Raw genomic sequence first — 144,179 nt, forward strand, 5'->3', positions numbered from 1 at the left:
GCACCATGCTGCTGACACATTGTTTATGTGCACAACAATGTCTCAATGAGCCACTATGTAACCATTGCCACAGTCAGCTGCTGCAGTGCATTGCATTGCTGCGCTGCCATCATTGGTTGACTGCTGCCAATGCTGTCAGAAACATGGCTGCACTTGTAGTCTTGGAAACAGCATGCAGAGATCTTCTGATTCATTTACATAATATTTCATGATTCATGGGTCAACAGTTCTTTTGACGTGTAACTGTTTCTTGTTGTTGACCTTGTTACTGTGGTCCACTGGTCTTATTTATCTCTTTTAAGGTGATAAGTTACACTTACTGGGGTTTTACCAAATTACAGAAATACTTCTTTAAATTTGTAATCACCATGGGGGACTACACAGCATGTACAATCCTATATCTTCGCTGTTGCTGATTTGTGTTCCTGAGGGTAACATAGCATCTTTTTGTCTTATTTTCTTCAAAATTTCTTGTAAAATCCCAACTGCTTTTCACACCTCCAATTTACATTCTCTACCAGCGAGCCAAATAAGGTGTGACGACTAGTCTTGTTGCAGGACTATGCCAGGTGAGGTGTTTTGTGGTATTATCTCATGCTTTGCACTTTAGGCACAATTTGTCCGCCACTGTTCTCAAAGTTAATTACCTGCTTTTTTCTGCAATGCAGTGCCACATGACAGTTCTCTTGTTCTTCTATACTCTGTTGCAATCAGTAGGTGCAGGAAGAGAGTTGTAATCTGGCCAAGCTACTAAATGACATAAACAACTTAGCAGTAATTCTTCCATATTTTATGCCCACTGGTTTTCATATACAGCTTCAATTATAGTGATCGATGAATATATCTCATAGCCCATGATTGACTATTTAAAACAACATGTATCTTACTATGACATTAGTGATTGAAAGTAAGTGACTGTGCTTGAAAAAATATTTCATTTGTTTCTGCTCATTTACATTCTTGAGTGTGGGTGACTGTTCCTCGACAACCAAGGCACAGCCAAGCTGCAACATCCAAAGAATAAAAGCTCCACCATAGCAGGTGAAGAAGTTTAGTCGCAGTTGCATCTTACCGATGTTGTTCAGAACTGATGTGACATACACTTTATCTGCACAGACATAAAATGAGAGAGCACAGAGTGGGACATTTTATCCTTACCAACTACCTAACCTACAGTTTTGGCTCTCACAAACATCTTTTGTCAGCCTAAGAGGATAAGAATGGAATGTTATTCTGAAGAATCCGATGTTACATTACAGCTTCCAAAAGATCCACCTTCAAAAAATGTTGGTGAATTCAGAGAAAAGCCCATCTGGTTTCAGACTGGGATATATGTTGATCATAAGAGTGGGAATTGATTACAACTTTAAATACTACACACAGGTGCTACTTTCTCAATGTTTTTTTTTTTTTTTTTTTTTTTTTTTTTTTTTTTTTTTTTTTTTTTTTTTACCATAACCAAGAGTGCTGTCCATTCACCAGCAGACATCTTTTCAGTAACATCTAATGTTCACTATCTAATTAAGCCTTGACAGCATCCCACAGTGCAAGGGCATTGGCCATCCATGGAAAAAGTGAGGGCATGCCAATGCCTATAAGGTGATCTACGTTGTAAAGTGTTTTGACTTGTGCAGCCCTCCCCCCCCCCCCTCCCTCCACTCCAGAGTAAATGTCAGCGTACTCCTCACTAAAGATTTCCAATTCCCAAAATGGTATTTGCTCCAAGATTATGTGGGCTGAATCATCGATGACAAACAAACCTGAAAGCTGGAAAGGCATCAAGGGCGAAGAGATTCTCTGTATCCATATTGTGAACTGCAAGAAAGGTGAGTTGTCATATGAGTTTTGTACTTCACCATAATCATGCTTTGTCCTTTGATGACAATGCTTTTTTTTTGTGCCGCTATGCAGCAAGCTGTGGAGGGAAGGGGTGGTGCCCCCAACTGGAAATATGTGTGAAAATTGAAAAGGGAAACAGAGGCACCAGTGTTAACCTGTTCAGCATGATGAACAGTTTCTGAGGGTACTCCACCGGGGCTTGAGATTCAGGTGAGAGTACATTAATGTCCATTATGTCCTGTCGAGGTGAGTGTTTCTTATCCAGAGCACAGCAGACAGACGCAAGATGCCTGTCCTTCCAGAATGCCTTGCACTGTGTCCACCTGTCAGCCAGTCTTCTCTGACGTGTTCAAAAACAATCTGTGCATGACAGAAATGAATGCAATCAGGGGCCAAGGCTTCTTTCCTTGTTTACGCAACAAGAATCGGAGGGCGACAGTGTTTGCACACTACTGTTGTTGCCTTGGACACATTGACAGAGTTGATCCCTCTTCGGGGTCTGACATGATGACCACCACCATCCCTCTGCATTCTAACAGACAGCAAGGTAAGGTAGCCTGTGGTGCAGGATCCATGGTTACAAAACGAACATGAAAAAAATTCGATCCTTGTCTCCAGTTATGATGTAACTCACAACATAAGAACACAAAATGCCACTTCAAGAACAATGTATGTAACATTCATACAGCACAATGTGAAACCAGTTATTGTTAGAAGTGCCACATAGCAGACAAATGCTAGACAGTTCAGTAACACAGTGAATAGCATGCAGAGTCAGAACAGAATGAGAGCAATCACCAGGAGATGATTGCATATGTAAATGGAGAATTGCAGGTGGTGCTGAGTTATAGCTGTGCTGTCACTCTCTGGTGGGCATGCTCTGGAGTAATGCATGCGGAGTGGCTATCATGTCTTATGCGCCTGCCTCGTAGCAATGACTGACGTTAGAGCAATTTGGTTATTTACCACGGAAGCATGAAAAAAGGCACTAATAACTTCAGGGATCATTTCAGTATTTTATTACATATTTTAATGCACAGATGCATTTCGTACCTACAACTCGTTGAAGAGGGTAGACTCTACAGTCTTCAAGGACAGTGTTCTCATTATCCAAAACTTCTGTGTCACTGTCACTAACCTCTTCCACTCTATTTCAGTGCACCTTCTCATGACTTGCCTCTCTCAAGATGTGCCATGTTTGTTTAACAATATTGGTACTTTTTTGGAGTAATATTGCTCAAGGCTTAACACACAAAGAATTTGACCTTTTTTTTTTTAAAATTCAAGGCTTTCATTTCGATCTGCAGCTTATGATTTCACCTTCGCTCACGAGTTATTTTTGCATAGAAATGGTAGTTATATGGCAGAAGGTACAACAATCTGTGACCATTAACCTCATAAACAATATTACATGATTTGTGCTCTTTCATGATTTCCAGAGTGCTCTTTTTTTCGTTTCCCTTTAAAATGAATTCTATAGTCAGTCCGCTATGTCACTCTGCCCACTGCTGCACGTAGATACTTTATTTACTTGAACAGATTTATGTGGTGCACTATTGAATATTATGGCGGAGTTCTTTTCTACATCTGGAAGCAGAGCGTATTCAAACCACTCTTTAAAATTCACTGCCATCATTTCTCGTGGTATTCCCGAAATTTCTTTCATGTAATCAACAAAACATTTGGAACAAATATACCAATTGCTCCAGCATGTAAAAGGATGAACTAACTGCCTTTTCCAAATGAAGCTTCTGTTGTTCTTCATGCAGTGTCATCAGTTCATGCAGTTGGTCTGGAATGATCAGCATTTATCTAAGTTTCATCCAACAAAATGATTTCGTGATGTTCGTTCCATTCATTCAAGCAGAACTCTTTTTCGAGAAAACCTTTTCCGTCAAAACCCTATCTTCTTTGTTATCACTGAAAGGCTTGTTTCTCCTCCAAAAAACAACTTACTATCGCACAGTGTGAGAAGCAGCTTCTTCCGGATGGAATATTCTTTCTGCAGTTAATAATCATATTTATATGTTACTGAATTGTGTCCTCTTGAAAATTATCCAGTTCCATCATTTTATCGGCATGTCCACTGGTTTTCTGTGGAGTCAAAAGAGCAGCAGTTGATTCATGTAACTCTCCAGTGCCGTTCTCCCTAATTATTTTCTTCACAAAAGTCATTCCAATATTTAGAGTTGCAGATGTTCATTCAGCTTTTGAGAATGACATAAGAGGCCCATCGTTCTTTCTTTCTTTCTCAAAACAGTGTCTCTGCCTACTTTCCTTTGGCTTAGGAAGAGGCCATACATAGATTTGAAATTAACAACACATTATACTGCTGTGTTAATACGAGCTGAATTGATCTGTGAGGAATAATCAGCACATGACAAACACTTTGCAGTCACTGAGAAAATATACCACCACTTAAGGGGGAGAGGGGGGTACAGTACCAGTGGTTAAAGTGACAGAACAGCAGTTTTTTTAGGGTATGAATGGCAGAAACAAAAGATGTTCAGAGACAGGTTGAAAATGACATTCACATTAATAAAACAGGCAGCCAGAAAACAAATTTTAATATATACAATTCATGCAAATAGCGCCTAATTGAAACTGAATACATTCAGAAAGTGACAGAAAAATTAGGTTCATCCTGTTGTAATTCAGTCAGTGCACAAAATCAGTTATCCTTATTGCATCAGAATATCCGAGGACTGAGGGGTAAGCTTAATGAGTTGCTTGTTTGTGTTGAGCAAACCAGTTGATGTAATCTGCCTCTCTGAACATCATGTGACCACTGGTATAATATGTTAAATGTTACAGGATTTAATTTAGCCTATTACTTCTACAGGGAAAATATGGAGAAAGGAAGAGTTGTCACATTTGTCAGAAACTGTTTAATTTCAAGAATATTGACATTAATAAATTTTTCTCAGAGCAGCTCTTAGAAGATTGTAGAACAGAAGTAGTATTTCGTAATAATTCCTTTATAGTAGTAAGTATACACATAGCACCTTCAGGAAACTTTAACCTCTTCATACAAAATTTGGAAGCTCTGTTGTCCCATCTGACAGTAAACCAACAAGGAAATAATGGTTGCTGGTGATTTTAATGTGGATTTATTGAAAAGCTCTTGTCGGCGAACAATTATTGCAATCAGTAACACTGTCATTTAGTTAATTCCGACTGTGAACTTAGCAACTAGAGTATGTAAATGCTCTGAGACTGCTATTGTTAACAACTTTGTAGGTAAACCCAGGGGGAAACTTCTTATCACAAGACCAATAGTAAATGGGCTATCTGATCATGACATATACCATCTTATGTTAAATGTTGAAACTTGTCAGGATATAAAATATATTACATCTTAATACAGGAGGGTAATAAATCAGTCAAAAATTGAGAATTTTATTCATCAATAAAGTTATTTCTTCATTTTAAAATTGTTTTCTGCTAAAGGCAACTCAAATCAAACAGTAGTCTAAAAATAAACTGTGGATTACACAAGCAATAAAGGTATCATGTGGGGCAAAAGGGAAACTTTATCTACTATCTAGGAACAGGTCTGATGTTAGCATTGTAATGCGGCACAAAGAATACAGCAAAATATTGAGACAAGTAATACCGAAATCAAAGCAGGTTTATTATGAGAAAAAGATAATTACATCAGGCAACAAAATAAAAACTGTATGGAATATAGTGAAGACAGAGCTAGGTGGGGCCAAAAAGTAAAAGGAACAGATAGCTCTAAAAATAATGAAACATTGGTAACAATTGCACGAAGTCACAATTAATAAAATGTTCTGGGCTATTATGCCATGGTCAAAGGGATTTCACTTCAAAACCCAACATTTTGTCCCAGTAGCAAGCCAGGGTGTGAATCGGACATTCCACAAAGCTACAATCCCCCTTGAAAATGTCCTCTGCAGATGGGGATGAAACATCTGGTTTTAAAGGGAAATCCCTTTGACCACGGCACAATAGCCTGGAATATTTTATTAATTGTGACAATTCTGTCCATGAAAGTTTACATTTTACAAATGCATGTAGTGTTGCAAACCTCTAAAATAAGTACTTTGTTCCTGTTATTGACAGCTTGGGATTATCAGGTTCAGTACACAGTGCTATGGAATATCTGAGACAAGTCTCTATAAATAACTTGAGTAAAATGGAAATGACACTCAGTTCTCTCAAAGAAGTAGCAACTATCACAAAATCGTTAAAATCAAAGTATTCTACCGGTTATGGTAACATATCAATGAAGTTAATCAAAGAGTGTTCATGTGACTTGAGTTCTGTCTTAAGTTACATGCATAATCAATCTTGTATCAGCATAACATTTCCAAACTGGCTAAAATATCCTGAAGTTAATCCTCTTCACAAGGAGGAGGATAAAGACATACTGTCAAGCTGTTGAACAATTTCAGTTTTGCCCACTTGTTCAAAAATATTTTAAAAGGTTGTGTTTAAGTGTCTTCTCAAGCATCTGACTGCAAACAATATATTGTTCAAGTTACAGTTTGGGTTGCTTAAGGGTTCCGATATAGAGAAAACTATTTACGTGTACAGTGAGAATGTACTTAATTGATTAGATAACAACTTAGAGACTAGTGACATTATCTGTGACCTGCCAAAAGCCTTTGATTGTGTAAATCACAGCATTCTCTTAAGTAAATTACAGTTTTATGGTGTCACTGGCAGTGCTGCAAAATGTTTCGAATCATATCTAACTAATATGAAAAAACGGGTGTAGTCCTGAAATACCTGTGGAATAAGCACTCATTCTTCATCTGACTGGGAGCGAATTACTGTGGTGTTGCTCAAGGTATTATCTTGGGTCCGCTGCTTTTTCTTGTGTATACTAACGACCTCTAGTCTGTTACATTGTCAGATTCCAAATTTGTTTTGTTTGCAAATGATACAAACATTGCAATAAATAGCAAATCAAGTACAGATTTAGAAATAGCTGCTAATCAAATTTTCACTGACATTAATAAATGGTTTAAAGCTAATTCATTGTCATTAAACTTTGAAAAGATCCACTATATTCAGTTAGGAATTTGTGAGAGATTTCCTTCCAGCATGTGTATAACGTATGAAGACATGCAGATAGAAGACACTGACAGTGTTAAATTTCTGGGATTACAACTCGATAAAAAATTAATTAGGAAGGGTATACCACAGAACTGCTGAAGCGCCTAAAAAGTCTGTAGCTGCAATGCAAATGATGTCAGATGCAGGAAACATAAATATAAAAAAGTTGTAGATTTTGCTTACTTTCATTCTATTATATCATATGGGATTATATTTTGGGGTAACTTGTCAAACTGAACAAAAGTATTTTGAGTGCAAAAGTATGTAATAAGGCTCATTTATGCTGTAAATTCAAGAACATCATGTAGAAGCCTGTTGAAGAAACTGGGTATTCTAACCATTGCTTCTCAGTATACTGTATTTATTCCTTAATGAAATTTGTTGCAATTAATATGTTTCTTTTTCCAGACAAGGATAAAAAATGTACATAAAGACCTAAAATCACTTACCTTGGCCCAAAAAGGGGTCCAATATTCAGGAGCACACATTTTCAATAAATTGCTAGGAACCATTAAAAACTTGGTTTCAGATCATTCACAGCTTAAACAGACTCTGAAAGACATTTTGGCAGGCAACTCCTTCTACACTACAGATGAATATCTTAACAGGGATTGACAGACCAGCACAAGTAAATGTGTCTGTTACATTTCAGTTTTGACACTACTTGGTCACAACAGTCAAGATTAGGTACTTTGTGTATGATAAATTTATTAAAAGTGCATAACTATGTTTCATTCTGGCAGTGTATTAATTCTGAAAATATCATTAGTTCCAGTTTACTGTCACATATTCACATACTTTGACAATCTGACAAATGATCAGAGAAATGAGAATTATATTTAAATGTTGTGTGTTTTTTATGTTATACCCACGAGAATCATCTCATTATTGGGTTTATGGAATGAGAACTGAATCTAATCTAATCTAACATGCAACCTTGAGTTGTAGGGATGGCAGTGTTTACAAATTCCAGAACTCGTGTTGGCAGCAGTGTGTCACATGCACACAATCCGCTCCATGTGCACGAAGTGTCAGGGACTTTCTTCCAGCAGTGTGACTATAGACTTATCTAATCATTATTCGGCCTTCAGCTACAGATGTTATTTTACTCTGTGCATTTTCTAATGTTATCCACCCACCTTGCATTAGGGTGTCTCATTCTTTTCTTATCTCGCATAATCCAGCAAAATACTTCCTAGATCCAGCTATCATCCATTCACTGACTACATGTCCCTTACACCTCCATTAATTTCCATTAGTCATAATTATGCCTTTCACTCCCATAAGTTCCCTTACCCATGACTGCATTTTCCTATCCAAGTGAATCCCCAAAGTGCAATATTCATTGATTGCAGATTTTAACCCTCATTTTGAGAACTTTATTTATTCTGGTATCTATTAAGATTCTAATGCCTTGAAAGTGGTTGGAAGTGTACTACATGCTTGAATAAGCAAACAATTAATATTTTAATGCAACCACACAAAGTAGGTACGAACAGTGCCATGTACATAGCGTATATGAGAGATAATGGTCTTCTCATTCAGAAATCAAATTGGAACGTTGTTTGTAGGATGATGTATCTCTTGTGTGAAGAAGAAACATTTACCAGCACGTGTAGGAAGTCAACAGTGGCAGGATCCTGGCCTATCAAGACAGACTTATCTTTTTTGCAATATTGCTGCTTGCATTGTTCAGGGTGCCACGACTGTTGTATGCCGCGCGGGTTTAGCGGAGTGGTCTAAGGTGCTGCAGTCGTGGTCCCGGCGGATGTTCGAATCCTCCCTCAGGCATGGGTGTGTGTGTGTGTTCATCCTTAGGATAATTTAGATTAAGTAGTGTGTAAGCTTAGGGACTGATGACTTTAGCAGTTAAGTACCATAATAATTCACACACATTTTTTTTTACTGTTGTATGAATATGGAATTGATGGGTTCAGGAGGGCCATGCTCAGTCATGCAACATCTCAATGGCTCCGTGCGATCATCACCCAAGAGCACGCACACATCGTTTGATCAGCCATCCAGGAGTGTACAACCACATCACTTGCATCACTTGAAGAAATGTACTTCTTTGCAGCCAGATAAGTATCCACGAGGACATTGTGATGATTTCTGGAGCACCATATACTATCAGCACGGCAATTATTGTTGTGGTTTCCTTAATATGGAAATAGACAGGGGCACCCAACAAGTACACTGGTTGCACGAGTCACACCTTGTTTTTTCAGTTGCGTTTCAGTTTTTGGTACAGAATGTGTCCATGTGTGGAGGCTCTGAGGATAACAATCACTGCCAAATTGCATTCATCTTTGTCATATGGGCCCAGCACACTGGGTGATAGTGTGCGATACCATTCGGTACAAAACAAGATAACCTCTGTTTTGCATAACCAAAACTCTGGGCAGCAGACTGTAATGCAAGATTTTGTATTGCTTGTGCTGTCCTGACTTACCTCGAGACAGACAGTGTTCTATTGCCCTACAGATTTCTCACCCACTGAAAACGTATGTGGTCAAGGGTTTTCAAGAGGTGGGTCATCACCACATGTCAGCCAACACAGTAGATATCTTGCTTAGAATTGAAGTAGCATAGAATGGCATGTCCATATCTGTCATTCAAGCTCAGTTCAGCTCAATACCCAGCTGGATTAGAGGCACAGTTGCTGCCAGAGGTGGCAAGTCTGTCTACATTTCGCTCTCTATATATCCCCACATCACCTACAATATTAATTATGTATTCTTCCTTACAGGACATATTGAACTGGATGAATAGAGTAATGAGGATGGAATGCAGACTGAGAATAAACCAACGAGAGATGAAAGTGAGGAAGAGTAGCAGAAATGAGAATCTCCATAAACTTAACTCATTTCTTCCCAGTGTTATGTACATGCAACATGAAGTTTAACTTCACAAAATGAACTTATTACACAAAACTCCTCATGCATGTGTTAAAAGGCCTTAATAAGCTCTTTATCACTGACTTTTATGTTTCAGAATTAGTCAAAAACTTTGCGAAAAACATAAATTTCTGAAAACTTGTAGTGATCCAAGCCATTCTTGGAAGGGCATGTATCACATACATCAAATATAGAGCTCAGAGAAAATATGTGAATGATCGCAATTAGTTTTTAAACATCGGGCCACGTACTTTGGGAATCTACCTGTGGAATCTACCTACTGGAGAGCATTTGTAATTTCCATGGAGCAAGGAGGAATGAAGGAGCTCTGGTACCATGGGGGACCTCCGGCACCCAGGAAGATGAATATGATGTATATAAGTTGGGTTGTTTTGGAGGAGAAGACCAGACAGCGAGGTCATCAGTCTCATCAGATTAGCAAAGGATGGGGAAAGAAATCGGCCGTGCCCTTTCGAAGGCACCATCCCGGCATTTACCTGGAGTGATTTAGGGAAATCACGGAAAACCTAAATCAGGATGGTCGGACACGGGATTGAACTGTCGTCCTCCCGAATGCGAGTCCAGTGTGCTAGCCACTGCACCATCCCACTTGGTTGATGTATACAAGTGATGGTTGTTATACACTATGGACAGACATGTTAATGAGAGTTCTTTTGAGACAATAGTATTAGTTCATTCTGGAAGTAGTAACTCCCCAAGTAATGTGTAACTGTTTATGAAAGCTTGTGACAATATACAGAATAAATTGGAATCAATCTACACTTCATTTAAGTGGAGAAGCAGTGTTTTGTTTTGTAGCCATTTTACTTATAGAAACCTGTGTGGAAGTAAGAAGTTCTATGCCGAGGAAGAACAGGGCACAGCATAGCTAGACCCTGAGATAAATCACAAGAGTTGCAAGGTTGATTCTCTACACCAATCTAATAAGGGAGTGTTAAGGCGGTGGTGTTAGGTGTAGCTGCATGAAGTAATAGGTCTAGAACAGATGTTGCTCAAGCAGTCAAAACATCACCACACCAACTAAATACAGCAGTCATCATTCATTAATAAACACTCCAAACTCTGTGTTGCTTGTAAATAACACTGGGAAGAAATGAGTTAATATCAAAATGGGTGACCATGAAGTAGATGAAGAGAAAGAATTCTGCTACCCTTGAAGCAAAATAAATGATGAATGAAGCAAGGAGGGCATATAAAACAGACAGACAAAGTCAGCATTCCTGTTTGAAAGAAGTCCACTAGTTTCTAATGTTGCTCTTAATTGGAGGAAGAAATTTGTGATAATGTATGTTTGGGAGCATAGTATTGTATGGCAACAGCCTTGCCGCAGTGAATACACTGGTTCCCGTCAGATCACCGAAGTTAAGCACTGTCGGGTGTGGCTGGCCCTTGGATGTTGTGACCATCCGGGCCGCCATGCACTGTTGCCATTTTTTGGGGTGCACTCAGCCTCGTGATGCCAATTGAGGAGCTACTCAACCGCATAGTAGCGGCTCCGGACAAAGAAAACCATCATAACGACCGGGAGAGCGGTGTGCTGACCACATGCCCCTCCTATCCGCATCCTCAGCTGAGGATGACACGGCGGTCGGATGGTCCCGATGGGCCACTTGTGGCCTGAAGGATGAGTGCTGAATAGTACTGTATGAAAGCTAATCTTGGATAGTGGGAAAGCTGGGAAAGAAGGAGATTGAATCATTTGAGATGTTGTGCTCCAGAAGCATACTGAAAATTAATTGGATTGATACGATAAGGAATGAGGAGGTTCTCCACATAATTAACAAGGAATGGAATATGTGGAGAAAATTGACAAGACAGGATGATAGGACATTTTTTTTAAGACTGTAGGGAATAACTTTCATGGTACTAGAGGGACTTGCAGAGTGTAAAATCTGTAGGGGAAGACGGAGATTGGAATATATTCAACAAATAATTAAGAAAGTTTGGTGCAGGTGTTGCTCTAAAATGAAGAGTTTGACACAGGAGAGCAAATTGTGGCAGGCTGCATCAAACCAGTCAGAAGGCCAATGACTCAAAAAATTCTTCTTAGTGTATTGAATATTCACAATAAATAAAATTTTATAACTTATTATCCTTGTTGGAGATGCAATTTTAATAGCCATGAATGTGGTTTACCAAAACAATGTGAGGTCACTTATGCTCTTGTGGTTATTTTTGCTATTCATTCAGCTGTCATAAACTGCCCTAAATACCGTAAACTCAAAAAACTGGCACTATGATTTCATTGTTAATTTGTAGTACTTTCTTTTCTGTGTGTTAATTATACATTGGTTTAGTTTTATTATAATTGAGTTTCAGTTTACTTTCAGAGTTACTGCATTAAGTTCAGCCATTCATCGTTGAAGTTTATTGGCAATACAGGTAAAAAGTACAATGTGATCTGCAAAACAAAGAAAATTAGAGGCCCCACAGAACCAATTGCTTACAGTGAATACAAGAAAGCACGAAAACAACCAATGAAATGACGTCGCTACAGCAATATCCGTAACACCACACTTTTTTAAATTGATAACAATAACAGGATTTTTATATTTTTATTCTGAAAATGAGTTACCAATGCATATGTTGCAGCTGAAAGAAAGTAAAACAGAAAACTGACACCAAAAATTAGTTTATAGTGAGATATTCATTTCATGAGCAGGCAGACATGATTGTTATGAGCAGGCAGATGTGACTTTTATATACAGGCTTGCAAATGGTAATGGGCACAAGACTGCATTTCCAGGTCGAAGACAGTAGTGTTATCTAGCCTTTGGTGCTGTGTATCACCACATTGTTGAGACAAAATTGATAGCACCACTGACTACTGACTGAGGAAAACCACCCATTGCTTGCACACCTGACCAGGAAGAGCACATTGTATGTGTTGTCAAAGAAGAGCCAGGTATCAGCACACGACAATTGGCCCTGGCTTGTAGTTCCTCTTCAATTTCAGTGTGAGGGATACTTGATAAGCAACTCCTGTATGCATATCTTCTTCAGTATGTGCAGGGCCTAACAGCTGCCAGTCACTCACCATGGGAGAACGTTTGCTGATGTTTTGTTGCACAAACTACTAATCTGTTGTTTGTCTCTTCAGTTTTGTTTACAGATGAGGCAACGTTTGGAAGAGATGGAATGGTAAATTTCCTGCCAATCAAAACATATGGGCCATGGGTATAAGAATGGACCCACAAAATGACACTGACACTGAAAATCAAGATACTGCAAGGGATTCCAGTTAGGCACAAATATCAGAATTTGTGGAGCCAATGGACTTCTTAAGTATGACCAAATTTCTAGAGTAATACTCTCTATTCTCACCATACCCCATAGCAATGCAGATTGTGAACGTATTTTCAGCATTGTGAAGAAAAATAGAACAGAGTTCAGATCAGATCATCCATGCCCAATGAATCTCTGGAGTGTGTTTCTATTTTGAAGACCAGGAGTTCTGATCCCTGTTACAGCAAAACATTTTCTAAGACTTTTTGCAGGAGGCTAAAAAGGCCATAACTACAACTTTAAAGTCAAACTAGCATGCGTTTTGCAGTGTGTATTACATTAATTCTTGCCTGTGTTATGTTAAACAAGTTTTATTGTGTAAAGCCTTTTTCAATTATCGCATTTCTGCTTAAGTTATCAAGGAAGTCCTGTTATGTATGCTCCAAACCAATATTCACCACGCCTGCTGCTGTTAAACATGGATTTATTCTTGATTGTTAAGTTAATCTACAAATCATTGGCCCTTGATGTAAGTAGATGTGATTTCATTGAAACAATCTTCTTAAAGCATGAATTTTTGTATTTTGTAGCCCAGAAGTATTATTATTTTTGTCAAGCCAGGGTATGTTGAAAAACATTATATTTTTTGTCGTGCATGAGTTTTACTGATAACTCTTTTCAAAAGTTGGCAGGTACGTACACGGGTCGAGTACAGTGCATGTTCCCCATTAATGCATTCAGAAATCTGAACATGTGCCAATCATTCACCCCATCCCGTTATGTCCACAAATTAAATGGCACCACATAAGACAAGAGGTACTTTGCACATTTGGCTGGACACAAGTCCTTTGTCTCTCCATGGCCGCGAGTCCATACTACGCACTTGTTTACTGTGGAGTGTGCACCCTTCGTATCAGTGACCAAGCTATTTACCACAGTCATGCGTCTGTAATCACATGTTTGATCAATTACCGTCATCTGAGCCTACACCTTGAAAATTGTGTGTGTCTCTGGCAGTACTAGGGTGGTTTGAAAAGTTCTCGGAATGGAATAGAAAAAAGTACTCACATCACTGAAACTTTTTTATTTTTCAATGTAGTCTCCTTGTAGATTAATGCATTTGGTCCAATGATGTTCCAGTGCCTTGATCCCATATCGAAAATGAATTTCCTCTAGGCCTGCAAAATAGTTGTCAAGTTACATCCTGTTGTTACATTCCATGATAGTCTGTGGGAAAAGGTAGTGAGTACTGTGCTATCCATACCAGCATTAGACAGGAACTCAATGGGTCGAAACGTAGGAAACCTGAAGGTATTGCCATCATAGGCTGCATTTGCCACCTGATTAATCTAGTAGCTGAAAAAGGTGCTGGAAGATTATCACTTAAAGTGGATGAGATCCTTGTTGATATATTTTATTTCTGAGAGAAGAGTGTCAAAAGCAAAGAATGCCTCCTGAAATTTCACAACTTGCACAATAGAGAGGCAAATAAAATTCTGAAGCATGTATGTACTAGGTGGTTATCTTTATGCAGATATTTGGATAGACTACTGGACCAGTGTGGTCCACTTCTTTCTTCTTTTCAAGGAGGAAGTAGTATTATGTACAAAAACATTTCCACAAGTTTGACATCTTTCAGAATACCTGTAGCTGAACAAAGTGGATCCAAAGAAATTCTGATCCTGCTACTACACATGCCCCTAAAAGAACAGCATATTCTTCCACACATGGCAAACCCATCCAAAAAAGTAACACTTCTGATACACCACTGGAGGAAAAATTGTTTATGTCGCTGTCCTCAAACTTGAACAAGGCCTTTTGCACTTTCCTTCATGTGACCATTTCTGTATTTGACAAATTGATTGTTGCCCAATCAGAATTCTTCCCCACAAATTCGCTTTTTCTTAGAACTTCTAATGGATTTGCTCAAACAACTGTTCACCAAGTTTGTTAAGCCTAAATTGTCAAAGGTTTCTCATTGCTTGAAGTTGAGCACAACTCGATTCAAAATTAAAGAAGTGATGATGAGTTGGTTATTGGCATTCAGACTTCGAACATGGTGAATGATCTGTAGGATACAGATATATCCCTTTTCTTTTCACCAGTGAGAAACTACTTTTATACTGCCTGTGACTACATCAGCAACAAGTTACCACTCAAGGATGCTGTATTAAAGCATGCTCAAGTTGCTAGGTCAAACAAAATTGAAGATGCAGAGTTTTCTTCCATTCATTTTTTCTTGTTACACAAATAAGAGAATGAAACTACAGATGAGTTGGTGAATGAGGTATAGAGGCAGCTCACAGCTCATCAGGTAGATGAAACTTTGGCTGAAAATCCAGCATCAAGAGTTGCAGCACCCACCTTGCAGATAATTTATTCATTTCTAATTCTTCAGTTAAAATGTGGTATACCCTTTCAGATGACATATGGCAAGCATGAGGAATTTCACGCACTTTCAATCAGCGATCCTCCATGACCATTTTGTGCAATGATTTCTGGAGTAGTGACACATCTCAGCCAACCACTACGTGGATCATCATCTAAGCTCTCCTGACCAAATTTAAATTCATTCATCCACTTGGCAACAGTTGAATATGAAGGAGCAGAGTCTCCCAGTGTATTCTGGAAATTGGCATGAATGTCCTTTGCTTTCATATCTTTCGTTATGAAGTACTTAATCACTGCTCAAATCTCGATTTTTTACATCTTCGCAAATCACTATGCGGGAACAACAACAAAGCCATGTCACCACCACAGCTCTCTTCCAAGAGCACTATTGTGGCATGTGTTTACAGGCAACAGTCCAATGAATATCATGTGAACCACTTGTGTTAGCGCTGACCTCTACATCTACATCTACATTTATACTCCGCAAGCCATCCAACGGTGTGTGGCGGAGGGCACTTTACATGCCACTGTCATTACCTCCCTTTCCTGTTCCAGTCGCGTATGGTTCACAGGAAGAACGACTGTCTGAAAGCCTCCGTGCGCGCTCTAATCTCTCTAATTTTACATTTGTGATCTCCTCGGGAGGTATAAGTAGGGGGAAGCAATATATTCGATACCTCATCCAGAAACGCACCCTCTCGAAACCTGGCGAGCAAGCTACACCGTGATGCAGAGCACCTCTCTTGCAGAGTCTGCCACTTGAGTTTATTAAACATCTCCGTAACGCTATCACGGTTACCAAATAACCCTGTGACGAAACGCGCCGCTCTTCTTTGGATCTTCTCTATCTCCTCCGTCAACCCGATCTGGTACGGATCCCACACTGATGAGCAATACTCAAGTATAGGTCGAACGAGTGTTTTGTAAGCCACCTCCTTTGTTGATGGACTACATTTTCTAAGCACTCTCCCAATGAATCTCAACCTGGTACCCGCCTTACCAACAATTAATTTTATATGATCATTCCACTTCAAATCGTTCCGCACGCATACTCCCAGATATTTTACAGAAGTAACTGCTACCAGTGTTTGCTCCGCTATCATATAATCATACAATAAAGGATCCTTCTTTCTATGTATTCGCAATACATTACATTTGTCTATGTTAAGGGACAGTTGCCACTCCCTGCACCAAGTGCCTATCCGCTGCAGATCTTCCTGCATTTCACTACAATTTTCTAATGCTGCAACTTCTCTGTATACTACAGCATCATCCGCGAAAAGCCGCATGGAACTTCCGACACTATCTACTAGGTCATTTATATATATTGTGAAAAGCAATGGTCCCATAACACTCCCCTGTGGCATGCCAGAGGTTACTTTAACGTCTGTAGATGTCTCTCCATTGATAACAACATGCTGTGTTCTGTTTGCTAAAAACTCTTCAATCCAGCCACACAGCTGGTCTGATATTCCGTAGGCTCTTACTTTGTTTATCAGGCGACAGTGCGGAACTGTATCGAACACCTTCCGGAAGTCAAGAAAAATAGCATCTACCTGGGAGCCTGTATCTAATATTTTCTGGGTCTCATGAACAAATAATGCGAGTTGGGTCTCACACGATCGCTGTTTCCGGAATCCATGTTGATTCCTACATAGTAGATTCTGGGTTTCCAAAAACGACATGATACTCGAGCAAAAAACATGTTCTAAAATTATACAACAGATCGACGTCAGAGATATAGGTCTATAGTTTTGCGCATCTGCTCGACGACCCTTCTTGAAGACTGGGACTACCTGTGCTCTTTTCCAATCATTTGGAACACCTCCGTTCCTCTAGAGACTTGCGGTACACGGCTGTTAGAAGGGGGGCAAGTTCTTTCGCGTACTCTGTGTAGAATCGAATTGGTATCCCGTCAGGTCCAGTGGACTTTCCTCTGTTGAGTGATTCCAGTTGCTTTTCTATTCCTTGGACACTTATTTCGATGTCAGCCATTTTTTCATTTGTGCGAGGATTTAGAGAAGGAACTGCAGTGCGGTCTTCCTCTGTGAAACAGCTTTGGAAAAAGGTGTTTAGTATTTCAGCTTTACGCGTGTCATCCTCTGTTTCAATGCCATCATCATCCCGGAGTGTCTGGATATGCTGTTTCGAGCCACTTACTGATTTAACGTAAGACCAGAACTTCCTAGGATTTTCTGTCAAGTCGGTACATAGAATTTTACTTTCGAATTCACTGAACGCTTCACGCATAGCCCTCCTTACGCTAACTTTGACATCATTTAGCTTCTGTTTGTCTGAGAGGTTTTGGCTGCGTTTAAACTTGGAGTGAAGCTCTCTTTGCTTTCGCAGTAGTTTCCTAACTTAGTTGTTGTACCACGGTGGGTTTTTCCCGTCCCTCACAGTTTTACTCAGCACGTACCTGTCTAAAACGCATTTTACGATTGCCTTGAACTTTTTCCATAAACACTCAACATTGTCAGTGTCGGAACAGAAATTTTCGTTTTGATCTGTTAGGTAGACTGAAATCTGCCTTCTATTACTCTTGCTAAACAGATAAACCTTCCTCCCTTTTTTTATATTCCTATTAACTTCCATATTCAGGGATGCTGCAACGGCCTTATGATCACTGATTCCCTGTTCTGCACATACAGAGTCGAAAAGTTCGGGTCTGTTTGTTATCAGTAGGTCCAAGATGTTATCTCCATGAGTCGGTTCTCTGTTTAATTGCTCGAGGTAATTTTCGGATAGTGCACTCAGTATAATGTCACTCGATGCTCTGTCCCTACCACCTGTCCTAAACATCTGAGTGTCCCAGTCTATATCTGGTAAATTGAAATCTCCACCTAAGACTATAACATGCTGAGAAAATTTATGTGAAATGTATTCCAAATTTTCTCTCAGTTGTTCTGCCACTAATGCTGCTGAGTCGGGAGGTTGGTAAAAGGAGCCAATTATTAACCTAGCTCGGTTGTTGAGTGTAACCTCCACCCATAATAATTCACAGGAACTATCCACTTCTACTTCACTACAGGATAAACTACTACTAACAGCGACGAACACTCCACCACTGGTTGCATGCAATCTATCCTTTCTAAACACCGTCTGTACCTTTGTAAAAATTTCGGCAGAATTTATCTCTGGCTTCAGCCAGCTTTCGGTACCTATAACAATTTCGGCTTCGGTTCTTTCTATCAGCGCTTGAAGTTCCGGTACTTTACCAACACAGCTTTGACAGTTGACAAAAGGTCGACATGGCTGTTGTATAATGCCGCGCAAGGCGGGTGACCTTGAAGAGAGTTCCACCAGCCGCCACTAGGGTTCGGAGGATCGCGCTACAGTTTTAACTTAGCGCGATCCGCTGCTAAAAAGCATTTCCGGTGTGATTGGCTGGTGCTGCGCTCTTATCAGCAGCTACATCCGCTGGGGGCCCAGTCTCGCTCGTGAGGCAACAGCATGCTCATTCGACTCGAGGCAGCCGCACAGTACAGACAGCCATGCCGTACCGCAGCATCAGCAGAAGATACAGAAGGAGAATGAGATTACCAGTTTACAAGAATGTAGATACTTTTGACCTCTCCTGGGGATTCCACAAACTTTTCAAAAGCCGGCTCACTGCATGTTGTTGTTGTTGTTGTGGTCTTCAGTCCAGAGACTGGTTTGATGCAGCTCTCCATGTTACCCTGTCCTGTGCAAGCTTCTTCATCTCCCAGTACTTACTGCAACCCACATCCTTCTGAATCTGCTTAGTGTATTCATCTCTTGGTCTCCCTCTACGATTTTTACCCTTCACGCTGCCCTCCAATGCTAAATTTGTGATCCCTTGATGCCTCAAAACATGTCCTAATAACCGGTCCCTTCTTTTTGCCAAGTTGTGCCACAGACTCCTCTTCTCCCCAATTCTATTCAATACTTCATCATTAGTTACGTGATCTACCCATCTAATCTTCAGCATTCTTCTGTAGCACCACATTTCGAAAGCTTCTATTCTCTTCTTGTCCAAACTATTTATCATCCACGTTTCACTTCCATACATGGCTACACTCCATACAAATACTTTCAGAAACGACTTCCTGACACTTAAATCTATACTCGATGTTAACAAATTTCTCTTCTTCAGAAACGCTTTCCTTCCCATTGCCAGTCTACATTTTATATCCTCTCTACTTCGACCATCGTCAGTTATTTTGCTCCCCAAATAGCAAAACTCCTTTACTACTTTAAGTGTCTCATTTCCTAATCTAATTCCCTCAGCATCACCCGACTTAATTCGACTACATTCCATTATCCTCGTTTTGCTTTTGTTGATGTTCATCTTGTATCCTCCTTTCAAGACACTGTCCATTCCGTTCAACTGCTCTTCCAAGTCCTTTGCTGTCTCTGACAGAATAACAATGTCATCGGCAAACCTGAAAGTTTTTATTTCTTCTCCATGGATTTTAATACCTACTCTGAATTTTTCTTTTGTTTCCTTTACTGCTTGCTCAATATACAGATTGAATAACATTGAGGAGAGACTACAACCCTGTCTCACTCCCTTCCCAACCACTGCTTGCCTTTCATGCCCCTTGACTCTTATAACTGCCATCTGGTTTCTGTACAAATTGTAAATAGCCTTTCGCTCCCTGTATTTTACCCCTGCCATCTTTAGAATTTGAAAGAGAGTATTCCAGTCAACATTGTCAAAAGCTTTCTCTAAGTCTACAAATGCTAGAAACGTAGGTTTGCCTTTTCTTAATCTTTCTTCTAAGATAAGTCGTAAGGTCAGTAGTGCCTCACGTGTTCCAATATTTCTACGGAATCCAAACTGTACTTCCCCAGGGTCGGCTTCCACCAGTTTTTCCATTCGTCTGTAAAGAATTCGCGTTAGTATTTTGCAGCTGTGACTTATTAAACTGATAGTTCGGTAATTTTCACATCTGTCAACACCTGCTTTCTTTGGGATTGGAATTATTATATTCTTCTTGAAGTCTGAGGGTATTTCGCCTGTCTCATACATCTTGCTCACCAGATGGTAGAGTTTTGTCAGGACTGGCTCTCCCAAGGCCATCAGTAGTTCTAATGGAATATTGTCTACTCCCGGGCCCTTGTTTCGACTCAGGTCTTTCAGTGCTCTGTCAAACTCTTCATGCAGTATCGTATCTCCCATTTCATCTTCATCTAAATCCTCTTCCATTTCCATAATATTGTCCTCAAGTACATCACCCTTGTATAGACCCTCTACATACTACTTCCACCTTTCTGCTTTCCCTTCTTTGCTTAGAACTGGGTTTCCATCTGAGCTCTTGATATTCATACAAGTTGTTCTATTTTCTCCAAAGGTCTCTTTAATTTTTCTGTAGGCAGTATCTATCTTACCCCTAGTGAGATAAGCCTGTACATCCTTACATTTGTCCTCTAGCCATCCCTGCTTAGCCATTTTGCACTTCCTGTCGATCTCATTTTTGAGACGTCTGTATTCCTTTTTGCCTGCTTCATTTACGGCATTTTCGTATTTTCTCCTTTTGTCAGTTAAGTTCAATATTTCTTCTGTTACCCAAGGAGTTCTACTAGCCCTCATCTTTTTACCTACTTGATCCTCTGCTGCCTTCACTACTTCATCCCTCAGAGCTACCCATTCTTCTTCTACTGTATTTCTTTCCACCATTCCTGTCAATTGTTCCCTTATGCTCTCCCTGAAACTCTGTACAACCTCTGGTTCTTTCAGTTTATCCAGGTCCCATCTCCTTAAATTCCCATCTTTTTGCAGTTTCTTCAGTTTTAATCTACAGTTCATAAGCAATAGATTGTGGTCAGAGTCCACATCTGCCCCTGGAAGTGCCTTACAATTTAAAACCTGGTTCCTAAATCTCTGTCTTACCATTATATAATCTATCTGATACCTTCTAGTATCTCCAGGATTCTTCCATGTATACAACCTTCTTTCATGATTCTTGAACCAAGTGTTAGCTATGATTAAGTTATGCTCTGTGCAAAACTCTACCAGGCGACTTCCTCTTTCATTTCTTAGCCCCAATCCATATTCACCTACTATGTTTCCTTCTCTCCCTTTTCCTACTCTTGAATTCCAGTCATTCCCTTCACTACCTGAATAATTTTTTTTTATCTTATCATACATTTCTTCAATTTCATCATCATCTGCAGAGCTAGTTGGCATATAAACTTGTACTACTGTAGTAGGCGTGGGCTTCGTGTCTATCTTGGCCACAATAATGCGTTCACTATGCTGTTTGTAGTAGCTTACCCGCCCTCCTATTTTTTTTATTCATTATTAAACCTACTCCTGCATTACCCCTATTTGATTGTGTGTTTATAACCCTGTATTCACCTGACCAAAAGTCTTGCCCCTCCTGCCACCGAACTTCACTAATTCCCACTATATCTAACTTTAACCTATCCATTTCCCTTTTTAAATTTTCTAATCTACCTGTCCGGTTAAGGGATCTGACATTGCACGCTCCGATCCGTAGAACGCCAGTTTTCTTTTTCCTGATAACGACGTCCTCCAGAGTAGTCCCCGTCTGGAGATCCGAATGGGGGACTATTTTACCTCCGGAATATTTTACCCAAGAGGACGCCATCACCACTTATCCATACAGTAAAGCTGCATGCCCTCGGGAAAAATTACGGCCGTAGTTTCCCCTTGCTTTCAGCCGTTCGCAGTACCAGCACAGCAAGGCCGTTTTGGTTAATGTTGCAAGGCCAGGTCAGTCAATCATCCAGACTGTTGCCCCTGCAACTACTGAAAAGGCTGCTGCCCCTCTTAAGGAACCACACGTTTGTCTGGCCTCTCAACAGATACCCCTCCGTTGTGGTTGCATCTACGGTACGGCCATCTGTATTGCTGAGGCACGCAAGCCTCCCCACCAACGGCAAGGTCCATGGTTCATGGGGAAGGGCTTACTGCATGACGGACTTTAAAATGGTAAAAATCACCAGTTTGAGATTTAATGGTTTATTCAGCCATTAGTATGGAGCATACTGCTGCTGCAGATGAGCACTGAGCTGTTACTAGTGAAATCACTCTTGTTAAAATATTTTCCGGCTACTGAAATTGTGTCCTATGATGTCCTATCATTTTGATTACGGGTTTGTGTAAGGGTGTCTAAACACTCAAAGAGCTAAAATTTCAAGCTTGTTTGAATAATAGTTCAGTAGTTAGTGTTATATTGAAATTAAGAACAGTTCTGAATGAAAAGCTTTGAAGGTCAAATTTCGTATGAGAGTCTAGGTAGACATTGCATTTGTGGGGTTAGGTGCTTTTTGTGATTGTAGTAATAATTTTTGAGTTATTCATGTTTTTTTCTGGTTTTGATCATATCACTGCAAATTATCTAGTACCAGCTTTGTTTGTGAGTGAAAATTATTAATAGCATTGTGTAAGGCAGTTCAAAGGATGAATATGCGCCAAGTTTGAGGTCCTTCATACTGTTAATGCTGGACATGAATATTTGGAGGGTCATCTGAAAGTTGTAAAAACAAAATTGTGTCACTTAGAAAAATTACTATGGGCACTGTTTTATGGATAGGAAGATAAGCTTTGCACTGAAGAGAGAGCAAATGATCTCCTTTCAAGAAAAAAATCGGTAAGTTGGTAGAAGCCCATATTGGGTTGTGGAAAGCAATTTAATGCTTCATCAGGTGAATTATTCACTGTTACAAGCTCTGTGCAAGTGTAAAAATCAATAAGTATTTCACATGTGATCCACTCCTGTTATAAATATAAGCCTTGAGAATTTGAGCATGGAAGTAAGTCAGACATGCTTGGAGCAGGTGGCCGATGTGGTTAGATGTAGTGAGTTAGTTGTGTTTGCTTGCCCTGCAGTTGTCACTGCTGGCACGCAAAATACTCAAGTGAGCTGCTAACTGTACTGCTATGGCAAAAGGCAGAAGTGACCAAGGAAACCTGACAAGCCAGAAGCAACAGACATCAACTCTCCTGAGCTGACAGAAAGTGCACACCCTAGTAGAAAGGGCAGAAGCAGACACAAAGAGATCTGATAATCAGGATAAAACTCAATATGGATTCCACTAACAGAGATCCTACAAAACTCATTTCACTCCGTTCCTTCACAAGATCCATAGCACTGTAGGCGATGGCACTCATGTTGGTTCCATGTTCCTTAACTTCAGGAAGCCATTTGACACTGGCCCTCACTGCTTTTTAATAAAAAAAATTCAAGCTTACCAAGTATTGGACCAGATTTGTGAGTGGTTAAAGGACTTCCTTGCAGGTGGAACTTACCACTTTGCTGTTAACAGAACAGAGTCAAAAAAAGTAAATGCAGTTTCTGGAGTACCCGAAGGAAGTGTGACAGGACCATTACTGTTTACAATGTATGTAAATGATCTAGTAGAAAATGTCAGAGGCTCTTTAAAACTGTTTGCAATTGTCTATGAGAAAGTAGCAATGCCAGAAGACAGTATCAGTTTGCAGAATGATCTACAGATGATTGATGATGGATGATGTGTAAATGAATGTAATGTACTGCGAATCATATGAAAAGAAATCCACTACCATACAACTACATTATTGACAACAAATTACTGGAAACAGTATCTACTGTGAAATATCTAGGGGTAACTATCCAGAGTGATACTCAGTGGAATGACCACATAAAACAAATAGTAGGAAAAGCAGACACCAAACTAGGATTCATAGGCCAAATCTTACAGAAATGTAACTCTTCCACGATATAGTAACATTTCATAACGTGTAATGCAAACTGTGACATAAATGTAAATACTGAGTGTTGCAACGGCTCGAAAGACATTTTCCAATAATAATATTCTGTTTATTTGCTAGTAAAAGACTGTAAAAGGGTCTATTTGGTAGAGCAAGACTATATTTTAATTGTTTTGTGGAACATTATGAAACAGAAGCAATGGAAAAACTCTCAGTTATAAATAACCTGAATTATCTGTGAGAGCACAACATTGTAAATAACATTGCTTGCTTGTTAGTGTTTCGTGGTTTTCAACAAACTTGACTTTACTAATGAGTTTTTCTTCTGGTTGTAGACTTGAGTAAGGAAGGATGTATTTTCAAAGGAGGTGTACTTCTACTGTTAAAAAAGATAGGACAACCACCATTGCTGTGAGATAACAGAAAATATTAATTTTTGTCAATATATGCTCTTGTAAAAAGCAGAATATATACTGTAATAGCTGAGCACTGAGAATGTTTTTATGAAATAATAATTGCTATCTTCAAAGGTAAATTTTTTCTCATTCCTGAAGTGAATATTATGCTCATGTTTTCTCTCCTAGTAATGATGATACAAAGTGCAAGCAAGCAGAAACTTAGGAATTTGAATGTTAGGTAGTACTGTGCGATCCCTGTTTAATAACAAGGTCTTTAGGAATGAACAGATTCTCTTTTATGAAAAGCGAAAAATTTGTAGAACTTGCCCTATCAACACAGACTATCATAGTTGTTCAGAATCGTATCTGTCTGACTTGCTCTTCAATAAAAGCATCAAGAATTTTACAGAGCTACATTACAATGCAGATCTTGAAAAGCTGTTTCTTATGCTGGCTGCTAAGAAGAACTTTAACCTTGGGTGTGCTTGATTGCACTCCAGAGACGCCACATATTACTGCAAAATTAATAATTTACTATTTTCAGCCAAGATGACAGTAATTAAGATACACAGCACAAAATATTTTATTTTTGATGAAAAAGTCAGTTTCAGTTTTCGTATTCAAATGTAACACCAAAGGACAGATTTATTTAAATCATTTAATACTAGGAAGGAAAGAGGACCTGGTAAGAGTAGGGAGCAGTAGTTACAATCATATCTGCAGTGGAAATTTTCGAGGCTGCCTGTCTCTCTGTTTCTTTTTGCTCTTATCAGGAATACTTAATAATTTTTCTAGTGGCCAAGAGAAGGTCATCAGAACAAATAAACTGGTTTACAAGGTGTTTGTTCAACCAATTCTTGAGAACTGTCCATCAATCTGGGACCCTTATCCGGTAGGATGGACAGAAGAGACAGAGAAGGCCCAACAAGAGCAGTGTGTTTCGTCATGGAATCATTTGGTTAGTGCAAAATCATTACAGAGATGTTCAATCAACTCCACTGGTAACACTACAAGAGAAGCATTGTGCATCACGGAATGGTTTACTATTGAAATTTTGAGAGATTTATTGCCTGGAAGAGTCACACAATGTATCATTTCCCCTTATATATATCTCAAGAAATTACCTTGATGAGAAAATTAGAGAAATTAAGATTTAATATAGAGGCTTACTAACAATCATTCTTTGCAACATTCATGAGTGGAACAAGGAAGGGGGGGCCAATTTGTGGTACCAGAAGTACCCTCCACCACATACCATGGGTGGCTTGCAGAGTATTGATGTAGATATGGATTTAGATATAGAAGCAGAAGACATAACGCCTCTGAGGTGACTGAAGCTGCAAACCAGCTGTAGCCCTTGTTGAAGAAGAAGAAGAAGAAGAAGAAGAAGAAGAAGAAGAAGATGATGATGACTTTCTGTCCATCTCAAATTCCCGAGTCCTGCTAACCACTGATGATGTGACCCTGTTGATTTTCCCTGTTGACCACAAGAGGGCGAATGATGGTATGCACCCACAATGAAATAATCATATGCCAGTCTATAGAGTAGTGGAGCATCTGAGTTTGAATTCCAGTCCATCCATAAAAATTTTCAAGTACAGCTGTTGAATTATTCCAACACCCAAAGCAACTATGTCATACAAATTTCCCTTTAGCTTCTTATGTAGATCTAGTGGATGTCTGGGTTCCTTAGCAGCTAAGGTGATGATTGGTTTCATCCTTGCTTAAGAACAGGCAATTTATCTATATCCAAAACTACTAATTCATGGATATCTAATAACCTCACTTATCATGGGCAACTCTCAAAAAGTCATTCAGCTGGAGAACAAGTAACAGTTTGGAACACTGGTGACTGGCTTGGAGCATAACAAAGAGATACTTAAATGGTGGTTCACCAATCAAAGGACAGAGGCTGGAAATAGAGACAGTATCAAAAGTCTCATTGCAATCCTGATCCCCTCATGGTGAAAATTATCAGTAATTGTGAAGTATGATTGCTGAGCTGAAGAATATACTGTACATAAAAAATATAATTATGGTCATACATAAGCCTTCTGCAGTTGTATCAGACTCGCTCAACTCTGTTTTCGATTATCTGTGGTAGAGGCACTTTCTAGATGTCACTTGTCAATACAAGTCAATGCAAGCCTTATATTTTGTCATATTTCAGATATTAATATATTAATTGATATATTAATTTTTCATCAGTGTTAGGCCAAAATATCTAACTGAAATTTTGTAATAGAGAGCACCAACCCTCATCCACAGAAAAGTGTGCTGAAACATCACAAGTATGTTGAAAATTAATACATACAGTTTTTCTGATAAGAAATTAAATGATTGTGTTCACCTCGTTCCTGTAATCTATTTTCGTCAGCTGAAACTGAGGAGTTAGGATTATTAGGCTGGAGGAGGAGCAGAACATGGTGAAATCATCCACAAAAAGCTAACATTGAAATGGACTTCACACTGTGAATGATATTCTCTCAATAGCTACTGTGGATGCAGTTATACTTAATAACAGTTTGGGAAAACCGATATTTTGCTCAAAATGGTTAGTCAGAAAGTAACCAAACTGGTATTGTAAAGAAATGTTTGTACGGGAAAGACTATAAGAAAATAAGAATTCATCATCAGAAGTCCCCTTTGCAGAAGTGTCTTAGGATGATGCCTCAAAGAAAACAACTGTCAGGTGTTATCTGCATAGATAAACATTTTATGTAGCTATTTCCAGTTAGATCACATTATTAACAATGGAATGGTATCTCTTGCACCCACACTGGCTGTGACTAACAATTGTGTTGGTTTCAAGAACAACAGTTAGTCTATAGTTCACTATGTGACTTTGTGAAGAATTGGAATATTGTCCATTGTACCAAAGTTTATAAAATTAATTGAGAAAGGCTTCCTCTATCCATCTGTTAATTCCCTACTTTGGCCCAAATAAAGAGGTATTCATCAGCATTCAGATTCTTCTTTCTTCTTGTAGACAAAGTAAATGGCTTGTCTGGAACCAATGTACCATGGGGAACCTTAGCTAGTAGGCCTTTACTCTCCACTATACTCCACGTCTCCAAGCCAAAATGTTTGCATCAGGGGAAGCTTCAGGGCCACTATAATCTGCATGGTTCTGCACTCATAGGCAGCACATCGCACCTAATACACACGGCGCTCGGGAACCTCAGCACAGCTATGACACCTGAGGATGGGCTTACAACAGTCTGAAACCTGTCATGTGAAAATAAAGTAACTAACAACTAATGCATTATTTTCATACTCTGCTATAATGCTCAGTTGCGGATGTTCTTCCAACAGGACTGTTTGTGTTAATAAGGAATAATACCATTTACTATACCTGGTTGTTACCAATAAAAATTTCTAAGGCCAGTGATAAAACAGACTCAGACTTCCAAATGGAGATTTATTATTCTTTGTTGTTGAAAACAAAATCTCTACAGCTCCTCCCTTTGGTGACAAAACACTGAGTCTTAGTTAGCTGTAGAAGCAGTGCTAGTGTAATGCTCAGCCATGGCCCTAGCAATGTCTCCAAAAGTTGTTAGGGGTTTACCATTAATAATATACGTTGGAAACTTCCTTGGATATTGAAAATTCTGATAATGGTTTCCCATATCAGGAACTTCAGTTGTGATCTTTAACTCTCTCTTATTATACATGTGACCTTTACCATTCAAACACTTAAGTGGTTCTTTGCAATTGGTCAATATTTGTACTGCTACAAAACTGCACACCTGTTCCTGATTGAGAAGCAGCACTTCTCACTCCACCAGAGAACAGCTGGTCTTCTTAGGTGGAATGAAAGCTTTGAAATATATTGTCAGCAACGTTGTGACCCACATTTTAATGTGAGCCATTCATTTTTAGATGCTGTCACAATCTTAAAAAAAGACAATTAACTCTTCTGAGTCCACTCAGTTCTGCGGCTTCCTTTTGGATACTAATCAATCTGTCAAGTGCATCTAGATAAGAAAGAGATCAGCTGTGTGGTAATTATTGATTACTTCCCACCTAGTATCATCTTTGAGGCCATAGTGAAAGATCAGTGGTTCCTCCTCATGATCCTGAACCTATTAATAATCTTCTGTTGTACAGGAGTCACACCAGCAATCATGTTTACCTGTGTGTATTCCCCTTTCTCAATGGCAAAAGTGGATAGCCCTCCATAGAGTACATGCACAAGGAATTTTCTGTTGTCTTAATCAAATATTAATCTCTCTGCTAAGTATATTGTCGTGCATGTATCTATGTGTGTTCAAATGCTCCACTTCCCATAGTTTAGTATGTATGGCAAGTTTGTTCCATTCATGGGATTCTGTTCTCTGGTAGTTACTGAGTAATCATCGGCCTGTGAAGTACCTGCATCAATCCTGTTGACTAGCAGCATCATCACGCCTTCTTCAGATACTAAAGTGGCGACAAGGATGGGATGTTCCTACATCTGTGTTGTCCTTATTTTTTCCTTTCCCATTTTCTTAGTCTTCACTTTAGCCTACCATGGACCTGGCATTTCCGCAGTGTTGGCATGAATAGTTGTGCCTACAGAAGCATCACCAGCAGCTGCAACAGCAGCAGCAGCAGCAGCAGCAGCAGCAGCAACAGGAGCAGATGCAGGTGCTGATGATCTTGCTCACCAGCAGGGGGCCATCTGCCCATGGGGCAGTTTTCTTCTCTGCTTCCACTGCTTTTTGCCAGTTTTGATGAGTCTACAGAAAGATGGGAGAATTATCTGCTCAGGTTCTCCCTGCACTGTCAGGTAAGGCGTATCATTGACCCAGTTGATAAGGTCATCGTGTTGTTGTCCAGCAGCATGGGTTTATATGAAGTTGTCCAAAATTTGAAGCCCTCCACTGAGCTCAAGAAGCTTCCCTTTGATGAGCTTTGTTTGTTGCTTACACAGTATTTCAACCACCAGTTGCAGTTTAACTAGCACCACAAGTGCCCTGGGCAGTCATATGCAGCCTGGATTGCCAATTTGCAAGGCCTATTGTGCAAGGGTCATTTTGAGTATCCCAAATGTAATACCGCTAATAAAGACTCACTTATTTTGGATGTGATTGGTCAGGTCTTGATCCTGGGGTTGAGACTAGGGCACTGACCTTGTCCAACCCTTCTTTAGCAGATATTGCCTAAATTGCTGAGTCATATGAGGTTACGGCAGCTTGTGGCATCCTTTGTGATAATTGCCATGTGGCACAATTAGGCGTGCATGGTCAACAGCCTCCAGTGCCCTGCAGGGTAGCCCAAGCAGCCTTGCCTCCTGCCGAGTCACAGTGTGCTGTTGCCATTTATGATTCTGGTGCTAAGCATCTCGGCGCTGTCCGTCTTTGCCTGCACCCAGCTCGGTGGTTCATAACCCTCACAGTATTGTAATCCCCCCCCAAGGCAATTTTTCAGTACTGGAGATTGTTCTCCTTCCGCTAATTTAGTAAGCCAGCAGTCCTACCCTGATTGTCATTTGATGCATTGTCTGCCAAGACTGCTCACACGTGGAGCCCATTTGTGGGGTATGCTGTCAGATAGGATAACTGTTTGTGACAATTGGCGAGCCATGAGTCTGTCATCAGATGGCTCGGTGTTTCCCATGGACGCATATTTTTCTGACGCTGATTGCAGATGGGTAGTCAGTCCAATTTTAAGAAGATTTAATTTGACTACATTCCATTATCCTCGTTTTGCTTTTGTTGATGTTCATCTTATATCCTCCTTTCAAGACACTGTCCATTCTGTTCAACTGCTCTTCCAAGACCTTTGCTGTCTCTGACAGAATTACAATGTCATCGGCGAACCTCAAAGTTTTTACTTCATGGAGAAGAAGAAAAAACTTTGAGGTTCGCCGATGACATTGTAATTCTGTCAGAGACAGCAAAGGACTTGGAAGAGCAGTTGAACGGAATGGACAGTGTCTTGAAAGGAGGATATAAGATGAACATCAACAAAAGCAAAACGAGGATAATGGAATGTAGTCAAATTAAATCGGGTGATGCTGAGGGGATTAGATTAGGAAATGAGACACTTAAAGTAGTAAAGGAGTTTTGCTATTTAGGGAGTAAAATAACTGATGATGGTCGAAGTAGAGAGGATATAAAATGTAGACTGGCAATGGCAAGGAAATCGTTTCTGAAGAAGAGAAATTTGTTAACATCGAGTATAGATTTAAGTATCAGGAAGTCGTTTCTGAAAGTATTTGTATGGAGTGTAGCCATGTATGGAAGTGAAACATGGACGATAACCAGTTTGGACAAGAAGAGAATAGAAGCTTTCGAAATGTGGTGCTACAGAAGAATGCTGAAGATAAGGTGGGTAGATCACGTAACTAATGAGGAGGTATTGAATAGGATTGGGAAGAAGAGAAGTTTGTGGCACAACTTGACTAGAAGAAGGGATCGGTTGGTAGGACATGTTTTGAGGCATCAAGGGATCACAAATTTAGCATTGGAGGGCAGCGTGGAGGGTAAAAATCGTAGAGGGAGACCAAGAGATCAATACACTAAGCAGATTCAGAAGGATGTAGGTTGCAGTAGGTACTGGGAGATGAAGAAGCTTGCACAGGATAGAGTAGCATGGAGAGCTGCATCAAACCAGTCTCAGGACTGAAACCACAACAACAACAACAACAACAACAGGAGAGTTAGTCAGCTTCGTGAATTTGGATGCATACAGGATCTTGGGATGCCCTGAGTTGCAATGGCACTCCATCAAGTTGTCTCTTACAGTAAACAGTGCATTATTTTGTGAGGTCAGTTCTCCATCTTCATGCATTACAATGGAAAGTGGAATGGCAATTTACATTGATCGCGGTCAACTCACCATTGGCGCAAAATACCTTTGAGCTCGACACCTACTGCAGTCCTACAGCCTGCTGTTTGAGAATACCTTTGGCTAACGAGAAAATTTTGGGGAATGTTTCTCTTAAGGTGTCAGTGGTTCCTGAAATTTTATCACCTCTGTCCCATTCTCTTTGCCATAGCATGATTTTTTGGGTGTGGATCCAGCAGGGCATGCATTTTTTCTCCTACTTGTTCAACTCATTGTTATCTTCGTAGTCTTCATGTTTGCTACAGAGGAGCATTGCTGTCAAGTGGTTATCCCCCCCGGTGTTGCGTTCCAGCGTTATCCAGTTGCTGCATGCGTTGCACTGGGGTATGAATCGGATGAAGGCAAAGGTGTGACATCATGTCCGCTAGCTGGTGATTGATTGTGACATCAGGCATCTGGTGCAGAGAACCATGCCAGTTCTTTCCTTGGCCAGTTCCAGTGCACCCTTAGGACAGAGTGCACGTCGATTTTGTGGGTCCATTTTAGGGCAGCAAATGGTTGTTGGTGGTCGGTGTGTTATTGAATTTCCTGTACATAGCCAAGCTGTTGTTAATGTCATCAACAACCATTGTTTGCATGTTGTTGGGTTTTTTGCTATTGAGAGATCCTCTAGAACCCTAATGTCTGATAATGGTAGGCATTTTTTGTTGCAGGAATTTGAAGACTTTTCCATCTGCAACGTTATTCAGCATGTGACTGTTGCCCCATTTCACCCAGCTTCTAGCTCAGTGGTGAAACGCTTTGTTCATACATTCAAGACCCGTATGAAGAAGTCCATATCAGCCCCTTTCTGCGATGACACATTGTCAATTTTTCTGGCTAGGTAGCAGTAGCAGGCGATGCCAGTCAACATGTGCAGTCCAGTAAAATGTTTGCATGGGCACCAGCCACGAGTTCTCTTAATTTTGCTGCACTGACTCACAAGCCTCATGCCCTGCTGGAGTGTTGCCACTGCAGCCTTACAGTCAGCTGAGTGGCAGGATTCATTACGATGTTGTTCCCAGAGTAGGCTCCTACTTGCAGCAGCGTGCCTTAACACTGCCACACTTTCCACTGTCCTCCCATTGCCTGCAGCCTCAGGCCCCAGTGCAGCTCATGCCTCCGCCTGCCAAGGTGGACCCCGTGGATTTTGAGCTGCCCCCTCCCTTTCCATCTCCTCTCCACCTTCATTGATGGGGTAGTCTTGTCCCCACTGCCACCCATGGACCTGCTGTTGCTGCAGCCTCTGTGTCCTTCCACTCTTCTGGTGGAGCTCACAGCATAACTGTTGCCTCTTTTGATAGGCAGTCTACTGCCAGGTTCTCCAGCACTCTCTCTGGTTCTGTGCCAGAGGTCACAGTCCAAGCCTGGTCATTTTTGGCCCTACATGGCCTTTCCACAGGGAGGAATTTAGTATCACCACCAGTGGATGTCATGATGGGAGCTGATGAGCTAGCTTGGGTAGAACAGCAGTTTAGTTCAGAAACTTGACATGGAGGGTACATGCATCAAGTCATATGGGCAGACCTGCTGACAGAAGTTTACTTGAGAGGGGCAGTAAGTGGAGCACATCAGTGCTCCTGCAGAGTTAAACCACCTCAGACATAGCTATGCACTTTGTGCCGAGTTGTGCACTCAGCTGTTAGCCACCTGCTGCGTGTACTGTGGTGCGTGTATCTAAGTGAATGGGGCTCTGTCCCATGGTTGTTAGCCATCATTGGCCTGTGAAGTACCCGCGCCAACCGTGTTGTGTAGCAATCTTGTCACGCCTTCTGCAGATACTAAATCTCCATAGATGAAATGGATGGTTATCACCTGATCCCTCTGGCAGAATCAATTTAACATGATATGGGACTCTACTGAAGGATGGATGGAACTGCTCAGTTTTAATATTATTCACTTCTCCTTATTCCACAAATTTATTTCTGTATTCTTGACTATCTTATATTCAAATGTGATTTGATTTACTGATGATAGAATTTAGTGACTCTGAAATTGCTGTGATAAGAGATAAATTTTGGGAATAAAGATAAGTAAACAATGTGTCTTGGTCTGATGGTTTTTGGGTATTTTTTGTTTTATTGATTTTTGTCTGAAGTTCACATTTAGGGGGAGATGTAGGATTAATTACAGTGCAGTGTGAACTACTTACGTTTTCTTTGATCAACTCTGTAAATAGTACATTATGTTTTACAATATTCTGACCGACACTTTCATTTGATTACTTTACAGATGAGTTAATGTGAGAGTATGGTCTGAATATTTGTGCTTTGTTTGAAGTGAAAACCAGTTTTTAATACATCTCAATGTTTATGACATTGTGTCTCCTGAAGTGTGTCACACACAATGAAAATAATTTTGCAGTTATATTCATTGGTGTATGTGAATTCTATTTGCAAAATGAGTTGCAAACAGAGTTAGTGGTAAAGAAGTAATAAATTAAAATATCATGCCTGATGCTGAAGTTTTATTGCAAGAGCAATGAATACACAGTGTCTAACTGTAATGGTAGTCTTATTGTGTTAAACCATTAACGTAAGATTATGCCTCTTAATGAGTAGATTCTGAAAGCAATTTAAATTGGCCAATAATTATACAAAATACTGAATACCAAATCTTTCTTGTCACTGGATGCTGTTAGGTAGACATCCTGCATGTGGAACAGTCCACCAAGAACAAAGATGGCCATTTAGCAATGTAGATGTCCCAGTGATGACAAGGTCATTAGGGACTGAGGTCAGTTTAGGAGAGGATACCGACCATGTCCCTTTCAAAGGAACCATCTCACCTTAAATGATTTAAGTAAAATCGTGGAAAACCTAAATAAGGATGGCCGGGCAGGAATTTGAACTGCTGCCCTTCCAAATGTCAGTGTAGTGCTTTACCACTGGTGATCCATTGAAGATGACCAGTTTTTAAGTGTTTTTCATTTGCATGTACATATATAACTGCTGGTGCTCATGTCAGCCTCATTTGCATGTGTTTCCTTTGAAGTTAGTTTTACTTCACCCACAGTGAAAGACATTGTGACAGTCAACAGCTGTTTTGCTTTGAAGGATTAAACACATGGAAATCATCTTTAATTCCTGTATTTTAAATGCTTCTAAATAAATGGAACTTTTGACGTGTAACATGTCATTCGTAGAATGAGATGTTCCATATCCTTGATATCCACTGGCCGATGAAAGATGTTAATGGGTTAAGTTAGTCAATAAGCAGGGAACACCCATCTTTTGGAAGGTTTTTTATGGCTTGCACAGATCAGAATTGTACCGATCCTGTGCTATTGGCAATGCAGACCATGAACTGCCACTTCTACCTGGCAGGTGGAGTTGTTTGCTCCACAGGACTGTGAGGGAAAGGCATGAAGCACATGTGACCTCCATGATATCAAAGAAATCGTCATGGCATTGATGTTCCAATTTTATTATACTATTGTTCTGAGTCTTGTGGGGAGATGGATGCATGACAACATCTAGTTGGAATGTAATGCATGTCATGGTTTAGGGATACTGAATAACAGGACCATTGCAGCACTGGTACTATACAGTGACCACAAGAAACCTAGCAAGATATGGAAGTTACGGATCGATTACTGGACTGTTTCAATGGCCTATTCCTAACACACCATTAACAAAATGAAGACCAAGGAAACATTCCATTTGGCTACACTGATGAAGGAAGTGAAGAGAAGGTGGGGAAAAAAAGGTCATGAAAATACCCAAGAATACATGGCGTTTCAGGACAATGGGAGTCAACAAAGAAACATCTAACAGTAAACGTGTTTTATAGCTGCATTTGAATTATCCATCTATTAAAGGAGAAGATATCTATGTGTGCCTGAGAGAGAAAAAGGAAGAAAATTTTGGGGAATTGGAGGATATAAAATGTGACTATCTTTATTAATGGAATCAACCAGTAATTATTGTGTTTGTTTATGAAAGTTGGACACAAGTCACGCATATATAATTCAAGTTGCAACATGGAAGAGTTTACATTGGTCTCAGAGAAGAAGGTTAATGATGGCATAGCAGTTGACGGAAGTTACGAGAGTAATTCAACTCAACAAGAGGTTTAAAGTGTCATGCAGTTATGCATTACTGACCACAACATAGCAGTTCCAGCGGCAGCCTGCTACAGCTGAATGATGCAACATGTCCACGGTGAGCCAGCAGTCCGATCCCAGTTCACTGCAGCATGCAGTAAAGACATATGAGGAGCTGTGGGAGTTACAAATTTGCGACAAAACTCTGTGATTTGTATGTTCATGGTGGACATTGTTAAACAGTGACACAGATGAACTGCAGAGTTGTGGCAAACTCAATGAATTATAATTTTAGTAACATCCCATGCCTGCAACCACTCCTGTGATGACAACTGAGGCACAGGAAGTAGATAGATATAACAGCTTTATTGGCTAAATTTCAAGAGAATATGTTTAAAAAAATTCCAGGAAGCTATTAAAGATCAAGGGATGATGTTATGGCAGAAGTAGCTAATATTAATACTGAACAAGAGGAAACCCTTGAGGCAGAAATAGTTGATGTTAATATTGAACTAGAGGAAGCTCTTCAAACTGAAGGGAATAGAATAAATATGAAACAAGAAGAAGTACTACATGTAATATCAACACAGGAAATATAATTCCTACCTTGGAAAATATAACCATTAATTTATCCCAGGTGTTATGAAAGAAATAAATGATCACTGCAATTTAGTTCACAATGAAGTTGATGAACATTTTAAAGGTATGCAGAAAAATGTGTGTACAGTAAAAAAGGAAATCTGTAATACAAAAGAAAGGGTAGACACACTGGAGCACGGTATTGGCATTCAATGTAATTTTGAGTCATCATACCACCTTATCTGCCTTGTAGATACAACTGCAAGAGTTTGTAGAAAAAAATTTACAGGAAGTAACTGATTCCTTTTTTACACCTACTTCTAATGGAAAGTCAGCAAGAGTTGCACAAGGTCTGGAAGACAAAACGAGGTAAGTCACTGTGGAGGCTATGTATCTTACAAACAGTAGAAAGAGATCTAATACAGTTTATCCACATTCTATGAGGTTTCGGGATTACAACCAGATGACATTGGACATCTTGCCACAATATTTCAGCTGGACGGTTGCCACCCGAATATTGCACCAAGAAGTCAACATGATATGGTTGCAACCCCGAAACCTCATAGAATATGGTTTATCCATAAATGCTATGGTCATTATGGCATATGAAAATGTATACAACGCACGTTGTTTTAAGAATACAAGTAGAAAAATTAGGGAGGTCTTACAAAGCTGTGAATTGTGTCAGAGGGCGAAGGAAATAGCTATTTCTTAAGAAATTGTATCCCATAATGCCTAAAGCAGTACACGACTTAACTGCCACTGATTTTTTTGGTCAACTACCTCGTAGTCCTGGTGGAGTCATACATATCTTTGTGCTTATAGTGTGTCGGTCAAAATATGTTAAGCTTTATACAATTAAGCATGCCATTACACCCACTGTGATACAATGTATACAGGAATATTTTAAGGATGTAGGGGAACAGTGACAATTATTAAACAAGAGTGGCCCACAATTTATTAGTACTAATTTTAAAGAGTTTTTTGCTTGGGAAGGAGTGAGACATGTAGCTGTCTCAAGGTACCACTTGCAAACCAACCCTTATGACAGAGAAATGAAAGAATGAGACGATTATGTAGAACATACTGTTCAGAAAAACATACTAAGTAAGCACAATTGATTCCTGAGCTTCAGGTGATAATAAATGAGTTACGACACATGGCTACTGAATTATTTCCAGTAGAAATCATGGATAAAACCTTTGTGGGAGAACGGGTGCAGAAATGATTTAAGTGGCCATCTACACCCACAGAAAATTTGGAAGACATACATACAACACGGATTACATATACATGCAGATATGACGGTACACAAGTTTAGTAGGGAAGCATAGACTTCAATTTTCATTATTGATGAATTTGGGCTTGTTCAAGATCATTGCCACAGTTCCCATATAAAGAACAAAAATAGTAAATTTTTCCTAATGTACTGTGGTTGGTTGGTTGTTTCGGGGAAGGAGACCAGACAGCGAGGTCATCGGTCTCATCGGATTAGGGAAGGACGGGGAAGGAAGTCGGCCGTGCCCTTTGAAAGGAACCATCCCGGCATTTGCCTGGAGCGATTTAGGGAAATCACGGAAAACCTAAATCAGGATGGCCGGATGCGGGATTAAACCGTCGTCCTCCCGAATGCGAGTCCAGTGTCTAACCACTGCGCCACCTCGCTCGGTCTAATGTACTGTGGATCCTACAAGAATGTGAGTATAACACACCCTAAATCTGTATATCTTATACCCCAAAACAAGCCTAGATAAAGGTCTATATAATATTGATATAATAAAATGACTTAAGTTCTCAGGGGAAACTGCATTCTAAGTAAGTTTGGCGGGGTGATGTCTATCAGGTCCCAAGTAAACTGTTCTATAATTTACACTTCCATTTTCAGTAGAAAAGTTTCTTCACTCTTTTTCTATCCTATAATCTTTTGAAAGATATTATCTATAACTATCGTATCCTACAATTGAATATATGAAACAGCTAAGACAGACCAGAGTATATATGTGGTGTATGAGAATACACATAATCACTCCTAAAATGTTGTATCATACATAAAGGAATAACATTTACGCTGGTTAAAACTTGCAAATCATTTCAAATCTTTTTTTTTTTTTACATATTTTGCATGAATACTCTGTGTGTGTGTGTGTGTGTGTGTGTGTGTGTGTGTGTGTATGTATGTGTTTTACTTACATGTAGTAATTTAAGTATATTGAGAAGGTATATCAGCTAACGGTGAAATGTATGAAAAGTGTGCTAAGCACCTTCAGATTTACCAATTAACAGTTCAGTTTACTAACATTATGGAATATTGCTGACAGTGTGTTGGTAACGCATCGCACAAATAGGGGATATAGACACATGGATAAGTGTCAACAATGAATTTCTGTTTAAGATTTTATACGGACGATTTTTGTTAACATTTGCTAATAAAATCTTAGACAATGGTTGTGTTTATGAAGATTTTCTAGGGGAGGTATCAGTGTGGACACAGGACATCGACGATATATATTTCTTCACCATGTGGTGTTCATTTTTTCTCTATATGCTTACAACCGGGGTTTATTGGGATCACTTTTTAAAGTCTGCAACAGTGAAGTTGTGACAAGACCATTCTGAAGGGAATGTCAACCAACCTTACAATGAAGGACTTTAGCAGAAGGGGTTTCCATGGGGTGTGGCATGGTATAGGACACAATGTTTTGGGGCTATCTTCTTTCTTTTTTCAGTCTTAAAGAACTCATCTTTCTTTTCCTTTCTTACATCTTCAAAAGGAGGGCCAACTCTGTCTTTCCTGCTATTTCATATTCATGAGTTTCTATCACTGAAACCCTTCCTTCTTACAGATTGTCTTAGTACAGCTTGTCTTCACAGGGTAGCTGAGGAAAATGGTACACATGGGACACTATGATGACAACACTTCGACAAAATTTTATGACTAATAATTATGTGTCACTTGCTAGTCGCGTCACATGCTGTGAGAGAAATGATGTGCATAGCAAACTGGCGGGGAAGGAGATGGACAAACATGCACACATTGCACATCAATTATGATAATAATGGAGATATGAAAGAATTGCAACAGAATTCTCATGGTATAAAAGGAGTGTTCTGATGTGGAAATAAAGTCACAAATGTGGATAACTGAACGACATTTAGTAAAGGAAAAAATTTAAAAAATTAATTCGCTTTTAAGTTGATGGGTAATCAAGTAAATATATTTTATAATATAAGTATTATAAAAAAGAACAGATATTTACATGTACCACTTAGTATTTATCCCAATAATTACCTATAACATGTGAGATTACAAATAAGGAAAGGGTGAAAAAGAAGTTCAATTACGGTGACCACAGACCAAGATAAGCAGGCGGAACAGAGTTACTGGCAGAAGGTATTGCATGAGGAGAAGCATACGACAAAGATAAATAGTTCACAATTAAGGTAACATAACAGCATAAAATTGTTAAGAGGTTTAAGTATTAATGTAAGGTAAGACCTGAGGAGGGTGAGAATGACACAAGGTAGTGATCACTAGAGTCAAACAAAGCGGGAATAGTCTTCCACTTATGAGAGAATAAGATGGGTAGGATACTTCATTCAGGAATTGAAAAGTGATGCTGTGGTGTGCTTGAAGGCAGTACATTAGGAGGAAATAATGGCTTATGCCGTAAGTAACATGGAGGAACATTAGGAGGAAATGATGGCTTATGCCGTAGGTAACATGGATCCAAAAAAGGAAGGACCCATATTGTTTTTGTGGAAGGAGAGCTGTAAAGGGCGCTGGCATCTCAAATGGAAAGATAATTGAGAAGTATCGTGCACCGGGAGAATGCTGACATTATAGATGTATTCTCCAGACAAATGTAATGCAGTAGGGACCAAGTTGACCAAACTTCATAAATCTGAGTACATTTCTACCACAGTTTAAGGAAGCAAGTACCTGAGGTTAGCAACAGTTAAACGGATTGTTGATTTCAATCCAGGATGTAACTCTTTGGAGAAGTGAATGGATTAAATGAAGTAATTTAAAACTGTGAATAAGCATTACATAAATACCTCTGGCAAGACCTGGAGGTTAGAGAACATGACAGTAAACTAGTGTCACCTATGTACAGAAAAGAAAGCAAATGATTAGTTATGTGTAATATCTTGAGAAACCTACAGAAACGTTTGTCCATGTCAGAATATGTGTAGCTGAGGGAAGCAGAGATCATGTAGCTCAGGTAATAAGGATGAAAGAAGAATTCTAAAGTTAATCGCAAGATTAAAATGTCCAAGAGATGGAATGGAGGTGAAATTATACTGCAACAAACAAAAACTGCAACGAAGAAGGAAACTGTATGCGAGTCCCATAGGAACTGGATCTGAACATAGCTTGGTGTTGGGTACAGTTCTGACAGGAAGTAATCACTGATATATGACCTGAGATGAGGGAAATGAACTGCATACAATCTTAGTATTTTGTAAACTTATAAAATGACACAATTATTTGAAAACTTTTAGAATTAAGTTTATGAGTGTGACAACTTTCATCTCTGTGTGTGTTATTCCACTGGAACAAGAAAAGTATCTTTCAGCATTTTCAATGCAATGGATTGAAGTTAAGGGGGGAGAAGCTGTGTCATGGTTCAAGGGTACTGAATAGCAGGACACTTGCAGCATTGATACTGTATGACAACTGTGAGAGAAAGTAAGAAACCTAGCAAGATGTAAAAGTTATGAATTGACTACTGGACTGTTTCAACAGCCTGCTCCTAACACCCCATTAGGAAAATAAGGTCCAAGGAAGCATTCAACTTGGCCAGTTCACACAGTTGCCTGGTGATGACCACTGTACCTGCCACATGTGACTTCTGACAACATTTGCCACAAACTGGTTTGTCATGGGATATTTGTAACTGAAAAATGTGTCATAAGAACAGTATGTATCATGAACTGCTTCATATAGGCTGAAATATATTTTTGTGGTAAGTTCCTATAAGGTACAGAGTCCTCACAGCTATGTACTTCCCTTCACTGTAATGTATGTATGATTTGTATAGCCTTTTTAAAATTAAAGTTATTAATTGGACAAAGTAGTAGTACTGCTGTATCATCAAACTTCTGTAAATTTTCTGAGTGCAGTTGATTCCAGTAGCCCCATGTGACCAGAATGATGAGTTAAACAATAAATAAATAAATAACATGGATCAATTTGAAAAGTTCAAAATAGCTCTATTCTTTCCTACTTCATAATATAACATGCAGAATTTCATTACCCCTTGGATGAGGAAATATATTCATGTTTGTCTGACAAGCTTGGAAATTAACATTTCCAGCTAATACTATACAAAAATACCTACACGACTAGAGTGACATGTACTTCAGCCATCCATTTTTTTTTCAATTCCAGTTGTAATGCATAAAGCCACAGAAAAAATTATTTTACTTTTTAATGGGGTAGACCAAAGCAGAAATTTTTAATGAGACTAATTTTTTATTGGCTTAAAATGTTCGTTAAAGAGTGCCATAAATGTTAAAATTGCGGTTTTCTGCAGGGGGTCTGGTGCATCCGGACACTCGATTGTAACCATTCAAATACTATGATAGTTACTAATTGAATAGGGGTACTGTTAGTACCAATTAAAATACTATTCTCAACAAGATTCCTCTCTATAACATGATTTGTTTATGATAAACAGTTTGAAAGCACATGCTTGGTTCATGTCTGCTTAACTAACCATTCAAATACTATGATAGTTACTAATTGAATAGGGGTACTGTTAGTACCAATTAAAATACTATTCTCAACAAGATTCCTCTCCATAACATGATTTGTTTATGATAAACAGTTTGAAAGCACATGCTTGGTTCATGTCTGCTTAACTTGTCATTTCACTAGTTTTTGTATGGAGTAAAACCTGAGTGCCTGAAAATGACAAACATATTTATATGCACAGAAAAGGTTCAAAAAGCAATCCTAGTTATGCAAAAAACACTTTGATTGGTAAGCAGAAGCCAGTTAAGCAATATAATTTTGTCAAAATGAGCGAGAAAAAGGCCAACTGTATGGTGCCGACATTGCTGAGTAAAGATTTGTTCAATTTCAATGTCAAAAAACACAAGTTGAAACTTTAAACGCTTTTTTCCGCTTCAAAACAACAATTTTTCAAGTTTGTGGGAGCTATATCTCATGAAATATGCATCCAATTACGTTATATCTTTTGTAACTTGTGAGTCAGCATTTATTCTACTATAATGAGTTTTTTGTCAAAAAATTGACTTTTATTTCAGAGTGCTACCATGTTGTCAAAAACCATTTTCCTTTTTTTAAATATTGTTAGACAATATCATCAGTTGCAATCCAGTTTTTGAAATTTTGTTCTAAGTTGAAACTGCGGTGTTCAGAGCTTCCAACAACTGCCCCAGCACTTCAATGTCATCTAGAATCATCTGGGTGAAAATTTTGTACTTTTTTTTTTTTTTTAAAGAGTATTGGTTCCAAAATTGAGTGTCACCCTGATCTACGTCCTTTAAGGTCTACTATGTCTTGAGTGACTCTTTCTGCTTTGTTGATCCTAAAAAATTATCATGCTGTAAATATATGTTTATTTCAGGTTTCCTTACAATATGTGGTTTCTCTCAGCATACCTGGGCTTTGGAGGAAATATTTTATTCAAGGGGTTGGACTTAATCTGGTTATCTTTCTAGAATAATTGGATAACTTTAACCCGCTATTCTGTGTATAACTGAAACTGACTCTAGTGGGTGTAAGTTAAATCACTATTTATAACACACAAAACTTCAAAGAAGCAATCCAAGGAGGCTGGAGTAATTTTACTCCATTATTTTCAGTCACATGATAACTCTGTATTGTTAATTATGGGCATCAACCATTAATGATCCTCCTGTCTACTATGTGAAAGTCTCTCAAACCTGCTTGAAATTATTTCAGGTCACACGTTATACCAAAACTATTCTAACAATGCCTGTAAAATTAATAGGTGATTACTCTTGTAATTCAACGAAGCTTAAGATAGAGAAAGAATACCTAAACTTAACATTGTCAGGTATAAGCTAAGCAGTGAATTCTTTAACATTTAAATACAAAATAAAAACTTCTTGAACACACTTGGTTTAGCAACATATGCATTAACTCTTTATGAGAATATTCACATAATAGTTAAATACACACAAGCTCAGGTACAGAACATACATATATTTGCAACTACCTATAGTACAAGATTTTTTTTACAATCTTCCTTATAACTGAGACACACAACAATAAATAACAAGCTCTAGAGCCACTTATGTTAAAATGTCTGCTCTGTCAGACTTCAGTCATCATGCAAAACTACCTTGCTATTCTTCTCTTTTTCAGTGAGCAGGTACTGTATCCACACTGTAAGGGAAGTAATAAATTCTAAACTGCACCACAGTAAAATTTCAAAAAATACAGCAACAAAAGTATTTCAATTAAATTCAAGAAACTAAATTTGCATTTCAGATGGCTTTCTGCACTAATCAGCATGAGACTACACAGGTTTCAAGTAACAATAAAACACAGCACGGTCAGAAATAAAATAAGGTCAACAGTGATGTTTTATAGTAACTTGCATCTATTAATTTGCCATATTTGTCACTTAAGCTTTGTATAATCATGAAAATCAAACATTATTATGACATTTCCTACTTGGTACTACTGCAGTTTTTTATTCTTGAATTCAAGAAAGTTCTATTTCAACTAATTATTTTATTTTGTAATTGATTTACCACAAAATTATTTCTTGATGCAAAGTTAATAAGATAAAAATTTAGTCATTCCACTCGTGATAAGTACTAAATATTTAACACAAACAATGTTACAGCTTCCTTTCTATAAATGTGCAAATCTGACTGATGCATAAAAAGATCAACTTCTACTGCTGATAAAAATATTTTATGACAGTAATAAATTTAAGAACATTGCCTTCCTTTAGGGAATAAACTAGAATAAATGTTTTCTGACACTACAGGATCATTTTACACAATAGTAAAAATGTGAAACTTAATTTATAATGTGTTTTATAACTAGCATTTGTAATGACTTTGTTGTTTAAATTTTGACATGTTATATGTTTTGAAAAAACAAACACATTATTTGTAAGTTAATAACAACTAAGCTATAAGGTCCAGTTCTTGAAATGTAATTTGATTAAATAAAAGTAATCAATGATTAGTCTCATGGAAATGCTACAAACAGGAGTTCTAATACCGAAAGATATATAATCTCTTCAAAAATCAACAGTATATACAGGAAAGTAAACATTAAGCTTAAATTTTGAGCTAGTATTCCATCTGGTATCCAAATACTTCCTCAATTTAGGTGACATATGTTTCCTGTGTCAAGCAGGCATTTCAACTGATGTACAACAAGAATAAGACAGAAAGAGTTCGTGGTGCTAAATTTTACAGTTTTATTTATTTTTGAAACAGCTATCGCCCTGAAAACATTCAGTTTCCATTACTTTGATTACTGAAGTGCAGTTGTCCTGCCATATTGTTTCATAAAGAGGTCTAGATAGTAAGGTGTGCTATGCAGTCTTAGCAAAAGTAATTACTTGTAGTCACAGCACAAGAAGAAGGTGTGTACCAGCATGGTTTACTGTCAGTCAGCCAATGACAGATTTCAAACAGTATGAACTACAGTGATGGCACAAGGGGAAAACACCATTATCTCACTTTTCTTCCAAGGACGTAAGTCTAAAGCTGCAGCAGCAGTATGTTTATTATTTGTATCTGTGGCTGAAGAGTCACCTGCAGCACTTGTTACTAAATGAAATGAAAGCCAGTACGAAGATCTAAGATCAGTCCAGCACTAATGTACTACTGTATACCTCACAAGTGTTCTTTCTTGACAGCAAAATTTCTCACAATCACAAAACTCTAGTTCATTCTTCAATACAGATCAACTCAATATACTTATGGTCATTTATTTAAGAAAGGTATCGTTTCGGAATTAATCTGAATAATCAATAAATTTAAATGATCACTATTACATTATCTGAAAACAATAGTGTATTGCTTTGAATTGTGCGAATCTTTCCCCTACGCTCAACTTCGATGAATGCCAATTAATAGCACACACAAAATCATCTCCTGTTACTTAATCTCTTATATGGTCTTGTGTCATGTCGTCCTCTGCCCTTGTTGTGCGTGTTATTTTGCTGCAAGAGTGATGCCCGTGTTGTAGGTGCACTGCCACAAGGACTGTTGTTGATCTTAAATTCATCAGAATTATTATGTTCCATCATCTTCAGCTTTGCTTCAATGGCCTGTATTGTTATTTCACGGCTAAAACAAAAGCAAAAATGATATTATTTATCCCAATGCACCAGTACACATCAATTATACTAATCTTGTTACCGCTACTATATAGACATTGAAGAGAGAATAGAGTTACCTCAATTTTTTCTCACTCTTGGCTCCGGCGAGTGCTGGTATTTCCAGTTTAGGCTTTGGTTTATCCATATCTTCCTACAAAACACATGGTTGGAATTTATAAGCAATACACAAACTGCAGAAGGAAAGCAATTAGTATGTGATAGAAAATACTGCAAACTACTGAGTATTTGGTCAATTCCACTTAGAACTGCTAGACACCACATTGAAAACAGGAAGATTAAAAGGGTATACTGATAATTTGGTTCACAGCAGGGAGAAAACTCTCAGGCCTAAAGCATACATAACAAATCTTGTAGACAAGAGCCCAAACTGAATGACACTATGTATAGAGCTTACTGAAAATTTAGAAAAACCTACAAAAAGGCACTCTGATATTACTCATTAAACTTGCCTGTGATAAGTACACAACAGGGCTCCCAAAAAATGCAAAGTATCATGGAGTACTATGGAATAAGAAAATCCCCACACCCACATACAAGGCATAATTCTGGACCTAATAGAAGTGAATAATTACTTTTTAACCTCAGTGAGTGAGCTGAAAAACAAAATAAAATAAAACTGATCATGTGCATCAGACCCACCAGGTGCTGAGCTACGAGGATGGATGCTTTGCGCTGGATATTATCACCTCCAAGGATATTATAAGAACTGTGTTGAAGTTTTCTAACTCCAGAAGCATGAACTGTTAATGGTTACCAAATTGTGTAATTTAAAAAAAAATTATCTGACAACAATTTAATTTCATGTATAACACATGATCAGGACCTTGAGCTTTCCCTGATGTGCTCAAAGGTGCTAAAACTATACTGATCTTCAGAAAGCAGGATAAGTAACTGCCCCAAAACTACCAACCATTTTCTACTATTTCAGTTTATCCTAATTTTTAGACTGTCTTGTGTACAACCAGCTAAAAAAACTATTTCAAGAAGTATGATCTCCTCTCCGACAGACAGTATGGATTCCTACAAGATAAAAAAAGCTACTGCTGTCAATATAGTTGTTAACCAGGAGATAACTTCATTTTAAAATATGGATCTGATATCTGTTATACTTTGTGATCACTATAAAGCTTTTGATTGTTAACCCTGTAACACCTTTCTTTCAAACCTGAAATTTTGTAGCATAAACAATCTGTATTTAGCTGTAATCAAGTCCTGTCTAAGAAAATGGAGAAAATTTGTCTCAATTAAAAATAGATGCTCTTCAGAGAAGGAAGTTTGGACTGGTGTGCTGCATGGCTTGGTCCTTTATTCGTTTCGTTTCAACAATGCAGTTAATGATTTACTTTCTTATGTAGGAGCTAATTTAGTGGTATGTTATGCAAATGACATGACATTATAGAACTGTATTAGGCAATTCAGGGAAAACTGGAACTAGTAGTGAATTAGTTTTCTTGTGACAAGCTCCTTTGTATTCCCGATAAAACACGGTTACTAAGTCTAAGTAAATGAGTAAAACTATTAGGCTTTGAGGAACTGAGGTAGGTTTCACAATAAATGGGAAGAACATAATAGCCATGTCTGCTAGCAAACAACTTGAATGAGTTAGCTTATGTAGAATCTGACAAATGCAATCACTAATGAGTATCTGAAGATGGCAGACCATGGACTTTTCCAGTTACATAGCTCCTACAGCATGCAGATATGGGGACATTCCTGCTGTATCTGTGAAACTGAAAAATTAAAACAAGTAAGCAGTGTAAATACACTGATCAGCCAGAACATTGTAAATACCAAACTAATAGCTTGTCCACCTTTAGCACAGATAACTGTGGTTATGTATCGTGGCATGGAAGCAATGAGGCCTTGGTAGGCTACTGGATGGAGCTGGCACCACATATGCACACACAAGTCAACTAACTCACATAAATTCCGGGATTTCGGGAAGTGTTTGATCGAGTACAGATCTGGTGAGTTGGAGGGGCCGGCACATCAATTGGAACTTGCTACTGTGTTCCTCAAACCCCTCCATCACACTCCTGGCCTTGTGACAAGGCACATTTTCTTGCTAAAAAATGCCATTGCCATCGGGAAACATGATCGTCATTAAGGGGTTACGTAGTCTGCAACCAGAGTATGATATTCCTTGGCTATCCTGGTATCTTGCATGAGCTCCACTGGACCCATGGATGTTCTTGTGAATGTTCCCCAGGCATAATGGAGCTGCCAACAGCTTGTCTCCGTCCCACAGTACAGGGTCAAGGAGCTCTTCCCTTGGAACTCGATGGGTTCGTGCCATCCCAGTGGCATTATGAAGAAAGTATAAGGATTCATTAGACCATGCAATGCTCTGCCACTGTGCCAATGGTCACGTACACATTTCAGTCGTAGTTGCCGAAGTCATGGCACATGGGTCATCAGCTGCAAAGGCCCATGCTTAGGAGTGTTCAGTGCACTGTGCATTCAGACACAATTGTAACCTTCCCAGCACTAAAGTCTGATGTTAGATTTGCCACAGTTCACTGCCTTTCCTGTTTTGCCGGTTTGCCCAGCCTACAACATCTGACATGTGTAATGAGCAGTGGCCGCCCCACCCCACAACATCTGGATGTGCTTTCACCACGTGTTGAAGACACTCACCACACCACTGCTCGAACACTGGACAAGTTGTGCAGTTACTGAAATGCTCATGCCGAGTCTCAGGGCAATCACAATCTGTCCTTGGTCAAACTAAGAGAGATCACGCGCCTTCCCCATTCTACACACAGACAGCACGCTCACTGATACTACTATCATCGTGCTTGTGTCTGACTAGTAGTCATTCCTCGCCAGGTGATGCTGCTACTGCCTAGACTGGTTTATATCAATAGTAGGTCAGCAGTCATAATGTTCTGACTGATCAGTGTATATCTACATATCATTACTTTACATTAAAAGGAACTTCAGTGAATTTGGCACTAGAGAGACCATGACCACCACAAATGTACAAGCAAACTGGACTTCGATGTATTGATACATAAACTGGCAAAGACCAGAAACTCACACAAAATAACATCTTTAATTTTTTGCAATAAACTTTGAAAATGTACTCATTCCTTGCCCTACACATTTTTCAAGTTACAATTTATGATTGATTGCTGACATGCTCATTCAACAAGATAACATAACCTTCCAAAGCAAACAGTATCAACATTATTTTTAAGAATGTCGATAAAGAAGTGGAATTAAACTGTTAGAACTTTTCTATAAAAATACCTGTGTTGTCAACTGTATATTTAACGGCTAAAACTATTCCACTGAAAGTGATCAATGGTACATGAAAAACTGTACAATTCAGACACTTTCTGTACATTTAATATTGAAATCAAAGATCTGATATAAATTAAATGCTCAATTAGTGCCATAGTACAGATTCAATAACACTTTACAAGTGGTCACAATTATAAAACTGCCTGTAACAATATTCAAAACATTGGCAGTATTTATTTAGAAAATTATGTGATCATATAGTCTCCCAAAGGATTTTTTTGACACTGACTCCTGCTGTGAACGCTTATGTTTTCCTAGTACAGCAATATAAGGGAACTGACATATACAGAGCCACGGAAAGAGCACTACGAGCCCAGCATTGGCTGCTGCAGGTCGATGTACAACAGCTCAGCAGAAGCAACCGTTTCCGTGTCGTCAGACTTCTGCATGTCAACAGCCTGGGATGTCGGGGAGCTTCTGCAGTTCAACAGACTGTCATGTGACAATAGAAGAATTCTGGTCACAAACCCTGTCCCAGACATTTCTTTGGTGACACAAAAATGCAATCCCTTCTGGGAAGTCACTGGTGAGCAGCTGCATCCAAACCCCAGCCCAACCAATTATGGCATGACCAGCGCAGCAGGGCCATTCCTGGTGCTTGCCGTGTGTCAGTTTTTGCTGTGAATACTACTGAAACAGTGTCAGCATTTACCCTCACTGGGCCGCAATCCATGGACCACTGCCTGACTGCCAAAGCCCTGACAGCCAACACACTGCCATCACCTCTACAGGACCACTCAACATCATATCTGCCTCTGGAGTCCATCAGCTACTTACCACTGCTCTTCAGGCTTTGTTCCGGAGTTGGATCTGCGCAGTACTGAGAACAGCCGCAAGTCAGAAGAGGCCAATGACTTTTCCGAATGCTGCAGCAGGGCCATGCCTACTGCTTAGTTGCCCTGCTGACTCAGCTCCCCAAGTGCAGGCTATGTCAACTCAGTCTACCTCCTTCTCAGCCTTGCGTGCCCATCGCACACTGCGCTGCCTCATCCGCCGAGCACAACGGAAATATTATGAGCCTACTCCTAACCACAGTGGAGACGAGGGCACACTCGAATGGCTGTCCAAGTTTAGTGAATTAATAAAGAACTGTTTAGGGCCACCATTTGATTCTCTACAGCTGCACATACAGCTGCACACATCTCCACTCCCATCTCCCAAGCCATGAAAAGAACCCAAGACACCAGAGGGCTCGAGCCCGTCCTAACTAATGAGAAGACGGCTCCCACTGCCCACTAGCAGTGATTCTCACCCAGAACCCACTATATTATTCAGGTTATAGTTGGTTTAAATTTAATGTATTTAAATGTCTTCTTTTTTCAACAAATAATAGGATTTCTGCAGGCTCTTATTCATTTTTAAGAAGTACAACATTTTAAAGTGGCTAATAGCCTCTACTCTTCTGCAACCAAGTACTATACGAAGCGATATCAGCGCAGCTAATATTTTGGCTAGTAACCACGTAGCAATCTTGACATGAATTATAGAACTGGTGTTGTAGCCATTTGGTTTGGTTTGGTTTGGTTTAGTTTAGTTTAGTTATGTCATGTTCCATAGATCATTTTTATGATTATTTTATCGATATGATGCGGAACAAGTCAGATTGCAAGATATATATACACACGTGAATAGTGCTAATATTAATATTACTGAAATTTTTAGTTCTACACATGCAACTACATTTGGTGGTACAACATTTTTTTGTGAAGTGATATGTTGCATGGCACCTTCAGAACTGACAAATGATGACTGCCATCATAAAAGCTTTTTTAAGTAATGAGTTAGTGCAGTATGTTGTTCAAAAGTTTTTTTTTCCTTACGAGCAAGTATTCTAGAGTAGATGTATGGAGTGTATCTGTGAGCAGGGATGATGACAGCACTCTCACAATGTTTTGTGGTACCTGCTATTTGGGTGGTTTATTCCGTGTCATCAGCATATTGTCTTGGACATGTGGTGCATTCCACAGCAGAAAGGCCATAACAATCACAGTGACATCATGGTAACATGAGAGAAACAGTTATATTTCTAATTAAATCTCACTCTGTTATTCATAACTGCTAGTTTTTGACAATGTCCATATTGATGTATTTGTGGTGTTCTAAGAAACAGAACTTGTTATGGATGGTCATTGTAAATTGAGAATGGATTATACTCTTGACTTCCAATGATAACTACAGCACTTTGAGAAACGAAGTCCAGGCAAAAAATATTGGCGAGTGTGAAGAAATAACAATGTAAGCAAATCAATGACTGGGAATTGTAGCTCCTGAGCAAACTTTACATTGCCAACCAGTAACATTACAGAACACTGCAGTGTTTACTACTGTATGTCGTCATATTTATAGTGAAAAATGGTGTATACATACATATCTAAGATTGTGTCAAATTTCACACCAATCGTGGCGTACCATGCATTCACACAGGTGCCTGCTATTGAACTGCACTCTTGTGGAGTTATGTGCCAATGGTTACAAATACTAATTAGCACCAGTCACAGAGCTCAATTAAGGATGGCTGATCAGTTGTCAGCTGTGCTATTAATGCAAGACAGTGACATACTCCAACTGCAATCTTGAAACATCATAGAATAATCACTATACACATTAAAATTTGGCAGTAGTCAAAAATCACAGTCCTGCAAAGCCAAATTTCATGTCTTATTCCATTTTCATCCTATTTCACTACTGCTTCCCTTTTCTCTTTGAGTCTCATTCTTTACAAGCTTTTGCTTTTGTATTTTATTTACACACTTCCTTGATTTATTTGTTTTTTATTTATTTATTGAAATCTTTTATCTCTCTTTTCGCCACTATCTGAAAAACTAGCATGATTTACATTTTCTGTAACACCTTAAATTATATCAGATGAATGCTGGGATGTTTTTTTGAACAAATTGCACTTAGTTTCCTTCCATGTACCTGCCCAACTGAGTTACCGTAGTACTCCTGCTCTAATGACCTTGATGTTGACAAGATGTGGAGTTATAATCTACCTTCCTCTAATCCTTTCCTGTGCTTGTTAATTTATTCCTTTATTTTTCATTTCTGTTTATATAATGTGGATTACAACTGTGCTCTTGGTTTTGGGACTTGTAGCTGACCAACTGATCAGCTGCAGTTCATTGCAAATCTCACTTGCCATGTGAATCATACAGTGGCAGCTCATACAAAATTTTACAAATGTGCTATAATGTACTGGCCTACAGCCTTTTGACTTACAAGAGTAGTAATCATAACTAAATTGAATATATTAATGTTACTTACATAAATTGATAAAACTGAAGGAACTGCAAAAAGCTGGGAAATTGAGGAGATGGGACCTGGATAAACTGAAAGAACCAGAGGTTGTAGAGAGCTTCAGGGAGAGCATTAGGGAACTATTGACAAGAATGGGGGAAAGAAATACAGTAGAAGAAGACTGGGTAGCTTTGAGAGACGAAATAGTGAAGGTAGCAGAGGATCAAGTAGGTAAAAAGACGAGGGCTAGTAGAAAACCTTGGGTAACAGAAGAGATATTGAATTTAATTGATGAAAGGAGAAAATACAAAAATGCAGTAAATGAAGGAGGCAAAAAGGAATACAAACGTCTCAAAAATGAGATCCACAGGAAGTGCAAAATGGCTAAGCAGGGATGGCTAGAGGACAAATATAAGGATGAAGGAGCGCATATCACTAGGGGTAAGATAGATACTGCCTACAGGAAAATTAAAGAGACCTTTGGAGAAAAGAGAATGACTTGCATGAATATCAAGAGCTCAGATGGAAACCCAGTACTAAGCAAAGAAGGGCAAGCAGAAAGGTGGAAGGAGTATATAGAGGGTCTATACAAGGGCAATGTTCTTGACGACAATATCGTAGAAACAGAAGAGAATGTAGATGAAGATGAAGTAGGAGATATGATACTGCGTGAAGAGTTTGACAGAGCACTGAAAGACTTAACTTTAAACAAGGCCCCGGGAGTAGACAACATCCCATTAGAACTACTGATAGCCTTGGGAGAGCCAGGCCTAACAAAACTCTACCATCTAGTGAGCAAGATGTATGAGAAAGGCGAAACACCATCAGACTTCACGAAAAATATAATAATTCCAATCTCAAAGAAAGCTGGAGTTGACAGATGTGAAAATTACTGAACTATCAGTTTAATAAGCCATGGCTGCAAAATACTAAAACGAATTCTTTACAGACGAATGGAAAAACTGGTAGAAGCCGACCTCGGGGAAGATCAGTTTGGATTCCGTAGAAATATTGGAACACGTGAGGCAATATTGACCCTATGACTTATCTTACAAAATAGTTTAAGGAAAGACAAACCTACGTTTCTAGCATTTGTAGACTTAGAGAAAGCTTGTGACAATGTTGACTGGAATACTCTCTTTCAAAGTCTGAGGGTAGCAGGGGTAAAATACAGGGAGCGAAAGGCTATTTACAATTTGTACAGAAACCAGATGGCAGTTATAAGAGTCGAGGGGCATGAAAGGGAAGCAGTGGTTGGGACGGGAGTGAGACAGGGTTGTAGACTATCCCCGATGTTATTCAATCTGTATATTGAGCAGGCAGTAAAGCAAACAGAAGAAACATTCGGAGTAGGTATTAAAATCCATGGAGAAGAAATAAAAACTTTCAGGTTCGCCGATGACATTGTAATGCTGTCAGAGACAGCAAAGGACTTGGAAGAGCAGTTGAACAGAATGGACAGTGTCTTGAAAGGAGGATATAAGATGAACATCAACAAAAGCAAAACGAGGATAATGGAATGCAGTCGAATTAAGTCAGGTGATGATGAGGGAATTAGATTAGGAAATGAGACACTTAAAGTAGTAAAGGAATTTTGCTATTTGGGGAGCAAAATAACTGATGATGGTCGAAGTAGAGAGGATATAAAATGTAGACTGGCAATGGGAAGGAAAGCGTTTCTGAAGAAGAGAAATTTGTTAACATCGAGTATAGATTTAAGTGTCAGGAAGTCGTTTCTGAAAGTATTTGTATGGATTGTAGCCATGTATGGAAGTGAAACGTGGACGATAAATAGTTTAGACAAGAAGAGAATAGAAGCTTTCGAAATGTGGTGCTACAGAAGAATGCTGAAGATTAGATGGGTAGATCACATAACTAATAAAGAGGTATTGAATAGAATTGGAGAGAAGAGAAATTTGTGGCACAATTTGACTAGAAGAAGTGATCGGCTGGTAGGGCATATTCTGAGGCATCAAGGGATCACCAATTTAGTATCGGAGGGCGGCGTGGAGGTAAAAATCGTAGAAGGAGACCAAGAGATGAATACACTAAACAGATTCAGAGGGATGTAGGTTGCAGTACATACTGGGAGATGAAGAAGCTTGCACAGGATAGAGTAGCATGGAGAGCTGCATCAAACCAGTCTCTGGACTGAAGACCACAACAACAACAACATAAATTGATCTGTTTATAATAGTTTAACATTTTGACGGCATGGGGGGAAAATAGCAGCAGGAGTCAAACCTGAGCCGATCAATTGCTAGTCAGTGCACTTTATCACTGGGCCACAGAACCATTACGTCAACTGCTCCTCAAAAATTCCTCATATCCTATGCTTGCACAATACATTCACACATTAGCAATGTAGCACTCGTAGTGCCAGAAGCAATGATGTCATATCAGAGCATGTGCACTCGTAAACAGACAGCTGTATCTCTTCTTTGAGGTAATCTAGCTCGGGTCAGCATCATTTTAACAGTCGACATTGGTTTCTAGTTATCGTGGTGAGTGTGCTACAAAACACATTTTAGTCTGTTTTATTTGAATACCAGCGAACACACTGAAAGTGAAATGATGTGATTTTTGGCTCGTATTCGAAGAGGAATGACATAATTTTAGTGCGACTTCTGGCTCGCATTCAAAGAGAAATGGTATAATTTTAGTGCGATATTTACAGTGTGCTGTAGCACATTAGCATATAAACAGACATCACTGGAATCACAGCAATAGTTTTCCCTAATTCTGTTACTACTGGAGATGGGCACTCTGCTCCTGAACTTGTTCAAAGAGCCAGATCTTTCTAAAGAGTGAATAATGGATGATTCAGAAAAAATGAATGGTAGCTCATTTGATTTCAAAATGCATTTCTGGTGGCTGTAATGAGTGGGAACAAAATTCTGCACTAGGCTCCTGCAATGGCGCCCCACGCCACACCCTTAAGAAAACATTTCATAAACTACAAAAAATGTGTTACAGACCATGTGCACATGTGGATTTGCAAACCTTATTAGTACATGAAGCTTTTCTCATCCATTTTTTTCCAGTTTATTGGCTGTCGGGCAGTATCCATTCAGCCATTTCAATAGTGATGCTAATTATGACAATATGAAAGTAAGTACAACACAGCACACAGTCTGTGAGTGGAAAAAAACATTTCGACTTTGCTGGGAATCAAACCTGGGAACCCTCACTTTGCAATCTGCCGTGCTGACCATGCAGCTACTGAGACAAACGAAAGTCAACATCTTCAGAATGATAGATTAATGCAGAAAACACTTCCAGCATGTTTCCGCTCTTGATTTCAAAAGAATATCTCAAATTTCAGAAGCTCGATAAATGTTTACATGCTTTTGAGCGAGTAGTTACATCTTATCCTTTGACTTAGCATCACATTCGTAATGTGTTGCCAGCTATCATAAAGGCTGCAGTCTTGGGCCACCACATGTCGGAGCACATGGCAATGCGATCCAGGCATCATTTCCCTCCCAATAGCTCAGTACTCTCCACCACTCTCACTGAATGGACCACAGGCTCTCACTATCTCACTGTTCCCCACCACTCTTAAGGACTGGATTGCAAACTAACTCACTGCTCCCCACGAGAGCAACTAGCTCTCGTGCACGAAATCACACAGAGCAGACCACATGCCGACTTGAGGCGTCACTCTGTTCTCTGCGCTCTTGGCACATAGAAACAGCTTGCATCTCGGTTTCATGACTGAGCATGTCTCCATCTGAGTTCAGCTCTTTATTCTTTGTATCCTTAGTTGATCTTTTCTAATTGTCATCTTCTTGTGTCGTTGCTCTTCTGTTTTCATGTTGTTTGAGTGTTCTCAATAGGTGTACTATTATGCCTTCTTCTATGGTTGTACCATTTATAGTTGCTTTTGTTGGTGTGTCAGTAGCCTTTATGCAGGTTTTAATTACTTTGGGCAGATAGGATACTAAATGGAACGGTTATTTTAACATACATGATAGTCCATGTGTACAGATTGTCTCAGGAGGAATGGTCAATATTCAGTGATATGACAGGAATGATCATTTGAAGCAAAAGCTAAATATGGACATGTGCCCTATTCCTAATGGCTTCTGAGGCGAAACATATTTAAAGTTACTATTGTATGTTTTTCTTGAATAACACGATATCTGTGGCCTCTAGCGAAAACTTGTTGCATTACAAAATTAAACTACATTAAATTTCTTTTAAAAGGATCCTATTCATTTTTTCTCAAGGACTTTTAGATTGTATGAAGAGAGCGAGAGAATATGGAAATTATTGCGCAACGCGCATGCATTGAGGTGTGGGTAAGTCAGTTTGAGGAAGTTTCTCGACTTGACAGACCACGTGTCCTATATCAAATTACTCATCTTGAATTTGTTTACACTACTGTGGTACATTGTAAACAATGACAATGTACTGAATAATAAAGAAAATAAGTAACAATGTAGGCACAGATTGAATAAGTTCTATCTTGAAAACCATTCAGAAGAGTGCATATGTCCACATGAAGTTTTTTGATTCAAATAATCGTTCCTGTGATATCCCTGAGTATTGACCATTCATCCTGGGACGACCTGTATATTATGTTTCATTTTTTATTGATCCATTTAACCTGAACAGATGAATGCCCTCAGGAGTCCTCTTACATCAGACAAGAGTTTTATATGTAATTACCAAACTTATTAAACTCACGGTTACTTAGAAAAACATATTATTTTTAATATAATATCTCTTCTTCTCTTTGCATGTAGTAGGCATTTGCCTGTTACACCCTCTTGGCTGAAATTGTTAACTTTCCTCAGGCTTCCTAAATATCTTCTCCCCACTGGGTAATAATTATCACCAATTTTGGTAATCTGTCATCTTCCATTCTTCTGAGATAATCCATCCAGTTGGTTCTGTATTCTTTAATCTGCTCATTTACGTTTTTCACTCTCAGTTCTTTTCTGATGTCTAAATTCACTCTCCCCTCAGACAGAATGTACCCAACTACTCTTCTTAGCAATCGGATCTCTAGTGCTTGTATTCTGATGGGAATGAGTGTTGCTATTGTGTTGTCCAGGAAATATCTTCAAGGTGTAGGGAGCAGTAGTTATTATGAGCAGTAGTGGATCAACAATAAGCTTGAGTATTTGGGCTGCGATGCCATCCTGTACAGTAAATGCTGAGCTGAAGGATTTTTCAACAGCGTTGTCAGCTCAAGAAAGAGTTTTTCATAACTACTGTGATTTACCTCTGCGAAGTAATCAGTAAGTCTATGTTTTGTTTACGGTTCAATGAAGGTTATTGCTAAAGTCAAATACTGGTTTAGTTCCTTGGTTTCAACAATGGGACCAGCTGCAGCTTTTACTTTGCCTATTTTTCCCTAGATCACACAAGCTATTCCATAGAGCATCTGGTCTTTATGTCTTAGTTATCGTTTCTCTGAGTTTGATTGATTCTGTTTGCTTTCTGCGTGTAATCGCTTTTATTTTCAAGGGTAGGAGGTCATCTGTGAGTCTGCTGTGCAATGTCTCTGACATTCACTGACTGTTTTAGCTCTTCCGTTAGCCAAGGTGCAGTTTTTCCCTTCAGGTTTCCAGTCTTTGGGGGAGCATATTTACTATGTAACAGAGTTAGTTTGGTAATGATGTTGTGAGCTGATATTCCAGGTATGAATTTTTTTGCTTGTGGATTTAGTGACAAATTTATGTATGGGGACCTGACTATAGGCTACATTATGGTTAGCTGAAATATTGTTGTATTTGAAGAAGGAACTACACACTTGAATTTCACAGTGAAGGGGCTAGCATTATATGTATGAGCCTAAGTCGAATCAAATTTTAAAAGGTCAGTTTTGAAATAGGCTATCCCGCCTACTTTCAGAGGTCTGTAGACGATGCAAATTAGGCAAATTTTTTAAGGGATTTGATGTTTACGAACGTGTATTGGTCTTCATTAGTATTGGACGTGAGTAGCATGGTCGGTAACAACTCAAAGTGTTTATTTTGCCACTACTGCACCTCCTCATCTATTACCTCAGTGACACCGTAGGACATTGGAGCCTATATTTACGTAAGATCGTGCTTCACTTGAGCAAAGTGTCCATGTTCGTTAGAAGAAAGACATGGATGTCGATATTCTGAAATATATGTCGGAGTTCGTTGAAATGAGTTGAACGTGATGGCCAACTATGTTCTATCACAAACACGCTGGTAGACATAGTGGCTGCATGAGTAGACAAGTTTGTAGCTCCTAAAGCACAGACTTTAGAGTTCATTTGCACTGCTTTTTCCCAGCCTTTATCTGCACCATTATCCTGTAGTCTCTTGTTCACATGCTATCTAGCCCAAATGAAGATATCACATCATTCAAAATTTTTATCTTTAGAAGTGAAATCCTCGCATATTGTCAGGCTTGTCTTCATGAGTTTCTTAATCACTATGACTGTTTCATACCTTTTCGTATATGATACAAACTTCATGATTGTGGCTCTAGGTTTCACAGATCACAACTTCCTACATTCTACTCTATAACTACTGACTATGGAATGTGCTGCAAGTACATCTGTTCTTACTTTAAGCTTTTACAATGTAAAATGGCTATGTTAATAGCAAATGTTTTAATTTTACCAGTGTACTTTCAGTGCTGCACAACAATATGTTATCTACATTGCCTTCACCTAGAAGAATTACAAGTGACGTTCGGTATCATTTTACCAAAATGGAAGAAAAAGGAAAATGTTACTACTGTCAGCAGATAATCCTCATGGCTTCTGGCTCATCATCAAACCTGAAGAGACATCTAAAATCGAAGCATCCTACATGATCTCTGGAACAATATGGGCCAGGAAGCTGATCAAGATTGCCATCAACTGATGCAGAAATTCGAGAAATAGAAATCACATTTCTCGTGAACTGTCCTCACCAACATCTGCTTCCACCTCAGTCAAGCATTATCCAGCCCACCAGTGTCATCTGGTTCTGGACCAAGTCCTGATTTATCTCCTTTGTGGTGCCCTCAGCTGCTTTTCATTTACAACACCCAATAAGTAATCTTTTTAATACTATACAGCAGTTCACATTTCGTAAATGTATGCTATAGATGTACAGCTTTTAAAAATGATTTGCAGTAAAAATTAAAAAAATTTCGGCCATGGAAAAGGCAGTCTGCCATATGTCTAATGCTTGTGTGAGTATAAGTAACATTATATCTAAAAACAAAGATGATGTGACTTACCAAACGAAAGCGCTGGCAGGTCGACAGACACACAAACAAACATAAACACACACACAAAATTCAAGCTTTCGCAACAAACTGTTGCCTCATCAGGAAAGAGGGAAGGAGAGGGAAAGACGAAAGGATGTGGGTTTTAGGGGAGAGGGTAAGGAGTCATTCCAATCCCGGGAGCGGAAAGACTTACCTTAGGGGGAAAAAAGGACGGGTATACACTCGCACACACACACACACATATCCATCCACACATATACAGACACAAGCAGACATCTCGCAAGCAGACATATTTAAAGACAAAGAGTTTGGGCAGAGATGTCAGTCGAGGCAGAAGTGAAGAGGCAAAGATGATGTTGAATGACAGGTGAGGTATGAGTGGCGGCAACTTGAAATTAGCGGAGATTGAGGCCTGGTGGGTAACGGGAAGAGAGGATATATTGAAGAGCAAGTTCCCATCTCCGGAGTTCGGATAGATTGGTGTTGGTGGGAAGTATCCAGATAACCCGGACGGTGTAACACTGTGCCAAGATGTGCTGGCCGTGCACCAAGGCATGTTTAGCCACAGGGTGATCCTCATTACCAACAAACACTGTCTGCCTGTGTCCATTCATGCGAATGGACAGTTTGTTGCTGGTCATTCCCACATAGAATGATTCACAGTGTAGGCAGGTCAGTTGGTAAATCACGTGGGTGCTTTCACATGTGGCTCTGCCTTTGATCGTGTACATCTTCCGGATTACAGGACTGGAGTAGGTGGTGGTGGGAGGGTGCATGGGACAGGTTTTACACCGGGGGCAGTTACAAGGATAGGAGCCAGAGGGTGGGGAAGGTGGTTTGGGGATTTCATAGGGATGAACTAACAGGTTACGAAGGTTAGGTGGACGGCGGAAAGACACTCTTGGTGGAGTGGGGAGGATTTCATGAAGGATGGATCTCATTTCAGGGCAGGATTTGAGGAAGTCGTATCCCTGCTGGAGAGCCACATTCAGAGTCTGGTCCAGTCCCGGAAAGTATCCTGTCACAAGTGGGGCACTTTTGTGGTTCTTCTGTGGGGGATTCTGGGTTCGAGGGGATGAGGAGGTGCCTCTGGTTATTTGCTTCTGTACCAGGTCGGGAGGGTAGTTGCGAGATGCGAAAGCTGTTGTCAGGTTGTGGGTGTAATGGTTCAGGGATTCCGGACTGGAGCAGATTCGTTTGCCACGAAGACCTAGGCTGTAGGGAAGGGACCGTTTGATGTGGAATGGGTGGCAGCTGTCATAGTGGAGGTACTGTTGCTTGTTGGTGGGTTTGATGTGGACGGACGTGTGAAGCTGGCCATTGGACAGGTGCAGGTCAAACCTCAACCTCCTCTCATTGCACACAAACCCAGTCTCTCCCATCTACTCAATCTCCCACTTCCAGCTCCACTCCCTCCAAAACCTCAAAATTCCTATCAACACAATCTGGAACCACAACACCCTAATTCAGTAGTTAACCTTTCCTCCAAACCTCTCTCCCAATCCGAAACCTCTGTCCTATCCAAAGGCCTCACCTTCAGCCCCACTCCCAGATTCAACCAAACAGCCCTCGTCAAAGATTTACTGTCCTACACTCGTACTCTCTGCTGGAAATATCACTTTGCCACGAAGAAAAATGATCCTAATCCTACTCCTAATGATCCAACTCCCCAAGACACCATCCAAATTGAACCCTGCCTGGAACAGTTCCGCCCTCCGTCGCAGCGGGACCCACCTCCTCTTCCTCAAAATCACCCTCTCCAAACCTTCCAGGAATTTCTGACTTCCAGCCTTGCATCTCAATCCTTCTTAAAAAACCTTAATCCTACTCCCAACATCACCACTGCTGAAGCCCAGGCTATCCGTGATCTGAAGGCTGACCGATCCATCGTCATTCTTCCGGCGGACAAGGGTTTCACGACCGTGGTACTTGATCGTCGGGAGTATGTGGCTGAGGGACTGCGTCAGCTTTCAGACAACACCACATACAAAGTTTGCCAAGGTAACCCCATTCCCGATGTCCAGGTGGAGCTTCAAGGAATCCTCAGAACCTTAGGCCCCCTGCAAAACCTTTCACCTGACTCCATCAACCTCCTGACCCCACCGACACACCGCACCCCTACCTTCTGCCTTCTTCCTAAAATCCACAAACCCAATCATCCCGGCCGCCCCATTGTAGCTGGTTACCAAGCCCCCACAGAACGTATCTCTGCCTACGTAGATCAACACCTTCAACCCATTACATGCAGTCTCCCATCCTTCATCAAAGACACCAACCACTTTCTCGAACACCTGGAATCCTTACCAATCTGTTAACCCCGGAAACCATCCTTGTAACCATTGATGCCACTTCCTTATACACAAATATTCCACACGTCCAGGGCCTCGCTGTGATGGAGCATTTCCTTTCACGTCGATCACCTGCCACCCTACCTGAAACCTCTTTCCTCATCACCTTAGCCAGCTTCATCCTGACCCACAACTTCTTCACTTTTGAAGGCCAGACATACCAACAATTAAAGGGAACAGCCATGGGTACCAGGATGGCCCCCTCGTACGCCAACCTATTCATGGGTCGCTTAGAGGAAGCCTTCTTGGTTACCCAGGCCTGCCAACCCAAAGTTTGGTACAGATTTATTGATGACATCTTCATGATCTGGACTCACAGTGAAGAAGAACCAGAATTTCCTCTCCAACCTCAACTCCTTTGGTTCCATCAGATTCACCTGGTCCTACTCCAAATCCCATGCCACTTTCCTTGACGTTGACCTCCACCTGTCCAATGGCCAGCTTCACACGTCCGTCCACATCAAACCCACCAACAAGCAACAGTACCTCCACTATGACAGCTGCCACCCATTCCACATCAAATGGTCCCTTCCCTACAGCCTAGGTTTTCGTGGCAAACGAATCTGCTCCAGTCCGGAATCCCTGAACCATTACACCCACAACATGACAACAGCTTTCGCATCTCGCAACTACCCTCCCGACCTGGTACAGAAGCAAATAACCAGAGCCACCTCCTCATCCCCTCAAACCCAGAATCCCCCACAGAAGAACCACAAAAGTGCCCCACTTGTGACAGGATACTTTCCGGGACTGGACCAGACTCTGAATGTGGCTCTCCAGCAGGGATACGACTTCCTCAAATCCTGCCCTGAAATGAGATCCATCCTTCATGAAATCCTCCCCACTCCACCAAGTGTGTCTTTCCGCCGTCCACCTAACCTTCGTAACCTGTTAGTTCATCCCTATGAAATCCCCAAACCACCTTCCCCACCCTCTGGCTCCTATCCTTGTAACCGCCCCCGGTGTAAAACCTGTCCCATGCACCCTCCCACCACCACCTACTCCAGTCCTGTAACCCGGAAGGTGTACACGATCAAAGGCAGAGCCACATGTGAAAGCACCCACGTGATTTACCAGCTGACCTGCCTACACTGTGATGCATTCTATGTGGGAATGACCAGCAACAAACTGTCCATTTGTATGAATGGACACAGGCAAACAGTGTTTGTTGGTAATGAGGATCACCCTGTGGCTAAACATGCCTTGGTGCACGGCCAGCACATCTTGGCAGTGTTACACCGTCCGGGTTATCTGGATACTTCCCACCAACACCAACCTATCCGAACTCCGGAGATGGGAACTTGCTCTTCAATATATCCTCTCTTCCCGTTACCCACCAGGCCTCAATCTCCGCTAATTTCAAGTTGCCGCCACTCATACCTCACCTGTCATTCAACATCATCTTTGCCTCTTCACTTCTGCCTCGACTGACATCTCTGCCCAAACTCTTTGTCTTTAAATATGTCTGCTTGCGAGATGTCTGCTTGTGTCTGTATATGTGTGGATGGATATGTGTGTGTGTGTGCGAGTGTATACCCGTCCTTTTTTCCCCCTAAGGTAAGTCTTTCCGCTCCCGGGATTGGAATGACTCCTTACCCTCTCCCCTAAAACCCACATCCTTTCGTCTTTCCCTCTCCTTCCCTCTTTCCTGATGAGGCAACAGTTTGTTGCGAAAGCTTGAATTTTGTGTGTGTGTTTATGTTTGTTTGTGTGTCTATCGACCTGCCAGCGCTTTCGTTCGGTAAGTCACATCATCTTTGTTTTTAGATATATTTTTCCCACGTGGAATGTTTCCCTCTATTATATTGATATAAGTAACATTAGTTTGAGAAGAGTGAACTAAAGTCATATCTTTTAGAGTGCTCGCCATTTGAAGACAGACATACTGCAGAAAACATCTCAAACTGGGTAAAGTCTGTTATCCCAAAAACAATCTCCATAATAAAAGAAAATGCTGAAATTAAGAGCCACACTTTTAAAACTTGACACATCCCATACTTGGCACATTCTTTAAACCACACTGCACAACACACAATTCAGAAAACTACTGATGAGTTCAAATGAGTTGTGTTTCTTAGGAGAAACCCTTTGCTTTAAGCAAGCTTGATGAAATGCAAGAAAATTAAAGAAATAAAAGACCGACTGAAATTGAAACAAGATGTCCCAACCAGATGGAACTACTTACAAAATGTTGAAAATATTTACTTTAAATAAAGATCCCATAATTTATTACCTAGCTATTTTAGGTGGAAAATCAATCACCTTGAAGGACACAGACTGGGTGATAATGCAACAGGCCTTACATATTTTGAAAGTTTTTGGAGAGGTAACTGAAGAGATGCCCTCACAGAAAACAGTCTCAGTTTCATTAATGAAAATCTTGCCAAGATTAATGGAATGGCAATTAAAACCTTTTAAAGACAAAAATAACGAATATTCTCAAGAAACAAAGTCACTGGTTGATAATTTGCTTAAAGGGTTATTAGAGCGGTTTGGTGTTATCTCCACCAACGAAATGATTAGTCAGGCAACAGCACTGGATGCTTGATTCAGAGGCAAGGATTTTCAGATGACAAAGCATTTCAGGACTGCTACATGAAGGCTGTTGCAGAAATAAAAGCATTGGTTGTTCAATAAGAAAAAAACAGAGCTCATGTCTCAACCAGTTACCACACCATTATCCATGAGACTTTTTCAGTCTGGTAGTTCAATGAAACTATTAGTCAACTTCAAGCAAGTCACAACCCGGAAAATGAAGCAATTGTCAAAGTGGACAAATATTTATTGAAGGAATATTTCTGTGGCCAGTGCTGTATCAATTGGTTCTAAAAGTATTATGTATCACAGCAACATCAGTGGCCTGTGAACAAATGTTTTCAAAAGCAGGACGAATATGCATTGAGAAGAGAAAGAGATTCACATCGAGTAAAATGGGTCAAATTTTATTCATAAATGACAGTACTGATTAATTTTTCTTTTATGGGAAAATATGGTAATACTGACTATAAATGATGACTGCAGATACACTTCAATTATAGTTGTTATAATTCTTATATTGTGTTTTTTTCTGATAGCAATATCAAAACATAACTATAATCAGTCTTCATTCTTACAATTTTTCCACTTGATAAAAATATTTAGGATTTTGTTGTAATATTTATAAATTTTGCAGCAGACAAAATTTAAAACTTTTGTATCTGAAAATTACTGGGGACATAATTCAAAATTATTGCTCCTCTTCATATGTCCTTTCAAAACAGGACCAAATCAGATAAAAATACAGGTTTAGTGAGCTGAATTAAAAGGGTAATGTACCTTCCTTTTACTTACTTTTGTGAGTGAATGGTGAGTGGTGAGTCATGAAAAAGATCAAGTTCACTGAAAAGAACAGTTTTGCCCATCTCTAGTTACTACCACTACTTTCAGATATCATTTTTGTACCCAACTTATTTCAATGACAAAAGTTTGAAACACTAGTATCAAATGTGCAGGATTCACCAGCTTTTGCAATTTTGAAGTTATGGCGACCACATTCTAGTTTCAAATAACTGATAATAAAGTGTTCTTTTCCAAAATTACTGAATTCATAGGCTTCATATTTCACATAAAGCAAACACCATTTAATACAAGTATTTCCTACAATGTGTCTAAAATCAACGAATTATTTCTGACTTCAACATTTACATAACCAATATAAACTGTGCTATACCTCCCACAGTGAGATGCTTGACAAGCAATAACAAGACACGGGTAAATACAAACAAGGGTTTATTATGACCACAGTAGAGAGATTTAATAACAACGGAAAACCTCTTCTCAATAAAAAATACTACAGCTTATCAGACACTAACAGGCATACGCCAGGGACAAACAGTGAATAAATGTTAGGGGACGTGAAGACTATGCCACTGATAATCCCTAATGATCGGAGCGGAAGATCTGCAGCGGATAGGCACTTGGTGCAGGGAATGGCAACTGTCCCTTAACATAGACAAATGTAATGTATTGCGAATACATAGAAAGAAGGATCCTTTATTGTATGATTATATGATAGCGGAACAAACACTGGTAACAGTTACTTCTGTAAAATATCTGGGAGTATGCGTGCGGAACGATTTGAAGTGGAATGATCATATAAAATTAATTGTTGGTAAGGCGGGTACCAGGTTGAGATTCATTGGGAGAGTGCTTAGAAAATGCAGTCCATCAACAAAGGAGGTGGCTTACAAAACACTCATCAGTGTGGGATCCGTACCAGATCGGGTTGACGGAGGAGATAGAGAAGATCCAAAGAAGAGCGGCGCATTTCGTCACAGGGTTATTTGGTAGCCTTGATAGCGTTACGGAGATGTTTAATAAACTCAAGTGGCAGACTCTGCCAGAGAGGCGCTCTGCTTCGCGGTGTAGCTTGCTCGCCAGGTTTCGAGAGGGTGCGTTTCTGGATGAGGTATCGAATATATTGCTTCCCCCTACTTATACCTCCCGTGGAGATCACGAATGTAAAATTAGAGAGATTAGAGTGCACACGGAGGCTTTCAGACAGTCATTCTTCCCGCGAACCATACGCGACTGGAACAGGAAAGGGAGGTAATGACAGTGGCACGTAAAGTGCCCTCCGCCACACACCGTTGGGTGGCTTGCGGAGTATAAATGTAGATGTAGATGTACTTGGCCGACAGGTATGTCTTTGGATACTTCTGGAAAGTCGTAGGTCCTGCTGCAGTGGCTTCTGACCGGGTTCTGACTGATGGGCTGCTAAGAGCCAGTGCATGAACTGGTTCAGAGCTTCGGTGGAGCGAACTGCTGATGTGTTGACTTGCACCACCCTACATAGCCGGGGCACAGAGAAATTCGTGCCAATCCAATTCCTCATACGACACATCAACAAAGGAGGTGGCTTACAAAACACTCATCAGTGTGGGATCCGTACCAGATCGGGTTGACGGAAGAGATAGAGAAGATCCAAAGAAGAGCGGCGCGTTTCGTCACAGGGTTATTTGGTAGCCTTGATAGCGTTACGGAGATGTTTAATAAACTCAAGTGGCAGACTCTGCCAGAGAGGCGCTCTGCTTCGCGGTGTAGCTTGCTCGCCAGGTTTCGAGAGGGTGCGTTTCTGGATGAGGTATCGAATATATTGCTTCCCCCTACTTATACCTCCCGTGGAGATCACGAATGTAAAATTAGAGAGATTAGAGTGCGCACGGAGGCTTTCAGACAGTCATTCTTCCCGCGAACCATACGCGACTGGAACAGGAAAGGGAGGTAATGACAGTGGCACGTAAAGTGCCCTCCGCCACACACCGTTGGGTGGCTTGCGGAGTATAAATGTAGATGTAGATGTACTTGGCCGACAGGTATGTCTTTGGATACTTCTGGAAAGTCGTAGGTCCTGCTGCAGTGGCTTCTGACCGGGTTCTGACTGATGGGCTGCTAAGAGCCAGTGCATGAACTGGTTCAGAGCTTCGGTGGAGCAAACTGCTGATGTGTTGACTTGCACCACCCTACATAGCCGGGGCACAGAGAAATTCGTGCCAATCCAATTCCTCATACGACACAGCAGAGGAAATAGATTTCTGGCACGGATGACCTCTGGTGGCACTTGTCCTGCTGTCTGTCGTCCTTGTTGTGATTGACGCAGTCCAAGGAGGTAACACCTTGTACATATGCAATTCTGTGATGCTTTATTGTCTAAGGAATTGCTGACCCCTTTGGGCAAACATTGGGTACATGGCAATGTAAAATGTTCAGCATATTTATTTGTCCCACTAAGTATAGTCTCTATTTGGCGAAAAGATTTTAAGTGTTAGGTGCTACTGCTACATGTGAAAACTTACTCACAGATTTTACTTTGCTCTTCAATGCTTGGGAAAAAGGGGGTGCTGGAAACATGTCCTTAATTTTTATTTTATGGAATTGTAATTCTATTAAGACTATTTAAAAAAATCACACTTCTTATCTATTTCAACACCTGCCTTTGTCCACATACACACATGCACAGATATGAAGACAGGGAATGGGATAGAAGGGGTCTGCTGATATTTTAAACGGCTATAAAGGCTTTGTTGATCCATGTAGACTATAAGCACTTGAAGAAAATTTAATGTGACAAAACTGTTAAGGCTTGTCAATAAACTCATTGTTGGCTTCTGTCTCAGGTTCTTTGGCCGATGTTTGTTTAGAAATTTTATTTTTTATTTTATTTATTTATTATTTTTTTTTACGTTTCACTAGAATGAATGGCTGGCCTTGTCAAAGATTCACCCTCCATTGCTGATGGCAAACTGGAATCAACCTCATAGCTGTAGATCACATTTACTTGTAGTGTCTTTGTCTGAGGGCTTTTCCATGCTCATTACCACTTTTTTCTCCTTTTGCTACCTGCAACAGTCATTCGCTGCAGCACTGGAATTTAGGACCCGTTCAACTTGAGGCTTTCCTTTTTCTTGTCGAAGCAATGGTCATGTTTGTGGATTTTTGTGGTTTACCTGAACAGATGGGCATAGTAGCTCTTCTCTACAGGAAGAACTTACATGTCGGCAAACTTTATGAGGTTGTTAGTCTTGCACAGTACCTACTCTGCCAAGGTTGATTTCTCCACTGCCCCAACCTACAATACCATGTATGTTTGGTGATCCTGGTGTTGACTGATAGGGCAGTCACTCCAACATAGACTTTTCTACATGTAAAGGCACATGTGGAACATTCCCGACATTGTAAATGGGTCCCTTTTGTGCTTTGCTGATGTGAAACGCTCAATGATCATCTTTTCTGGTTTGTAATTAGTCTGTATGCCATGTTTCCGCAATATATGGCTGGTTCTGTCCATCACGCTGAGGATGTATGTCAGAAAGGCCACACCCAATATTTCTTCTCCTTAAATGTCACTTTGCCGAGTGTTAGATTTTGTGACACTTCTTATGTGACTGGTGGAGTAAACATTGCTCTTCAGAATGTTTACCAGGTGTTGCATTTCATGTCTGAGGTGCTGCGGCTCACATATTTGTCTTGATTTGGCAATTTATCCAGGTATTGGTCTAAGGTTGTTGGTTTTTGATACATGTTGTGTTCCAGGTTCCCACCATCTCCCATAACCAGCACACCTAGAAAGTGTAACTGTTGCCCTTTTTTAACCACTTAGTAAGTTTTACGTTGGCATGGAGACTGTTCAGATGTCTCAGTACGTTACTGAGCTATTCCTCACCATGGCTCTGTACAACAAAGGTGTTGTCGATATTTCTGTAACACACCTTAGCTTTACAAAGTGCCAATTGAAGTGTGTATGTTACAAAATGTTCCATGAAGGTTGTCACCATTACTCTACCCATGACAATGCCTTCCAGCTATTTGTAGAAGTCACCATACCGCATGAAATAGTTCATGGTAAGACACAGATGAAAGAGCTTGGTGATGTCTAGTGGAAAATGGAACCGATATACTCCAGTGAGAGGCTTTGGGTAAATAAAGAAACAACGTCAAAGCTGATCAGGATGCCATTTTGCTCAAATTTTAGTTTCTTCAGTTTCTCAGTGAAATGCTCTGAGTCGTTTTTGTACATGTCAAACCTCCTACATATGGATGACACAGAGAGGCCGAGTGTTTTGCCAGACCAACGATGGAAGAAGAAGGCCCATGTTCTGTCTGGTCTCACCTCCTTGTCACAGTGCTGGGATGAAAGGGCCACACCAAAGTTCCTGAAAAACATAAGTGCCTAATCACCACCGTCCGAGCACATCACATATACTACAGAACAGCATGAGCCTTTCTCTGTAAGCGAATTCATGGTGCATGGAGAGGCTTGGAAAGAATAGATAAGCAAATTTTGGGCATTTCTATCACCTAAATGACAGCATGCAGCGAGATCACCATGATAAGATCCAAAGCATCATTCACAGGAACATGCAGAATGAGCTCTAGCACTGGAATGAATGATAGACGATGCAAGATGCGGGAGGCAGATCAACAAGTTGATTTCTGACATGTCACGCACAGTAGTCAACCTCAGTGAATGATCACAGTCCGTCAAAAAGGGAGGATTACACTATAGAACTACAACTCTGCTGGAATCATTGTTAACATCAAAACTGCCATTTGGATCCTTCCTTGTTACAGAGCTGAGGAAATACGCAGTGAAACTGCCAAGATACTGCACTGAGCAAAAACACCAGCTTGCAGCCTGAAGAAGGACGAGTTACAAGATATAAAGAGCCTTAATGCCAACATGAGTACTGGAAGTGCCTATCAACAAGGGTAATGTGACCATTGCAATGAAGACTGCTATTTTTGAGCAGAATATTTGGGACATACTAGATGCAACAAAGCACTAAAGGCTAAGCACTGATCTGACACAGCACATCACAAATTGGGTAACCAAGGAATTTCCTCTCTTGGCAGACAAACCGAGGAACCTGCACAATGCAAAACCACTACACTTTGGATGTATGGATTATCAAAAAATCCATAAAGGTGATGTTCCACAAAAATCAATTGCAAGGGCTCCTGCCTTAATGATGTATAAGATGGCAAAACACTTGCCCTCTCTGCTTCAGCTGCATGTGGGAAAGATGCACAAATACATAAAGAACCCAGGACATTTCGCTGAAGAGCTGAAGAAACTAAAACCTGGATGAAACAACATTCTGGTCATATTTGATATTGTTTCTTTGTCTGTTCAGGTGACACTCAATAACCCTCTGGAGTATATCAATTCCTTTTCACACATGAAATCACCAAGATCTTTCATGCATGTCTTACCATGAGCTGTTTCATGTGGAATGGTGACTTCTGCAAACAGCTGGAAGGTGTCACCATGGGTAGTCACTTAGTCCAGTGGTAGCCAACTTCTTCATGGAACATTTCGGAAGACTGACACTGCGTTGACATGTTGTAAACCTAAAGTGGGATACAAGTTAGTCGACAACACTTTTGTTGTGTGGAGCCATGGTGAGGAACAGCTTGGTGACTTCCTAAGATACCCGAATGGTTTCCATGCCAACATAAAATTTACTATGGAGGTACAAAAGGACCAACAGCTACACTTTCCAGATGTGTTGCTTACGAGGAATGGTGAGAACTTGGAACACAGCATGTATTGAAAACAAACACATACAGACCACGACCTGTACAAACTGTCAAATTTCCACCCTAGCCATACCACGCACAAGATGAATATGAGAGACACAGCACCTCAGACATGAGGTACATCACCTGGAAAGGGTTCTGAGGAGCAATGGGTGCTCCACCGGATTGTTCCACACACCCTGTATATGTGGAATGACTGGATGTTCAATCAAAAACCAAACATGAATGGTATTGCAGGTTGGGATGGTGGAGAACTCAGCTGCGATGGGCTGTGCATTGTACAAGACCAGCCACATCATAAAATTCACCGACATGAAGGTTCTCGCTGTGGAGAGGAGCTATCACGCTCACTAGTTCATGGAAGCAATATAAATCCACAAACATGACAATAGCTTCAACAAGAAAGATGAAAGCCTCAAGAAAGATTTAATGCTGGATTCCTGTGCTGCAGCATGACCACTGCATGTCGCAAGAGGAGAACCACAGCAGTAATGACCATGGAGAAGCCCTCGGACAGTGACAAAACAGGCTTATGCAATCTATGGCTGCAAAAAAGACTGGATTGGGGTATTTACGAAGAGTAACTTCAACTTGAGAACACTATTCATCTTCTTCTTTGGAGATCATTGGAAAGTTTGTTATTAAGTACAAAAAGCAATCGGTGAAGACTAATGTCTGACATACCATCACATAATTAATCCTTGGGCCTGTGTGCAAGAAGAGTCTTCATGGTTCTGATGGACAAAAAGATAGCATGCCATACATACTGATGAAAAGAAATGTCCTGGTTTGATTAATATTACTTTTACAGTTAAGAAAAATCTGGCTTTATTAGTGCATGTTCTGACTACAATGCAAGACAGTTAAAGAAGCGTTTGAAAGAGAGGACGCAAGTGACACAGTCTAAATATTTCAGCCTGTCAATATGAGAGATAAGTCACTGTGAAATGGCATAACAAACGAATTCTACCACAGAAAAGCTTTAAGACCCTAAAACTAGTTCCTTCATCACAGCAATGTTCCAGCAGATCACTCAAAACATTTTACTGAACATTTAATTGCAGTTGGTACCAAATTTATATAGCATGCTGTCTATAACTTGAACTTTCTGTGAAGAAAGAACTTCTGTGGATACAGGGCACTGAATGCGCTCGGTTAACTGACAACACTAGGAAATAATGGTTCTAAAAGATTACTAAATGCACTGAAAATTATTTTGAAAATGTGTTCAAAACTTTCCATGTACCCTTTTTACAAACAGCCATTTCCCCCACACTAGCCATTATCCATGGCTGCACTCGCATATCAGCAGTTTTGTTATGATGAGTGATAGTAAATAAGCTAATGTACATGCAATAATATCAGCTGCCCTCATGTGTATGCATACTCAGGTAAGCGTAGTTTATGATGTGCACCCTGCTCTCCACCCTCCCGAGCTGTCCCAATGCAAGATGCATCAGCATGCACAGCTGTGCTGCTGAGTAGTGCATATACAGAGGCATGGACAGGAGCGTGCATCTATGCATTGTGGTATTGGACTAGCTTTACGTTATATAATGTATACATTATGCACCAAATAGTGTGGAAGTATGGATTAAACACATTCAAGACAGTATAAGCATTGTATTCATTAAAACTTCCTGGCAGATTAAAACTGTGTGCCCGACCAAGACTCGAACTCGGGACCTTTGCCTTTCGCGGGCAAGTGCTCTACCATCTGAGCTACCGAAGCACGACTCACGCCCGGTACTCACAGCTTTACTTCTGCCAGTATCTCGTCTCCTCTCGTAGGAGTTGTGCTTCGGTAGCTCAGATGGTAGAGCACTTGCCCACAAAAGGCAAAGGTCCCGAGTTCGAGTCTCGGTCGGGCACACAGTTTTAATCTGCCAGGAAGTTTCATATCAGCGCACACTCTGCTGCAGAGTGAAAATCTCATTCTAGAAACATCCCGCAGGCTGTGGCTAAGCCATGTCTCCGCAATATCCTTTCTTTCAGGAGTGCTAGTTCTGCAAGGTTCGCAGGAGAGCTTCTGTAAAGTTTGGGGAGATAGGAGACGAGATACTGGCAGAAGTAAAGCTGTGAGTACTGGGCGTGGGTCGTGCTTCGGTAGCTCAGATGGTAGAGCACTTGCCCGCGAAAGGCAAAGGTCCCGAGTTTGAGTCTCGGTCGGGCACACAGTTTTAATCTGCCAGGAAGTTTCATATCAGCGCACACTCCGCTGCAGAGTGAAAATCTCATTCTGGATTGTATTCATTACTTTGAATCACATCACGTAGCACTTATCAACCAATAAAAGCATTTTCACCAATGTGGCTCTGAGCACTATGGGACTTAACATCTATGGTCATCAGTCCCCTAGAACTTAGAGCTACTTAAACCTAACTAACCTACGGACATCAAACAACACCCAGTCATCACGTTTCACCAATGTGGTAAAGTTCAAAAATCAAAGAGTAAATAGCTTTTTCAGACAGCAAAAATTTTTCCCAAATTCATGTCATATTCTTCAAATCAATAAGGATTTTGTACAATACACTTTCTAAAGTAGCTTTAGTTTTTCCTGAGTGTTCAAGCTATGGAAATCAGTTGAGTGGGTTGGTTGTGAAAAGGTGCCTTTTCAGTTACATCTTGTGTTAAGTGCTGAAACTTGTAAAGATAAAAACTCTATTATATCTCAGTACAGGAGGACAATAAATCAATCAAAAATTGAGAATTTTAGATGACTGCTCCATGACATGAACTGGATAGATGTTTACAACACTTCTGACTCAAATGGAAGATACATTGTATTCACTAACAAAATTTCTTCCTCTTTTGAAAACTGTTTTCCCCTAAAGGTAACTCAGATCACACAGAAGTCTAATAAACCATGGATTACACAAGGAATAAAGATATTGTGTGATAAAATAAAGGAGACTGTATCTACTACCTAGGAACACCTCTGCTGTTAGCATTATAATGCATTACAAAGAATATTGCAAAATATTGAAGGAAGTAAAACAGAAATCTAAGCAGTTTTATTACAAGAAAAAGATATTTACATGAGGCAACAAAATAAAAATTATATGGAACACAGTGAAGACAGAGGTTGGTGGGGCCAAGAAGGAAGAGGAACAGATAGCTCTAAAAATAAATGAGACATTGGTAACAAGTGTATGTAGTGTTGAAAACCTGTCAAATAAATACTTTGTTTCTGTTATGGACAGCTTGGGGTTATCAACTTCAGTAAACAGTGCAATGGATATCTGAGACCAGTCTTTACAAACAACTTTAGTAAAATGACAATGAGACTCACATCTCTCAAACAAATAGATCCAGCATAAAATCCTTAAAATCTACATATGTATTCTGGTGGTTATGAGAACATATCAACGAAGATAATTGAAGAGTGCTCATGTGAGTTGAGTTCTGACTTAACTTATTTGGGTAACCAATCTCTTATCAGTGGAACATTTCAAGACTGGTTAAAATATATATATCTTTACAAGATGGGCAATAAAAAGATACCACCAAACTATCGACTAATTTCACTTTTGCCAGCTTTTTCAAAAATATTTGAAAAGGTTGTGTTCAACCGTCTTTTTAAGCACCTGACTGAAAATAATAATATGTCCAAGTCACAGTTTGGGTTCCTCAAGGGTTCCGATATAGAGAAAGCTATTTACACGGACAGTGAGAATGTACTTAATTTACTAGATAACAAATCAGAGGCTACTGGGATTTTCTGCAACCTGTCAAAAGCCTTTGACTGTGTGAATGACAGCATTCTCTTACGCAAATTTGAATATTATGGTGCCACCGGCAGTGCTGCAAAATGGTTTGAGTCTTACCGAATTAACAGGAAAAAAAGGGTGTTGTTGCAAAATACATGTGCAGTAAGCAGTCAATCTTCATCTGATCAGGAATTAAGTACATGAGGTGTTCCTCAAGCTTCCATCTTGGATCCGGTGCTTTTTCTTGTGTACATTCTCGTCTGTTACATTGCCAGATGCATTGCAATACCCTACCAAAACAGGTACAGACTTAGAAATAGCTGCTAATCAAATTTTACTGACATTAATAAATGGTTTAAAGGTAATTCACTGTCATTAAACCTTGAAAAGACCCACTATGCAGTTCAGAACCAGTAAGAGATTTTCTTTCAGCATGTGTATAACATATAAGACATGCAGATCAAAGAGGTTGACATTGTTAAATTTCTGGAATTACAACTCGATAATAAATTCAATTGGGAAGAGCATATAGAATTGCTGAAGCACCTAAACAAGTCTTTATTTGCTATGAGAATGATGTTAGACATAGGAGAAATAAATATTTAAAAAAACTTTCATACTGTGCTTAGTTTCATTCCATTAACAGGATCATATTCTGGGGTAACTCTTCAAACCGAGCAAAAGCATGTAACAAGACTCATTTGTGATGCAAGTTCAAGAACATCAAGTAAAAACCTGTTCCAGGAACTTCGTATTTTGACCACTGCTTCTCAGTATATTTATTCCTTAATAAAAGTTGTTGCAAGTAATATATATCTACCAATAGCTCAATACATAGTATCAATAGTAGGAATAAGAACAATATACTTAAAGACCTAAAATCACTTACCTTGGTCCAAAAAGGGGTTCAATATTCAGAAACACACATTTTCAATAAATAGCCAGCAACCATTAAAAACTTTATTTCAGATAAAGCACAGTATAAACAGAGTTTGAAAGACTTTTTGATAGGCAACTCCTACTCTTAGACGAATATCTTAACAGGGACTGTTAAGACTAGCTTTAGGAAAAAATGTCTGTCAGACTTCAGTTTTGACAGCACTTGGTCACAATAGTCAAGATTAGGTATTTTGTATATGATAAATTTATTAAAAGCGCATAACTATGTTTCATTCTGACAATGTATTAATTCTGTAAATGATAATAGTTCCAGTTTACTGTAATGTATTCACCTATTTTGACAATCTCCTGGCAAATGATCAGGGTATTAAGTATTATATTCAAATGTTTTATTTTTTTATGCTGTACTCTTTGACTTATTCCACATCCATGAGAATCATCATATTTTTGGGTCTATGAAACAAAAACTGAATCTAAACTAATCTAATTTATGATGTCTTTTTTCCCACGATCCGATTTAGATGGAATAAAGCCTATACAGTGCCCCACGCTATGCTCAGGTTACCTGTGAAAAGCCCATGAAAATTGTCTGGTAGTTTTGGAGAAGCATTTTCAGACACACAGATATGACATTTTTACGGTTTTATTATTATTATAGGTGAAACATGTTGTCTTACGTGAGATCTTACTATTAATTCAGTCCAGTAGCCTAAAAAAATTAACTACATACTTAGTGAAATAACTTACCTTGCTAACACTATTTGCCCATCGCACTGCAACTCTTTTGCAGCCCAACATCTTTCCATCAAGACTTTCTTTGGCCTTTTTGGCATCGACACACTCTTTGTAGGTAACAAAGGCATATCCACGTGGCTGCCCTGCTAACGGCCCCGAACGGTGGAATAGCAGATCAAATCTCTCGAAATCTCCATATTTTTGCAGGATTTTGAGGAGGTGGTACCAGTAATAAAAAAAATAAGACAAATAAAATGTTAGCTCTATGGACAGGATAATAATATCCACACAAATGTGTAATCAAATTCGGTTTGGCTATGCATACAAGACAGTCATTGATTTAAATGAAGCACTTGAAGCCTAAGAAGTATTACACTACCTGACCAAAGTATCTGAATAGATCACCAAATGTGCATCTGGTGTTACAATCCCATTCACTTGTATAAAAGCAAAAACTGTTCTCCCACCCACAGTTGGTAGTGTGCAAGTACAGCGATTAGATCAAGGGTGCTCACAAATCTAGCACAGACTAGTTCATAGTTGTATAATTTTTAATGTAGTTTTTCTCTTTTGTCAAACAAAGTAACCTCTACACCTACCTTGAATGCCAAGATTTTCATCACCTTGGGTTTTACTTATGCCTTCTCCCACACTGCAGGTAGAAGATGTTTTATACCTTATGGTTATTGTTTCATTTTGGAAATTACTGTTTGTAGGTTGTTATGATACCAGAAACACATCAACACTTCACACGTAGTGTGACTGTGAAACACATGTTGAGATACAGTGACAATAAAATTAGAAAGGGCCATTGAAGAAAGTACTTCACAGACTGTTTCATTTTGGAAATTACTGTTTGTAGGTTGTTATGATACCAGAAACACATCAACACACCACACGTAGTGTGACTGTGAAACACATGTTGAGATACAGTGACAATAAAATTAGAAAGGGCCATTGAAGAAAGTACTTCACAGACTGTGGGAAGCTTAATGGGACAGATGCTTGAATGTATCAGGTATTTTTTCTGTGCTTGTTAACCAGTCAAATAAGAGTCCCTGGATTTCATTTCCTACAAAATCAGATTATCTTGATACTGGCAATAGTCAACTACTTATGCAGAAATACGAATTTTGCCCTCATTACAAAGTACATTGACTTTGCTTTCCAGGAGGAATTGGTTCCCATTCTTCCACAGACACTCTAATTAAGATTTCTCTGGCAGTGTTGTAAGTACTGTAGAACACTGTATGAGGGAATTTTATTACACCTTCAGACAATGTAATAGTCTGAAAACAGGACAGCTGATAATTACAATTACAAAAACGATTTTTTAAAAATTTATTAACATAGAACACAATTTATGAAAAGGAAAGTTGTTACTCAGCATATAGTGGAGATGCTGCATTGCAGATAGACACAACAAAAAGCCTGTCACAAGTAACGCTCTTGGCCAGTAAGGTCTTCATCAAAAGTAGATGACAGACACACAAATACACACTTACACAAACACAACTCACACACACATGGCTGCAGTCTCAGTCAGCTGAGGCCACACTGCAAACAGCAACACCAGTGCATGATAGAAGTGGTGAATGGGTGGAGGTAAGGAGGAGGCTGGGTTGGAGAGGGAGAGGGATAGTAGGGTAGGGGTGTCGGACAGTGGCATGCTGCTGGAGAGTGCGCAGGGATGAGATGGAGGGTAGGGCAGCTATGTGCATTCACGAGGCTGGATGGAGCATAGTGGTGAGGTGGGGTGAAGGGGGGAGGGGGGAAGGGAGTAATGCAAAAGGAGAGAAGTAAAAAGACTGGGTGCAATGGTAAAATGAGGGCTGTGTAGTGCTGGAGTGTGAACAGGGAGGGGGCTGGATGGGAGAGGAAAATGGCTAAAAAAGGTTGAGGCCAGGAGGGATACGGAAACATAGGATATACTGCAGGGAAAGTTCCCACCTGCGCAATTCGGAAAAGCTGGGGTTGGTAGGAAAGATCAATATGGCACAGGCTGTGAAGCAGTAATTGAAATGAAGGAGGTCATGTTTGGCAGCATGCTCAGCAACAGGGTGGTCCACTTGTTTCTTGGCCACAATTTGTCAATGGCCATTCATGTGGACAGACAGCGTGTTGGTTGTCCTGCCCACATAGAATGCAGCACAGTGAATGCAGCTTAACTTGTAGATCACATAACTGGTTTCACAGGTAGCCCTGTCTTTGATGGGATAGGTGATGTTTGTGACCAGACTGGAGAAGGTGGTAGTGGGAGAATGTATGGGACAGGTCTTGCATCTAGGTCTACTACAGGGGTATGAGCCATGAGGTAAGGGATTGGGAGCAGGGGTTGTGCAAGGATGTACGAGTATATTGTGTAGGTTCGGTTTATGGCTGAATACCACTGTAGGAGATGTGGGAAGGATAGTGGGCAGGACATTTCTCATTGCAGGGCACAATGAGAGGTAGTCAAAACCATGGCGGAGAATGTAATTCAGTTGCTCCAGTCCTGGGTGTTACTTTATGGGGGGAATGCTCCTTTGTGGCCGGATGGTGGAAGCCTGGAAAGACAAGGCACGGGAGATTTATTTTTGTACAAGGTCAGAAGGATAATTACAATCTGTGAAGGCTTCAGTGAGACCCTCAGTACGTTTCGAGAGGGTTTGCTTGTTACTGTAGATGCAATGACCACAGGTGGTTAGGCTGTATGGCAGGGACTTACTGCTTACTGGTATGGAATGCCTGGCAGCTGTAAAAGTGTAAGTATTTCTGGTGGTTAGTAGGTTTGATATGAATGGAGGTACTGATGTAGCCACCTGTGACATGGAGGTTAACATCAACATAGATGGCTTGTTGGGTTGAGTAGGACCAGGTAAAGCAATGGAACACTTTTGTCAATCTTCTCTGCAGCACAGTGGGAACTTCATACTTTCAGAATCAAGAACATGTACCAAATAAAGTTATTTCATTTTGAGACTCACTCAGTGATCCTTGGATCAAGATTTCCTATCCATAATCTTCTGTCTTCTAACTTATTTTCTGGTAGTGGGTCTAGTGGTAGTGGATTTGTTATAGTCTGGAAAAAAATGCAAACACCTGATAGTTATAAAATGACTAAGAAACTAATCAAAAAGCTACACTACTGGCCATTAAAACTGCTACACCAAGAAGAAATGCAGATGATAAATGGGTATTCATTGGACAAATATATTATAGTAGAACTGACATGTGATTACATTTTCACACAATTTGGGTGCGTAGATCCTGAGAAATCAGTACCCAGAACAACCACCTCTGGCCATAATAACGGCCTTGATACACCTAGGCATTGAGTCAAACAGAGCTTGGATGGCGTGTACAGGTACAGCTGCCCATGCAGCTTCAACACGATACCACAGTTCATCAAGAGTAGTGACTGGTGTATTGTGACGAGCCAGTTGCTTGGCCACCATTGACCAGACATTTTGAATTGGTGAGAGATCTGGAGAATGTGCTGGCCAGGGCAGCAGTCGAACATTTTCTGGATCCAGAAAGGCCCATACAGGACCTGCAACATGTGGTCGTGCATTATCCTGCTGAAATGTAGGGTTTCGCACGGATTGAATGAAGGGTAGAGCCACGGGTCGTAACACATCAGAAATGTAGCGTCCACTGTTCAAAGTGCCGTCAATGTGAACAAGAGGTGACTGAGACGTGTAACCAATGGCACCCCATACCATCACGCCAGGTGATACCACAGTATGGCGATGACGAATACACACTTCCAATATGCTTTCACTGCGATGTCGCCAAACACAGATGTGACCATTATGATGCTGTAAACAGAACCTGGATTCATCCGAAAAAATGATGTTTTGCCATTTGTGTACCCAGGTTCGTCGTTGAGTACACCATTGCAGGCACTCCTGTCTGTGATGCAGCATCAGGGGTAACCACAACCGTGGTCTCCGAGCTGATAGTCCATGCTGCTGCAATCGTCGTCAAACTGTTCGTGCAGATGGTTGTTGTCTTGCAAAGGTCCCTATCTGTTGACTCAGGGATGAAGACATGGCTGCACGACCCGTTACAGCCATGCGGATAAGATGCCTGTCATCTCGACTGCTAGTGATACGAGGCTGTTGGGATCCAGCACGGCGTTCCGTATTACCCTCCTGAACCCACCGGTTCCATATTCTGCTAACAGTCATTGGATCTCGACCAAAGCAAGCAGCAATGTCGCGACACAATAAACCACAATCGCAATAGGCTACAATCCGACCTTTATCAAAGTTAGAAACGTGATGGTATGCATTTCTCCTCCTTACACGAGGCATAACAACAACGTTTCACCAGGCAACGCCGGTCAACTACTGTTTGTGTATGAGAAATTGGTTGGAAACTTTCCCCATGTCAGCATGTTGTAGGTGTTGCCACCGGCGCCAACCTTGTGTGAATGCTCTGAAAAGCTAATCATTTGCATATCACAGCATCTTCTTCCCGTCGGTTAAATTTCGCGTCTGTAGCACATCGTCTTCGTCGTGTAGAAATTTTAATGGCCAGTAGTGTAGATACAACAGTTATAACTACATTTCACTAGTTTATACTTTATCAGAACATATGAAATATCAGAAAAGTGTACCACAAAATAAATGTGTGCTACAAATGATCAATGCCCTTTATAATATGAGCAATAAAACCATTATTTCACAATTATGTAGAATATGTTGCATGCCTATTCCTTATCTACAACGAACTTTAGAACCTCAAGAAATATAATAAAATGGATTGCAGGAAGAAATAGTCTTGTTCTCTTATTTTTTCAAAAATTGACGCAACGGGGACATGTGAAAATACTGGTGGACCCTTCCTGGAAGAAGGCACCACTACATGAAGAAACTTCCAGCATGGTTGCAAACGACCAACATAATGTGGTCAGAATTATGTAAATGATAAACTGAATGTGAACATGTCAATTCTAAATTAGATACAATGCTATTTTTAATAAAAAAGAGTGATCTACAGTGATTATTGCCATTTTCACTGTCAGTAAGATATCATAACTTTTTACTGATCAAAGCAGCCAAAATACCTTTGTTTTACTTTTGGTTACCATTTGAATGTGACATACACGAATTCAATATATTATATGTTTTGTGACAGCCTTCGTAGCGACAACACTTCGCTGTAGAAACGGCCTACGAAGTCACCGCCACACTTTTAATAGCGGGCCGACCGGTCCGCTGGAACAGTGAACAGAAAGAGGAAAACCCAAACACTCGGATTAAATGAAAGTCGGTACTTATCTTTATTAACGACGATACAGAACACAGTGGTGAACATGGTCTACAGAAATCTGTCTAGTTCGAGTCGGTGCGGCTAGGTCAGCGTCGGCTGACGACAAACAACAACTCTGCTGCGATGAACACACAACTGACTAGCAGGTACACAATTCGGTGGCGAGTATACAACTGAGCGGCGAATCCAGAACTGTCCTAGCGCTCGTGACTCCAGCGCTTAAGAAGCCAGAAGCCAGCGGTGGCGCGCGCAGACTTGCGGCGATTCCCTGTATCGCTGGCGCTGCTTATGCGGACGGCGTCCGGACTTTGATGCTGCCAACCTTTTTGGCAGCGGGCTCGGGTGGCATTACTGGCTACGATATAACAATATGTACATAGATTCTGAAATGAAAGGAGATGAAATACCTTAAAGAACACGTCAGAACACATTATATATTATTGTCAGATGACCCCTGGCCAAATCCATACGTATTACAAAAATGGATGTATGTACATGTGTATGTATGTTCCACATCTCCCCCTGAACCAATGGACCAATTTTAACCAAATTTGGGGCATGTATCCAAGTAACTATCACAGTGAGGGTAAGAACTGTCTACCTGTCACAGTTCTTGAGATATGATATCACAAAGAATGAGATGTGTGAAAACTACCACATCATACATGACATTTAAAGTTATTACTTCTTTGCTACTTACTCTATTTGAAACATATTTTGCACAAAGTATCCACATATGACACTGAATGTACCTACACAAACATATCATTCTATGACACATAGTTCGAGAGATATTATGTCATAAACACTGAAATGTATGAAAAACTGCAGCATCATGCTTAAAGTTTTAATACATTTATTCTTTACTTCGAAGACATTCCTACAGTTGAAACAACTTAAGGAAATCTTTGATGCCTGGCACCACTTTTGACAGCTTTTAATTGCGAAGCACAAATGTGTGTAGGCGAAATAACAGCTGTCTACAGAGACACATGAAGCAGCTGCTCTCAGCATACACAAGCTGTCCGGCATCATTTCACACTGTGTCTACAGCATAATTTCAAAGATGTTTTCATGAATACATGGAAATGAAATTTTTGTACATCACAAACACAGTAATTTTTTTTTCCTTTCTAATAAAAAACTGGCAGAATGGATACCTGGGAAATGTCAGGTTCGTCAGCTAGTAAACAATAAAAATAAATAAATAAATAAAGCATCTATTACAGATCCCTTCTGTGTGCTACACTAATTACTAATCTGCACTGTTGACAGTTCTTATTCACGTAATACCAATCATTGGCATTTACTTTATTCTGATTACACTCTAAATTCTGATGAAGGCTAGGTCCACAGCCTTTACGGATAACTGAACAAAGCCAATCTGTTTACATGGTTGCTGACAGGGAAATACGGAAGCGTCCGATCCCGCCCGTCTGCTTTGACCCATGACGTCACAAATATGGCGGAAACGACCATAAACCACGAATCCAATATGGCGCATATAAAGTCGGTACATATACATTATGAGGACGAAAATACATCGAAAAACAAACACACACACTTTCACAAAAAGCCTAATGACACCAATGGGGCAAGCGCGGGAAATGGGGTGTTTTTGGGTGGGGGCAAACTAAATATAAACAAATTTAGCCACCCACCCCCATACAAAACCACACAAAATGACGAAAAAAACCGACATCACAAAACTCCACAAATACCACTAAATACAATATCATCTGGAATCGGACACTTCCCTTGACCTATATAGATCAACAGCAGCTCCTGAACCCATAAATTAGGATCAAACACTTCCCTTGGCCTATATAGCTCAAAAACATCTCCCGTTACCAATATCAACATACACAGCCACACATTGGGATCGAACACTTCCCTTGACCTGCGCACCGTTAATTTTATCCGTCATATCCATTCCTCAACATAAACAACAACAGATTAATTTTACTAAAATTACCACATGATGTACAGCGAACAACACTAAATTAACCTTCACACAAAATCGTTAACTCACTGAAATGAATTCCACTACAAACACAGCCGACACTCGAACAATTCTGGATAATGAGCGAAAGCAAACTGAGCCCATTACACCACACAAACGAAAACATACCACCAGAGAGCACAACAAACCACAACACGACGACATCTACAAATACACCACACTCACAAACCAAACTCGGTGCCGTCATGACGTCACACACAACAACACCCTTACGTCACGGGTCAAAGCCGACGCGTGGGATCGGACACTTCTGTCGACCCGCTAACAGATATGGTTTAACTTTCTATCAATAATATAGTCATTGGGAAGGGAGTATTAGCTGGATTGGAAAATGACTTCAGTCATGCCCTTTCAACAAAACTCTACCAGCATCTGTATTACGAAAATTAGGGGATTTATGGAAAACCTAATTCCGTATGTGTTTGTATTTAGGATCTGAAATCTCACAATCTAAATACTTTATGGAAGAAGTAGCTAACATGGCATGCAAGTTCTTCATTTAAGAATTGTCATAAATAACAATTTCCTGTTTGAAGTCAACACAATACTTCTCAAATATTTTGTATCAATACTAGAATTCTGAACTGATGGATATGAAATAGATACAGCACACCTTATGGAAGTTAAGGTTCTCAACTATGCATTATGAGAAAAATGAATGGTCTCTATTTCCAGAATTCATCATTTATTTCTCAGTAAGTGCATTCCAAAGTAATTTATATAACGAAGCTGTAATTTGAATTGCAAGGATGTTGAGAGCAATACAAAGGTGCAAATGATAAAAGGAAGGATAGTTTTAAGTGATGACAATATAAAAATTTCTTCACTGCTGAGCAAGTCTACGCACAACACAAACAGATATAAAATTGTAAGCGTAGGCTTCCGCGGCCGTTGTCTTCTTCCATAAAATTCTTCAGGGTATCAGACCGCATCGTCATAATTTAAAATGCGCCAACGTTTCGGCCAGCGTTGCAGCTAGCCTTCATCAGGGCCTTACGTTAACTGCTAAATGAACACACTTGGTTCCTTAAATAGCTGCACGAGAAAACCGTGTCGTTACTTGATTAGCTGTAAAAGGAGGAGTAGGAGGGGTAAAAGGTATGCTTTATTGGTGTTTACTTTATTATCTGTCATTGGCTGAAATAGCTGTTTTCTATTGGTCTTTATATTAATCCACCCCATTGGAGGAGACGGACGAATAGCGAACGGGTGATGGCTGTGATGTCACACTGTTTCCATGCTGTCCAGGAGCCGGCTGCGGCGTGCCATTGCTTTGTGTGCTCGCGACCACTACTGCGGCTCTCCGCGTGTCTGCATGGGCCGCCACAGCTCTGCCGCTGCTCCGTAGCCCTGCTATTGCAGGCAGCCAAGACCTCGGAAGCTTGTACCCGTCCTCTCTATTCATGTTGGCGGGTCTTTTGGCTATTTCTATCGCCTCTCTAATCTTTCTTTTGAAAGTGAGAGGCTGTTTCGCCAGGACGCGGGGTACTTGAAAAAATATTGGTTTCCCGCACTCGTCTCGGTGTTCCGCCACTGCTGACTTAGTGTGTTGTTTCAGGCGGATATATCTTTCATGTTCCGAGAGCCTTGTGCTAATCGGACGTCCCGTCTCACCTATGTAGACTAATCCACACGCACAACCAATTTCATACACGCCAGTTGTGTGTAGTTTGTCAACTGCATCCTTGGTAGAACCGAGCATGTCTGATATTTTGTTTCTGCTTCAGAAAATTGGTTTGATGTCGGCTTTTCGTAGAATTTTGCCAATACGTTCGGTGACCCCTTGTACATATGGTAACACAGCAATGCTCTGTGCCCCCTTCTCCTCTTCCCTATTAGTCTTCTCCCTTGTCGACATGGTGCTGTCTATCATCTGCTTCCCATAGCCATTAGTTCCGAAGATGGACCTGAGGCGTTCAAGTTCTGTCTTCAGATGTTCTTCGTCGCTTATCCTGTATGCTCTCTTCGTTAGCGTGTGCAGGGCGGACTTCTTCTGCGTGGGGTGATTGTGGGAGGAGGCGTGAAGGTACCTGTCCGTATTGGTTGGTTTCCTGTACACTTTGTGGCCAAGTTGACCATCAGGTTTTCGATAAACTTCCACGTCGAGAAAAGGCAGCACCCCATTCTTCTCTGTTTCCATTGTAAACTGAATTTTCCTATGCTGTTGGTTAAGGTGCTTGTGGAAGTTCTGTAACTCCTCTTCTCCGTGGGGCCAGATGACGAAAGTATCATCGACATAGCGAAGCCAATAATTTGGACATAATGGTGCGGACTGGAGGGCTGTTTCCTCAAATGCCTCCATGAAAATTTCTGCTGCGATATGTCCCAGTGTCAGATACTGTGAACATCCTAGAAGAACGCGTGGCACCTGATATATGTGAGCTTGTGCGCCACTGTCTGACGACCACCTATTTCAAGTGGAGAGGTCAATTTTATGAACAAACTGATGGTGTAGCTATGGGCTCACCCCTATCGCCTATCGCAGCAGAAATTTTCATGGAGGCATTTGAGGAAACAGCCCTCCAGTCCGCACCATTACGTCCAAATTATTGGCTTCGCTATGTCGATGATACTTTCGTCATCTGGCCCCACGGAGAAGAGGAGTTACAGAACTTCCACAAGCACCTTAACCAACAGCATAGGAAAATTCAGTTTACAATGGAAACAGAGAAGAATGGGGTGCTGCCTTTTCTCGAAGTGGAAGTTTATCGAAAACCTGATGGTAAACTTGGCCACAAAGAGTACAGGAAACCAACCAATACAGACAGGTACCTTCACGCCTCCTCCCACCATCACCCCACGCAGAAGAAGTCCGCCCTGCACACGCTAACGAAGAGAGCGTACAGGATAAGTGACGAAGAACATCTGAAGACAGAACTTGAACGCCTCAGGTCCATCTTCGGAACTAATGGCTATGGGAAGCAGATGATAGACAGCACCATGTCGACAAGGGAGAAGACTAATAGGGAAGAGGAGAAGGAGGCACAGAGCATTGCTGTGTTACCATATGTACAAGGGGTCACCGAACGTATTGGCAAAATTCTACGAAAAGCTGACATCAAACCAATTTTCCGAAGCAGAAACAAAATATCAGACATGCTCGGTTCTACCAAGGATGCAGTTGACAAACTACACACAACTGGCGTGTATGAAATTGGTTGTGCGTGTGGATTAGTCTACATAGGTGAGACGGGACGTCCGATTAGCACAAGGCTCTCGGAACATGAAAGATATATCCGCCTGAAACAACACACTAAGTCAGCAGTGGCGGAACACCGAGACGAGTGCAGGAAACCAATATTTTTTCAAGTACCCCGCGTCCTGGCGAAACAGCCTCTCACTTTCAAAAGAAAGATTAGAGAGGCGATAGAAATAGCCAAAAGACCCGCCAACATGAATAGAGAGGACGGGTACAAGCTTCCGAGGTCTTGGCTGCCTGCAATAGCAGGGCTACGGAGCGGCAGAGCCGTGGCGGCCCATGCAGACACGCGGAGAGCCGCAGTAGTGGTCGCGAGCACACAAAGCAATGGCACGCCGCAGCCGGCTCCTGGACAGCATGGAAACAGTGTGACGTCACAGCCATCACCTGTTCGCTATTCGTCCGTCTTCTCCAATGGGGTGGATTAATATAAAGACCAATAGAAAACAGCTATTTCAGCCAATGACAGATAATAAAGTAAACACCAATAAAGCATACCTTTTACCCCTCCTACTCCTCCTTTTACAGCCAATCAAGTAACGACACGGTTTTCTCGTGCAGCTATTTAAGGAACCAAGTGTGTTCATTTAGCAGTTAACATAAGGCCCTGATGAAGGCTAGCTGCAATGCTGGCCGAAACATTGGCGCATTTTAAATTATGACGATGCGGTCTGATACCCTGAAGAATTTTATTGAAGATATAAAATTCTAGTGAACAAATTTTGAGTTGGGCTATATGTGGTGAACTAGCATAAGAATACGGGAATTTTTGTACTATGTTAATAACATTGCATATATTGAGATTACCCACAAGAAAAAGTTGCGAACTACACTCAAAAGTTCCATTTACCAAAACGCAGTAATGGAAAATATTTTTCTGCAGGACACTGTACGGCAGGTTCAAGACTTTCTCTGTGACATTGTAAAGCTTACAGTTTAAGTTCTCAGGTGACAAAACTAATGAACTTTAAAAATAAAGTCATCTAGACAATGAAATAACACATGGCAAATCAACAGATAGAATATTATAAACATAAAAACAGAAGAAGGCAGGAACAAAAAACCATTTACAGGCCTAACAGCAGTATGCATAAAGTGTTTCACAAAGTTATAAAATGGTCACAAAAAACTCAAACTGCTTCCAAACAGACAGGCCTTCAGGAAGAAAAGGTCAGTTATACAAGGTCTAGATATGTTAATGTGACCACAGCCTATGTTTGATGTCAATGTGCAATAATCACTCACACCACTTGCACTAGCAGCGGAGGAGATATAAAATGTGTTAGGGGATGCAGAAAGCAGTGCAGTCACTGTCAAAATGCAGAAACAGAGTGATTTATCTGACTTCCAAAAGGCCACGATCAGCGGCATATGAGCCTCCACAACTGGCACCTGGTTTACGCATCTATGCTGACAACCGTTCATCAGCGACAAAGGCTGGCATTTGCATGCCAATACCATAACTGGACGTCCACTGAGAGGCAACAGGTGACCTTTTCAGATGAACCACATTTTATGCTCCATTGGACAGAAGACAGTCGGCATGTACAGTGTGAAATTTCTGAAAGCAAATACCCTGTAACAGTCGTTGGAAGGGTCCACGCCGGAGGAGGGAGCATTATGGTCTGGGGAGTGTTTTCGTGCCATTCTCTGGGTTCTATCATCATTCTGGAAGGAACAATGGATCAACACAAGTGGGCGTCCATCCCTGGGGACCATGTCCACTCCTACATGCAGTCATGTTTTTCCTCAGCACAATGGCATCTAGCAACAGGACACTGCAACGTGTCACACACCTTGTAGTGTACATGCATGGTTTAGAGAGCACCAGACTGAGTTTGTTGCATTCCATGGCCAACAAATTTCCCAAGTTTAAGCCCACTCCAGAATCTGTGGAACCACCTTGATCGGGCTGCACACACCATGGCTCCTTAACCGAGACACCTAGCACAGCTGGCCAGTACTGGAGTCAGCATGACTTCATGTCCCTGTCAGTACCTTCCAGAACCCCACTGACTCTCTTCCACCTCGCAGTGGTCTGTGCTGTAAAAGGTGGTTATCCAGACTTCTTGACAGGTGGTAATATTAATGTGACTGGACAGTGTATTAGGGTACAGTAGGTAAAACTTTTCCACAATTTGAAAGGTGGTTGGAGACAATGTTTTAACATGGGACATGTGGTTTATTGAATTTAAATTATACACACGACTTTTCCATACAAAGCCTTCAGTGCTCCAATATCTAAGCCAAGAGCGGCAGACAGCAGCAGTTTCTGTTACTACACATGGTTTATTTTAGAGTTTTTATCACAAGCTTCTGTCAAAGAAATGAATAATATCTGTGTGTTAATCAGAGTTGACTAGCATTAATTACATTTTATAAGTGACTGCATATTTTTTCAAGCATTAGCATTTGTGCGACTTGACTTTCTAGTGGGCATTAACTGTTTATATATGTCTACGACAGTGATATTTATTTCTGTTTTACGAGGTTGTGGATTTTGTGGTTTTTACTGTAGAGTGAGAACTTTCTGGAGCAGATTTTTAGTGCTAGGTTTTATGTTTCTTGTTTATACATGGTAATTTTGCTAAGTGGGGACAAGCAGCAGGAAACAGTCCCAGAAAGGATAAGGAGCAAACAGGAAATGTATGATATCTGTACCACAGGGTATTTATTAATTCAACATATCTATACAGTGCAATGGAGTGTATGACATGCTGTGATGACACAACTGTCTGATGAGGTGTTTGAAGTGATCTCCAAAAGCCTCTAAGCTTGTGTGAATATCACACACCAATGACTGATACACACATTCAAATGTGAGGCAGAAAGGGGGCTAGAGTATGATATTAGACCCCCCCGCCCCCTTCCATCTAAAATCTTGGCCATGGCGACAAATTGAACTGTAGCATTGTTTGAGGTCTACATTAGGATGAAAGGTGATAATTTGGTTTAAAGTTGATGAAACCAATGAATGTGAGTGTCAGACAGATCTGTTGCATTGCCTACTGTTTATGTCTGGGCTGTATTTAAACACACTTTACTGAATTTAGAGCACTTTTCATCACAAATACCACAACTTGAACGCAAATTCAGAAATTGCAAAATAGATAATAAAAATGTCTCAGAGGAGTTCTTTGATGCATGTTATGCATTTACATATATCGTGGATTAACTAAAAAAATTGAGTGGTTCCCAGTGCTAAACACTGCATAATGTGGCTTGCTGAGTATAGATGCAGACGTTATTACCACTGTGGTCCTATTCGTCTTATACATCACGTATTTCTGTACATGAGCTGTTGTGGACAGACATGACAGATTAAATAAAGAACTATTTACCGTTTCAAAAACTCAACAACAAACGTGTAAAGAGAGGGTCCCAAAACAAGTGAATAGTCCTCCGACATCAGAGACAGAGGGAGAGAGAGAAAGAGATACAGTACAGTCACAATTTCACTCAACGCATGTGGCCATAGAGTGTATGTCGCAATCAACGAGTTTAGATTTTTGGCTGGGCTATCATCAATCTGTTACGGAACAGTGAAATTCACACTTCTGGTCGTTTCCTTAACTCACGAGGAAACGGATACCCCCGGCTGTCTTACAAATGAATTCGTCACTACAAACAAGATGCAAAAATTGGGGGGCTAGACTGGTTTAAACTTGATTCGACATTCTACTATTAGGTATTTGTGCAATACGCTGTCCATCTGCCCTTGTAACACATTTCTGCCTGCCATTTCATTAATTAATGTACTCCAAGCATATGCACAAAACTACAGCACAGAACCACATACACAAGGATTTTGTTATAAAATCTACACACCTCACATAAGCTCATTACGACTCAGCTAAAGAAGCTGAACTATAAACAACTGCAAAACAATAACATAAACAAAACAATACTGAAAGTAATTCCACACCGATAGAATATACACAGAGACAGTTTGGAAACAAAGATAGCCAACTAAAGACATAAAATTCCCTATATTTTTTATGCAATCGCAACCAAAATCGGTGGATGAATTTGTTGGACGCTAAACAGTGTGATCATCAGCGGCTTTTCACTAGTTTCTGATAATGGTGAATGCATAGCATTCTCGTTAAAACGAAAAGCAAAGGCCGTATAACTATAGTCACAGTAATAGAAAACGTCACTTACAATACCCAGAAGAACTATTAATACTGTTGCTCAGCAGATCCAACACCAGGGTGCGCATATAAATTTTTAAAGTTATTACTTGGTTCAGACGGTGAAGTATCAGATCCGACTCATACCGTGTGTCACAGTCGGTTTCTGGGGCACATAAGGAGTGCAATTTTTGCAGAAAGAAGGGTGCTGCCCATAAGATATCTCCACACTGAGCCGAAACGTAACTAAGAAGTGCAAATGTCGTAGCACGACAGCACCCAATGCGCCGTTCTCCTAGTCTTGCAATATGAAACCATAACATTTAACGTCTAAGTTCGGGCACTCCATGGTGACCTAGCACTGACAGGAAGTGGGAAGGCAGTGGGAATTGATAATAATTGATACACAATGGCGGGGACGTGTCTGCTGACACCTCCGGATAATGAGGGTGAATCTCAACACCGCTGGCTGTGATGACGTTATGTCCAGCTTAAATATGACCATTTTAGAAACCTCAGTCTCAGTGCCTGGTGAAGGCCCACACCAATTACTGCAAACTACAACCTACACATTGTGGGGCAAGATACCTAAATACCCCCCCCCCCCCCCAAGATGTACTTAGTTCCGTATCTCGACAATATGATGTTATTTGGTTTGTGGAGTGCTCAACTGTATGGTTAGCAGCGCTCAAACAAATTCCTAATCTTTTCACTGTCCAATCTTTCCACTTACCTGAATGATGATGAAATAATGAGGGAAGTTCAAACACCCAGTTCCTGGGCGGAGAAAATCTCTGACCTGGCTGGGAATCGAACCAAGGACCCCGTGATTCAGAGGTAGCAACATTAGCCACTAGACCATGAACTGCAGACTCCCAAATGATATTCAACCAGAGTGTCTCTCTGTAAGTGTAAGCGTTTACTGTCTCTGCTAATAACTAGAGAAGTTTTGTAAATATTAGCTGTATTTAATCAAACCACTACACCTTGCACAAAGGCTGTCCCAGCCATATGTTACACTTGTTGGAACTGCAGTCATTTGACGTGAGACTGTGGTGAATCTAGATGGGCTATCATAGGCCTTAATAAGTAGAGTAACACGTTGTGTAAGGTGTATTCTGTAGTGTGACCTGGTGTTCTTCCCTTTTGTGTTTTATGTTTCATTCATGTTTGGACAGTAGTAGAATATGTAAGATACTGGTAGAAACACGCAGCTAGTAAGAGTATTTCTGTTGTAGCTCTGTTGGAGCAGATCTCTAAGTCACAAGCATCACTCGAACAGAAAGCTAGGGAATTAGAACATTATAAGTACCAGGCAGGTGTAGTGCAAGCTGAGAACCAAATGGACGCAGCTGTAGTGGAAATAGAGAGGGAAGAGAAGGGATGGGATGCTTGTCGAATAAAACACATGAGAGGACTGATTTTCGAATTGCTTGTGATGTGGCAACACTGTCTCGAAAGCTGGCTACACCGAATTTTGCTGGAAAGTTGAGTGTAGCTGTGTGTTCATGCGTCAGTTATTGTGAGAAACTTGTATTGTCGTGTTGTTGCAGAAATGAGGCAGTTCACATTAGAAGGGTGGTTTGATATTGTGGAGTACTGCATAAAGGCAGGCTCCTTCGAGGACTGTAAAGAAATGTTTAAAGCGAAGTATCCTGGTAGGAAACTCCCCACGACCACCACAATTCAAGATCTGAACAAGAAATGGAGGGCTATACGATCTGTTCAGAATGTGCAGAGAAATAGGTGACCAACAATGAGAACCCCTAAAACTGTAGACAGAATTCTCATTAAGAGAAGTCATCGGAAGTCGGTAAGGAGGTCGTTGCAGCAGGTTGATGTATCTCGTACATCCTCCCATTGCATACGAAAAGATTTGAGATCAAAAGGCTGTTGTGTAAGTTTGGTGCAAGGATTGGAATTTTAGGATAAGGAAAAAAGAGTTCATTACTGTAACTGGCTATTAACATCAATGGCTAATGCTTACTTGGACCTCTTGCTGAACTACATGTCAGATGAGGCCTGGTTTCATTTGTCTGGTTATGTGAACTCCCAGATTTGCAGACACAGGTCGCAGGACAACCCACATATTCTGAATGAAGAACCTCACCACCCAGAGAAGATAGGTGTTTGGTGAGTGTTGTCTGGCACGTGCATCATTGGCCTCATATTTTTCATTTACTCCTTAAACAGTTCCAGATATCTACAGATTTTTTACTCTCTCTACGCACAATTAACCGATGCAGGGAAGCTGTATGCAGTATTCCAACAATATGGAGCAACCAGTCACACAACCAACCAAAGTATGACCCACATCACCAACATATTCCTGAAGACAGTCCTGTCAGTAGACGTCTCTGGCCCCCAAGGTCCCCAGATTTAATATTATGTGATTTTTATTTATGGGGTACACTAAAAATCAGTGTGTATGCTGGCAAACATCGCACAATAGACGATCTTAAATGGAACATTGCTAGAGAAATTAACACCATACCTGCAGAATTACAGCATGTTGACGGTAATGTCATCACATGAAGTCAGCAATGCCTTGATGCCCATGGCTACCACTTCCACCATCTCTAATACACAGGTAACTACATGCATTTTAACATTGCTATTATCTATTCTTTGTTAGTTAATTTATTGTTACTTAATCTCAGGTGCGAGGTGTACCAGTTTTATGGGGGGCTTACTGTAGAAGGTGTCACTGTGAGGAATTACGGATCAAAAGAGCTTGTCTAAGACCAGACAAGAAGAACAGGTGTCAGGAATCGAAGGATATGGAAGTCCCTGTAAGTTTACTTGATATAAGAAGTACTGGCGTTGTGGAAATAAAGGTGAGTAGTGTAGAAGTGTCATCTCCAGTATCTAGTGAAAATGCAGAGTCTGAAGAATCTGAAGTAGCAAACGAACAAAGTGCGTAGGTAGAAATATGTGTGATATTGATTTATGTACTGTGGTATCTACGCCATTAGGTGATAGGGGTTGTTGTTTTGTGGCCATAGTGCCTGGGGCAGATGCAGAGGGAAGTACATCAGCCACTGATTTTAGCGATGTGCAGAGTGGAACTGGAGATGGTGACTGTAAGGTAGACCTCATTGAGAATGGACAGGAGACTACTGATGATGTTAGTTTTGTTGCGAATGTTGAGGATGATGAAGTAGTAGAGATACACTTATTTTCTAGCCGGCCGAGGTGGCCTAGCGGTTCTGGCGCTGCAGTCCGGAACCGCGGGACTGCTGCGGTCGCAGGTTCGAATCCTGCCTCGGGCATGGGTGTGTGTGATGTCCTTAGGTTGTTAGGTTTAAGTAGTTCTAAGTTCTAGGGGACTTATGACCTAAGATGTTGAGTCCCATAGTGCTCAGAGCCATTTGAACCATTTTTTGAACACTTATTTTCTGAGGCTGCATATTCGTCGCCACCTTCTCCAAAGGGGAAGAGAGGAAGACAGGAAGGAGGAAGAATGCTTGTATGACTAAAGAGCAAGCTGACGAGCAGACAGAACTGAATTCTTTCAGGGATTGTAGTTGAGGATCAGGGTAAATTTGAGGATACTTGCAATGTTGTAGGTAATGAGTGTAAGAAAACACCTTGTGTAAATGTTCTTAAAAGCACAGTCAAATTTAGGGAGACATTGATTCAGGCAAAGGAGACGGTTGCAGATGGTACATAATTGCAAAGATTTGTTATCATGAATGTAGTACCACCTACACTGTGTGCAGCATCACTAAGAGTCAATATACATGATAAAGTGCCGAAAAGGAAGTTGGTTGTAAAAAGGAAAGGTTTTAGAAAGCATGGCATTGCAAGGCAGTGGCGGACACAGAAAAACCTCAAGGAGGGAGCGCTAAAGACATCTTGAACTACCTTTACTTCTACCATAATAAAAAATAATTAAGTCACAAACAAAGTTTAAGAAAGTTTTATTTAAACTGATCATACGCATATACAAGACAATGCCATCTTATGATAAAAAAGTTACAATTGTGGTTGTCTTCCTTAAATGATGAATTCTATGCGCCTATTCTCTCTGGCAAGTGGTTAATTACATCGTCAAGTACGATGACGCGGACGCGCGTGCTACATAGAAAAGTACAACTACTCGATAACTCGATTCAGTCGAGTCGACTGACGAAAGGAACGAACAAATAGCATGCGCGATGACTGTCGTGGGCGTCGCGGGTGGTAATGCAGCGGCCGCGCAAAGGGATGGGGGGGACGCGGTCTGTGCGTCCCCCATATGTATCCGCTACCTTGCCATGTAGTAAATCTTAGATTAGATTAGTTTTTCGTTCCGTAGATCCGTGCTGAGGAGTTCCTCGTGGATGTAGAACATGTCAATATTTTTTTTAAAGCTGAAATAACAATACTAATAGTATGAAATATACAACACATCAAAATTCGTCAATGGAGTAGAAGGAGTTGGCCATTAGTAAGTCTTTCAGGCTCCTTTTAAACTGATCTTTATTTGTATCCAAATTTTTTGTGTTTGCTGGCAAATTATTGAAGATGAGTGTTCCTGAGTAGTGGACGGACCCGTTTTTGAACTAAAGTAAGTGCTTTTAAGTCCTTGTGCAGATCATTTTTGTTCCTGGTATTGTATGTATGAACTGAGCTGTTTGCTGGAAAAAGAGATATATTATTTAGGACAAATTTCATTAAGGAGTAAACATACTGATAGGCAGTAGTTAGTACATCCAGTTCTTTGAAGAGGTTTCTACAGGACATCCGTGAATTTACTCCACAAATAATACGTATTACACGCTTTTGGACTCTGAAAACTTTTGTTTGACTTGGGGAGTTACCCCAAAATATTATACCATATGACATTACGGAATGAAAGTAGGCAAAGTATGCAAGATTTTTCATGTTTATGTCGCCTATGTCAGCTAACACTCGAATTGCAAATACAGATTTGTTAAGGTGTTTCTGCAGTTCTGAATTGCATATAGTGAGACTTTTGGAAGTTTAATGTCAGTGAGTTGGCTTTAAACCATTTACACTCCTGGAAATTGAAATAAGAACACCATGAATTCATTGTCCCAGGAAGGGGAAACTTTATTGACACATTCCTGGGGTCAGATACATCACATGATCACACTGACAGAACCACAGGCACATAGACACAGGCAACAGAGCATGCACAATGTCGGCACTAGTACAGTGTATATCCACCTTTCGCAGCAATGCAGGCTGCTATTCTCCCATGGAGACGATCGTAGAGATGCTGGATGTAGTCCTGTGGAACGGCTTGCCATGCCATTTCCACCTGGCGCCTCAGTTGGACCAGCGTTCGTGCTGGACGTGCAGACCGCGTGAGACGACGCTTCATCCAGTCCCAAACATGCTCAATGGGGGACAGATCCGGAGATCTTGCTGGCCAGGGTAGTTGACTTACACCTTCTAGAGCACGTTGGGTGGCACGGGATACATGCGGACGTGCATTGTCCTGTTGGAACAGCAAGTTCCCTTGCCGGTCTAGGAATGGTAGAACGATGGGTTCGATGACGGTTTGGATGTACCGTGCACTATTCAGTGTCCCCTCGACGATCACCAGTGGTGTACGGCCAGTGTAGGAGATCGCTCCCCACACCATGATGCCGGGTGTTGGCCCTGTGTGCCTCGGTCGTATGCAGTCCTGATTGTGGCGCTCACCTGCACGGCGCCAAACACGCATACGACCATCATTGGCACCAAGGCAGAAGCGACTCTCATCGCTGAAGACGACACGTCTCCATTCGTCCTTCCATTCACGCCTGTCGCGACACCACTGGAGGCGGGCTGCACGATGTTGGAGCGTGAGCGGAAGACGGCCTAACGGTGTGCGGGACTGTAGCCGAGCTTCATGGAGACGGTTGCGAATGGTCCTCGCCGATACCCCAGGAGCAACAGTGTCCCTAATTTGCTGGGAAGTGGCGGTGCGGTCCCCTACGGCACTGCGTAGGATCCTACGGTCTTGGCGTGCATCCGTGCGTCGCTGCGGTCCGGTCCCAGGTCGACGGGCACGTGCACCTTCCGCCGACCACTGGCGACAACATTGATGTACTGTGGAAACCTCACGCGCCACGTGTTGAGCAATTCGGCGGTACGTCCACCCGGCCTCCCGCATGCCCACTATACGCCCTCGCTCAAAGTCCGTCAACTGCACATACGGTTCACGTCCACGCTGTCGCGGCATGCTACCAGTGTTAAAGACTCCGATGGAGCTCCGTATGCCACGGCAAACTGGCTGACACTGACGGCGGCGGTGCACAAATGCTGCGCAGCCAGCGCCATTCGACGGCCAACACCACGGTTCCTGGTGTGTCCGCTGTGCCGTGCGTGTGATCATTGCTTGTACAGCCCTCTCGCAGTGTCCGGAGCAAGTATGGTGGGTCTGACACACCGGTGTCAATGTGTTCTTTTTTCCATTTCCAGTAGTGTATTAATATCCATGAAAATATCATTAGCAGATCTTTCTAAAACTACACTCGACATATTATTTATTGCAATACTTGTGTCATCTGCAAACAAAACGAACTCTGCTTCTGGCAGTGTAACTGATGAGAGATCATTAATCTACACAAGAAAAAGCAATGGCCCTAAGATGGCTCCTTGTGGGACACCACATGTAATTGCTTCCCAGTCTGATGATGACTGATGACTTAATTCACTAGTCCCTTGCACTGACACCCTTTGTTTCCTGTTAGCGAGGTATGACTTGAACCATTTTGCAGCAGTGCCCGTGACACCATAGAATTCTAATTTATTTAAAAGGATGTTGTGGTTCACACAATCGAATGCCTTTGACAAATCACAGAAAATACCTGCTGCTTGTGATTTGTTATTTAATGAATTAAGTACATTTTCACTGTAGGTGTAAATAGCCTTCTCGATATCAGAACCCTTCAGAAATCCAAACTGTGTTCTTGATAATATGTTATTTGTGGTCAGATGGTTGAGAAGCTGCCTGTACATGACTTTTTCTAAAATTTTTGAGAATGCTGGCAAAAGTGAAATTGGTCTGTAGTTTGATGGTATCTCTTTATCCCCTTTCTTGAATAGAGGCTTAACACCTGCATATTTTAGCCAGTCAGGAAATGTCCCAGTTATAATTGACTGGTTACACAAGTAACTTAGAATTGCACTAAACTCACAAGAACATGGCTTAATTAACTTTGTTGATATTTCATTGTAACCACTAGAATGCTTAGTTTTTAAAGATTTTATTATGGAAGTTATTTCTTTTGGTAAAGTGAGTGACATATTCATGTACCTGGAGCTATTTGTAAAGGATAGTTTCAGATATTCAAGGACATTATTTACTGATCCTGACAATCCAATTCTATCAGTAACGGATATAAAGTACTTGTTAAATAGATTTGCCACACTGTGCCCATCGGTTACTAATGTGTCATCTACCCTTAGTGCTATTTGCTCCTCTTCCTTTCTGGTTCTACCAGTCTCCTCTTTCACTATATCCCATATTGTTTTTATTTTGTTCTCTGACATTGCTATCTTCTTCTCGTAGTGCATTTGTTTAGATGTCTGAATTACTTTTTTAAATAATTTACAGTATTCCTTGTATTTAGCTAAATCATCAGCATTGGAGCTATTCTTGGTTGACAGATACATTCTCCTTTTTGTCTTACAGGAAATCTTTATTCCTTGTGTAATCCATGGTTTTATTATTGACTTGTGTTTAATTTGAGTAACTTTCAGAGGAAAACAGTTTTCAAACATGGTACTAACATTGTTCATGAATGTTTTATATATTTCATTCATGTCATGAGCACTATAAACATCTTTCCAGTTCATTACTTTGAGCAGTTTTCTAAAACACTCAATTTTTGGTTGACTGACTACTCTCCTGTACTCAGATTTAGCAGTCTTGATAATCTGCTTACAATTTACATCTAAAACAAGGAGCTGCATGTCATGATCTGATAGTCCATTTATTACAGGTTTTATGATATGATTTTGTTCCTTTGATTTGTCTATAAAAATTTTATCAATGGCTGTCCTTGAGGATTTAGTGATCCTAGTTGGAAAGTTTACAGTGTGAGTTAGATTGAAAGACAACATTACTAACTGCGGTAAATGTTTACTGGAAGATTGCATTAGAAAATCTGTATTACAGTAAATGTTTACTGGAAGATTGCATTAGAAAATCTGTATTAAAGTCACCAGCAATCAAAATTTCTTTGTTTCTTCCTGTTAAATAACCCAAAAGATCTTCTAGATGATTTCTGCATAGATTATAATTTCCTGTAGGTACCCGGTAAATAGTTGCTATTATATAGGATCTGTTATGGAACTCTACTTCTGTTGCACATGCTTCTAGATGCTGCTCTAAACAGAATTTATTAATGTCAATGTTCTTGAATCTATGGCAGTTTTTAATAAATGCGGCAACTCCTTCTCCATCCATATCTGCTCTGCAGAAGTAGATAGTTAGCTTAAATCCTGAAATGTCCAACATATCTATACCAGTGGTCACTTGATGTTCAGAGAGGGTACAAGTAACTGTACTATAAGAGATGGAATCAGAGCTACTGACCAGTATATAGTATGTCCTAGCACAGTGAGTAGATAGTTTCAGGGATGTGTGTTTTGAGAAAACATAAGGGAAACTTTCACTTCTAAGACAAGTTCCAGATGATATACCAAAACAGTGGATTAAAAAACCACCTGACAAAACAAGAAACATTGTAAATTGGTGTAAAAACAAAAATGGAGATATCATAGCTGTGTCTCTTGTAGCAACTTGTATACGCTAAGTATCCTTGAGGCAAAAGGCTGACAGTCCTCTGGACCCATCTTTGCACCAGATCCCCATAGAAATGCTTGACGCTATAGCTACAAATTAGGTACTAAACCCTGTTCGACCAATAATTGGGCCCGCATCTCGTGGTCGTGCGGTAGCATTCTCGCTTCCCACGCCCGGGTTCCCGGGTTCGATTCCCGGCGGGGTCAGGGATTTTCTCTGCCTCGTGATGGCTGGGTGTTGTGTGCTGTCCTTAGGTTAGTTAGGTTTAAGTAGTTCTATGTTCTAGGGGACTTATGACCACAGCAGTTGAGTCCCATAGTGCTCAGAGCCATTTGAACCATTTGAACCAATAATTGTAACTGAATTATAGCAGGCAGAACAAGAAAGACATCGACTGTTTAAGAGAGTTAAAACTAGATTTAAGAGGAAGCAAATAATTTAACGCACTCTCATGAGCTACTTATCACGATTATACAGTACAAACCACTGTAAACGTTATCTATGAAGTTGTTGTAGGGTAGGACCAATGTAAAATTTGGGACGATATTTTGAAGAAGGGAGGACTGTCTGTAGCACATCAGACCCAACTTCTGGATGTGCATATAAATTTTTAAGGTTATTGTTTGGCGCAGACTGTAGAGAATGAGATCCAGCTCATACCATGCGTCACAATCAGTATCTGGGGCATGCGAAGAGTGGCAGTGTTACAGAAGGCAACTCAAGGGGTGACGACTACAATAGCGTTGTCACATGTTAATACAATTAATAAAACAGTGAAAGTCAATAAGAAGGCTTGTTGTTAGCGGAACTAATACAATGAGCCAGCCTCTAAAAATTCATTAAATCTTCCGCTCTATTAATAGGGGCAGGAAATATAGACAAAATAGCTACTTTTTCGTCATCGCCTAAAATTTAGGGATGTCCTTCAGTAGTCTTCGAGCCTATCACTATACAAAGCCCAGGACGTTGAAACATGATGCACAGTGACTGTGAGGCCGCAATTGTACCTTTGGCACAGAGACAAATGCCTTTCAGAAATCAATAAATACTGCATCTGCCTGATTACCTTAGCCAAGGCTTTTATAATGTCATGTGAGTAAAGTGCGAATTGTGTTTCACATGACCGATATTTTTTGAAACCATGCTGGCTGGCTTGGAGATAACTCATTGTGTTTGAGCTCAGAATAGCTCAGAAATAAATCTATGTCAAGGATATTGGATGGCAGTTTTGCAGATCACTTCGCTCACCGTTCTTGTAGACATGTGTTACCTGTGCTTTTTTCTGAGGATTAACAACGATTGTTTGTTTGGGGGCTCTGGCCCTGGAGCTTTGTTCAACTTTAACGATTTCCGACACTAATACTTATTTCACACACCTTTTCACTGGCACGAAGATTAAATTGGAGAAATTCTCCGTGGTTTTCTTTGTAAAGGAACATTATGAATGGAGTTAAGCATTTCAGCTTTTGCTTTGCTATCCTCAATTTCAGTTCCCGTCTAATTTGCTAGGAACTGAACACTAGCTTTCGCGCCACTAACATCCTTTACATATGAGCAGATTAGCTTTGGGTTTTGTGAAAGATCATTTGACAATATACTGCTACGGTAGTCATCAAAAACTTCACGCATTGTTCTCTTGACAGCCAAACATATTTCATTCAGCATCTGTCTGTCTGCAGCCCTGGGTTTTGTTTTACACTCTTTATTCAGTAGTCTCTTTTTCTTTAGAAGTTTATTTACAGTGATGTATACTATGGAGAGTCTGTCCCACCATGAACTGTCCTGTTGTGTACCTATCTATCCACAACATGGTCAATTATTCTTTTAAATTTGAGCCATAGTTCCTCTACAGGCTCCTGATCTTAACAGCTGACCTGTCATTAACAGACGTTCAGTTGTAATAAATCGTACCAAGAATAAGGTTTGTGATAACTTTTGGTGCGCCATTGCTTTCAAATGGCATACTGTCATAACGAGCAAGTTATGATACTGAAGAAGAGAATCCACTGAAATCAAATATGGAGTGTCCGAAATAACAAACGAGTGACGACTTGTGATCTGACCTGAAATGCTATTGGTTATTCTTATTTCAGGTCAAGCTGTGTCTAACGATAAGTGCTGTTGTATGTCACCAATCTTCTGCAGGGAGCATTGTGTTCTCCGCATGTTGTCAGCATTAAACGGGGGTTGTTATGTGGTCTTAGAATACACTTTCTGCGGAGTTCAAAACTTTAGTATTAGACGACTCTGCTGCGCTTTTACAATGTTTTTAATTCGTAATAGCAGTGATGAATTATTATTGTTGCACCAGATTCAAAGAGAAACACGTGAAACGAGCAAACGTTCGCATTATATGATGACACTGATGTATTGTGCTGTTTTGGTTGCATATTGAATAAATGTTTAAAATCTGTTTTTATATATGCAGAATTCCTAGGGTTGTTGAGCAAAGTCGTATGACATTTGCAGCAGTCATTTCTAACAGTAAATTCCATCTTGGTTTTCACACACATAAAAGGCACTAGTAATCGACAGCCACATACGTCCATTTCTTTGGACAGTGAAACTGAAAAGAAACTGTGTAGGAGCTACACTATATCCCCTTGATTCATTTGTATACACACATTATTTAAGGTCAGTTTTACTGTTTTAAACAGGAATGAATTTACCATGTGGTACTCTGTAACAAGAGGAAACATTTCTGAGTTTTATCTAATTTTCCACAATAGAAGAGAAAAATTGTTTGTGTGTGTGTGTGTGTGTGTGTGTGTGTGTGTGTGTGTGTGTGTGTGTGTGTGTGTGTTGGGGGCCTAATTAGTGACAGCTCCTTGCAGTACAAAATACTGAAAGCAAATAGTAATTGAAATATGTGCCAGTAACAATGTGGAAAAAAGATCTGAGAAATAAATAAAAGCTGGGAAGCAAGAAATGTTGTACTGGGTGAAATTTTAGCATATATCTTAAATACATTTCCTGCACTGTCCCAGTGTAGAACACTTCATTTGTCTATTTTTATAACAACATTGGCATTCTCAGACCTACACTTGTATATTCTGTTTTGCAAATACGTCAATAAAAATCAAAAGCCTGAATGTATATTACAATAACTGGGAACAGAAATCAGATAAACCAACCAAGAGAAACACAAACACTATGTAAACATTGTACCTATTGTCTTCACCATTTGATTAACAGGCATAAAATATTAGTACTTAAGATGCCAGGTAACTTCTTCATGTGTCTTATCTTGTCCACTTCTCTTGATGCTGTTACATTGGTCTGTGACTCAACAGATGACATTGAAGAGCGTATAAAAATTTTACAAGAGGGCATCTGGGCTGCAGTGTGATAATGCCCCCCTCCCTCCCCAACCCCATGAAATCTTGGTTGTGGTGACAGAGCATCACCAAAGGTCTATGTTAGATTGGGAGGTAATAACTGGAAGGTAGTAATAGAGTGGCAAAGGCAACAAATGAGACTGCGAAGTGATGGTTGTGGTAATACACTGATCTGTAGTATAGCCTGATTCCTATGTGTGTGCTGTATTTAAAGCACTTTTCGTTTTAAAAATTAAAACTGCAAGGTAAATTCAGGAAACATATTATACAATGGGAAATTTTCGAATGAGTATTTTGATGTATGAATATCGAACATAAACTATGAAAAATGTAAGATCACTTCAGTAATTAACTTTTAATGACAACAAAGTGTGTGTGTGTGTGTGTGTGTGTGTGTGTGTGTGTGTACTTGCGCGCGTGAAATGTGATGTCATGAACAAGGTGTTTCACAATTCATGTTACACAGTAGAGTGGACTTAGTAGATCAAGGAACCCATGTCTGGGAACGGTTCGTTACAAGGAAAACAAGAGATAGTCAGTTGTGCACTAGGTGTTTCCCTATGCAGTTCGCCTGTTATGGAGGGCTACCTACAGTCATGAATGGTACAATGACGCCATGTCACATGATGTCCTCTAGTTTTAATCTGTCTTCTTTTCATGCTTCCTGGTAATGTGTCAGTTGACATTACAGTGACTAGGCCTACAGTAACAGGATGCCTGAGTACACATTCGCAGAGTACACAAAAATGTTGTTAATTTATGGTGAAGCTCGTCTTAATGGAAGAGAAGCTAAATGACTCATCCCAGGTTTTTACCAAAGCAGAACAATGCCTGCAGGAAAGTGTGAAATTCACAAGCGATAGAGCAAAGTGTCGTATTGGAAGAGGAAGTGCTTATGAAGTCGAATAGAACTCATCGATGAGTACTCGTGCCACTGCACATCACTTGCATGTGTCTCACTTGTCTGTCTGGCGTTTTCTTCATGAACAGCAGCTCCACCCCTATCATCCTCAGAAGGTACTCCAGGCGGAATTTACGTAACGTGTCAATTTTTGTACTTGGTTTTTACACCGATGTGTGGATTTTCCTCAATTTTGAAGGCGAAATTTGTTTGCTGATGAAGAGCATTTCAACAGGGAAGGTGTTTTGAACGCTCGAAATAGCCAAATTTGGGATCAAGAAAGCCACGAAGATTTCAGCACACCCTCGGCATCAATGTCTGGGCAGGTATCTGTGGTGTTTGGTATATATGATGGCTGATAGTCTGACATAAAAAATAGAGCACTATGCTCAGTCTTCTGTAAAAATGGATACACTATTGCACAAATTCAGAAATTTTTTCAACCAACCCCGCTGCCACATGACAAGAAGATGAAACAAAGGCTTTGGCTTGCCAGCCCTATATGGAATCTATTTCTGCAAAGATCAGTAGAATTCTAAAGAAACATAACATCTAGTGTGTGTCCTGTTGACCTATCAAAATAAGAGGACTAGTGGAAAATGTGATATATGACCTTGCCTAAGCAAACCAGGAATTTATAAAATACCATGCCAATGTGGTACATTGTACAATGGCCAAACAGCTAGGATAGTGGACACCAGATGCAAAGACCGAGCGAGGTGCCGCAGTGGTTCGACACTGGACTCGCATTCGGGAGGGTGACGGTTCAATCCCGCGTCCGACCATCCTGATTTAGGTTCCCGTGATTTCCCTAAATTGCTCCAGGCAAATGCCGGGATGGTTACTCTGAAAGGGTACGGCGGACTTCCTTCCCCATCCTTCTCTAATCCGATGAAACAAATGACCTCGCTATCTGGTCTCCTTCCCCAAACAACCCCAACCAGATGCAAAGAACATCAGAGGCACATCCGATTGAGACAGGCAGCTAATTAAACCATTACTGAGAAGTGTGTGGAACTTAATCGTAATATGAATTACGAAGAAACCAAAGTTCTGGCACAGACCCATAGGTAGTATTGTAAGAGAGGCAATAAAGTTAAGTGTGTCAGAGAACTGCTCGAATTGTGACACTGGATACCAGCTCAACAATATCTCGGATTCTGCACTGCAGCTGCTAGAAATCCAGCGGTGGCAGCTACAGAACTCAACGAAAAGGAAACTGAGAATGTGATCATGGGGAACGAAACCCAGACAGAGCAACAGAAGCACCTTACTAAAAACAATACGCCAGATTGCTGTCAGCCGGACTGGACGAAAAACGGAATACCAGATCTCGACCAGGCGCACTGGACCGAAGATGGAATGTCTCCGGATGTTTCAAGTGGGAATAGATCACATGTGGACCGCCTAGAACCGAACTTGGAGGCACAGCTGACCGTAAATGGAACGCCAGATCACTTCCAGGTGCGCTGCGACGAAAATAGAACGTCTCAGAAGACTTTTAGCAGGAACGGACTCCAGATGCAACATCTAGAACCGGTCATGGATGGGGAAGGTGGTAGGTATAAATACTGGACCCATTTCACTCCACTAGCAGAAAATAGTGGGCATCAGAGGCAGCAGAAAGCGGCCACCACTGCTACTGCTGGATCTGGACAGCAAGCTCGTTGGCAAGCAGGATTCCAATTGCAACTGTCACAGTTTCCTTCACTCAGGTCAAGACAAAATGGTGGACCTGCCAGCTCCATTCTACTCCTGCTGTGCTTTCTCCAGCTGCGCCAGAGACTGGACTGCCCAACCACTAGGACACCCACCACCACCCCAGACACGAGCTACAGACAGTGGAACAGTCAGTGTCGCTCCAGAACCTGCAGTGACAGCGCAACAATAATTGAAAAGTGCAGGAAGCGAAGTCACGAACCGGATGTGCTATAGACACAAAATTAGAGCACTATTCACTTGAGTCATCTTCAGCAGTATGGCAGAAAAGCTTAAAGAATCCATGGCAGTGGCATGCCTGGTGTCGATAAACTAGCAAAAGCGATAGTAATTGCAGAAGCCACTATGATCTTATTCGATGATCCTTGGATACAGGAACTTCAGGGTCGTAAATTGGAATGACAACGGCATTTCTGATAATATTATCCACTTGCAGTCCTTTCTACACCACCAGCTGTACTCGTCGCCTGCACCTGTTACCGACCGATCGATTCAAGCTGTGCAACTACTCTGTTCACAGGACAGATAGGCCTGAAGGCAGAAGAGGAGGGATGGTCGACTTAATGCCTTGGAGGATTTGTCACTGATTAACAGATATACAAAATGTGGTCACAGAAGAGGCTGCCAGTGTAGAGTTAGAGATGGAGGATAACGTCCTCATGATAATTTCTTCATATAATCCTACTCAGAACGACATCGCGCCACACGACCTTCGGGCAATGATGGGCAATTTCGAGTATGTAGTAGTATCAGGGGACTTGAACGTCGAACACAGTGATTGGCGTTGCAACTCCATAAACGCTAGAAGAATGGGAGTGAGATGGTTTGTAGAGGGCGAAACCTCCCTGAGGCTAATAACTTCTAAGGAGCCTACTCAGATCCCCCACCAAACCCCATTCAGGCCACGTATCATGGATGTCTACCAGTCCAAGGGACTGCAACGGAAAACAGCGACCACAGTTCGTTATGAGCTGGACTCAGACCACAACCCAGTCGTTCTGAAATGAGCCGATATTGAAGCCCCAGACAGAAGGATGGTAAATACAACATACACCACTGACTGAGAACAATATAACACCCCCATAGGACTTCGCCTGGAGGACATACCGTAAATTCGAAATAAAAGATAGGCGGAATCGGCTGTTGAGTATTTTATAACCGTCCTCCAGACACTGTGCTCGAGAAATAACCATCAGTTTGGTGCAGACATGCAGTCCGCTTCTCATAGACAGAAAAGTTAGCACCTGAGAATGACTGTAAGATCTGGCACTCTCTACCATGCTGCTGCTTCAAGTCGATCTGGATACCTTCGTGTCCTACCTGCAAGAAGTTCTCCAATGCTGACTCTTTTGTGTTGTACTGGCCAGTACTTGTCTGTGACAGACAACTTCATGTCCTAGTGGCAAGTATTTCTCCAGTGTGGACACTTTTGCCTCCTACCAGCCAGTTCTTCCCAAGCAGTTCCCACTGACACCATGAAGAGTCCTTCCTGCCAAACCAGATCCAGTCGCCAACGACAAGATAACCACGAGAATTTCCTCCAACAGAGAATCCATGCATAATTAACTCGTCTTTTTCAGCCTCCAACATCAAAGCGAAACTCTCCCCTACTTCCTGAAAGTATTCATTTCAATGCAGCGATCTGACGTCAAACTTTCTACGTCAACTGCACATTTCTCATCAATGCCAATAGCCTCAGAACTAGGTTAGAGAAATTCAGAGGACCGCTACAAGGCTAGCGCTTGTTTCCAGTGTACTTTCTACAAGGGGAAAATACTAATCCTCAAAAGATGTACGAAAAACCTGGAAAAGTCGCCCCTGACTCATGCATGTGGCGTTATACTGCCTGGGGCCAACTGTCAGCGGTCATTGTGGGAGGTAAACGCTTGCCTCCCCCTATGGGACCAGGCCGATCTCCCTCCCAGAATCTTATGCCACCCATAGCGCAGTCTCATACACTGGCCATTGCTCTGCTCGGCCCAAGTGTTTCCTCTTGCTCTGTCTTGAATCCTCTTCACATTCGCATGTACTCCAGACATTCATGACCCATTAAAAACTGTCACTGAGTTAATAAGGAGAGACATTCAAATTACACAGGGCACCCTACTGTGTTTTATGATATCAGTAACATTATCCATATAGAATTACCCTGGTGTCAGGAATATACTCTAATTATTAATGAAACTGGCACTCAAACTGGTTGCAGTGTCAAGGCCCTTGTCACCCCCATAAAACACCAGCCTCCTTCAGCAGTAATCTACCACACCACAATCTACAACTAATGCCTCTCCATAACCAACATCCCAAATGGAAAACTGCTCAGGTTATCACCTTAACCAAACTACATAAGTACCTCATCCTTTCCCAAAGCTGCAGACCTATATCACCTCTGTGCTTTCCAGGAGAAGTACCGGAGTGACTTATGCCCTCTTCCGATTTCTCAAAGACAGCAACATAATCAGCCCAGAGCAGTTTCGTTTTCGACCTATCCCAACATCTGGTGGAACACATATCCAGGGCGAGAGACATGAAACACAATACAGAAGTGGTCTTTCTCAAAATCGAGAAAGTACTCGATAAAGTCTGGCATAATGGCTTAATATACAAATTATGCGAGTTAGACATCCCAGGACACTTGATCAGAATGACTGGTGCACTCCTGGTGGTACCGCAGTACTCTTTTAGGTTCAGCAAACTGGTTAACATGATCAGGAAAGCTGTGACCGAGGTCCTGTAGAGCTCTGTTCTTTACATTCTCTACACCAATGACGTGCCAGAATTAGCAGGAGGTGAAATTTCCCTCTACATAGACGATAAGGTGGTGTATAAAAGTAACAGCAGTCTAAACTTCATTACACTAAAACTGCAGTAACACCTAGATACCATCAATCATTGGTGCAACATCTGGAAAATTAATAAATCCAGCATGAAGGGTTGCTGTAATGTTCACAAGCAAGAGAACTGCTCTAAACTGACAGATCTCTGTGACTAACAGAGTGTTAAAGTGGAATGACTCTGTAACATACCTAGGCCTACATCTCAATTGGCGCCTGATATTTGTGAAACAAATAGGTGGAGTAAGAAGCATAGGCTGTGCTGCTTTTTACCAACAGAACCCACTCCTAAAGTAAGGGAGTTTATTGGTGGATACAAACCTTAGATTTTACAGGAGTATTTTCCTATCAAAGATTCTGTGCAGATCAGAAATATGGTAAGTAGCAGCAAGCACACATCTGAAGAAGCTACAATCATTGCAAAGTAAAATCCTTTACATCATTACAAAGACCGATACACGCCAAACACTCACACTGGGGACCTATTAAGCGAACCATCCCTCTCCACATGCAAAGAGGCGAAGTCTGGAAACCTCTCCCACTTCGACCCACCAACTCATTCGCAAGTTAGGTACACAGAAGCCTGACGCTTCAGATAAGAGATCTGTGTCCACACTCAGCACACAATTTAGACTATAGCAGACTGCCAATAATTATCATACATGCATACAGTCATTCATATTCGTAATCACCGCCATTTTTCGTAAAACATTAAAACTATGCTGGAAGTCAAAGGGGCATAGTAAAGTGGTGTTTCCAAGAGATGAATACACAGACATCCAGACGACGACTAGCAGTCTTAGGTAGTACCTGATGAAAACAAAAGTCACATTGTCTAAATATAGTGTATGAGCGACGCTGATATCCATCAGAACACGCGACTTCTCAACATGTCAACAGACCACTGGGACAGGCTGAAGAATTACAATGTTATTCAAAATATCCACGGGTGTACTGCCCGTCTACAGTGTCCAACGGGCACTGTAGACCGGCAGTACACCCGTGGATATTTTGATTATCAAATACGCCGGGAGAAACTCAAGAATCATACAATGTTATCAGTTTTCAGCCGTTTTTGTAAGCTGTTGTAGAATCTTAAATTATCTCTATTATTATCGCAAGTACAGCCTAACAGATTGCCTATTTAATGTTTATAGCTTTAACAGAGCGTAAGTATTAATTTAAAAGAAGTCCCCACAGTCACTAATGTGAAGCTGCCTAATTAAACTCGCAGTGGCTTTTGCAGAGTTGCAGTAATTGATTATTGAATGAAATCTTTTAATGTTAGCTAAGAAAAATAGTTAAATATTAATATCGAATGTAAAAAGAAGGAAGAGTGTATTGCATTTAAGAAGTATCTTGTTAGCTTATGGGTATTTCATATTAAAGTTTAAAAGAAATAATGAGTGGTTGCTAAATGGCATTACATGTAATTGAACTGAGCTATGAAAGTAAATTATAGATATGGAACAGAAGATTTATTTCTACTGCCAATGTCTAACATAATAATTTAAAGTAAATTTGCTTGTTGAGTAGGTCATAGGTCATTAAATGGGTTTACTGCCTAACTGAAGATGAATGGATCACTAATATTCATAGAAAAAAATGATATGTGTAGTTTCGATACCAGAGTTAATTTCATTCTATACAAAGATTAAGCTGTAGTTTAGGAAATGATACCAGTGGCACCAATAGTGTAGAAAGAAGTAAAAAAACTTATCTCATTTGTTGTACTAGGTAAAGCATTAATCAGATCTGTTATGTGTACTAATATACAAGGTGTGTGAGGGGAGAGGGAGATGAAGGATGTGATTATATATATGTCATACAAAGCGTGTTGTTTTGGAGGTAAAGACGAGAGTATTTAAGATTATAATGAATGACTTAGAATCATATGTTACTGTAATAAGAAGTATTATAAAAATGTAAGTAGGTACACACTCTTTGGAAAGAAGGAATGTTATTAATATATAATATATTTATGTTTAATAAAGCAGTGATCCACTGAAGTTAGGGTCTCCATCTCTAATACTAGAAATTCTATATCTATTACTAGCTAAAGACATATAATGCACAAGATTGCAGTTTACAATCAACCCAGCTTATAGCTTGTTCTGTCAACTCAGAAATTTAGACAAAATTACTTCATCTTAGAGCAAAAGTGTGTGATAATCTAATTATATTGACTGTCCAAATGTCTTCATTTTTCCCTCTAGGTAAGCAATAAGGCTGGGGTAATTCGAAAAAAAAAATGTTTCTGAGGGACAGAAGTGGGCTGCATGGGGATTTTTTCTAACATGTTGTAGCAAGAATAACATTCCACCATACACTAGTTCTTCACATTGGGGACTCCTGTAGCTGACCATAGCAACATGGACAGCAATGGCAGTATTACAATGGACCAGAAAGCAAAGAAATACAGGGATCATTGCATTTTAATGAAGACATAAAATATATTATGTGCACACCAGCTATTATTTTATACAAGGACTGGACTGACATAAATATTGCACCAGTTCTTATTATTTGAATGAATTTGTTGTATATATTTATTGAATTATCCCAGGAATATTATGTGGTGCTTCCTTGTATCTGTCATTTCAAGAATATGGAGGAAGTTGTGTGTTCTCAGTATTTTATCATTCTCATTCTCAATTGAAAATATTTGTGCATTAACATTGAAGTGTGATGATTAGTTTGATTATTAATAGACAGTGTAAACTTCCATTTAATCTGGAGAACATTATGGTATCTGAGTAGGAACACTTCTTCCTTTGAACATATAGATTTTCTCTGAATTTCATGATTTTACATAGGATAAATAATATTTTTGGGTAACTCTTCAAGTCAAACGAAAGTTTTCAGACTCCAAAAGCGTGTAATACGTATTATTTGTGGAGTAAATTCACAGACGTCCTGTAGAAACCTCTTCAAAGAACTGGGTATACTAACTACTGCCTCTAAGTATATTTACTCCTTAATGAAATTTGTCCTAAATAATATATCTCCTTTTCCAACAAACAGCTCAGTTCATACATACAATGCCAGGAACAAAAATGATCTGCACAAGGACTTAAAAGCACTTACTTTAGTTCAAAAAGTGGTCCACTACTCAGGAACACTCATCTTCAATAATTTGCCAGCAAACATAAAAAATGTAGTTACAAATAAAGATCAGTTTAAAAGGAGCCTGAAAGACTTACTAGTGGCCAACCCCTCCTACTCCATTGACGAATTTTTTAATATAAACAAATGATGTATTGTACATATTCATACTATTAGTATTGTTATTTCAGCTTTTTTTTAAAAAAATGACATGTTCCACATTCACGAGGATCTCCTCAGCACGGATATATGGAACGAAAAAATAATCTAATCTAATAAAAATATAATCAGGGAACAATCTTTGTTACAATAAACTCAGCTGTATATTAAGAACCCAAAATAGACAGTTTTAACCACTATCCATCTACCCATTACGATTATCTGATGGTTTGAGTAATCAGACCATATTGGTGTACATTTCACATGGGTCAGAGTTAAAATGTTCTTTGAACATCCAGGTACAGGAGTATGGAACAGACTGATGTTAATTACATTCGCCCACTCCAAAACAGTAGAAACGCTACAAGCACTTTATTAGTGTCAATTTCACAGATTTTCACCAGTTCAGTACTAAATTTTGTGATCCCAGTACTGACACAGAACGAATTTGGCAGATCATAACTTTTATGTGAGCTAACAACCTATTGCATTTGTTTGTCATTAGTGGATCATAGCCCACTATTAAATATGGCCAATTCATGCTTTCATTACACTGAAAAATAATAAGAGTTGCTTTGTGCCTTCGTTTTGTTGCATTTTCAATCTAAACTGCTACAACTACACCTCAAGCACAGGTGTACATTACATTACATTAAACACAAAAAATACAATAAATATATTTAATATTACGACATAGATCGTTGGGTACATTAAACTGTTAAATCAAACATTTTTCCCATTTTCTGATTTATTTTCAAACTCCAAGCCAACCATGAAAACACAAAAACAGAAAGCAGACTGACAAAGACTCTCCCTCCCTCCCCCCTCTCTCTATCTCTCTATGCAGCCACTACCATATAACAAAATATCTATTAAACAATTCAATCAATATTTCACACCATTAAATGGTCAATTTGGACTGATCTGTCTTCTGTACATTACTGTTACATATTTTATTTGAGAAAGAGGAATTTGTTTATTGCTTACAGCTTGATGCATAACGTTTTGCGTCAACAATAGGATTTATAGTGCCAAAAACCGATATTTTGGACTTTTGTCTTAGTAAAGATTTTAGAGTGTAGCCCAGAAAGTAATGCACCACTTTGTTTCTTCAACAGTTATTTATTGATCACAATGAAACGTACACACATGAATAAATGAGCTTATTGAACACAATGAAATGTACACACATGAAAGAATGAGGTTTCTTTTACACTCTCCATTTTTCCATCTAATCTCCTTCCTGTTCTGTGGTCTTCTAGTAGTCAGACACAATGGCATATATGCCCTGTCAGTACCATTCCTCGTTGTGGTCATGAAGCTAGTTCTTCACTGTGCAAATCATCTCTTCATTCTCAAAATATCTTTGATGAATGACATCATGTCTTTGACGAATGGCATCCCTTAATGGCTCAAACAATTGGAAGTCTGAGGGAGCTAGGTCAGAGCTTTAGGGTGGAAGGAGTAACACTGCCCAACCCAGTTTAGTGATGTTTTCCAAAGTCCTCAGACTTATGTGTAGCTGAGCTTTATCACCTTGAATCAAACGATCACCTGGGTTATTATGGCGCTGAAGTCGCTGGAAGCGCTTCTAGAGTTTGCTAATGTGTTCACACATGTTTCGGAATTAATGGTGGCTCCTCTTGGTTTCATGAATGAACACATCAGTAAGCTATATCTTGTTGAGGTGTGACAGCCGTGGGTGGTGTCCTGCAATGCTACGAATCTTAGAGCTCTGCCGAACCGCAATCTCATTATGGCCTCACCCTCTTTGGTCAGTGAATAACAGTACCTCCGTCGACTGCAGATTGTTGGGTCTTGCCCACTCGTCTAATATAGCGTGCCTAAGGGATGCTGCATTCTCGGAATGTACAATAGTTCAAGCAAACAACATTAGCAGTTTCATTTCCATAAAGCAGATTGACAATACTTAACCGTAATGTACAAAGATACATGCAAGAGCCAAGTCAACGGACGATTTCGCCTTGCGCCCACCGTCTGCTGCTGCTAAAAACCCTGTAAATATCGTGCGGCGCGAAGCGATACTTGCTGCCTTCCTTCGACGTCGTATGCAGAGGAGGGTGGAGCAGTGTGCGATGGCGGCAGCTGTGAAGCAATACCGCCGACGATGGTCCATATTGTGGGTGCGAACGATATGAAGAGAGAAACAGTTGCAAGGCTTGATCCCTGGTGTGTGCGGAGCGGCCATCTGCTGCTTGACGGTTGTTAAAAAAACGTTCCGCTTCACCTTTTGACTGTGGACGGAATGGTACACTAGTTAGATGTTGTATGCCATTTCGTTCACAAAATGTTTCAAATTCATTTGACGTGAACTGAGGGCCGTTATCTGAACTATTACTTCAGATAAACCTTCTAGGCAAAAAATCGATTATAGCACCGAATTGTGCTACGTGACATTGTCGAGTTCATTGGCACAGCAAAAGGAAACTTGCTATATGAGTCAACCACAATCAATCAACAGTTGTTCCAAAAAGGTCTCGCAAAGTCTTTGTGCACACGTTACCATGGCGATTGCGCCTTACGCCAAGCAGAGAACTTTTGTGGCGGAGCGGACTGATTTTCCGCACATGCGTAACACTGTGACGTTTTCTGTTCTATTTTGGTGTCCATACCCTGCCAAGTACAGTGTTAACGCTCTAACTGTTTCGTACGAACAGTATCGTCCAAATAGTTTGAACAGTATGGCACTTGCGCAGTCAGCTGTTCCAAATACTGTTGGAAGATGGCGGGTGCGGAAGCACTGCAAAAAGGCAATAGCAAATATTTAAACAAACTCAAATTAGTATTTACGATACACTATTTTTGAGATTCTTCATCGAACGGTATTTGAAGATACGCATCACGTAAATCAGTTTTTGAAAAGTAGTGTCCACCGCCTAATTTGTCTGTAAGATCCTCTCTGAGTGACAATGGGTAAGTATCAATCACAGTTCGTGGCTTGACTGTAGACTTAAAGTAAACATGGAGCATGGAGGTGAATGTGATCTGAAGGTTTGGGGAGCAACAACAGCGGACTTGCCCATTGACTAGCTGATAAGGGGACAATTACTCCATTATCTTGCAATTCTTTAAGTTCAGCAGTGACTTTGTCTCGTAATGCAATGGGAATACCCAGCAAAATTTCGGCTGAACATTGTATTTCAGAGTATTATGCGCAACAAAATTGTTATTTTCCCTAAACCTTCAGCAAGGGGACCCGGAATTCTTTTAGCAAGCTAGCTACAATGTCTTTTGCATTGAATGCAGACACTGACAACACATTGTCCTGAATGTTAAAGATAAACAAATCAAAAGAATCAAGACCAAATATGTTCTCACACCTGCGTGATTATAGCACAGTAAAAGTCACTGTTCGCGTTTGCGAGCGATATACGGCAGGCAATGTACGTTTTCTGAGAACGGGAATGTCTTGTCCATTATAAGCCGTCAGTTGCATGCTAGTTTTAAGCACGTGTGGGGAGCCTAACAGTTCATATGTGTGACGATTGAGCAATGTGACCGTGGCACCCGTGTCCAACTGAAATTTCCCACATTTCCAACAAATAAGTAAATGAACAAAAAGTTTGTTTGACTGACGTATCACTGACGAAACTGCACGTTTGCTAGTTGCAGATTTGGAATATACTGCATTAATGACATGGGCCTTATGACTAGAATTTTGTGAGTGGACCGAATTTCTATGTTTGTTCTGTTGCAAACATACGGATTGCACATATCTGTTCATGCCTGTTGGGAGGGGTAGTCACGGAGTTTGTGCTGTGAATAACACCTAGGGCAAGACTTAATTCTGTTCGCCTGTGTAGCCGCCTGTTTAGCAAACGGCTTGTGGCGTTGAATGTAGTTTACTCGGCTTGGCTAGTGCAAACCACTGTGGAATGGGGCGATCACAATCAAGGGACTCAAAAAAAAAAAAAAAAAAAAAAAAAAAAAAAAAAAAAAAAAAAAAACTGGCTGCTCAAATGACTGTTCTTAACTGAGGATCACTGAAATGAATAATTTACTTTAATTTTTGACAATACTTGGTTGTAATAGCCAAGAAACTAGCAAATGTCTGAATCATGGATTTAATGAGCAGATGTAAGTATTAAACCTGTAAATATTAGCAGTTTAAATTTAATTCATGTACATAATTTTACTGTTTATTGACTGAGGATCATTAAAATTAATGAAACTCAAGTTTTTCTAATTACATTTTTGCAATGTGTTTATCTGACATGTTCCACACCCAGGAGGATACCCTGTTTTATGGATCTATGGAATGAATAATTAATCTAATCTAATCCAATCTATGAGCCGACAAGGCACTGGAATCATACTGATCTAGTATTTGCACTACCTGCTGAAATGAAGGATCAGACTGTTTCAAAATTTGTTCCCTGAGTTGGACATCAGGTACATTGTACATTGCGTCACACAACATAACATCTGAATATAAAGCACCTCAAGCACATTTAAATATACATTTCCTTGTCATACCTTGCAAATCTGTTACCCACTCGCGGTAAGTTTGTTCTGACCGCATTTGCAATTAAAGAATTGATACCTAGATGCTACTACATTCACTTCTTGGTCATAATAGTTTATTAGGGACTGTACTATTTGGTCGTACGACAGTTCACTCAGAGTGGCATTAGGATATAATTACTGAACAAGTCTGAACACCGGACTTCATACCGTTGCTAATAGACAGGGAAGTTTCACAGTACTTGGGACGTTGTGAGCTAGCATATAGGCATCGAACTGGTGCAGTCACTCGAGCCATTCCTCGTCTTGTTCACTAAACTGTCGAAAAGGTGGTATAGCAGCTGTAGTAGGTGGTGCTTGTTCTGCCGGGCGCACAGCATTGGCCAGTAGCTGCTGCACCGTGTTGAGCGTTGAGCAGCATAGATATTTGCTGCAGGTGAAACTGCAACATATGCATTAGCTGTGTGGCATCTAACGCCTGGGCAGAGGGGTGGGACAGTTGGGGGGGGGGGGGGGGGGTCATGTTGGAAGACACAAATACAACAACAGGCAAAAATATGATCGAAGAAATTTTCTGCAACGCCACCTGAAAACAGGAATTAGCAAAAACAAGAAACTGGTAAAGTAAAGCCAGCGCCGCGGCAAAGTAAAGACAAGTACACTAATGGCTATTAAAATTGCTACAACACGAAGATGTGCTACAGACGCGAAATTCAACCGACAGGAAGAAGATGCTGTGATATGCAAACGATTAGCTTTTCAGTGCATTCACACAAGGTTGGCGCCGGTGGCGACACCTACAACGTGCTGACATGAGAAAACTTTCCAACCGATTTCTCATACACAAACAGCAGTTGACCGGCGTTGCCTGGTGGTTCAAATGGCTCTGAGCACTATGGGACTCAACTGCTGAGGTCATTAGTCCCCTAGAACTTAGAACTAGTTAAACCTAACTAACCTAAAGACATCACAAACATCCATGCCCGAGGCAGGATTCGAAACCTGCGACCGTAGCGGTCTTGCGGTTCCAGACTGCAGCGCCTTTAACCGCACGGCCACTTCGGCCGGCCTGTTGCCTGGTGAAACGTTGTTTTGATGCCTCGTGTAAGGAGGAGAAATGCGTACCATCACGTTTCCGACTTTGATAAAGATCGGATTGTAGCCTATCGCTATTGCGGTTTATCGTATAGCGACATTGCTGCTCGCGTTGGTCGAGATACATTGATTGTTAGCAGAATATTGAAACGGTGGGTTCAGGAGGGTAAAACGGAACGTTGTGCTGGATCCCAGCGGCCTCGTATCACTGCCAGTCGAGATGATAGGCATCTCATCCTCATGGCCGTAGCGGATCGTGCAGCCACGTCTCGATTCCTGAGTCAACAGATGGGGACGTTTGCAAGACAACAACCGTCTGCACGAACAGTTCGACGATGTTTGTAGCATCGTGGACTGTCAGCTCGGAGACCATGGCTGCGGTTACCCTTGACGCTGCATCACAGACAGGAGCGCCTGCGATGGTGTACTCAACGACGAATCTGGGTGCACGAATGGCAAAACGTTATTTTTTCGGATGAATCCAGGTTCTGTTTACAGTATCATGATGGTCGCATCCGTGTTTGGCGTCATCGTGGTGAACACACATTGGAAGCGAGTATTCGTCATCGCCATACTGGCGTATCACCCGGCGTGATGGTATGGGGTGCCAATGGTTACACGTCTCGGTCACCTCTTGTTTGCATTGACGGCACTTTGAACAGTGGACGCTACATTTCAGATGTGTTACGACCCGTGGCTCTACCCTTCATTCAATCCGTGCGAAACCCTACATTTCAGCAGGGTAATGCACGACCACATGTTGCAGGTCCTGTATGGGCCTTTCTGGATACAGAAAATGTTCGACTGCTGCCCTGGCCAGCACATTCTCCAGATCTCTCACCAATTCAAAATGTCTGGTCAATGGTGGCCAAGCAACTGGCTCGTCGCAATACACCAGTCACTACTCTTGATGAACTGTGGTATTGTGTTGAAGCTGCATGGGCAGCTGTACCTCTACACGCCATCCAAGCTCTGTTTGACTCAATGCCCAGGCGTATCAAGGCTGTTATTATGGCCAGAGGTGGTTGTTCTGGGTCCTGATTTCTCAGGATCTACGCACCCAAATTGCGTGAAAATGTAATCACATGTCAGTTCTAGTATAATATATTTGTCCAATGAATATCCGTTTATCATCTGCATTTCGTCTTGGTGTAGCAATTTTAATGGACAGTAGTGTATTAAGGCGCCAGCACAATATACATGAAAGGCCGTGGTCGTCAGGCATGGAGTTCGAAAGATTCGCGTCGCCTATTGTTGATCTTGCCCACTCGTCTCGTGTAAGGTGCCTGAGGGATGATGCGTTCTCTGAATGCTATACAACAATTCAAGCAAATAACATTAGTAGTTTTGTTTCTATAAAGCAGATTGACATTAATATCCAAAGGTGTCGCAAGCGATGGGCAACACGCAAAGTAAATCCGAGTCCTGGCTATACACAGTGTTCAAACAAGCATTAGATATGGGTCACTACAATCTGATATCAGAGCACTCACTGCTCGGCCGTGCTAATACACTGCGAAGCCTGTCCACTAATGTCCAAATACTCAGCACTAAAGTCCTCCCAAGCTGGCAGGAGCGGCACTTATATTCACTTTTTGCAGATGTCACTGCAATCATGGTGAGATCCTACTGAGCGCATCATTGGGCGATGTCGTTTCACCGCCTTCTCTCGTCTTACGTTCGTCGTCTTCGTTCCAGTGCTTGTGGTTATGCCAGAACACAGATGATCCATAAACAGTATACAAACGATTCTGAATGTTCCCATCAGTTTCTTTCTCCATAGTGACAAAATCAATGACGTCATGCTGCTTGTAACATACATCACTTACAGATGCCATTTTGAAACATTGCTGCAGTTATGCTATCTGTTGGAGAAAACGTAGATTTCGCGTGTGCTCATTGGGAACTTCAAATAATGCAGATCTTAAGTTTTGCATCCGTACAATTGTTTTTGGCTGAGAAGAAAAAATGGTGCATTAATTTCTGGGCAACCCTCGTACATTCAATTTACTCTGCTAATTATAGGTTTCATATTTCGCCCACAAATATTCGTTACTTCATTACTGAATGACTCCTGCAAATAATCTAATTTCTTTAGAAAACCTAAATTTTATACTCAGACTGTATATGTATGTTGTATAAACATCGATGCATCTTGTACTTTCATGTTTTTCCCCTATATTATAATCCTTAACATTTGTGTAAACGAGTATCAAAATAAAGAAAAACCCTATGTTCACATCAAAGTTATCTCGCTATTCAATGGTTCATTAAAATATAAAATTACCCCAAAAGATAATCTATTTCCTGTTGCAATAAAAGTTCTTGTGTAGTTCGCATTCTTTTTAATACCATAGGTCATAGGCGCCAAGTTGTGAAAATCTTGGGGTCTGCTCATGATGTAACCCTTTAAAACTCATAGAGGGAGACCAAGAGATCAATACACTAAGCAGATTCAGAAGGATGTAGGTTGCAGTAGGTACTGGGAGATGAAGAAGCTTGCACAGGATAGAGTAGCATGGAGAGCTGCATCAAACCAGTCTCAGGACTGAAGACCACAACAACAACAACAACAACAACAGTTATCCCCTACATAATTATAGTAAATTTAAATGCTACAAAAGTAACTTAACATATTTGACCACTCACGTGAATAGGGAGTGACTGGAATGTGCTCCTCTTGACAGTTGTTTTGCTGATGGATTCGTTGACTAGAGGTTCCAGGTTCAGTTCCCTTGTGAAATCGAAATGGGTATTCAATAATCTTATATGATTTCCCTGGTCTTGGTTCATGGTGGCTCTGGTGCAAGTTTTCAGTCTTCGAAGTGCAGGAAACGAACGCTCTGCAGTACATGTGGATGAAGGTATCGTTAAAAGAAGTCGCAATAATTTTACATATTCTGGTATCATGTTCTTCAGAGCTACACACCTGTCATCTCTGTCCTACTCAAGTACCGCACTACACTTTCAAACCTATCTAGTGCAACATTGTGCTGTTTTACCACATCCAACAAAATATCTTCGTGAAGAGTCAGTCTTACACAGTCAAAATGTCACCATAAAAAGAAGTAATGTAACTACTTTTTTCTTTGTCTATTCTGACAAGGTGTGACATTGTCTTGGGCGAAAATTTGCTTTTAAAGCTCCTTACTGATTGATCTACTACCTCAAAAAATAAAATTTCAACTTTTCTTGAATGTCTGATGAATTATGCTTGTTACCACCTCCTAATTTGAATGGCAATTTTCTATGGCATGACAGAGAGGGGAGACTTAATTCTATTGCATCACATTTTTCTTTCCTTAATGTCTTCCCAAGGTGATGAAAATGTATCTGTATTTCTTGCTCCTTCCATTGGAAGCGAAACAGCATCTACAGAATTATGAGCAAGGCCGAAATTCACTGAAACTTTTTGAAGTACTGTATTAACTTTTTCTATTCTTTGTAACACAAAAATTACCATCTTGATCTAAAATAGTTTCAAATTTTTGCAGATATTTTAGAAATCCTTTAGTTTTTGTACCAGTGTTATTTCTTAAATTTGCATATTATTAAGAAATTGCGAAAGAACTTCATAATTATTATCTACACATAACAGAGTCACAACAGGTATGCACAATCTCATTGCACAGAATGGTCTTAAATCTTGACCTGCTTCAATGGCATGAAAATCTGAAAGCAATTGTTTAAGATTTCTGAATATTCCTAGTTTCTTGGCTGAATCAGAAATAAATGAAATCAAATTTTTGAGAATCGGCTGAATATGTCTTAATACTGAAATGTTATTAAATGAGTCTTGAACAGCTAAATTTAGGGAATGAGACAAGCAGTGAATGTAAATAGCTCTGGATTTAATTTCTTTCATCTGTGACCAGTCCCTGCACGAAGCTGCTAACTTTTGTTGTGCCATAATAGCATTGCTCACTATAATTTTTCGCAGAAATAGAACACCTATATAATATATCTCTCAAAGATTTAAACAGGGTATCTGAATCAGTTTATGGGAGATAATAAAAACCAGGAAACAACTCATGAATTGCAATATTTTGGTCAACAATACGAAAACAAACAGACATCTGCTTTCTAATAGATATATAGGAAGTTTTGTCCAACATTAATGCATATAAATCATATTCTTTTATTTGTTGAATCAATGTTATAATGCTTGTTGTTGTTGTCTTCAGTCCTGAGACTGGTTTGATGCAGCTCTCCATGCTACTCTATCCTGTGCAAGCTTCTTCATCTCCCAGTTCCTACTGCAAATTACATCCTTCTGAATCTGCTTAGTGTATCCATCTCTTGGTCTCCCTCTACGATTTTAACCCTCCACACTGCCCTCCAATACTAAATTGGCGATCCCTTGATGCCTCAGAATGTGTCCTACCAACCGATCCCTTCTTCTGGTCAAGTTGTGCCACAAACTTCTCTTCTCCCCAATCCTATTCAATACTTCCTCATTAGTTATGTGATCTACCCATCTAATCTTCAGCATTCTTCTGTAGCACCACATTTCAAAAGCTTCTATTCTCTTCTTGTCCAAACTGTTTATCGTCCATGTTTCACTTCCATACATGGCTACACTCCATACAAATACTTTAAGAAATGACTTCCTGACACTTAAATCTATACTCGATGTTAACAAATTTCTCTTCTTCAGAAACGCTTTCCTTGCCATTGCCAGTCTACATTTTATATCCTCTCTACTTCGACCATCATCAGTTACTTTGCTCCCCAAATAGCAAAACTCCTTTACTACTTTAAGTGTCTCATTTCCTAATCTAATTCCCTCAGCATCACCCGACTTAATTCGACTACATTCCACTATCCTCGTTTTGCTTTTGTTGATGTTCATCTTATATCTTCCTTTCAAGACGCTATCCATTCCATTCAACTGCTCTTCCAAGTCCTTTGCTGTCTCTGACAGAATTACAATAATGCTTATCAATGTTATAATTTCATTAATTATGTCATGAGCCATCTACCTGAAACTAGCCTGATTAAGCCATAGTTTCAACTCGAGTACATCATCGAAACGTAATTTCAGAAGATTGTCAAAATTAGAAGACTCATCAACATGACCACGTAAGGCCAACCTTACCACACCACGAACAATATAGAATTAAAAATTATCCTTAAACAGACAGTAGCAGCCTGCATTTCTTTTGCTTTAGAATGGCTAACTGATGACAGAGTATTCACTCATTTTTTTCATATAATTATTGTTACTAACTGAACACATATGAAAATTACTTTTTCATGACATTTGAATAGTTTTAGAGCAACAGACTAGTTCTTAAAGCCATACTTAATTAATGCATTACAGAAATCCTTGTTTGCAGAAACAGTTTTGGAAGCATCCTCTTGTTTTCACACATAGACCTACAAAAAAAAAACAATAAACACTGTCATATTTTTCGTCATACTGACTCCTTGTATATGCTTTTACCCATGTTGTCGACAAGTCTTGTCCATGCAGCTGCCACTTTCAGTGACAGTATCAGTTTGCATGGATTTACTTGAAATAGCAACGGAGATTTCACTGTCACATGCTGCTAAAGATGGATAAATTTTACTGCTATGCACTGTCGATTCGATAATACCATCACCATCACAATTATCAGTCAAAGTCCTTCTGTATTTCACTTATACAGGGTGATTCAAAAAGAATACCACAACTTTAAAAATGTGTATTTAATGAAAGAAACATAATATAACCTTCTGTTATACATCATTACAAAGAGTATTTAAAAAGGTTTTTTTTCACTCAAGAACAAGTTCAGAGATGTTCAATATGGCCCCCTCCAGACACTCGAGCAATATCAACCCGATACTCCAACTCGTTCCACACTCTCTGTAGCATATCAGGCGTAACAGTTTGGATAGCTGCTATTATTTCTCGTTTCAAATCATCAATGGTGGCTGGGAGAGGTGGCCGAAACACCATATCCTTAACATACCCCCATAAGAAAAAATCGCAGGGGGTAAGATCAGGGCTTCTTGGAGGCCAGTGATGAAGTACTCGGTCACGGGCTGCCTGGCGGCCGATCCATCGCCTCGGGTAGTTGACGTTCAGGTTTCATAACTAACCTTTTTCGTAGGACTCTCCATACAGTTGATTGTGGAATTTGCAGCTCTCTGCTAGCTCTGCGAGTCGATTTTCCTGGATGCGTGCTACATTTTCATCACTCGTTCTCGGCCGTCCAGAACTTTTCCCTTTGCACAAACACCCATTCTCTGTAAACTCTTTATACCAACGTTTAATACACCACCTATCAGGAGGTTTAACACCATACTTCGTTCGAAATGCACGCTGAACAACTGTCGTCGATTCACTTCTGCCGTACTCAATAACACAAAAAGCTTTCTGTTGAGCGGTCGCCATCTTAGCATCAACTGACGCTGACGCCTAGTCAACAGCGCCTCAAGCGAACAAATGTACAACTAAATGAAACTTTATAGCTCCCTTAATTCGCCGACAGATAGTGCTTAGCTGTGCCTTTTGTCGTTGCAGAGTTTTAAATTCCTAAAGTTGTGGTATTCTTTTTGAATCACCCTGTACTTATCCATTTTAACGATTTTGGCATGCAAGACATGAAGACATAATATAATTCAAAGCACAGTGGACCCATGTAAAACAGAACACAAACTAATGTGTAGTGGTCTACACTATCCGACTTCTGACTGCTTCGTTTTTCGTTCAGTTCGTGAAGTCTGGAAATTAAAATTCAGTGTAAGTTACACTATATCCAACATGATTTAACAATAACAAAATCTCTCATCAGATGTTGCATTTCATGATTGTAGCAGAGATGCTAATTAAAGCACAAAGAACTTCGCCAAGTTGTTATAACTACAGTCCATTTACTGAATGTTTTAGCTAGGAGCGATGTGGCACTCTTCACAGCAGGTATGTTGGTTCACTGGCAATATATGTGGTTGTGTCAAAAGATTATCTTAAAAGAAACCGCTAATTAAATTGGTACTAGATAGCATAAACGTTTTCATCATATCACACACACCCAGCTTAATTTCTAGTAATTTGATAGAATTATAATATTAATTAAAAGTTACCACCTTCAGTTCATATTATTGACTTAACAAATGGCATGCCCTTAATATTCAAACTTTCTAGAAAACAGTCTCTTCACTTACAAGTCAGCATTGATTTTTTCCTAGAAATTCAATTATCAGTTGGGTTTAAGAAAACCTTTTTACATCAATGTATTACACAACCCAGCTGCACATCATTGCAAGGAAAAACCTTTATAGTGCCAGTAGGGTATGGCGTATATATATATATATATATATATATATATATATATTGAAAGAAAAATAGTAATACAATTTTCAATTTTGGAGTTTACTTGAGTGAGCAAGCATACATGTAGCCAGCACTAATGCTGTAGCTTGTTCTCCAATTACACACATACTTTGGTTCTTTATGTTTATCATTTTTCCTGTATATCACCAAGTAATTTAATCCATGAAGCTTAACAACTGTTATTGTGGATAAATTAAAGATAACGTAAGTCACTCAAACTGACTAGTATAAGTAAAGTTACTTACAGCTACAGATCGGAAACTGGAAGTAAAAATGCTTAGAAGATTTTCATTGTTTCTCTTGCTAAGCCACAATTCAACTGTGTAATGAGTACTCACATTTTTCTGATATTAATATGTTTCTTCAAAGTTCAGTGGTGTATTAAATAATTTCCGAAACCTTCATCTGATTTGCAGATTGTTCTCTCAAACAGTTGATATTTTTCAGTGAGAAAATATGTTACTTACAGGAAGAATACCATTTGACTCAGTACCAAACGAACAATTGCTAACAAAAGTATGATTATATGTACTATCAAACAAAATTTGTGACTGTGGTTTCTTGATAGGGAGAATGCAGCATGTTGTCTTGGATAGAGATTTTTTCTTGGAAGTAGAAGTAAGTACAGGTGTGCCCCAGGGACATGTGCCGGAACCAGAGCTGTACTGAGGCAATCCTGCAGAAGTGCCAAAGCTACTCCACCCCATTCCATCCCTCTGAAAGTACATTTTTCTATAGATTTATCGAATGTCATATTTGATATATGTTCAACAGCAATGAAACATTGTTTATAAAATCTACCCCAGCTTTTCAGTGTTACATTTTTGCCCCAGAAAAGGCAAATAAATGTAGAACAGATCTTAGAAAAAAATTAAATTGGACTGTGGTGATTGAGACAGGATTTTCAATTAACACTTTCAAGAGTATTAATGTCTTTTGTTACATAATACTAAAATGTTACATCTGCCTCTTTTTTCTTATTTGTGTTCCAATCTGTTTCTGACAAAATGGCCTAGTATGCAATGTGTAAAATGTCTTAGAGTAACCATTAGAACCAGTCCTTAAATAAGTTACCGGCATTAGAATAGCTTCCTAGTTCCTCTTAGTATGGTTTCGCTAATGGCGGAACATTTCTCTTCGCGTATATTCTGCTCTCTACAGACTGTCAACTAGGACAGCCAATGCAAGGCTGATAATTCGTAAATTTTGGCTTCGTCTTTCAAAGGGAGAACACAGAAGGTAGGCAGCTAATTCTATCTTCTCTATGGCTAACATTGTCTCAGAACATGGTTAATCTCTGAATTATTACTTCTTATTATATTAAAACATCTATAAATGTAATTCCTACCCACGATGGAAGATGGAAAGCATATGAGATGTTGCATACCGAAAAGTGTTACTGGCACTCTAGTTTCATTTGTGCCTCGAAAATGATGGGGTGGTCACCTGTCGAAATGTCGGTGGTTGTCGAGGACGTCATGTAGCTGCATTCTTGCAAGCTATTTAAACATTTAGTACCAGTACGCCAGAACATCGTCCAGTTTCAGAATAAAAGTACTGGCTGGAAGATCCAGTAAGCTGCAGATCACTTCCATCTTTTCTGCTTGCTTCCGACAATGTTGTCTCTCGCTCCAGTCACCAGTCCGTAAAAACCAGGAAAAATCGGAGGCCATCGTTCACATGGTATATTTGCTTTGACACCTGCCTGCAGATTTTTAAGATCCCACAACACTGTAGCGAAGCAGCAGCAACAACTCTATTGTTGAATATGAGTGAACTGTGTTGGTGGCTGTTGTGTGAATCAAGTGGTAGTATTCGTTTCTTTATGATATTTCTTGGACGAAATGGCGTTGTAGAAAAGACTCTGTGACAACAGTGTGCATTTAGAGTCACAGCCCAAAGGTAAATCTTGCGGTCATAGGCAGAAGATAAGAACAAAATGAGTAGAACTCACTTATCAGCATCGTATACTTTCTAGTTTTATTTCTTGAATGTTTTTATCCTGATATCCCAATGAGTTTTGCATCCTTGTTGGGGCCTATGTCGCCATGTCCTCAATATAGCCCCAGCTGGGACCTTTGATGTTCTATTATATTAGGTTAGTGGATAAGTTCGTAGCATTTTTCCATTAGTTTAATAAACACAACAGGAGTTTAAGACATCAACAATATATTCTCCTTCACTATTTACAACAGTCTCCCAATGATGTAGTAACTTGATGATTTTTAGAAATCACATGGTTCTAAGGTGAAGACTCATAACTAGCTGGGTAAATTCGGCATCACTCCTCATTGTGGCTTGCCTACATCAGGTGCAGCATACATTTGGAGGCAAACATATTGTTCTCGTTTCATTGACAGTTCCTTAACACATTGTTCTGTTAAGTGGATTATGACCCCCAGGAAATAATCTATCCCTCTGCAAAACTACCTCTCCCTCCCCCTCTCCCTACCTTCTCTTTCTCCTACTCCCCTCTTCCTCCTTCAACTATCTGGGAACTCCCCTCGATGAAAGCACCCTTTTGATATCATTTGATTGCCTCATTAATTAAATCTGTCAATTAATTAACCCCTCCCCCTTTGGTAAACTCTCCAGCACTCCCCTCCCCTCCCAAACCCGCGAACAGATGGAAAACAGACTCAGTTGATTGGCCATTTGGTGGCCTACAGATCATGAATAGAATAAAGTGCAGTGTGGTAGCAACCGTTTAGGGTCTCCCGTGTGCATGTCTATCGCCAGGGCGCCCCGCGAATGTCAAAACGGCCCAATGTCCTAACCATAGATCACGTTACTAAATACCACCAGCCATCGAAGGGATATCAGCCTCCTTTGACCTTGCGGCCCCCAAACAAAGCATCAAGTGGCGGCATTCTACTGTATCATAGCTAGATCACCCCTCCACTACATTGCATGTACCATATAGTAGATTGTGAATAAAGGCAGATGACTGTGCAGTACATGCATTCATGGTGAATACACAAAAATATACCAGACAGCATCCAATAACTATGCAGTTAGGATATCTACATATTTCAAGCACTTCGACCGTAGTGCGTAATTTACGAATACGACTGCCCATTTTTCCCTATGTGGATGGGAGCCACAGAGCATTCTCGCAAACTTAGTATAAAGTTGAAGATTGAAAGACCTTCCTGTATTGTCTTTGACCAACCCACCCTGCAGCTCTGTCACTGATTTAATTTGCAGGTGACCAGAAGTAGGATGGTGCTACACCCGCTGCAACAAAGAGAGCAGAGTCCATAACTGCTGTTCAGTGAAGAATGTTCCTCACCAATCTTAATCACATTGCCCATCTAAGTGCACAAGTTCTCTCCAGGTGTGTGCTTGTGAAGAAGGTTAGCAACCATTATTGGTGTATAGTAGATATGAGAGTGGAGTGATGATATAACTGACAGTTAAGAAGAAACATGTGGCTTACGCATGATGTAGCTCAAGCTGACGTAGTTTGCAACAGTTTACGTAAATCAACTGTGCTATCAATTCTGAAGAATTGTTCTGGTGTTTGAAGTCCATAAAGAGACGATATCAGAAAGAGAGAGATGATCATGCAGCATAAACACATTTCAGAGGCTAAACAGTTCTGCACTTAGAGACACTATAATGATAGAGCAGTGCGATGTTCAACGTATTAGTCATGTTAGAATTATATATTAATACCTTCAGCTGCAGACAGGTGTTGATATATATCAACGCCCGTCAGCAGCTGAAGGTATTAATATATAATTCTAATTTCGTTCTAGATGGCTGCAGGTCATCAATAGTGTCTGTTCTTTCGAACATGTCCGAAAAAACAGGCACCATATCCATATAAGTATATTAGTCGTGTGGAATGCAACCTGCCAACATTCCAATGTAAGAAATATATTTCTAGCTCAGGACATACCTCCTCTTTGCAAGTTTCTCTACGATAAACTATGGTGACAAACTGTAAAATGATAAAACTACTGGCTTGAACACCAAAGAAAACATTGATTCTTTGTATGACGCATATTGTTTACAAAGTTCAAGCCCAGTTATGGTTTGGAAGTTATGATAAGTTCGCAACAATCCTATAAAATCATCGCCAGCAGCCGAAAATGCATATGAAGAAACAGTGACATCATATGAGGAAATAAACACCACAATCAGTAATCAGGAAGATGTACAAGTCTTATCACAGTTTACCACCACCACTGGTAACCTTCTTCTTGCGCACAGAAATGAAAGTCCAATGTTAGGTGGTATTGCTCATGTGTGGGCTAATACAGTATTACTGTCTCACTTTGATGTGATGGCTCTAGAATGCCTCCTCTTTCCACTGTTAAGGCATGTATATGTAGCATTAGCTTACTCTCCACCTCCAGAACATGCAGTTTTATTGATTTTGTTCAGTACTCATTTCATGGTATTTTCCTCTAATTTTATGTATTCTCAGTCAAATTCTCTAATTTTACTAGGTTTAAGCAGTTTTACATATTTCATCGTATTTCCCTCAATTTTTGCACATCTTACATCAATTTTTCGTGATTATACCAGGTTCTCCTCGAATAATACCGATTTTGTGTCATTTTTTATACTTTTTTCGCAGTTTTCCAAATGTATATGATCACATTGGTGACATACCCACGTGCTGTTTGAATTTCTATGAGAATATTGGTGAATCTTGTACACCAACCTAGTAAAAAATCCTAAGACTTGCCCACCATCATTAGCAGGTAACACTTGCTATGGAGCAGAGGAAGCAGGCCCACGATGTCCATATGGACATGCACCATGTGTCGTGTCACATCAGGAAAGGTGCAGACAAGTGCTCGGATGTCCCCCTGACTTTGACACATTGATATGTGGTGCAGATGCATGCCCATTGATGGCAGTCGTTCTGAAGTCCTGGTCAGACGAAACACATGGCAACAAGAGGTACTATAGTGTTGACATCGGGGTGTGATAGTCTGTGGACACAGTCTTAAGCCATACACCATAATTTCTCCAGGAGAAATGGATGGTGTGTGCCTATCAATATGTCAAACCAAATGTTATGGGTGGAGCCAGGAATGTGCACTAATTCCAGTCATAGGCCAGTGGAGGCGTCGTGATGGAGGCTGTCCAGTTGATTGTCGCTCTCCTATTCTTGGGCAACGTCCTCAAAGTTCACAGGAGGAGAGACAATGGCACAAACATGAAAGAAACATTCGACGACAGTTATGTGTACCCTCGAAATACGACAATTGTCTAAGAAGGACTGTGAAACTTACTCCAACTATCTGGCGTTGTTGACCAAAAATGTGTGAGTGGTGGGCTTGTGGTCGGTGTAAGTAACAAAGGAATAGGCTTCTACTGAGGGGAGGATGTGTTTCAACGTTTCATAAACCACAAGAAAGTCATGGTGACAGACGCTCCAAGCGTGTTACGAGAAGAAAACGAATGGCTGCCACCTAGCACCAACGTGCTGTTAAAGCACTATGCCTACAATGGTCTGTCTAGCATCCTCAACCATGGCCAGTTCAGCATTGTATACTGCGTGCATGAGCACCCTTGCTTCTCTGAGGTTTCGTCTGATTTCGGTCAAGCTTGTTTCCATTGCATCCGTCTAGTGCATGGGAGTGCATAATGGGGCTGCACACAACTACTGTCAGAGACTCCTGCACAGCGACAGTATTAGGGAGATGGCACCAATAAAAATTCAGCCTGCTGAGGTAGCGGCATAACTCTATATGCGTCTGTGGGCGCGGCATGTTTCATGTCGCCTGTACCTTGTCAGTGGGTCCACTTGCTGTAAATAACCCAATGACTGTCTAATATACTTCCACATAGTCGACCCTTAATTTACAATTTACCATTTAAATTTACGAAAAGTCAGAATACATTTTGTCTTAGACATGTTTCTTAAAATTATATAATATTTCGTTACAAATTCTTTATAAATCTTACCCCCCAGAAAGAAACATGATCCATTTTTATGTACATCTTTAAGGGCGTTAGTTGCTGAGGGAGTTGTCTTTGAATCCTAGGACTGATGCCACAACAATCAGAAAATGAAATTTTTGAAGGTTTACGCTGATTTATTTCTCATTTCCATTTTTCTACCTCCCATTTCTTAGCAACACTTGAACCTGTAGCTGCAATGTTACTGTCATTATCTGTTTCATTTGTCTCGCTGTCATCAGTAGTATCATTGACCTTATTGTCTTCATTATCAGATCTATCAGAAATATCACTTTCAGAAACACCAGTTTCACAAACACCACTGTCACTTTTATTCAATAGACTTTTGAGTTCCTCATCTAAGAGAAACTTTTTATAGTCCAACATGGCCGCTGAGTGAGATCACAGGTATTTTCTTAGTCCAATAAAAGAATTTATTTAAGAGGAAATAATGTCAAATTTAAATTTTCTTTGTTTTGTATACTTGCTGTAGTGTTCGTTCTTGTCGCACAACTGAATATTAGCGTCCCAGCAAAGCTTGTTCTTTAAAAAACTTGTTCTTTAGCTTAATTCCGGATTCTCGCGACATAACCCGAAAGTTTGTGTGACATAAACACAAGTTATCTTGATAGTGCAAAATTGATTTAAAAAAAGACAGCTGCTAGTTTCATCAGTGCCTATTGTCGCAATAAAAATGAAATTAAACGTTCCTAAATCGTATTTAAATAACACATTTCGTATTGTTTACTAATTAGATAGGCGCGATGTCGGCCTAAATTTTTCGAGTTATAGACATTTAAAAACCTGACCAAACACGCCTGATAACGTAAATTCTCCAAAAGAAAAGTAATTACAAATTCATTCTTCTGTCATTGTATCTCTAAATCACTACAAAAATAACAACCACCGCACATAAGACCTTTGTGTCGTTTTTTGTTTACATACAACAAATGTCGCGTCCTTGACAAATTTAAAACATTCTTTAAACTTAATTATTCTTTTGAAACTGACCATGAGTGAAAAATGTGGGAGCTGTTATAGGGTAGTGAGTAGAGGGGTTTATTGCCAATCGTGTAGGAAATATTTTCACTGGGGGGGGGGGGGGGGATGCAGTGAGGAGAATGTTGGGGGAGCAAAAGAGCAAAATAGGCTCTCTCCTGGAACTGCAGAGTATGCAGAAGGAACAATTTGGTTGGGGAACAGGAAAGGAAAATCTGTGCCCTTCAGGCACAGTTGGAGGAACCAAGGAAGTAACTCATAAGGATTAAGGGAAATAGGGGGAGGAGGGTGGTTGGGAACTGGCAGCTGGTAGGAGAATAGGAAGAAAGAGAATACGATCTGACAGTTTTATCATCAACACTAAAAACAGATATCCACCACTGCCCGAGTTAAGTGGAGAAGAGGCTCAGGTAGAATGAGGAGTAGGAACTGTGCAGCACACTTCAAGCAAGGCCAAGAAGCCTAGGAATGTACAAAGTGTTAGGAAAAAGAAAGTGCTGCTGCTAGGTAGTAGCCATGGACGAGGTGTAGGCTCTCAGTTACAGGAAAGTTTAGGGGCAGCGTACCAGGCCGGCAGTATCTTCAAGCCAAATGCAGGGCTAAGTCATGTGATAGAGGACATAGGGTCTTTATGTAAGGGCTTTACAAAAGAGGACCATGTAGTGATAGTAGATTGGGTGGGAAACAGTTTGGACAGGGATGGGGCATATGACATAGGTGGTGACCTGGACAAGATAGCTTCTGAGACTCATGGCATGAACGTACACTTTGTTGTGCTGTTCTGGGGTCATGACCACACGTTGATGTATCTGTGAGGCATATCAATGTCGGGTTAGGGATGGCTCTGAGGAAAGCCAAATTTGTTCATGTCTCTCTGGTGCCCGTCAGAACTATCAACAGATGGGGTTTCACTAGTCATGGCCTACACCTAAACAGGACTGGGAAGGGAAGATTGGTACAGCTGATTCATGAAAATATAGGGGGTGGATCTCAGGCCACACATTGTCAAATACCCGTTGTCACAGGTAGGAAAAGTAGGTCTTTTTTAGGATGGATCCAAACAACAGGTTCCCCTGCTTAAAGAGTATCTCCAGCAGTTTAAAAAATACTGAAACAGACACTCACAAGACAGATTTTAACACCTCAAATATAATACCAGATGTCACAAAGAAAAACAAACATTGGAAAGAGTAACATGCGGCATTTCACAGACTTAACAACCTTCCAGCAAAACATGCAATCAATAAAAAACAAAATACAACAATAAGAGGTTGAGCCCCAATCTTTGAAATGCACAGTAGTTCGTATTACTGAGCACTGGTATAGAGACACAGAAATCCAACATTTAGTATTATCACTGTATGAAAGGGCAAACTCTTACAGCAGGATTACTTCAAGGGGTGGAGGATCATGCATTTATATCAGAAAAGGAACCCAGTTCAAATCAAGACATGACCTCAGTCCAATAAGAGAAGACAAACACTTGGAAATATCAGCTATTGAATTAACAAGGCTTGATATCACCAATAAATTTATGATTTATGTGTGTATAGATCTCCCAGTGGTAGTGTGGACACTCTTTTTCAACAAATTAACAGAAGTTCTAGATAAATACTCCAGTACAAAGGTCAATATAATTTTGTGTTGTGACATTAACATCAACATTAATATCATAAATGAATCCAGCAACACCTTCATAAACACCCTTCAAAGATTTGGCATGTTCCTATTGGTGCAACAACGGTTACTACAATGACTGCATTACTAATTGACCATGTAGCCACAAATGTGGACAGGGAAAAATGTGATGTAGCTGTAAAAGATCTCAGACTATCAGACTATCTCTGTCAAATAACAACAGTAAAATCAGGCATCGAATCATTCTCTAAACTACAAGCCTACAAACAACATCTATCAGAAATCAAAATAAAAGATTTTTCAAAAGAACTAGAAAAACAAAGCTAGGATGAAGTGTGTAAGGAAACCAATGGGAATATGAAATTCTCTAAATTCTCCACATTGCTTCAATTGAACTTTGAAAAGGCATTTCCAAAAGTATGCATGTCTGTATCAACATCTCACAAAAACAGATGGATAACAGCAGATATTAAGAAGTCCTCCCAAACACTTAAACACCTCAGTTCCAGGAAAGATATTCGTAATGATCCAGAGTTCTTAAATTTCTATCAGAGATACAAAAAAATCTACAGGAAGGTACTGATTGCTGCAAAAATCATTTAATGACAAAATAATATATACTGCACAGAATGAAAGCAACGCCATTAGGGATGTTATAAAAAAGGAAATGGGGGAGAGGCAAACAAACGCAGAATAACATACTGCTAAGGGAGGAGGATAAGGTAATAAAATATCCACAACACTTAACAAACTATGTAAACGAGCATTTTTCAAGTATTGCAGAGAAGTTACAGCAAAAATTCCCCAAAACAAATATAACACCTGTAAAAATTTGCACTAAATACAATGATGTTCCTCCTAACCACAGAGAATGAAGTAAATAAAACTATTCAAAAACTAAAAAATAAAAATTCAGTAGGCTTAGATGAAGTACCAATGTATGTACTGAAACAATTCATAGGGATTATACAAGGCCCCTTAACAAATATAATAAATGAATCCTTCACATCAGGGACATTTCCAGACAGTTAAAACAGGCAAGAGTTGTACCTTTGCTTAAGAAAGGTAACGCAGAAGACATAGAAACTTACCAGCCCATTTCCATGCTGTCAGCATTCTAGAAACAATTATGAAAGACAGATTAATGAATTGCCTGAATAAATACAATCTTTTTAGCGAATCACAGTTTGGTTTATGAAGTGACAAAAATATGGAGTCAAGCCATAGTAGAATTCACAAAACTTGTACTTGATGCTCTTGATAGAGATGAGTGTGTCACAGGCATATTTTTGGATATTTCTAAAGCGTTTTATACAGTCGATCACAAGATTCTATTAAATAAATTAGAAGCATTAGGAATAAGGGGGGTAGCTAATGATTGGTTTTGATCATACCTATAAGATAGGGTACAAACAGTACAGATAACACATACTTCAAATAGGTCTAAACATTTAGTAAAACACTTATCAGAACCAAAATACATTAATATAGGGGTTCCACAAGGTAGCATATTAGGACCAATACTATTCCTGATATACATCAATGGCTTTCGCACTAGTGTTACTCATGGTGAAAAAATTCTCGTCGCTATTGACGGAAATATTACAGTCATTGAGAAAACAAGAGAACTCCTTACTGAGAAAGCCAATGAAACTCTCAAGGAAGTTTATGAATGGTCAATAAGCAATATAGTGATATTGAACATAAGGAAAACTAATGCCATGAATTTCACTTTGAAGAGGAAAGATGACAATGTTAAATTAAATGTAGATGGCACCTCTAGAGACTGTGTAACAAATGCAAAATTTCTAGGAATGAATATTGATTCTCAGTTTAAGTGGTGTGAACACACAAAGGTACTTGCAAACAGAATGTCATCAGCATGTAATGTCCATACAATCATATCATCAGTGTGTAACATGCAGAGTCTTTTGTTACATATTATTCATACACTCAATTCTTAGCTATGGCATTCATTTTTGGGGAACAAATGCACAAAATATGAACACAATTTTCAAACTCCAAAAATAGTAGTCGAGCTCATCGTAAAGATCTGTTCAAAAAACTGGGGATTTTAACTGCTCCATGTGAATACATTTACCATCAGCTATATACATAAAAAATAACATTGGTAATTTCTGCACAAACAGCTCTGCCCATGATCATGCAACAAGAGATAGACTCAACTAACATTTACCAAGAAGAAATAAACATATAACTCAAAACAGCATTTTCTACCAAGGAATAAAATTGTACAATTAATTAACAAAATAGATTAAAGAAATTGCAAAAATACAGTTATTTAAAAGGGCAGTTAAATAGTACCTGTTATGTAATACATTTTATACATTGAAGGATTACTTAGATAAAACGGAGTAGGGGTTTGATAAAAAATGTTATACAAATACATAATCATAATTATGATTATAAAACATCCAACATTCCACATAACACCTTCACTTTATGCTTTTTTCCTTCTTTTTTTCCTTTCCAGAAATATTTACCCCCAATCTATGCCTAGCTCAATACTAATAGCTGTAGTGCCAGTAGTGTCAGTATCATCGTAACTGCCGTCTGCTTCACATCTGCTGTACGGCGACCTACGTAAATTTAAGTATTAACTGTGTTTTGCTTACTTGTGCTTTTAATGAGCTTTAATTTTCGAGTACTAGTAATAGTGTTCCATAGATATCGTGTTTGTGTTGAATACAGTCAGAGAGAGTCCCTTTAGTTAGCCATAGTGCCAGTAGTGTCAGTGTCGTCGTAACTGGCGTCTGCTACACAAAAATGTGTGCTAAATCTTAAGGGACTTAACTGCTAAGGTCATCAGTCCCTAAGCTTACACACTACTTAACCTAAATCATCCTAAGGGCAAACACACACCCATGCCTGAGGGAGGACTCGAACCTCCGCCGGGACCAGCCGCACAGTCCATGACTGCAGCGCCCCAGACTGCTCGGCTAATCCCGTGCGGCGTCTGCTTCACATCTGCTGTACAGCGAGCTACGTTAATTTAAGTATTAACTGTGGTTTTCTTACTTGTCACTTCTTTTTCCTTGGATTTTGCATTTAGGAAGCTTTAATTTTCGAGTACTAGTAATAGTGTTCCATCGATTTGCTGTTTGTTTTGAATACAGCCGAGAGACAGGTAGCGCTTATTTTCATTGTTTACAAAAAGAAGTGTCTAGTAACCACAATTTAGTCAGCTATCAGCCACCTTTAGTGAATTAGCTACCTAGTTAAAAGTTGATTAACTCTCTACAGTAAATTGTTGATATCTTAGGATGGATAGGATGTGTGACTGTTGTGTATAGACGCAGGAGAAGCTGGCCACTGTTCACGAACAGCTGAACGTGTTGATGGCCGCGGTCAGCCATCTTCAGGCTGCTGCCTCGGAGGGCAGCGGCAGTGGGGAGTCTGGTGCGTCGCAAGGTACACCCCAGGTGTTACAAGCTTCATCCACGGGCCCTGCTGTTGAGACATCTTCGCAGGTACCGGGCGTGGTTGGGACACCCTCTTCCCAAGGGAGTGGCGGGTTCAGCGGCGTTCGCATCGCTCGAGGCGGAGGGTCAATGTGGAGGTTGGCCATGTGGAATCGTCCGCTCTGCCTGTGAGTGGACATGTGGCCGCTCCTTCAGCAAAGTTCGAGCAGGCACATGGGAGGAGAGGTCTATTACTGATTGGGAGCTCCAATGTTGGGCGGGTGATGGAGCCGCTTAGGGAAATAGCGGAAAGGTCGGGGAAGAAGGCCAGTGTTCACTCTGTCTGCTTGCCAGGGGGTATCATCCGAGATGTGGAGGAGGCCCTGCCGGCGGCGATAGAGACCACTGGGTGCATCCGACTGCAAATGGTCGCTCATATCGGCACCAATGACTCCTGCTGTCTGGGTTCAGAGGTCATCCTCAGTTCATACAGGCGGTTGGCGGAGCTGGTGAAGGCGGAAAGCCTCGCTCGTGGGGTGTAATCTGAACTAACTATTTGTTGTATTGTTCCCAGAACCGATCGCGGTACTCTGGTTTGGAGCCGAGTGGAAGGCTTAAACCAGACGATCAGACGATTCTGCGGAGATCTGTGGTGCAAATTTCTCGACCTCCGCTAGCAGGTGGAGAAATGTAGGGTCCCCTGGAATAGGTCAGGCGTGCACTACACGCAGGAAGCGGCCACAATGGTAGCGGAATACGTGTGGAGTGCACATGTGGGTTTTTTAGGTTAGAGAATTCGCTCCCTAGGCCCAAGAAGACGCCTCCTGAGACGCGACAAGGTGGTAGTAGGCAAACCGCAACAGGGAAAGACAATAGTAATGTGGTAATAGGAAACTGTAGGAGCGTCTATAGAAAGGTCCCAGAACTGCTCTCATTAATAAACGGTCACAATGCCCACATAGTATCAGGGACAGAAAGTTGGCTGAAACCAGATGTAAACAGTAATGAAATTCTAAAGTCAGATTGGAATGTATACCTCAGAGACAGTCTGGACAATGAAGGGGGAGGTGTGTTTATAGCGATAAGAAGTGCAATAGTATCGAAGGAAATTGAGGGAGATCCGAAATGTGAAATAATTTGGGTCAAGGTAACGGTTAAAGCAGGTTCAGACATGGTAATTGGATGTCTCTATAGGCCCCCTGGCTCAGCAGCTGTTGTGGCTGGAAATAATAATTTGGAAAATATTTCGAGTAGATTTCCCCACCATGTTATAGTTCTGGGTGGAGATTTTAATTTGCCAGATACAGACTGGAAGACTCAAACGTTTATAATGGGTGGCAGGGACAAAGAATCCAGTAAAATTTGTTTTGAGTGCATTATCTGAAAACCGCCTTGAGCAGTTAAACAGAGAACCAACTCGTGGCGATAACATATTAGACTTTCTGGTGACAAACAGACCCGAACTATTTGAAATAGTTAACTCAGAACAGGAAATCAGCGATCATAAAGCGGCTACTGCATCACTGATTTCAGCCATAAATAGAAATATTAAAAAAAGGTAGGAAGATTTTTCTGTTTAGCAAAAGTGACAAAAAGCAGATTTCAGAGTACCTGACGGCTCAATGCAAAAGTTTTGTCTCAAATACAGATAGTGTTAAGGATCAGTGGACAAAGTTCGAAACCATCGTACAATATGCATTAGATGAGTATGTGTCAAGCAAGATCGTAAGAGATGGAAAAGAGCCACCGTGGTACAACAACCGAGTTAGAAAACTGCTGCGGAAGCAAAGGGAACTTCACAGCAAACATAAACAGCCAAAACCTTGCAGAGAAACAAAAATTACACGAAGCGAAAAGTAGTCTGAGGAGGGCTATGTGAGAGGCGTTCAATGAATTCGAAAGTAAAGTTCTATGTACTGACTTGGCAGAAAATCCTAAGAAATTTTGGTCTTATGTCAAAGCGGTAGTCGGATCAAAACAAAATGTCGAGACACTCTGTGACCAAAATGGTACTGAAACAGAGGATGATAGACTAAAGGCCGAAATACTAAATGTGTTGTTCCAAAGCTGTTTCACAGAGGAAGACTGCACTGTAGTTCCTTCTCTAGATTGTCACACAGACGACAAAATGGTAGATATCGATATAGATGACAGAGGGATAGAAAAACAATTAAAATCGCTCAAAAGAGGAAAAGCCGCTGGATCTGATGGGATACCAGTTCGATTTTACACAGAGTACGCGAAGGAACTTGCCTCCCTTCTTGCAGCGGTGTACCGTAGGGCTCTAGAAGAGCATAGTGTTCCAAAGGATTGGAAAAGGGCACAGGTGACCTCCGTTTTCAAGAAGGGACGTCGAACAAATGTACAGAAGTATTGACCTACATCTCTAACGTCGATCAGTTGTAGAATTTTGGAACACATATTATGTTCGAGTATAATGACTTTTCTGGAGACCAGAAATATACTCTGTAGGAATCATCATGGGTTTCGAAAAAGACGGTCGTGTGAAACCCAGCTCGCGCTGTTCATCCACGAGACTCAGAGGGCCATTGATACGGGATCCAAGGAAGACGCAGTGTTTCTTGTCTTCTGCAAGGCGTTTGATACAGTTCCCAACAATCGTTTAACAAACCAAGTAAAAGCATATGGACTATCAGACCAACTGTGTGATTGGATTGAAGAGTTCCTAGATAACAGAACGCGACATGTCATTCTCAATGGAGAGAAGTCTTCCGAAGTAAGAGTGATTGCAGGTGTGCCACAGGGGAGTGTCGTAGGACCGTTGCTATTCACAATATACATAAATGACCTTGTGGATTACATCGGAAGTTCACTGAGGCTTTTTGCGGATGATGGTGTAATATATCGAGAGGTTGTAACAATGGAAAATTGTACTGAAATGCAGGAGGATCTGCATTGAATTGACGCATGGTGCAGGGAATGGCAATTGAATCTCAATGTAGACAAGTGTAATGTGCTGCAAATACATAGAAAGAAATATCCTTTATCATTTAGCTACAATATAGCAGGTCAACAACTGGAAGCAGTTAATTCCATAAATTATCTGGGAGTAGGCATTAGGAGTGATTTAAAATTGAATGACCATATAAAATTAATCGTCGGTAAAGCAGATACCAGGCTGAGATTCATTGGAAGAATCCTAAGGAAATTCAATCCGAAAACAAAGGAAGTAGGTTACAGTACACTTGTTCGCCCACTGCTTGAATACTGCTCACCAGTGTGGGATCCGTACCAGATAGGGTTGATAGAAGAGATAGAGAAGATCAAACAGAGAGCAGCGTGCTTCGTTACAGGGTGATTTAGTAACCGCGAAAGCGTTACGGAGATGATAGATAAACTCCAGTGGAAGACTCTGCAAGAGAGATGCTTAGTAGCTCGGTAAGGGCTTTTGTAGAAGTTTCGAGAACATACCTTCACCGAGGAGTCAAGCAGTATATTGCTACCTCCTGTGTATATTTCGCGAAGAGACAATGAGGATAAAATCAGAGAGATTAGAGCCCACACAGAGGCATACCGACAATCTTTCTTTTCATGAACATTACGAGACTGGAATAGAAGGGAGAACCGATAGAGGTACTAAAAGTACCCTCCGCCACACACCGTCACGTGGCTTGCGGAGTATGGCTGTAGATGTAGAACACATTTTCGCCTTTCTGTCCTCAACATCTCACTCATTATGGAGGGATGCTGACTCAGTTTTGCAGGATAGCAAATGGGAAGTTGCAGTACAGAAAATGGCCCGAAGATCATCAGCGTGTGTGTGTGTGTGTGTGTGTGTGTGTGTGTGTGTGTGTGTGTGTAGTTGTGTGTGTATGTAGTGAATGAAGTGTTATGAAACAATGTATGGATAGTGTGTGTAGTGACTGATATTGAGATATGAGTGAACGGTGTGGCATTACATTATTTAATAAGTTATTTGTAAAAAAGTATTGTATACCAGGGGTAAATCTACTGATTGTGTCTAACTAGAAGTCTGTAAATATATGTGTATACGAATTAGCTTATTTTAAATTGGTCTAAACTTATAAATACTTTGACATGTCCTATATCCCTGTAAAAAGAGATATACAGATGAATAAACCTTCTGCTACTACTACTACTACTACTACATAGTACGACATTGCTTGCCACTACACAGCTGGTGAAAAAACCTGAAAACGATTGTTTACAACTCGCAACATATCTAAAGAAATCGAGTGTCTTATACATCACTAAAAAAATCGATTTCTCAGCTTTCCAATAGTATATAGCACGTCGTGCCATCTATTGACAGAAAATAAGAAACACAAAGAAGAAGCTAAAGCTGCTCGGCCCATCTCACAGTCAGCGATGTAATAATGGAATTAAAACCTGTGGCCAGCTAAGAACCGGCTGCGTAAGCCAATGGATTAAGTGACCAAGAAACTGTATTTCCGTGTCACCAAATATGCATCTCAGGGCATTAATAATGATGGGTGTCTCACTCAGACGCTGAAAGACGGTTGTTAGGTTGTGGCGGTGGACCATCGGCGATGTCGAGAAGATCAAGATGTCGTCAACATACCCGAAACAACATGCTGAACCTTGCAAGACGCCGTCCAGTAAACTCTGCTAGGTGTGGGCAGCATTCAAAAGGCGAAACGTCATGTACATGCTCTTGAAGAGCCCAAATGGTATGATGATTGCCTTTTTTTAAATGTCTTCTGGAGCCACTGGAATTTGCATGAACGCCTGTGTGCAATCGATTTTGCTGTATATTATCGAGCCCTTCAAGGCGTGGCTAAAATTTTGAAGGTGCGGTACCAGATATTGGTCTGATAGTGCTCGTGAATTCAAGGCACGATAGTCCCCACGTGAGCGCGATGAAAGGTCTTTTTTGGGGTCTAAGTGCAAGGCTGATGACCAAGGGCTGCTGAGTGGTCGGACGGTACCTTGTCGCTACGTGGCCTCGAAATCAGCCTTCGCTACAGCAACCTTGTTGGGAACGAGTCAGTGTGGATGCATGAAGTGGGAGGAAGAGGCGTAGTTATGATATGTTCACGCCCCTCAGAGCACCAGGAGGGCGAGCGAGCTCCAGAAATCTGTTGACGATGTCGGCATACCGTCCAAGTCACTTGACTGAAGAAAGTGGCCTGCCACTGCTGTCCTGATGTCTTCAAACTTGCGACTGCGCTTATAGGCTGGGCATCTGTGATATCAGTCAGCAGCTTGTAGTGTCCAAGGAAATCCTCACCCAGGATTGGCTCATTGATGCCAACCAAAGTGAAAGTCCATGTGAATGTGCAACGTAATCTGAGATTCTGATTTCGTTGGTGTATGCCATACGTTTTGACTATCAAGTTATTTGCAGCTGGAAGATATAGAAGCTCGGCTATCTTGCAGCCCCTCACCCTGGCTTTCGGGAATATTGAGAGCTTGCGAATATTGAGAACTTGTCTACAAGGTATTTGACACCCCCAGCCGGTTCTCCCATGAAGAGATGATTTTATATGGCACTGCAGCCAAATGTGTCTAAGCCACACAAGGATGTTAGCGTAATTCCATGAAAGGTTTCGCATCACACAAGCCGATGAGTGTTTGTCACTATGTGTTTAGCACACTGATCATGTCACTGTCACTAGTGGGGTGGGAACGAGGGGGATCACCATTTACAAGTTAGTGGTTTGATTTGATTTGATTTTAGCAGGGAAGCTAAAACAGCTTTGGTCTAAACCGCCACTGCCCACATTGAAACCGAGTTTATTGTGTGGTATCGCTCCCTGTACATGTCTAGTAAAGCCAACCAATACCCTTAAATAGTGCAAGAAGTCTCTTTACCAGATCTTTGGTACACAATTTCATCACTCTCATCACAGATCCTACAGTCAGAATCTTCTTCCATTATACCCATTGTATGTAGGTGTTTTTGCAATTCCCATGGCCGGTCATCAGTCCAACCATGGGTTTAATCTCTTTCCTGTTCAAGCCCAGGATTACAGAGCTTCTTCTAAAACATGGCTTTGGCATCATTACCTTGCTACATTTTTTGTTTATAGGCCTTGGTCCAGTATTCTACATGCTTTCTGAGCCAGTTCTGTAGATCTAGTTTGATCATAGCCTTGGTGATTGTCAGGACGTTTTCCGATCCAATGAATGGAGTCTTTGCCACCATCCTGGCCAATATATCGGCTTGCTCATTGCCACTGATCCCTGAGTGTCCAGCGACCGACACAAGGCTTACCCTGTTGCTTCCCCCTAGCTCCACCAGAAACCTTTGACATTGTGCAACAATCTTAGATTTTGTTGCAGGAGCTGTCAATGATTTCAGGACTGCCTGGCTGTCTGAATGGATGTAGACGCTACAGTTCTTGTAGCACCTCCGCACATTCTCCTCCACACATGCCCTGATTGTGGTGATTTGGACTTGGAATACTGAGGCCAGTTTTCGTAGAGAGATAATGCCCTGCAGTCTTGGCTGAACACCATACACTCCAGTCCCAGCGCCTTGGTCTGATTTCGACCCATCAGTGAACCAGACAATGTCCCCTGTACAATTTTGAACTGTTTTCTCCCACTGCTCCCTGTTTCCATTTATTATATTGTAAGGCTTGTTGAAGCAGTTGGGAGTTATTATGTAGTCGGCCAGCATTTCCCCAACCATTCCTATATTTACCTCACTCTCTGTTTTAGTGTGAGATTCTGGATATTCCAATGAGACCCAGATTTTACCAGTTTTGAGCATGTATGCGCCAGCTGCTGCCTCCATCTTGACCCTTCGATGTAATGGAGGCATTTCCAGCATGGTTTGAAACGTCCCCTTTTAAACAATTTTACAGGACTGTGCTTAACCTGACACACAATATTTATAGCGCAACGCAATCTGACTTTCAAAAAATCTCTACGAAAGAAAGGCCCTGACTAACATAAAACTATACCTTTTACAAATCACTTACCTCACAAAAATCTTGGTTACTCCCACTACTGCAATACAGCGAGCGCCACTACTGCCAGCTAAATAAAAGATTCAAACTAAGGAAGGCACTAACTACTGATAGGGATAGTTAGCAAATGAAAGATATTAATAGAGAACAAAGAATGTATTTACCTTGATATCATCATATATATATATATAGCAGTTCAAGACAAATTTCAAAACTCCGCCATCTCTCTCCCCACATCCACCACTGCTGGCGGCTCACCTCCAACTGCGCAACGCTACGCGCTGTTCACAGCCAGCTGCCTAACACTACAATGGTTGAGTATTACAACAATGCAAAGCAGCCACAGACTGCACACAGCACAGCCAGTGATTTTCATACAGAGGTGACGTTACCAATAAAAAAACCTAAACAGCCTACTTACATAGCCCCCATGCTCCCCACAAAAAATTTTACAAATTGGTTTGGGCAGTGCCCAATACAGATTTGAAAAAAATTTTTCATAATTACAATAACAAAGAAATCAAATGCACACACTTATTGATACAATGTTGGTCAAAAGCTAAAATTTTCTCACAGTCCATAAAGACAGTCCTAATCGTTCATCACAGTAAAATATCAGTCTTTTTCTCAAAGTCTGAGCAGTAAAAGAAAATGCACACGGAAGTGGTGGATTTCCATGCAGTCTTGAAGAAGTAGCGTTGTCCTTCCAATGGAAAGACAGTGCTGACTCTACATGCAGACAGGTAATGGACCACAACAGAGTAAACCCACACCGGAGTCAGTCGAAGTTTTGAAGAGTATTGGTGGGTAGGTCATCACAGAGTAGACCCACTGTAGTCCTGGTAGAGATTACGGTATTGGTGGGCCACCAGAGGTGCAGACCCACTGCAGTCCTTGCAGAAATAATGGTACTGGTGGGTCATCAAAGATGCAGACCCACTGTAGCCCTTGTAGAGATAATGGTACTGGTGGGTCATCAAAGATGCAGACCCACTGTAGTCCTTGTAGAGATGGCTAGCAGCCATCCGTTGTGACTGTGCAGGTGCACAATCACCATCGAAGTGTCTTGCGGACAATATAGCAAGTCCATA

General features: G+C 40.4%; 1 protein-coding gene across 1 annotated transcript; it reads right to left on the minus strand.

Moving 5' to 3' along the window:
- Positions 1-43,087: 43,087 nt before the first annotated feature.
- LOC126263174 (probable RNA-binding protein 18) lies at positions 43,088-90,301 on the minus strand. The gene is made up of 5 exons (XM_049960221.1): positions 90,177-90,301; positions 78,832-78,928; positions 75,880-76,091; positions 45,398-45,471; positions 43,088-45,288 (listed from the first exon to the last, which is right to left on the minus strand). Exons 1-5 carry the CDS (start codon positions 90,189-90,191, stop codon positions 45,087-45,089), a joined length of 600 nt encoding a protein of 199 aa, XP_049816178.1. The 5' UTR covers positions 90,192-90,301; the 3' UTR covers positions 43,088-45,086.
- Between the last annotated feature and the right edge of the window lie 53,878 nt (positions 90,302-144,179).

The sequence above is a fragment of the Schistocerca nitens genome, chromosome 6 (assembly GCF_023898315.1).
Source record: "Schistocerca nitens isolate TAMUIC-IGC-003100 chromosome 6, iqSchNite1.1, whole genome shotgun sequence".
Taxonomy (NCBI): domain Eukaryota; kingdom Metazoa; phylum Arthropoda; class Insecta; order Orthoptera; family Acrididae; genus Schistocerca; species Schistocerca nitens.

What these genes read in the sequence shown, in the direction of transcription:
- LOC126263174 (XM_049960221.1), bottom strand. An exon ending in GGGCAAATAGTGTTAGCAAG is followed by an intron (nt 45,472 to 75,879) that starts GTAAGTTATTTC and finishes TGTGTTTTGTAG; the next exon opens with GAAGATATGGATAAACCAAA. An exon ending in AAGAGTGAGAAAAAATTGAG is followed by an intron (nt 45,289 to 45,397) that starts GTAACTCTATTC and finishes CTTTTGTTTTAG; the next exon opens with CCGTGAAATAACAATACAGG.